This window comes from Gallinula chloropus, assembly GCF_964237585.1.
Source record: "Gallinula chloropus genome assembly, chromosome: 6".
In the NCBI taxonomy this organism is placed as follows: domain Eukaryota; kingdom Metazoa; phylum Chordata; class Aves; order Gruiformes; family Rallidae; genus Gallinula; species Gallinula chloropus.
Window position 1 is genome coordinate 5367515 of NC_140091.1, and position 139584 is coordinate 5507098.

Genomic DNA, 139584 nt, shown 5'->3' on the forward strand with positions numbered 1-139584 from the left:
TCTGCTTTGTAAAACTGGGAGTAGGGCAGAAGAGACATATTCCCACTAAGGACAGGCTGAGAAGCTCATCTGTTATTAGGCATCAGCAAATCCACATGTGGAAAGGTAAAAGACAATCAGATGCACTAGAAATACAGCTTATTAATCTTGCTGTTCTAGAAACTGCATGCTTTAAAGAGTGAGGTTGATCTGCACCTTACAAGTAGAGGAGTAACAAAAGCAAATTGCTGTATCTCAGAAGAATGCTAGAGAAGTCCAGAGACTAATTCCCAAGTGCCTGGGGCTGGACTGCTCCAGGAAAAGAGCTGTTCCCCCAGCATACCAAGCTGAATCTGCTCTGGACAAACCAAGACAGAGGCTCGAGTGCAGCCCAGGACAGAGCTGTGTGAGTACCTCTGCTGTGTAGAAGGAGGGGAAGACAGGAGATGGGGCTGTGCAGCAAGAAAAATGCCTCTCTTCAGCCTGAAAATGGGAGATGATACTTTAATGGGCAGAGCTAATGAAGAAAAAATATGCTTCTCCAGTCCCGCTGCTGCCCCCATATATCCACCCAGTTGTAAAGACAATGCTGAGGCTCTAAAGTGGATTCTTTTGACTCTGCCACTAACCTCCTTCACAGTCCTGGGCAGATTCTGCCCTCTTGGTTTGGATTACTCTTAAATCAGAGCCCAAGCTAGAGATGTGGGATCTCTCCACACATTTCTAAATAGCTCATTTACACATTTCACAGGAGGGCAAATGCCAGTAAGCAGCTTTAATGGCAGCCCCAGCAAAAACAACAGTGAAAACATTACCACCTTTCTCCACTGTGTCCTTATTTCCAGCATCCATCATACTAATAGAGACAATTAAAACCTGGAAGAAGCCCCAGGACACTGACAATTAGTGACTGTAGGCCAGGCCTGAATTATAGTGAAGAATCAGTAGGTAAAAGTCTGTGAAACAGACTGGGCAAGTCATGTGAGCTGAGCATGTAACTGGCTCCTCTGGTCCCTGCCTCATCCTCCCCAGAAGCCTGGACCACATCCCATACGTGTCCCACACCAGCCTGTAGCCCTTCTCCTGCCCACACACCAGGCAGAGCTTTTAACTTGCCAAACAGTTCTGGATAGATCACAGTGTGGGAGAGAGGAGAGGTTTTAAGGCATAAATATAACAAGCCAAATCCAGCCCATGGAAGGAAAATGATTTCGTCACTATTAAATCACATTAGGATCAGCATATCATGGTCAGGAGCACCAGTGTTAGGGATGTGATGCAGATATGGGCTGTGCCAGAGTTTCTGCCCCAAGTCCTACAAGTCAGGAAGGCTTTGTTAGGTCATCTGATAAGTACAATCTCCAGCAGAACTGGCTCAGGTGCTGCTAGTCATCTTGCTTTCAACACTGTTAGGAATTTAAAGCAAGTAAGTTTTAAATTCTTGTGTTGTCTCTGCTTCTGCCCATTTGTCACTGTAAAGAAACTGTGAAACACAGAAAGTGTTTTCAGTCCTGCTGCACACAGAGCACCTTTCTTTCCATTGAGGTCTCTAGTTTTGACAGAATCAACCTCAAATTAAACAAGATCCAGCCTAGCCAGCAGGAGACCTTCTGTGGGAGGACAGGATTTGTCAGTGTTCATTAACATTTGGATTTACAAACCAGTCAGAGCCCACAACTCCAGGGAGTAAACAGACCCTGCCCCAAAGGTTTTGAAAAGCAGCAGCCAGACACATGCAACAGAGAGAAGGGAAGAAGGAACCATACCATTATACCTCCATGCAGTGTCTGATGGCAATTGCCATCTTGTAGTGAAGTGATTCCCACTCTCCTATTAAAGGATTGAGGGGAACAAGAGTTTAGGAACACGGTTTAGGAAAAAAAAAGTATGAATAAGCTTGTGAGAGCAGCACACAGGCAGCAGAGACCGTGGCATTTAGGGACTGAGGACAGCCTTGCACAATGTAATGCATATTAAAAACCAAGGGGAGTTGTTGCTGCAATATGATAACAGATCAAAGGCTGGGAGCACCCAAGGAGTGAAAGGAGAAGCTGATAACAGGGTACAGTAACAGAGCTGGTACATGGGTGCGACTCAGCCCTGAAGCACCTTCCTGGCAAAGATAAAGAGCCTTCAAATGAGTCACTGACAGATCGTACCCATTGTGAAAGGGACAACATGGCTGTGCGTGTGCCAGCAGGCAGATGAGGCAGGAGAAATCCAAGGCTTTAGGCTCTCACAGCCTTGAAGAACCTCTTGGTATTTCTGGAAACTTAACCCTTGTGTTTGAACCAAAACTTCCACTTCCCCTGTAGTCCCACCTGCAGATTCCTACACACAGCAGTAAGGCCTTCCTCTGGCACAGGACAGCTCCTGCTTCCCACCCCAGAGCTGTTTCATTTCCATGTGCCCTTTGGTCTGCACGTTAGTAACGTGCATGAAATGCCAGGATCCACCCAAATGAGAAATTGAGAAATCCTGTGCAAATAAACCTGAAGCAATGGTAATCTGAAAGAAATTCAAAAGGTAAAGAGCTTCGTCCATCACACACCGCTTCAACTAAATACCCCCAGATTTTTAGTCTGGAGAGCGGCTTTCACCTCTCCAAACTCCTGCATGGGGCTGCTGGAGCCAAGCTGCTGTAAAACCCTGGCAGCAGGAACATGACTTCAGGTTTCCACATCACTGAGGGCAAATGAGGTGGTGTTCTGATCAGGAAGTAGAGGTGCCTCTTATGAGGAGTTGAGGACCAGTGTTTAATGGTATAAACCATTTATTTTGTTCTGATGTAAGCCCAGCACCACACAGGTTTGCATAGCTCTGGAACAGAGTAAAATAAAAACCATAGGCACCAGATCTGTGAAAGAGTTTCCATTTGGTGATTCTCTTCCCTCAACAGACATCTTCCTACCTATTCTGTGCTTCACTAATTAGAGCTTAAAAAAAACCTCTGGCTGCACAGCCTTGTTTCTCAGGCTTCAATGCAGAATTTAGACGATGAGAAACTGAAGAAACAGGTCTTGCTTAAAAGGTCAAAGCCTAATTCAAAAGGAATCTGAGCAGGACAAAAAGCCAGCAAGGAGTTCCTTGTTGCTCTATCACACTGCACCACATTTCAGGCTACGCCAGGGAAACACCAACTGGTTTTGTTCCTGGATATCAGATACACACGCACAACAGAAAACAGCCTTCACCCTCAGAGTAGTGCATGTTACTACAAGCACTGTCACCACACTGCACTGCCCTTAGCTAGGATGATGCAGTCTGTAGGCTGAGCATATCCTGCCAGCAGTGGATTCACAGTACTGTTTCTTACCTGCTGAAACAGAGTCTCCACGCTGTGCCGCCCCCACAGCCCCTCGCTTGCTGGCACTGAATTCCTACTCCTATTTGCAGCCCTACTGATAGCAATGACTGCAAAGCCTGTCAACAGTGGATTGGTATCACAACAGCCATGACACTCAATATAGAGCGTGCTCCCCAGGGCAGCATGTTAACTTCAGTGGCTCTGTATCACAGCATCAGAGGGATCCCGGAGAAGGGATCAGCAAGCGAGGCTGGGATGATTTGAGGACCAAAGAAAAGCATGCAAAGGCTACCCTGTAAAACTGTGTGGTGCCTCACAGGCTTGTTCAGAGTAACAAGACCACCAGAAGTTTCCATTTCAGATTGTTTCACTTCTAAAATGTCAACGGCGTGCCCTGCACAAACTGAGCTCTACAGCCTCCTATTAGGTCGTTTCCTCAGCTAACTTGGCCAAAGGATACAGTGAGCATTCAAGTGCCTGCCCCTGGGTGGGTCTCTCAGGGTGCTGCTGCAGCCTGACACTGAATATCCTGCTTGTGCTGTTTGTTCCTTTCGCCAGCAGCTCAGCCAGGGCCACTCCAGCCTCAGAAATAGTTCTGTCACTGCATCTGACACTGAACTCATATGTCAACATGTCATTTATTTAAAATGACAAAGAACTGTAACCAACACAGGGAGAGAAATGATCTTTTAAAGAAGTGATTTTACCTACAACCACACACATTAAAAATGCATTAGTCATAACTGCAGGTTTTTTTCAGGGCTCTATTCCAAATCTGACTCTATTCAATGGCTTCTTCACTCTGCATTGCTGCATCGTAGTGCTTTCAGCTAGTTTTAAAGTTCAGCCTTAGCTTTCATTTTCCACAGGTTCTGAAGCTTGTTTCAGGAAGAACCAACAACCGCCTTGCAATTGTTTCGTTTTCCAGTCCAGAGCTGTGGAGATATGTCCTGAGACCCACGAGATGGCCCGAGGTGGAGAGCTGAAAGCAAGCCCTTACAGTAAAGCAGAGGGGGCAGATCTGCTCAGCCCCTGGAGTCAGCTTTCTCTCCTTTCAGTTGCGTTTCCCTTAACATACTGTTCCACTCTTTTCACACTCACGTCATGCTGCTTCCATTCAAGGGAAACAGTATGAAACCTCAGTTTTGTATTCAGGAGGCCAGCAGGCACTCAGCTTCTGCTGCAGACAAAAAACGGTTCATGGTTCAGCTCCTGTTCCCTCTGGGCACTGGAGTAACAACGGGGACAGACTTGCTAGAGAAGACACATCAACACCACGAGTTCTGTTCACCTTCCTTCTTTCCCTTTCAGCCCAACCACAGTTTGTACCCCTTGCAAAAATTAATACCCTTTGAGGAGCTAATGATAGCCCTCCACCCCCTTATGATGCTTTTGAGATACCCACCTTAAAAGCAGTGTATTAAAGCTAACTATTGTAATTATGATTACTAGAGTACATGAGTCCCAGCTTGAAACCAAGGTAAACCGCCCCTTTGCAAATCAGTGCTGGCACCAGGCTTTGCCTTGGCAGTTACCCCAGTTACACTCCTCTCTAGGTGGCCAAAAGCTGTGAAGGCAGCAAAAATTCCTAGCATAGACAAAGTCTAAAAGTATACTGCATTCATCTGTCAGCTGGTGGTTGTGAAGAGTCTCAAACACTTCTTGTGTCTGCTAAAATCTTCCATGTGAGGCTGCACAGCTACCTGAGGACTCAAATGCATCTTTTTTGTTACCTGTCCACTGCAACTCTGTTTTTCACTACACAAATGCTTTTTAACCCCTCTGCAAGAGGTAACCAAACAGCATTCATCAATATCTATATATAAGAAATGTGATTTTCAGTAATTCAGGAGGATTTGCATGATCTGATCCCTGAGGCACCTTCTTAAAACCCACCTATTTCATTTAGCTATAAATAAAGCAGAAGCAGGAAACTGGAAGAGAGTGGGTGGGACAGGGAATAAAAGGGAGGATAAAGTCGTTCCAGAAAACCTAAATCAATTCTTCACAATACAAAAGCTGTGTTCTGTGATATCTCAGATCCTCTTTCTTCAAGCTCCTTTGCTCCAACAGCCAGCTATACTAAAAAGCAAGGAGTGCCTTGGCCATCCAGAGCAGAGGATTATGGAAAGCTTTGTAAACACCTTCCTCTTGTTAGTATGTTTAGGGCTGCAGGAACAAGGTATTTCTGACCAACAAGTTACCTTCTTGTCTCCATCTGGCAGATAGGACACAAGCCTCTTCTTATAATCCTGAGATCCAACCACATTAGGTGCCTAATCCCAAACTATTAACATCACTGAGAAGAGTGTTCTTCCAAACAAAGGAGCTGGGTTTCATACAGGCTCAAGCACACTCCCCATTCATACAGCAACTACAAAGAAATTTCTTCTAGCTACCGTTAACTCCAGTATCCATACAACTCCTCCTGTGGTTTTGTACTGTGTAGTGGTAGAACCCTGGGATTAAATTCTGCCCTGATTTCCCCCATTTAGTTATTATTGCTAAAAGATTTATGAGCAGTAAGTTTTAGGTCATAATAAACTTCCCTTAGTAACATGTCCCTATGTTACTTCTAACAAAATACAAGACAGACACTCTTTTATCCTGAGTAAAACATATAAATGAAATTAAAGATTTGGAAATAAACGTTAAATTCCCTTCTACCAATTCTCTGAGAATGTGTGTTACATTCATGGCTGGGAAGGTACAACAAACCAAAACCAAATCAGGTTTGCAAAGGGTGTTTTCCGGTTACATCTGAGATTTTGGTTGGAACTCCCCAACAGCTGTTAACAACAAGGGAAACCTCTGAGTTCCACAAGCCAGAGTCATCTCTCAGTCTGGCTGCATGTGTATGTTCCACCAGAACAATACAGCTGTTTCTCTTGGAGGGAAAATGCTGCATTCGCTGTTTAAATAGTAAGAGGGATGTAAACACTGGAGTGGCTTTAAAACAGGCTTAGGAAGAAAAGCAGAAAAGGCTTTTTGGTCAAAGAGACAAATTAACTGAACACTCCCACTGCAACATCTCCACAGAAGTCATTTCAATTCTGCATCAAACTCTATTTTTTAGGCTGCCTGACAACACCACGGTCAACCCCAAAAGCCAGGTTTGATGTCCCAGCATGAGCACTTACCAAATCAGTAGTTTCTGTTCCAAAAATGTCTCTTTTCTCATGTCCAGGCATGCTTCAGCATACAGATATGATGTGTTCTCCCGTAGAGTAACACAATCAAATGACTAGTAAACAGGTGTCATATCAAACTGGCAAACACACAGGCACAAACTCCAAGTTATCCAAAGGCTGATCTTGAGGATATTTTCTCCCTCCTACAATGTCTTCCTTTGCCTCATCTCATTGCACCTCCTCGTGCCCCATCGCTCTGCTTTGCTTGTTCTCAGTTAGAAAGGTTGGCTGTGCTCCTCTCTGCAACCTTCCTTGAAGTGTCAGTGCATGAAGAACAGTTGCAAATGGAGACTTCCAGGCTGAATAACAACTTCCAGAAGAAGATGCACCCATTCCTTCACTAAGCTGGACTCTATGATCTTGTCCTTCAAGTAGTCTCAAGAGAGATGCAGTCAGTGAAGCCTGTATAAACTACTTTTAGGACCAGTACACCTCACTGTCAGTTCTGTTGAGCTGCTGTGTCCAAGTGTCACCCTTACACATTGTTAAATTCAAATTGCCTTGAGGACAGCTGGACTATAGTGTATAGGTACCTTAACAGCAAAGCATTCTCTTCTTTCTTAGTCACCTGGGATCATGATCAGTTCCCCCATTACTTTTGGTATGTTTTCATTAGTTAGCTCAGTGCAAATTTACAGGAGCACTTCCTGGAAATAGACCTGAAAGCAATAATGACATCTAATAAAAGATATTACTTTTTCCTACAAAATTTTCTTCCATTAGTAGGGGAAAACGATGCCAACTGACTTCATCAGGCTGCGAGGATTAAGCCATCATTTATAACACGCTTCGAAAATGAGAACGTGTAATTTAAATGTTGGTCACATGAGTCAGCAGCAAGTCAATATTCAGCATATTAACTGAATGCATTTCAAGTGCTGGAATTTTTCTCAAGCCTGCCAAGCTTCAGCCATTACAGTTTCTTTTATAACTGGAGATCAGCATGAATGAAAGGCTTTCCTTAGATCCAGACGCTGACGTTCAGAGTCATATGCACATTACCTCCATTCTACTGAAAGTCAGCCTACAGAAAAGAAAGAAAGAAAAAAAAAAATCAAAGATGAATGAGCCAGATCAAGGAGCTGTGATTACCCCTTGGGTCAGCCTGTCAGGAGTATGAGATTACTAATGGCATTATGCAATCTAAAAAGTGACCCAAAACCCTGCCAGTCCAACAGACTGAACCATCAGTTTGTCTCTTCACAGGCAAACTCGGGAGCAGACATTGAACTCTGAAAGTTCACACAGGTTACACACTGGTGTTCCCTACGCTTCAGTTTCCTTTACATGGACTGTGGTTTGTATCTAAGACTTCAGGCAGCTGGTTCTCGATTCCTGACTGGTGCTTTCAGTGATGTCAGCCACTGTTAGTGCCAGTGTGCCAGAAAACACAACCCTCCAAAATCTAATGTGTGTATCTGCGGATACCAGCACCGATCTTGACAAATCTTTCCTCCTTCCTCTTCTCTGAACATAGAAGAGACATTGTTAAAGTGAGGTGGCAAATACTGCCTGGGAGATTGCCAGAAGTTCTGGTTCTATTGACTTTTGCACAGTATTGGGGTTCACTGCATTGAAATATATATATACTTATTTTCTGCTTTCAGCTCCAGAAATATATGTATTTTAGGTTTTCTTGCTAGCTGATGGCACCCCAATTAATTCTATATAGATTTGCACCTCTGTTTGCTATTTATTGAACACATATCTCTATATATACATAAAAAGTAGACATGGATTTTTTTCTGGGTCAAACAACAGTGTCCTTCCTCCCAAGTCCAGCCCTGTAACTGTTCCCTTTCAGCAGGTGCTTAACAGAACACGTTTTTACGGAGAAATAACCTGCAAGCTGCAAATGCTTCTTGGCCTGCAGTCTGAGCACAGCCTCTCACTTCGCCCCTGTGACCCGTACACTCCTCCTGGGCAGGCCCAAAACGGCGCCGCTCACCTCCTCCGTCCCGGGGCTCGCCGTCTGGCTGTCCCCCACCAGCGCCGGCAGGGCAGGAGCTTTCAGCAGGGGCCAGGGCTCCGTTTGGCAGTAAAACCGTGTCTCATCGCCACGGAGAAGGGCACTGCCCAGCGCCCGGACGCTTTCCCGCCTCGCTTCGCGTGGCCTGGCCTCGCCTCGCCTCGCCTCGCCGCCCCTCGGGCCCAGCGAAGAACCAGGCACCGCCCCGCCAGCCGCGCCCCTGCGGGGCTCATTTACTTGTAAGAACGGTAATTAAAGGAAGAACTACTGGCAGCGGGGCAGCAGACCAGCCCCGCGGCCTCCGCCCGGCAGCCCGACTCCCGCTAGACGGGCTCGGCCACACAGGCCCGGCGCGGCCGCTGAGGTACCGCCAGGCCGCGGCCCGGCCCGACCCTCGGGCCGGGGGTCCCGTTCCCCTGGCAACACCGCCCCGTCACGTGACACGCGCCGGGCACGCCCACCCGCTCCCGTTGCTATGGCGACGGCCGCGCCTTCGCATTCCATCTCTCCCGCCCCCCGCTGGTTCATTCATGCCGGGGGGGGGGGAGGAAAGGGGAGTGGGCGTGTGCCTCCCCCGTCACGTGACGCGGGCCCAGCGTGCGCTCTTCAGCCGTGCTTCGACCGCCGCTTCCGGGCTGAGGGCGGGGCGGAGGGGGCGCGCGTGTGTGTGCGCGAGGGAGCGCGCGGGGGGGCGGGGGCGGCCGCCGCGGCGGCGGCTGAGGGGAGAGGCGCTCCCGTCAACATGGCGGCGCGCGGGGCGGGCAGCGCCTGAGCCCGGCGCCCCTCGGTTCGCAGCCCCCCCCCGCCCTCCTCCTCCTCCTCCCTCTCCCCCCCGGCCCGGCGCGGCCATGGAGAGCGAGGAGGAGCAGCACATGACCACGCTGCTCTGCATGGGCTTCTCGGACGCGGCCGCCATCCGCAAGGCCCTGCGCCTGGCCAAGAACGACATCAACGAGGCCGTGGCGCTGCTCACCAACGAGCGGCCCGGCCTCCACTACGGCGGCTACGAGCCCATGGAGAGCGGGCAGGGCCCGCCGGGCGGGCACGGCTCCCCCGCCGGCGGGCAGGGCCCCCGCGACGGGGACGGCGGAGGCGGCGGAGGAGGCGGCGGCTTCGACCCGCCGCCCGCTTACCACGAAGTGGTGGAGACCGAGGTGAGCCGCGGCCTGCCCCGGGCACTCTGCCTGCCCGCGGGCCGAGGGGCAGCTCCCCCGGGGAGCCTGCCTGCCGTGGAGGGGGACTGCGGGGCCGGCGTCGCCCCCGGGGCGCGGGTCCCGCGGGGAGGGTTCCCCGGAGGAATCCTCGCTCCACGCCGGGCCGGCCCAGGTGCTGCACGGCCCAGGGGCGGCGTGCGGGGGGGGCTTCTCTTCGGGCCGCCTTCCCGGCTTCCTCCCGCTCGGTGCCGCGGAGTGAGCGCCGCTGGTTGCGGTCGCTGCGAGTGAAGAGCAGCCAGGCTTTTTCGTGGCATTCTAGGAATCCGTGGCTACCGTAGGATAGCCCCCTCCCTTCCCCCCCCTCCCCTCCCGTCCCCCCATCCCCCCCGCCCCATACCTTCTTGCATAACCCGAGTGACTAACGACTGTCTAATTTTTTTTTTTAAACTGTTTGCACAGTGTGAAGGAAAGTGCAGCCTGGGAGTTCCTTGGGATACAGTTTTATTTGGGCAAGCCAAGTGTAAATTCTCGAATAGGAACGCAGTGGGTTCAGGTGTTTTCAAAACAAAGGCTGTAACTCGTAGCCTAGACTGTAGCTGTGTTCTAAAGTGGACCTGAAGTAGAAGTGCTGGGGAACACACATCTTTCCCCATTCCTGTCCTTCCTTGTCTGCCTTTTGCTCTTCACTCTTCCATCCTCTTCCAGAACTCTGAAAGCCTCAGCTAGCAGATACACTTTCCCTGCTGCCCTGTAGTGCTTAACCTGGGAAGCCTTCTCCTCCTCCAGGTCTTTTTTCCCAAACTCCCCAGAGTGCTCTTACGAAAAGATACAATTAGTAGCATCCAGACTGTGGAACCCATGGGGGTGAGAACAGAAGAACAGCCCCGCTGTGCAGTACCAAAGGGCTGCCTTGCATAATCCCTGTCTCAAGAAGCCGTCAATATAGCGGATGCCTGAGCACGTGAATAAACCCAGGGAAGCTCATGTATCCTACCAGTTCCCAGTGAACAGTACCCTGGGGTTTTCCCATACCAGAAGTGGTATCTTTCTCTGTGTGTGTGTGTATGTGTCTATAAATACATCTATATGAAGAACACGTGCACATACACAGATCATCTGTATCCATAGCTGCGGGATAGTGAAGCCCGGTCTCTCTGAGTGATCCTGTTCACTGAATTAACTGGGTTAGTTCCTCAGCTCATATAAGCTGATGATGTGTGCTTGTGAGCAAGGTGATCTGTGGGACAGCCTGTGTGCTGTGCAGAGGAGTCAGTGTTTAACTTCACTGACTGAAGCGGTAGGGAATTGGTTTCTAACCTTTGCTTTGAAGGGTCTGCACTGAATAATGAGTTCTGCTTCTTTACATTCAGATCTCTGTAGCCATCGAGAGGGTGGATTTTCCTATCAGAGGTAGTTGTGGTTGGGGCAATCTGGGTTGTCAGCGTGACATTTCAAGAGAAGCTGTCAGTGTAAACTACAGAGAAGCACTTTTTCCCCCTCCTGTTCTTATTACAAACGACACTTTCTGACAACTCTGACTAAGAGGATTTTTTCCCTGTTATGTTGGCTAGCACGTCTGATCAAACTCAGTGCTTTATAATTTCCTTTGCCACTTATGTTCTTGTCTGCTTTGACTTGTGTTCTTGTTAACCCACAGAACGGAAACCAAAACATTTCAATATAGGCAAACGAGTGGGAATCCACAAAGTAGGTGTTTCAGAAGGATTGAAGTTGTCTTGCTACTTGAAACTTTATATAAGCCTCAATTTAGTAATTGGACTAATTTCCATATGAGCATCAGTCAACTCCTGCACCTGTATGCCAAACAATAATTTGATACTATGAGCCATGCCCTGTAAAAATCTTAAGACTTGGGATTGTTTGCTGTGCTTATTTGTCTGATTTTACAGTACAACCTAGCAGCTTCTGGCTGTATTTTAGGAAGGGGGGGTGGAATGTATATGATCAGTTCTTGGGGTATTTTTGTTATTCTTCAAATGTAGTCTAGAACGACATTTATTAAGCTGCAACTGCTTTTTATGTACTTCATCAGTAAGCAGTCTTCCCTTCAGCACGAGCTTATGGCACATGAAGCTGTCCAGAAAACCATCACACAAGTAACTGTTACTCATTGTAGTCATATACATTATGTTGAAACATATTGTAGCCCATGTTAGCTTGTGGTAACTCAGAGTTTATTTCTTATTTTCTTCCTCTCAGTATCCATCTCTCTTTCTAACAGCTCTTAGAGTGTGTATTCATCCTTCTCATCATACCAGCTCTACTTGGTGGGGAGGCAGTGGTATGTTAGTGTTTTGATTTGACTTTTGGGTTTTACATATCAATAATGTACACTAACATATAAATCAAAAGAGCATAATAAAGTTTTATGGTCTGGTAATCTTCATGAACAAAAATTAGGATGAGACTTATTATTCTTTTAAATTAAAAAATAAGCAGAAAGCTTTAGTCATTCTCCAAGACGTTTGTGTCAACAGGTCTGTACTTTGTATTTAGATTCTTTTTCTGGCTGGGCACAGTTTACCATGCATATAAGAATAGATTGATGAATGATTAAACACTTCAAATTTTCCCTAATCAGCAATTAATCCATTATGTCTCCATATGTTTATTCAGTTTCTGTTACATAATGTTAGAATCTGTTCTGTTCAGTAAGCATGTTGATCAAAGAAAGGCTTGTCTGTTGGTTTTCTTTGAGAGTAACACAGCAGCCAGATACTTACCATACTAGTGTAAACATGCAGCTTTTAGTTAAGATAGTAAAACCAGTGTGAACCTTCTTTCAGTGGTCCAAACTGTTGGTCTTCAGGGTGCCTGGAAGTGTTAGAGAAGTCTGAATTTGGAAGAACTGGCCCAGAGGTGAGGCTGCTGCTATGAGCTGGCTTGAGACGTGCTCTGTCTGTGCCTTCTCTCCAAGACTTGAGATGAAGAAGACATAAGTAAATTAACTTTCACAGGGGCTGAAACTTCAGTTTCAGCAGATTGCTGTCTTCCAGAGAGCACACAGTCAGTTGCAGTTTTAGGTTAATAGCTGTGGTGTGCCTCCAGAGTTGGTGCTGTGAACTCGAGCATCCTTAACTCACTAAAGGAAAAAGAGCCCACAAATTAGGAAATACAAAGTGGGCTTCACATTGGTTTGTGCAGTCTTGCTGAAATATCAGGAAGTTCAACTGTGGGGGAAGTTTTGCCCTGTGTAGTGTCACACTGCTTTGACAGGCTGAGATCACCTGCCTTTACAAGAGGTAGTAACTTTGCCTGCTTGGCGTAACTTCAGTGTTTATGTCTGTCGGCTGAAGTAAATCTGATAAGTGTGTGTTGGCAGGAATCTGGGATTTCTATGTTTATTCCTTAGGCAACATACAGATTGGTATGGTGTGATTCCTTGACGAGCAGGGGGTGTGTGGAAGGATGGTATGCTCATCTTTTCATATGACTGACAGATAAGCTGTTTCATGAACTGCTGCTAAATCCTTATAACTTAAGATAGGTGAACGTGATGACAATGTCTATCAGTGTGTCCAGGAATTGCTGCGAGTGCCACAAGTGCTGATTTCATGAGCTGGAGGGTGGGGATGTGGGGTGGAGAAGAGCAAGCCAAGTGAACATGGGGGGGGTTGTGACCAGAGAACCTAAAATTGCAGTAATGGGTAGGAACACCCTCACACTAAAAGTATTGAGTGTACAGCAGTTTGTATAACCTTCACTAAAATAATCTTGTTTTGTTTTTTTTAAACAGCTTCTGAGAGTCATTACTGTGACCTTTTGGGTATATTGTGATTAACAGATTATATTACCTCCTAGCTATTTCTGTCTCTGCTAGCATGTGCTCTTTTGGGGGTTATTTATTTATTTATTTATAGTTGAACTGCATCAAAAGCTCATACACACCCGATTTTACTCAATAGAATTTATAATGAAATTTGTCCAAGGCTTTGAACTGCTGTTTGATTTCAAGAGAAGGGGGGGGGGGGGGGTCTGTAAAAGAAACGGTGCAGCGACCGTAGTGAGTAACAGCGCCAGGAACATTCTCACTAGTCATGCTGCAGAACTGTTGTGTTCACAACCCTGTCTCTCCTCATTATTAGGGCTCAGGACTGAAAGCTGCTCTGCCACAGATGTGCTGTGTCACGGTGGGTGTGTAACCTAACCTCTGTCTTAGCTTCTGGGGTGTAAAATGAGGATAATGGTGTGTGCTTTATTAGGAGTTCCACGGACATTAAGCTTGGGGAAAGTCTTTGATCCTTGAATGGAAGGAGCTATATTTAAAGACTAAGAAGGCATTTAGCCTTCAAACAAGTAACACCAAATCCATCTCACAAGTTTATAAATTTAAAGTCAGTCTCCTGCCTTGTAAGTAGTGCCGAGCTTTGCAAAAGCTGGCATACTCCTGTGGAAGTTTTACAGCGTGGCTTGTCTAGGAATTGGTCTCATAAAACAATTAAGCAATCAAATAAAGCTCTGTGGTGCGTTCTGGCATTGAGTCCCTGGCTGTGTGCCACCAGAATGTCAAGTGGCATTAGTATTTCAGTAGTCCTGGGTTTCGGCATCGCTGTCTTTGAAAATTAGTGGCCCTGGTGTAGAACCTCTGTTTAGATTCTGGTTGTGTTAATGCCTTCTGTGTTTCTGAAAGAAAATACCCTGGGTTTCATTCTAGATATAACACAGCCTAATAGAGATGGTACGTGAAATTAGGGGTAATACTGGGAGGTGCAATTGGTTAATTTTAAGTGTAAGCTTTGCTTCAAATCATTTATAAACCCATTATCATGACATGTGATTGTTGGAGTAATCTTTGGATTGAGACTAGCACTCTATCATTGCTGGTTCATCAGGGAAGGTGATGCTGGAGAGGTACGTGGAGGTAGGAGATGGCTCTGTGTAGCCAGCTTCTCAGCTGGGCAGGAAGTGCCTTGGATATAACATGCTCTGGAGGCATTTTCTGGTCATCTTCCCAGTTTACAGTGCTATTCTGTGGCAGCTGTTTAATAAGGAAGTGAAATACTGAGGAAGAATGAGAATAAAAACAAATTAGCCAGTGTTAGAAGTTAATTCCAGCAAATGATTTGGATTGCTTTTGGATTAAGGAACAGTAGCTCTTTGTATGAAGAGAGCAGAGATGGAAAGGAAGTGCCTGTTTCTTTTGTAAGCTCCTAATTTGAAAAAACCCACATATTTGTGCTGCAGTAGGAATAGTCTTTGATATGTAAGTTTCAGTTAGGCTTCATGGGCCAAATTAAAATAATTTTTTTAAAAAAAAAGCTCATGTATGCGATGTTTCTTGCCACTTGATCTTCCTGTTCACTGCTCTACAGCTGTTCTGACTTCAGTTCTGATGCCCAGCAGAGCGGTCTCGAGGTGTTTAAAGATTCTCCCTGCTAGCTAATCATAATTCCATAATGATCTGTTGTAGAACTTGGATTCAGACTCTTTGTCATCTGCTCTGTCAGTTCTAGTTTCCATCGCTAGCTACTCATCAGTATGAGAAGAAAAGCATAGGTGAGTGCTCAGCAGTGTTACTGAATTAATTCTGCCTTCCGGAGCCTGACCTTTGGTCACTCAAATTTCATAAAAATACTTCATTTCTGCAGCACTTCTCTAATAATGCCTAGTCTTTGGGCAGAGGGAGGCAGGAGAATTTACTTAAAACCAAGTACTGAAATGCTAAACATGTCATTGTGTTAGTGAAGCACAGTGTTTATCTGATACCACACCGAGTTATTTTGAGTTGTTTGGAAATAAGCACCGGGTTTTGTGCTTATAAAAACTCAAGGGTTGGGAGTAATAATGATAGCAACTCAGAGTCTGGCAGCTTGCAGTTACACTAATGGAATAAGTGCCAAGATAAGTGTGTTTTCCTTGGTTCCTTACAATGGCATTCTTAACAGTGCTTTCCATGACCTCTCCCTGGCCTACAACTAGTTATCACACTTCAAACTACGTTGCCAAAAGTGGTTGTAACAAACCTCAGATTCCACTATATGCTGTGGTGATACTGTGGCTACTATTAGCAATGTAAAAGGGCAAAGGTATCCCCTTTTTTTTTTGAAGTCAAATGAATCTTTTCATTCAGGTGTGATTTTTTTATAGAGCCTCAGTTATTTGCTTTGCTGTAGAGCTTAGTACCGTGTTTATCTCTGAATGACTAGGCAAGGACGTTGGGGAATATCACTTAGTAACGTGGCACCATCACCCTGGAAATCAGGGAGGCCCAGTACAAGCAAATGTAGAAACTCCTCATGAATTTCTAGCTTTGCTGCATTTAGTTTTATTTTTCAAATTCATATTGTGTGTTCATCCCTAGTTTTACAGTTCTTGGTTGTGAGAGGTGAGGGGAAGGGGGAAAGCGGTGATTTGTTACAATCCCTTACAGCTACTAAGAAGTGTTTAGTCTAACCATGCATTCTGTGCACTTGTACTACACTCAGTTAAGGTCAATATCCAAAGCTTTATGTGAGAACATTCACTACATTAATCAGAATTTCTTTAGGATGTCTTTCTGATGAGGCAAGAGTCCAAATTGGCTTCAGTTAAGTGAAGTCTGTAACATAGTGATTTCTTTTCCTTTAGTGACAGACTGGTGTCACTCCTTTATATTAACATGAAGAAACACAAAGGGGTTTTTTCTCATGACAAAACTACATTTGTGTGTGTAAAGTAGTCATGGTCAAAATTTGAACTAAAGAGCTTAATTTCTATGCAAAAAGAATTTTAAAAATCCATATAATAGAAAAATATAAAAATCCATATAAGCTTCTCAATGAGCTTACTTGATTTAGCAGGAGCTATATAACAAAAAACACTCCTGTCTGTCACTATCTGTATGTTTTTCATACAGATATTTTCCTGTGGATGAAAACTCAAGAAGCTGTATCTGTGCAGGACTTAAACATTCAAAACTGTTACTGTAATTCACAAATAAATGTCTGAGTGGCAGTAAGATATTTAGGAAGTCACAGCTGGCTTTCTTATTGCCAAATAAGAAATATAATGTGGAAATTCCATGTATGACACCATTTTCTGGGCTTACTAATGCTGTGATATTCATAAAAGGGTACCAAGCCCGCTCTTAGCAGTGTGGGTTGAATGACTTTGGCCTGATGGCAAGAACAGGCAACTGGGAAATATGCTTCAATTTTGTTCCCACATCTTCCACTTAACAGGAGTTTAAAGACGTTATTTAAGCTCCTGGAGCACTAAAAAAAAAAAAGCAAGATTACAGGTATGAAAATGTACCCAGTTTTTTTAAACATTTGATACCTCATGCTTGGTGTGTTCAAGTGTAAGTGCAAGGTGGTAGCTTTGATTTATTTGAAAGCCTTTTATTTCTTACCCCTGTGATTCAGTTCTAGGTAACAGGATATCCTCCTTTTAGGAGTTAATTAAAAGAAACAAGATTTGACATCCGGGTGTGAAAGTAAAAGCTGCTTTAATCAGTAGGCTGGCAGATAGAGAGGGACTGTCAAGTCATGTCTTCAGGATTCATGGCTTCTCCCACGAATTGATGGAGATAACAGATCAGACAGCAGAGAAACATGCTCATTTTATGGGTGTTTGATGTATTTCTCTTACATCACCTCCACCTGAGCATCTTGCAGTACTTGGCTGTCACGAGTGGTGCATCAGCATCCTGTGGCCAGGCAGAGTGTCACTGTAGACACTTTATAGCTGGGGAAGCTGAAGTGTTGAACCCTGGGTTTCCTCATTAGTGTGTAGTATGTCTGTGATAAAACAGAGATAGACTAATTCTACCTTTAAGCATTTTTTTTTCCTTACTGCTTTTCAGAGCAGTTAAATGTCGGCCTGTTTGTAGGTACATAGTAACAAAGTCTGGGTTTTTTTCCAGGGGTTTTGTGTTTGGCTGGGTTTTTATGGGTTTTTTCATCAAAAATCAGTTTCCTTGGCTGTAAAATGGGGGTCACTTTGTGAAAATCACTTAAGTGTGAGCATGAAGGGAACTGCTTGGTCTGCTGGTGTCTTAGTCTGATCCTGTTGCAGGTAACATGGCTTTGGGGTTCTGTTTCATAAGTTATAGCAGATTCAGGAGCACATCATGTGAGTTAGCTCTGGTGATAATAAATTCTCTTGGTAGCCTTCTATCAAAACCAAATTAACAAGTTCAAATCATAATTTGACTGTAATTTTGTTACTAAAACTGCCAATTAGTGTCACAACCCTTTCTTAAACTTCTTGTTGTTTTATGTAAAGTGACCAGGGTGGTAAACATCAGTGGCTTTAGTTAAACAGCAGTTGATGAGTTAATTAGCTGTATACTGCAGGCACAAATTTTGAAGCTTTGAACTGTGACCTTGTGGCAATTAAAGTTAATTTATATTTCACTGTTTTGTGTGAGGGCTAATCTTTGTTCTGTGTTAAGTCTTTTATGGAAGGGTCTATATAACAGACTTATGCAATGCTTTATTGGTAATATATTAAAAATTGTCTGTTTATTCATCCTTGCAAATGTCTCTGGGAGGTGCCAGGTCCCCAGAGTGAAAAGTCTCAAATCACATTGAGAATATTTCTCTTGGGAACCTGTGTGGCCAGGACACAACTGCATTTTCACACCTTGAGGATATGCCAAAAGAGCCAAGTGATGCTGTTAAAGAGCTGGGGGGGAACTTTACCCCTTCTGTATAATGAGATATATGTGTGGGAAGGCATGGAAAAAGGATGTTAATGGTTTGCCAGCACATGTTTTTTTGGTCTCAAGGTTTTGGCTGCAGAATGGAGAATAGTGGCAGGATGTGTGATGAGCACCATGCTTTCCTGTCTCAGCAAACAGGCCATTCTTAGAGGCTTATAAACAGTTTATCTTTGGATGACTTGCTGACTGCCAGGAATAATTTCTTTGCTTTTTACTATTCTGTTGATGGAGAATATCCCTACAAGTCCTTAGCGTGTCAGATGCCAGTTCAGTAGTAAATCTGTTCCTCCAGAATAGCACAGTTCTGATGTAGGTCATCATCAACTGGCAGACACCGTTCTTAAGTCATCCATTTGAGGGGAGGGTATGTATGTATATTTAAAAAAAGCAATTCCCCAAAAGAGACCCAGAAAACTGATGTTTGAGAGGCTGACAAGGCCTTGTGTACTATTTATTATCATGTGTAGCAGACTCTCCATAAAAGCTTTTATTTCACCTATGGACCTGTGCCAGCAGAGTCTGTAATGACATTTCCCATCTCCTCACTTACAAAGTGTTAATTACAGCTGCTTGTTCAGAGCTGTGATGTGTTGTGGTTGCGACCATCAGCCGAGCGAGGAAGATCTGCAGTGCTGGGTAGTGAGCCAGCGAAGGGTTATGCAAGAGCTGGGCTGGCATTGCACCTTGCTAGCTGCTGTTAATAAACCCCTTATTTAAAGAGCAGAACACAAATCGATGTACAGATTGGATGGGGAACAGTTTGGGGCTTCTACAAAAAGATGCTAATGTCTTAAGGGACTGTTCCTCACACTAGATGCATTGTCTGAGGTAATGTCAACTGAACGTAGCAGCAATCTCAGAATATGTAGGGCTTCAGGTTTATTAATGGTGTGAAGCAGAATTTGAGTTTTAAACTGCCTGGGCATTTAATTGAGACTGTTGTGGATTTCACAGTAGCTGTGAAGCTCTTTGTATGTGCTGAGGTCTAAAATTAACCACTGAGGTTGATACTTTCTGGGCAGGGTTTTACTAGCAGAAAATTGACAAGGAAGATTTGTCTCTATTTAGTGGAATGTGCCAAAGATGTGCTGCTTCAACAAATAGTTCCCTTTGTTATTAGGGCAGTATTCCCAGTACCACACCCAGTGTTATTTCTTGTGGTTTAAAAGAATATATATATTTTTTCACTACGTTGTTGGCAGACTCAGTCCAGCAACAGAGCAGGCACATCCATTGCAGTGTTTATGGAAATGCCCTGTTTTGTGGGAGCTGAGTGCACAGTGATGATGTGTCATTTCACTCCTTCCTTAGGAATTGCCATATTCTGGACACTGGCAGTAACTAGTGAGGAAAGAGGTAAATAAGGAGCGACATTGCTTAGATGCAGATCAAGAAGCAGAATGACAGAATTTTTCAGTAGCAGTTAAAGGCTATTACAGAGGAAAAGGATCTGGGGGTGATGGTTGACACTAGCCTGAACATGAGCCAGCAGTGTGCCCAGGTGGCCAAGGAGGCTAATGGCATCCTGGCTTGTGTCAGGAATAGCACAGCCAGCAGGATCAGGGAAGGGATCATCCCTGTATTCAGCTCTGGTGAAGCTGCACCTTGTGCACAATAACTGTGTTCAGTTTTGGGGCCCTCGCTACAAGACATTGTGGCCCTGGAGCATGTCCAGAGAAGGGCAACCAGGCTGGGGAAGGGTCTGGAATACAAGTCTTATGTAGAGCAGCTGAAGGAGCTGGGACTGTAGTCTGGAGGAGGCTCAGGGGGAGAACTTACTGCTCTCTACAACTACCTGAAAGGAAGTTGTGGTGAGCTGGTGGTCAGCCTCTTCTCGCGGATGACTATCGATAGGGCAAGAAGAAATGGCTGCAAGTTGTGCCAGGGGAGGTTCAGGTTAGAAATTAGGATAAATTTCTTCTCAGAGTGGTTGGGCATTGGAACAGGTTGCCAAGGGAGGTGATGGAGTCACTGTCCCTTGGGGTGCTTAAGGAAAGATTGGATGAGGTACTTAGGGACAGGGTTTAGTACGTAATGTAGGTGGTAGGGGGATGTTTGGACTACATGATCTTGGAGATCTTTTCTGTCCTTAATGACTCTATGATTAGACTGCACCTCCTAAGGTACTGTTAGCAGTGCCTATTTTTATGTAAGGTGGAGTAACTGTCACTTAGTTACTGTAATTGTTTGTTGAAATGTTGCTTTTCTCTACTAGGAGTTCCAACCCAGCAGCAGGACCTGGCAGTTGGGTGTTTATATACTACTCAGTCCCTTTATTAGACTATACCCATTGCATCCCATGCTGTTACTGTAAGGGCTGTCTTCATAACGTTTCCTACAGGAAATAGATGGATGTGCTGGATGAGAGTCCTTTACAGAGGCTGTAAACCTAACTGTTGTTTGTTAATGCAACAGGATATTTCCTAGAAAACTTCTGCTTTTAAATGCTTCTGGGGTCTTTTCATGTAGACCTTCAAACATTTCTTCTCCAAAATGTGAAGTATTTAAACAGGGCATGATTTGCTAGATGTGAGTTAGGTTAGACTTCCATGCACAGTACTGGGTCGGACACTGTGATTTCAGAAGTGTGTATTCAGGTCTGTTAAAGTACCACTTCCCATCATGACAAACTTGGGGTTAAATGCTTAGTGGAGAGTTGGAGGAAGGTGGCATCTTCCCAAAAACTGACATGTTGGGGTTTTTCTGAGCACTCTTTTGTGTTCCTTTCCCATATCCTATGTGGTACCATCCCCTGCACTGGTGAACTCTGAAGGGTAAGCTCTATGCCATCGCTGTTTCCTTGGCTTAGTACTTTTCAGTCATTATGAAAGTGAATCTGACACATTTACTTTTTAATAACCATCAGGTCTAATCCTGCAGGCAGCCCATGCAGGGAGAGAGCCAGAAGCACACTTGTTTGCATACATTGATTTTGTTCTTTGTGTGCTGTGTCTTCCTGAGTTCAGTTCTTTCTCTGGATTTATTCCTTTCCATTTGTTCCCTTCACTTTTTTTAAACTCTTGAACATGTTTGCTGCTTCTCCTTCCTCCCTGCATGTCCCTGGCTTCTCTCTCAGAGGGATCTTGTTGCCATCACTGCGCTGGTGTTTTCCTCCCTCTCTGACAGTTACTCCTGGTTGCAGCCAGGCCTGATCCAGATGTTCTGTCCTTTCTCCTGCCTGAACTGTCCGCTCCTGCGACAGCAGGGAAAGATAGTCCATGTGGACTCTTGACATGTTTGGTAGCTAGCATCTATGTAAGGTTTAAAAATAAACTAAAGAAAATAAATGGATAACTTCCCTACTCTTTCATTTGGCACTACTGAGGCAGTTACCTCATATGGCACTTAGCAGAGAACATGGGACTAATTCCATGGTCTGCCTGTACACAGAAATAGCTGCTGTTTAGTGGCACTAGCAGGGAAACCTGTAGAGCCTAGCTGCAGGCATCTGCTTGCTTTTCCCCTGTTTGCCTCCCAGAATGTTTTTCAGTAGCTCCTTTTGACTTCAGGAGGATGAATGTAGTTTCTTTGTCGGACAGCTGCGTTTGAGATGTTTCTCTTTAGATAATTAACTTGTACAAAAATAAATAAATATCCTGATGTACTGGATTTGTGTCTTGTGTTTCTTGTGGTGGGGTGAAAGTGTGATTAAATTGACCTCCCTTAGAATAAACTATTCCATATTCTACAGTTGTTGAACTGTAGATTAATATGAATTGAGGATTAATATGCAGATCTACAAAGATCAGGGTTTGTACTCTAGTCTCACAGGGACTGGAAGCATTTATCACTTGGCTCTAGGATCTGATATGCTAAGGAACAAGATTTCCCACTTAAATAGGCAATTAGTTAGCAATTAGTTATGTAAACACAGTAGTTATCACCTAGACTAAATACATAAAGGTATGTAATCCCTTCAGTTCAAATTGAAATAGTAAGTTCTACTTTGGAAAACACAGGCAGCCTGGGGGTTGTTGAGAATTTGACATGCTTGTTACAAGCACAGCCCTTTCATCTGAAGCTACTAAGTCCTTTTAAGTGCTTGGGAGAGGGAGAGAAACATTGTTTCACTTGAACTTCCTTTTTTATTCACAGAAAAATGATGAAAATGGGAATTGCTCCGGCGAAGGTATTGAGTTTCCAACAACAAACTTGTATGAACTGGAGAGCAGAGTTTTAACAGATCACTGGTCCATCCCCTATAAGCGGGAAGAGTCTCTGGGCAAGTGCCTAATTGCATCCACCTACTTAGCAAGACTAGGTAAGTTCTCTTTCTACCATTAAGGATTTCACAGATGTGGTGGGCAGCTGTGTCTTTCCTATTAATCTTGTTTACTTACACCCTGCACAGTGATTACATCTGGGTGAGAGTGGTTAACAGTGAGCTGCTCTGCCCAGCGCTGTAAAAAGAATGTTGATGTCTCCTTTTTTTTTCCCTCTGAAGTAACTTGTTTACTTAAGCTTTTTGAAACATTGGAGCACGTGTTTCTGTATGTTCTAACGATTGTAGGAATTGCTGCTTTTCAGCTGAATTACTGGCTTTGGTTTTGGTGGGGTGTTTTTCCATTGTGCTGGTTATTTTCCATTTGTAAAAACAAGCTGTCATCTAAATCCCTTCGGTACCTCACTGGTGTAGCTGCTTGGTTTTCCCTAGTGAAATGCTTATACTGCATTAGACCTCCATCTGCTTTTTCTGTACTCAGTACTTTGGCTGAGGTTAAGAGCATTTTGCAGGCATGATCCCCAGCATCTGATAGATAACAAGAATGCAAGATGGTTTTTACATCTTACCTGATGTCAGATAAAAGAAGTTACAATCCCTTGGAGGAATCGTAGTTGTGGGGTGGTTCTGGGTTGCTTGTTTCTGATCTGTGTTAAAAGGATGTACTTAGGTTTGGGTTTGGGTGGAGTCTGTGAAGCATCAGAAATTATCTCAAGTTAGTGTAAACTATAACCTTTGAAGGGAGAAGTATTTATGGTGTTAATAACACTAGAAGAAGTTATGAAAGTTGGGACACTGGGAAATTTCTTACTTCTATAAGACAAGTTCTTTTGACTCACCCTATTTTGTGACTGAAAAAGTGTGCTAGTTATGAATGAACAGTAGCACATTTATTACAGCTGGTTTTGGTTGGTGTTCCCAAAAACACAACTAACTCCTTGAGGCAATCTTTAAAAGTACCTTTTTTTTTTTAATACTTTAAAAAGGACTCTCTTTTCTGTAAAGGTCTTTCTGATTCTGATGAGAATTGCAAGAGATTTATGGACAGATGCATGCCTGAAGCATTTAAAAAGGTAAGTAGGTGAAGTAAACCAATTCAGTATTTCTTTGCATCATTCATGGTGGAAATAGTGTCTTGTAATCCAGATTTCAGAAACTGTGGAAACTAGTGAATATGGTCTTAGATTAAAATCACAGTCAGATTATTTTCCTAGATTAAAATCATACAAAGGCCCAGTTCTGCAACGTTGGCCAATTCTGGCATAGAGCTTTTCTCTTTTTTTCCCCCCTCTCCCTTTTTTTTTCTTAAATGAAAAGCTCTACAGTCACTGCATGGTCTACAGCCATTGATGGCAAGTTCAGGATCACATTTCCTTTAACTCTGTTCTTTCTGCTGCTTCTTTGGAGGGTCGCAAAACTCTTTCTTACCTCTTTGCATGAGCTGTTTAGAATTTGTCCTTTTCCTCAGTTCTTAATGCCTGAGGTGCCCCTCTGACTCCTTCCAGTCTGGGGGGTTGTGAATTTTCTCTACACAGCTCCCCAAATCGATTTACTTCCCACTCTTCTGTCTGTTTTACATACTGCCTTAATTTCTTACCCAGACCATATGTATAAAAACATGTATCTAACTTTTTAAAAGTTACTCAGTCCTAACCTTAAAATACTGAGAATATTGTTATATTTAAGGAAGATCAAAATTCCAGGGAAAATATTTCCCATTTGGCTATTAGAGTAATAACTTTACATGTAATACTTTTAAATTACTTGGTGGTTTTTGTATGTTAAATAAACAGTGTAGATTGCTTCTCCAGAAGGATAATCTGAATTCAGAATGTGCTGAATTTACAACTTGTTGAAATATTTACAAGAAACTTGTTTCTTAAAATGGTACAAAAAGTAATTGTATTTAAAGTATTAAGCTTTTAAATTCCTTATGTTCAGACACAGCTACCAGAAAATTGCAGATTGAAGCTTAATGCCTTTTATAAACAACCACTTTAGACCAGATTTAAAGAACATGTTTCAGTAAGTGGGAGAGCAGCATTAAATACCTCTCTCTTCATGGTTAAATGTTCTTTGTTTTCCAATAGAAACTGCTCAGAAAGGGTGAATTGGTAAATGGTTATTACAGCTGAATCAGTGTGGCTTTGTGGCACACCTGCTTGAAGATGTAATAGCATGCCTTCAATCTGCAAACAAGTTATTTGCATACTAGTTGTTCCTTGGAAAGGTTATGGTCTTTACTAGTGCATGCAAATGGAAAACAGTTTGCTTTGCTGCATTTTATTTTCTGTCATAAACTGATTTAAGGTGTTCTTCAACAAAATTACAAATTTAATTAACTCTTAAGCCACTAGTGCAGGGAAAAGCATCTGAAAAACACACCAGACTGTCTGTAGTACGCTCTAAGGAAATGTTTGCTCTGAAAACAGTTTCAAGAGTTAATTATTTTTCTCTGTTCTGTGATTATTCTCAAACTTTAAAATATTCTGGTTTGCTTTGTTTTTGTTTTTTTAAGCTATTGACCTCGAGTGCCGTTCACAAGTGGGGAACTGAAATCCATGAAGGAATATACAACATGCTTATGCTGCTAGTGGACCTGGTTGCAGAAAGAGTGAAACAAGATCCTATTCCCGTGGGCCTGCTCGGTGTACTCACAATGGTATCTGACTCTTTGTTGGGGATTCTAATACTTGGGATTTTGCCATTTCATATTTTTGCTGTTGTTTTCTTTAACTATGTTTAAAGTTGTGGTGTATAGTCTTGGGACCTACAGCCATTGCTTGCTGCAGATTTATTTTTTTTTCAATCTCTCAAGAAAAAATTGGCATCTGCTGTCACTTGACTGTTTTATTTTTTAAAACTGGTACTTTGGTTTCATCTCCCCCATTTTCTGGACAGCTGGCTTGCATGGGCATTGGATATTGTCTATAGTGAAAGGGTCAGAATGCTTTATACAGCAGGAACTGAGAGGCAGGATCAGGGTTCTTCTGTTAAACTTCATTTTTTACTGGAAAATGCCCAATTAAAAGAGACATTATCAAGATGAGTTTTGAGACTGGCACAAGCTGTGCTGCTCATTGTCATGGACTTCTCTTTCCAGGCATTTAACCCTGACAATGAGTATCATTTCAAGAATCGGATGAAGGTGTGCCAGAGGAACTGGGCAGACGTCTTTGGGGAGGGGAACATGCATGCTGTCTCACCCATATCCACTTTTCAGAAGGTGAGCCTGGTTGTGCCCTAAAACCTGTCCTTAGAGTCGATGTGTTTGTTTCAGAAAAGATTTGTTAGATTAGTAGGTATTTATAACACAAGGAAGCTTAAATATGTCACCAAGAATTACAGCAAATGGACCAATATATACTGAAGATCTCTAGAAATTTATTTGTCCGTTCAGATTGTCCCATCTCTCTATTAGAGGCTGGATTTAGCAACTGGTGAACTTTCATGTCTAAAGCATCACACCAGTCTGTTGTATCTAAGGACTGACATCTGTTTGACTGATGAGTGTGAGATGACCGGAGTAACTCAAACAGTTCTAGCAGAGAATTCATGCTTTCCTGAAAGCCAAGGATAAAATATCTTCTAGTCAAATGTGCTGGCAGGGAGGCAGTTTTTGAGGTTTGCAGTGTCTTGTCACAGCCCTTCCAGATGGGTGGGTCTGAAACAGGAGTCTCAGCAGTGTTGATCTCTCCTTCAGGACACAAGTTAGCGTAGGAAAATTCTACATCTGCTGCTTTGGGAAAGGTTCTTTAGTAATGTTCCACACTGCTAATGTGCTATAAATATAGTTGCATGTGAGTCAGCAGCTACAGTGTGTGTACTGTTGCCACAGCACATGGTCAGTGATGTCAAGCAGAGTCCAAATAAGGATGATGCTAATGAGAACCTCCCAGAGCTCCAGCTACGTGCTTAGTAAAGGAGCTGTTGCAAACACATTGGTGTTTTCTTTGAAATGGTGGAGCATGCATTTAGGGTGTGGGTTATTAGGATGAATGTGTCTGTCCTAATCTCTGTTTTAGAAGAAAAATGTTTAGCATTAATTGTTGCACCTACTAATTTGTTAATATTTTAATTGTTCAAGGAACCTCATGGGTGGCTGGTGGATCTGGTAAACAGGGTAGGTAAATGTAAACCAAGCAGAATTATTTGTCCCTTGAATTCTTTGGGCTTCAGATATAACTTCTTCCCCCCTCCTTCTGACTTGTTTTTCCACTCTCTACTTTTGTGACAACCACAAAAACCCAATAGTTTAATAATTTAATCCTCCCTATATGTAGGGAAGGGGCCTTGCTAAAGAAATCTTGTTGAGTCTCTGCCTTCTCCCTTGAGCAGCTTGATGTTTAAACTGGTACTAGGTATAACTGCATTCCCCAGTGTGCCCCTGAATTCCCACAAAACCATAAGCTTTATGTTGAATGGGAGGTTTCATGGGAAAGGGTACTTGTTGGTACCCCAGGAACTCTCCATGGAGATTTTTCTAGAATAGTTTATTTAAAAGAGAAAATACTGTCAGTTGCTAAAATAATACTGATTATTTTATTTCAGTTTGCAGAGTTGGGTGGATTTTCAGCAATTCAGTCCAAACTCAATTCAGAAGATATTGAACTTGGGGTAAGTTCATCTTCTGTCACGGGACTTCTCCCTTTACTGTGCACACTTCCTGTAGAACCCTTTTGGCAGTGCTCTTACCTTTGCTTTGGTACCAGAGCAACGTTCCCACAGAGCCCTACAGAAGTGCTTTCAGGCTGGAGGTCAAATGAGGTTGTGCATAAGAATCTGTGAGTGAAAAGCCTTTGAGATGCCTCAGAAAAGAGGAAGGGTTAGTGTACATTTCTGGCTAAAGTTCAGCCTGCCAGTTAGACATCAGTCAGTCTAGTTTCAGTGTAAATTCACAAATACATCCCTCATCTTCTGTTTATTTCAGCTGTACATACATTCAGCTGCAAATCCAATGTCCTTTCTTGTAGAAATCATTGTTTATGGAAAAAAGAAAAATCCTTAGGAAGATACTGTCTAATCCTAAACAGCTTTTCAAGATTTGTGTCTGAAAACTGACTGGTTCAACAGTTCTAAACTATTTTTGGTGACAAAGCCTAACTTGTTTAGTTTTCTAACCTATATTCAGGAGACTGCATAATCTTTCAAGCTTTGCAGAACAAGGAGCCTAAGGGCTATTTAGAATCTTGTCCCTCAGCATGAAATTAGTCTGCTTTCAGTGAAATGCCATTTGGAGAGAATTCCACTTCTTTTTTTCTTGGGGTATTGATATTTGCTACTTTTTATAAAGAGATAGGCTGATACATGAGCATGACAGAAGAATAAGGAAACTGGATTTAAATCCTGATACTGCAATAAAAACTTTGGCTTTGTTTAATGACTAATAACTGCTTGCTTAGGAAGGAAGTCTGGTTCAACATCACTTAATTCAAGTCTTTGATTGCTGCAGTGCATGCTCAGTTTCACAATTGTAGATCCAGAGTGAGAAGACACCAATTTTGATATTATGTATTGGCAAACAAAAGTCTTTATCAACAAGAAAGTAAATGTATAGATGTCAATTGAAAAATCATAAAATAATACAATAGTTTGGGTGTATTATCCCAAATATAGTTTGGGTATAAAGTAAGTAAGAATAAAATTGTGCATTGAAGAGATGTTGACATGTATATGACAGATTTATAAAAACTTTTTCCCACTTAATGCTTTAGGGAAGAAGTTTGCCATGTGGCTTTAACCTTCAGTTTTGTATCAGACTCCTCATTTCTGTAGAGAGCAACCAAAATGTGATGTGTCCCTTTCCATCCCCTTGATTCTGTGCCTGAAACCGGATTAGACAGAGGAGACTGAACAGAATGTTGAGAGGACCAAGATTAGTGAAAACTGGGAAGGCATTTTTTTTATTTCAGGCAGAAGTTCATAACATGGGATGTTACGTGTGCCAGAGAGTAAATCTCATTCCTGAACCATGTGGTATTCTAAAGGATTCACACACCAAAATCAATGGTAGCAAATGATTGGAAATTATTGTAGGAGATAAATAAAACCTGCCTTCATTTGCATTTTAAGGTGTAGATCACTTACTCTGAAAGGATGTCTTATATGTGAACCTAAACACTTGCTATATTTCTTTCAGGCAATCTCTGCATTAGTTCAGCCATTTGGAGTTTGTGCAGAATACCTTAACTCTTCTGTAGTACAGGTAAGATGTCTTTGTTCCCTTCAGCAAATAGGGACTGTAGTAGTTGGAGCTCTCTGTGTTAAAGTACATCTTGGGCAGGGTGGGGTCAGAAAGACAACTACATGAGAACCTGTTCTTTTTATTGTAGGAATTTGAAAAAAAACAGAGGACTGAAAATTAGTTTACAACTCTTTTGGTGTGAAACTGGTGACTAATTCACAAGCCTTCAAATCTCCTTTTGCAAAAAGCACAAGAATAATTTTGAGCATCCTGAGGCCGATGGATAGAGGGCTCAGACAGTGATCAGATCCATTTTCTTAACACAGTGTCTGTACTGGCTTATCTACATCTACAGCAATGAGAAGCTTTGCCACTACCATTAGTAAGCTTCATCAGTGTAAAGCATGTGGGAAAAGAGTTCCAGCCTGATGAATGGATTTTGTTTGGTAATTTCACTTTCTGGCTGGATATGAGCGTTTACACTGGAAAAAAAAGTTGTGGTATGGGCAAAAAAATTTGCCATGATATATTTCCACATGTGAATATACCCCAGGCTTCACACCTACACTCACCAATGAAAACAATCGATTTAATAAGTGACTGAAAGTCTTTATTTGAAGCAGAGGTAGTTTAGAAGCCACTGTGAGTCAGAGAGGCATATGCATCTAATAACTGATGCGTGTTGAAAGATCTGTTTTGTTTTAAACCTGTATCATGGTGGTCTGAAATGGCTTCTTGCTGTAATTGCTTCTTTCTGGACATAGTTTTATCTATGTTGTAGGTGTTGCTTTATGTCTCAGTTAATTGTGAGCTTTCAGCTGCTTGTTTCACTTTGCTGCAGCCAGATCTTCTGAGTAATGTAATTGATTTCAGGAACTGTAAAATGATTGTCATGCCTTTTCTCACCTCCTTTAGCCCATGCTGGATCCAATCATTCATAAAATGATTAAATATGTACAGAATGTAGAAGAGAAGGACTTGAAAGACAAGGTAATGTTTTATATATTAAATATTTAGGAAGAACTTCCTGTGTGTCTGGGAAATGCTGACAATGTAGACTAGAACAACAGCTTTATTTTCATTGGCAAAAATACAGCCTGTTCTGAATTCTGACTGAATGACATAGAACAAAATACACTTACTCAGTTCCATTCAATACCCTTTTCAGTAGGTATCTGATGCCATGACTCTCTCTCTTTAAAATATTTGCCACTGTTGCTATCAAATATGGTTTTGTTGGTCCCCTCTGAAGGGGACGTGAACCAACATGAAGATGCTGACTATCTTCCAGTCTATTAAATTCTCACAGCTTGTGTGCATCAGCTGTTAGCTCCTGGGAATTTGGTAACTGTTGGTAAAATGCCCATGTAACTTGTGACTGCTTTTGGTATTACCCTGAATTTGGCATTCACTTCTGTTAAATTTTTGAGTGTTGACTTTTTACTTAGACTTAAATTGGTAATTGTAGACTGGAAAGCATCCATAGGTTGTGTAACTACAGAGGAGCAAATTAGTGTCAGATCTGTAGAAGGAGTGTCTGCTTCAACCAAAAATTTTGTTGTCTTAGAATTTCTGCTGTTCAAGTAATAATTTCAGATGTTCATGGTTCTGCATTTCATGGGTTAAACGGGCTGTACTGGGGCACTAAACCTACTTGTCGTGAACCATTGGGGTCTGAAACAGGATGGCAAACATAGCGATGCTTCTGTTTGTCCTTTTTATGTATTAATTAATTTATTTTTAAACAGAGACTAGTCAGTATCCCTGAGCTCTTGTCTGGTATCAAACTGCTGTGTATGCGCTTCCAACCTGATCTGGTAACTGCAGTAGATGACTTACGGCTGGACATTCTCTTGCGCATGTTGAAGTCTCCTCACTTCAGTGCAAAAATGAACTCCCTCAAAGAAGTAGGTTTGCTTTTTGTCTGTGTGTACATGGGCATCAGTGGGATGGGCTGTTGCAGAGTCATTGAGTACAGTATTTCCTGCATTAACAAAAGCTGAGTTTGTACTACACACTAAAACAATACGACAGGAGTGGGTTGTAGTAATAGGAGCCACCACAAATAGACCGTGGTTTCCCAATTAGAAAACAATTAAATGTAGCTTGAAGCTTTTCTAAGAACTGTGGTTTCAGATTGATTTATAAGCAATGGTCTGTGCTCTTCCTTGAATAGTCACTCTGAGAGAACCCTGATAATTCAGAGCATCCTACAGGATACCCGTTTTTACTGAGAGAAATAAGATATATCCTGTAGGATGCTCTCAATAAGGAAAGAAAAGGGGAAGGGGGAAAAATGCAACTTAATCCTTGATTGATGTCTCAGTCCATTTACATGAGATCATTACGCTGTGTAAACTGTATTTTTGGGTTTTAATTATGGTTGTACATGCACCCTATAGTAGCACCTAGGAACTGGAGTTTGTTCCAGGGCTCTTTGTGCTAGAATCTTACATTGAGGTGGAATAAACCAGTTCATTTTTCATGAGTTGTAGTGTAAGTACAGAGTTGTTCATTCATCTCTACAGAACTTGTACAATTTAAGTGTCCCAAAAAAGGTATTTTTTCAGTATGCAGAGTTGTAAGGCCTCTTAGAGTCCCTATTCTGTACTTTTTCCTTTTTTATCTATGAGGAAATTGAGATGCTAAACCTCTTTGGTGTTTGGTTGTTATCCAGAAATGCCATGGATCCCTGATGAAGTTATAGAAGCGTGGCTTTTGAAGGCCTTAGCAGAAATGTACTTTTTCTCCTTATACTAAGGAGCCTGTATTGGTTCTGTATTGGATAAAAATAGGACACTGATTTGAGTGTAACAAGCAGAAGCCTGAGATAACCTACTTCTGGTATATCTGTAGAAATACACCTGTCAGCACAGGCACCAGCTTCTCTGTATCACACTGGGAATGAGAATCTATTGCATCCGAGACTGATGACAAGGAGGCGGTTCTGGTTAAGAGTTTGCTTTTAAAGAGTTTATTTAGAAAAACAAACAAAGAAGAAAATTGCAACAACAAAGTAAAGCCCTGCAAAATAAACATAAAACCAACCAAAAAAACCCCAAACCAAACACCTGTGCTCAAAATACTTCAGGCTCCATGTTTAAGTTTTGCAGTCAGCCTTTTGATTAGATTTCATGGTGTGCATGCACACCAGTAATGTGGGACTCGTTATTGGAATCTCATGTATTTCAATTTGTAGGTAACCAAATTAATAGAAGACAGCACCGTGTCCAAGTCGGTGAAGAATGCGATAGATACAGACAGGTTACTAAATTGGCTGGTAGAAAATTCAGTCCTGTCGATTGCTCTAGAAGGTAAGTACCTTCACAAAGACTTCTGGCACTTTCTTTGAACATCTGAAACTGAAAAGTTTTGTCAGTCCCTTTCAGTACATATTGTTGGCTCCTAGAACAGAGAGAGAGGAGGCTTTGGGTTTTTTTCCCAAGTAGCAAGACCCTATAGCTTTGAACTGCTATTAGGTATCTGAATTAAAACAAAATAAAAATAAAGGAGCCTTTTCTTTTTCTCTGAATAGACTTATAGCAGAAAAAAAAATATCAAATGAAGGTGACTTTGTCCTCCTTTCTTTCAAAAGAACTTGTTTATTCTTATGCATTTAATGTATCTAATACTGTTTTGAATGTATTAATTCAGTTGCCTGCCTTTGTTTCATAGGTAATATAGACCAAGCACAATACTGTGATCGTATAAAGGGAATTATTGAACTGCTGGGCAGTAAATTATCTTTAGATGAGCTCACTAAAATTTGGAAAATTCAGGTAAGAAACCAAGACTAGGCCTGTACTTTGAGAACATCTTAAAAAAGCAGACATTCTAGGACTGGGATTTCTTGGTTTATGATACAGGCATCTCTTTATTGCATAGTGGAGGTGTTGAGATTTGTAGCAGTATAGTTAATGCAAAGGCTTTCTTCTGCTTCTTCCTTTACTGTTTGAAATCGTGTGTTCTGGCAATTTCTCATAACACAGCTGTTAAATCTTATGTTGAAGTTCAGTTCTTTGCAACAAGTGTTAAGGGGCTGCAAAAATATTTGTCTTGGAATAGGAGGTTGTCAGCCTGAAATAGATGATAGAGTGTTTGTCTAGACCAAAGACCTTGCCTGAGGATATTAATTTTCATGGCTGGAGGTATAAATGTGATTGTAGCTCACAGTGTGACTTTAAAGAGAGTGGGCTCAGTCTGTATGAATTCCTAATTAACTTCCTGTACATACATATAATTGACTGACAAGTAGTCTTTTCACATTCACTTTATGTATATTCAACTTATCACTCAGTAGGAAAGGTGGTTTCACTGCTTAATGCAAATGACACATGGAAATTTTGACCAGAAACATAATCTTCTGCTGCAGGAAATGGTTTTCTTTGTCCAAATGTTGAAGTTTAGTCTGAAACTCTTTGGATGCTGTCAGATCCACAGCATGTGGGGGCATGGTAGCAAGTCCTGCATGCTTAGGAGAGCTGAAGCATGATTCCAACTCCTTCACTTTTACTCTTTAATAAAATGCAATGCTTCTTCCCTGCTTCTGGCAGTTGTTACCATGGTGCTCCCATCAGTGTGGGAGGAGATTTTTGCATTGCTCACTTCTGAGCAAAGCCTTAAATTGTGTCAGGGATGGAGCACCACACACATGAACTTAACCAAGCAATAAAAACGGTGAGGTTTGTGTTGCTGGCACCAGGCTTTCTGGTGCTATGTGCCATTGTGGCTGCTGCAATAATGGCAGACTAATTTCTTCTTTCCTGCTTCAGAGTTATTTCCAAACACCTCTCTCCAGTGAAATGAGGAGACACAGTTATTTCCTTGTGTTTCTAACGTGTCAAAAGCTGTTATTCTTTCTCGTTAGTATGAATAGTAGGATAATGCTTACATGAAGACTTTTTCTCTGTCTCATTTGGGATCAAAACCTACCTTCACATGTTTTCCTTCCTCTTTTCAGTCAGGGCAATCCTCCACTGTGATTGAAAACATCCATACTATTATTGCTGCGGCTGCTGTGAAGTTTAGCTCTGATCAGCTCAATCATCTATTTGTCCTAATCCAAAAAGTAAGTTTTCATAGGAATTTACATTCCTTAGGAAGAGAACTGATGAGAGATACTTGTGCATCCAACCTACCAGAGGGCAAATGCCTTGAATATGTTTGTATTTCATGTATGAAAACGTATATAAAACTTGCTATAAAACTTTTTGTTTGTTAACCCAAAAGCCTGATCTGCTAATGGTACTGCTAATCAACTTAGATTTTTAGTTACATTATACAGACAGTGCTGAAGTACTTCAGAAATGAAGTTTTATGATTAGATTTAGTCTAGTTTACATTTGCAAAAGATTTGGGGGTGAATTAGTACTGTAACTCCCAGCAACAAAAGGAAATACACCTGGTGGAATCATACTTGTTTGTGTTTGATTTTCCTGCAGTAAAACAATTGTAAATTGTAATTTTGCATACATTTGAGAGTTAACAGACTCAAGGTCTTGCTCCCTGCTGTAGTAATGAATGTTGTTTCTCTGCCACACAGAGCTGGGAGACAGAGAGTGATAGAGTGCGACAGAAGCTGCTGAGCCTGATAGGGCGCATTGGTCGAGAAGCAAGGGTGGAGACAACCACTGGAAAGGCATGTGAATGTGAAAGAAAATCTCTTCTCTATTTGTTTTTTTTTTCCCACTTTATTGAACATAAGGTTGCTGGTCTCTACTACTTAAGTCCTGACTAATCTTGCACTGCTTTGTCTAGGTTCTGGAGGTACTTTGGGAGCTGGCTCATCTTCCAACACTACCGTGTAGTCTTATTCAGCAGGCCTTGGAGGAACATCTGACAATCCTCAGTGATGCCTATGCAGTGAAAGAGGCAATCAAAAGAAGCTATATCATCAAATGCATTGAGGATATTAAGAGGGTTGGTTTATTATTTTATCTTTTCCAAAATTAAATGTTAACTAGCTTTGTTGTTGCCCTTTCAAGATGCACAAATTGTGTGTCCCATCTGTAAGTTCTTACCTTGGGGAGTCCACGAGAGGGGTAGGCTTTTTGTGAGCCAGTTTGTTGACCATGAGACTCATAGTAAGTCTCTTGCCTTTGTTTTAAGCAAAATTTCAGCACAAGGAGTGATCAGTTTATGGGAAACTACCAGGATGGGCCCAAGGTTAGAATTTGCAAATGGAACCACTATAAAGGTATGTCAGTATTTTAACTGTCCCTTTCATGTTGAAGCCTAGATTAGTTTTCTTTGAGTTAAGCATGTGTTCTGGCATGGCCATTAAAGCTCAAAATGCAAATTGATATTTAAATTGTAGTAGTCTTGTATTTTAATAAAATACTTAAACTGTTTTAATCTAATATAAACCATTCCCACAGCTGCCTGTGCTGTTTCTGGGCAGCAGCAGAGATGTGCATGGCTTAAGAGACTACATATACTCTACCCTGCACTGTTCACTTAGCAGGCAGGGGTTTTTTGAGGTCTGCAGATATTTTCCTGTTGTCTTCTTTCTGTTCTGAAGTATACCTGTAAATAAAGAAAGACCTTGTACTGTTTTCATGGTAAATTAAAGTTTGTATTGTAGCATCTGTAGAGGGGTTTAGTTGCTTAGGACGGATAGTGTGTTGCTTCTTTATATTGATGACACTATTTTGTGTGTGAGTTTCTGATTCTGAATCTCTGTAAAACTTGCAGTCTTTTTCTTTTGGATTTTCTCTTGTCCTCTCCTGGTCTTGTATTCTTTTTAATTACGTTCTGGCAAGGGCCTTAACAGAGGTGCTGCAGTGGGTAACACAAAAGGAAAGCTGATTGGGGTCACCATACAGCAGATGTTTAAAAATATGTAATTTTCTTATTTCCCTTTGTTAGGGGAAATGAAGACAAACTGGGAGGGGATGTAATGTTAAGGCAGCATTCTCAGATACACAAGGGAGTCCACAGTAGCAAGCTCTCTGTCACGGGCAGGTTACTTTAATCTCTGTGTAGGTGGCATTGGTTGTTGTCAGTATTTAAACCAGACATCACTTCTCTGAACAAGCAACCTCAGTACTGGTTTGTGTGGTCAAACTTTACAGAAAATGAAGCCTCCCAGAAAAGTGATGAGCAGTTCTAACAAGGAGGTAGGAGGGTTATTCTTTGTAGGATCTCTTTCCAAAATGCAGCTTAAGTATCCTTTTTGCTTCCTATCAGAGGGCTCCTTGCAGCACCAATCAGAAATCTTTTCTCACCTCTTAACCCACAGTATCACCTCAGGTTCTTTCTTCCACTACTCTTGCTTTAGCAGTGAGCAATGCTGTTTGACTGGATTTGCCCTTTTATGCCCTAACAGGCTTGCTTCATCTCCCATAATTGAAGAAGGTGGTGGTTATCATTTCTCCCTGGTGCAACTGAATTCTTTTTGTCCACTTAATTTGCATGTTCTCTAGCAAGGAGGTGGTACTTTGGGCTTCATAATCAGGATAGCTCAATGGCCTGTGTGTGTCAAAGGGCTTCTTGTACAAAGTGAAGGGCAGCTTGAGTGTGTTCAGAAAGGGACCAGGAACAAGTCACTGAAGCCTTCAGTTAGTAGCTGTTGTTTTGAAACAGCAGCATTAATAGAAATAGTCAGGCTTCTAGGACTCTTAAGAGGAAAGTTAATCTGCTGTTGAGCATGTACACATGTGTAATTGTTTTTACCTTTCTTGCTACCAGTCATCCCAGCACAATAATCCCCAGTTTGTGTGGGTGGTGCCAGCGTTACGTCAGCTCCATGAAATCACACGCTCGTTCATTAAGCAGACTTACCAAAAGCAAGATAAGGTAAGAATATATGCTGAGATCATTGGTTTTTTTAAGCCCTTGCTGTGTCTGTGCAGCTCTGCTTATGTAGAACATGGAGATTTGAATTCAGAAGGGGAGGAACCAAACTGGAAAACCACTTTGCCAAGTGTGGTTTAATGGTGTAGCCTTAACAGCTGTTCAAGTAGAGCTGCTGTGTTGCGTGCTGTCTGTGTGTGCAGTATAAATCTGTTTGCTGTGTCAGGAGCAATTTATTTTATTCTCAGCTTTTTGTAGAATAATTAACAGGCGTGTATGTGTTAAGGAATGAAGGGTGGGTAATGTTTACACCAGCTGCTTTGTAATTGAATTGACATAGACTCTTGGAAAACAGATTAAAATACCAGCGAGTCTGGTATGTGTTACACAGTAGCTGAGTGGAGATACAGGAGACTCTTTGCAATCTGCTACCCGTGTGTTTCAGCACATGCTGAAAACAGTAAGGGGCTTAGGATGCTTGGAAGGGATGTATCTGATGAGGGGAGAACTCCTCCTTCCAGTAAGAGACACGTGTCTGTACAAGAGCATAGTGCTGTGTGCTTATACCTGTTTATGTATTTTCTTAAAAAAACCTTTCTTTTCCTTTTTTCCCCAAGAGCATTATTCAAGATTTAAAGAAAAACTTTGAAATAGTGAAGTTGGTGACAGGAAGCCTAATATCATGCCATCGTTTGGCTGCATCTGTGGCAGGTCCAGGAGGGCTTGTTGGAGCAACACTAGTGGATGGCCGATACACTTACCGGGAGGTACCCAACCTTGACTTTCTTCCTACCTTAGGTTTTTGAAAACATGATGCAGTGTCTCACTGACCAACTTGCATAATGGTGCAGTTTTGGAATTCACTAGTATATATCTCCTCTCTGGGGCATAATAACACTGGGTTTTATTTATAGTTCTAACACTTATCTATCAGGGCTTGTTCTGGCCTTGTGTTATATTATAGAGCAAGGGTGGGCAAACATCACAATCTACAAGGTTCCTAGCAAAGTCTTTAACTGGTCAAGAACTGGATGTCCTTATGCCAGGACCTCCTGTCTTCCAGCTTGTGCAGCTTCCAGCTTTTTCACCAGTTTGAATTCAGCTACTCTTGTAGAGCCAGTACCTCTGAATTTGATGTGAAGGTCATGAAACCTGAAACAGATTCACTAGTTAGGACACAGAAGTCTCACAGCTAGCTTGTAAAATTCATTGTTAAGGTCTCGATGATAACTTCTTTCCCTACTAGTCATGACTTACTACTTTCCTGATATTAGTATTATAGTTACTAAGAAATCCAAGAAGTAATGTTAAAAATCTCTGTAAAAATCTAAATAAATCTCACTGCAGAAACAACTTGTTTTCCAGGCTTTGCAGTGTGTATTGTTATCTGACAACTACATTTGCAAAAAATAAAAGGAATGTTCAGAGTTCTTGTTTCAGAAATAAAAGTCTTAAGCTTGAGTTTTTGTTTCTTTTCCTCAGTATTTGGAGGCACATCTAAAATTTTTGGCATTTTTTCTGCAAGAAGCCACCCTCTATTTGGGCTGGAATCGTGCCAGGGAGATCTGGGAATGCCTTGTGACTGGCCAGGATGTCTGTGAATTAGATCGAGAGGTAAGAAGAACTTGAAAAGTTGGTGTCTGTGGTTGCAGAGCGAATCTTAATGGATCACAAATAGCAGGTGTATTTGTTGAGACATGTGAAACATAAGCAGCAAACACAAAGTAATAATGTGTTTATATGCTCTGTGTAAGCTAAACATGTTCACTTGGGACTAGGATGCTCCTTTAACATGAAGTTTGACTGGGGGATGAATGTTGGATGGGGGGTTATTTGCAGGTTTATGGATGCTGGTTTGAAAAGGGCAACATGCAAGTTTGCAGGGTCCTAAGAGACATTTAGCATTATTTGGGTGGAAGTTAACGATGAAGACAAGGTATCCTAATGCAGCCTATATACTTCATGAAGTTACTGGGAGTTGAGACTTTGATCTTACTGTAGACAAACCTTCTGTAAGATGAGTTACTGTAATATCTGATGTAGTTTGCCAGTCCTGTGTGAAACTAAAATGATTTGCCATGACAATGGGGTAAAAATACACCTGCCTTTCATTCCCAGATGTGCTTTGAGTGGTTCACAAAAGGACAGCATGATCTGGAGAGCGATGTACAGCAACAGCTCTTCAAAGAGAAAATTCTTAAACTGGAGTCATATGAAATTACTATGAATGGTAAGAAAATGGTTATGGTTGACTTTTTTTTTAAATATATACCAGAAATTTGCTTTCTAAGCCTTCAAATTAAATATCAAAATAGTTATGTAAATTAATATAATAAAGGGTTTTTTTCTATAATTTTAATATAGAGGGAAAAGGTCATCTCTGTATTTGATTTTTTTTTTAAAAAAAAAAGCATAGAAACTTACCCTGACCTGAATGAAAAGCCTGTGCCTTTTTTCACTTTCAGGTTTTAGTTTATTTAAAACTTTCTTTGAAAACGTGAACCTGTGTGACCATCGGCTGAAGAGACAAGGAACCCAGTTGGTGAGAGTTCTGGCACATTTGTTCTTCTGTACTACTGGTGGCATCTTGGGGATAGGAGGAGACAAGGACTCTGTGGTGGCTGTTTGGCATAGTCATGTTTGTAGGAACGTGCAGATTGTCCTTCTGGCATTAACATTGTTAAATTCTGAAGCTACAACTCCAGGATTATGACAGTTAGAATTCCTAAATTGGTAGCTGGAAGCTGATATGCATCTCCTAAAACTCTGCAGAAGGAATGAGTGGACTGCTGCTTTATTAGTAACAGTGAATTCTGGTGGGCTGCTTTTTTTCACTTCTCCCTAGCAAGGAAATACTAATTTCTTTTGCTGTTTTTGTTTTTCTTCTTTACAAAAGATTTAGGCTTATCATATTCAAATTCCAACCTTTTAACTCTGATCCTTCAATGTTTTTGATAATTAATGGATTTATGTTAAATAGCTCTCCAGAGGCATTTTAGATCTTTATCACAGAAAGTTAACTTACTTCAAATGCATTATGTTATGCCAAGTATCATAGTAAGTTTTGTGATGGTTTATTATGTGGTTTGCTACCATGTTGACCTTTGTGAAACAAATTCCATTCCCAATTAAATTTCTCACTGCTTTTGAAGTTTTTAATTTTGTCACTTGGCTTGACTGAGGTGTTCTTTGGAACTTGCTTATCTACCTGTAAACAGTTGGGGTTGTTTTTTTTTTCCCCCAAGTATAAATGCACAAATCCAGTGATTGATTTCACTTTGTTCTATGCCAAAGCTTGGCAGCATGTTGGGCAAGACAATTTTTAAGATTCAGTCAAAAGATGTTTTTCCAGCAGATGGAAGACTGTTTTATTCCTCTGGTTCAGTTCACTGTTGTATAAGAAATCCAGTCATGTTTTACTGATTGTTCTTTCTTGTGTAGAGTGTAGAAAAACTGGAATTAATAGGAATGGATTTCATTTGGAAGATTGCAATGGAGTCACCTGATGAAGAAATTGCCAATGAAGCTATTCAATTGATAATAAATTACAGCTATATTAATCTAACCCCTAGATTGAAAAAGGTGGGCATGTTTTTCATGACAGAGCTTTGACATTCACAGAGCCTTGATACTCTGCAGATCTGTCAGATTCTGTCATTTTATGAGTAATTCTCATGATTTTGGTTCAAGGTCTAATTAATTTGTACACTTGATCTTTAGGATTCGGTATCGCTGCACAAGAAATTCATTGCTGATTGCTACACACGATTAGAGGTAAAGGATGGGTTTTATTCTTGTACCTACATTCTTTTTCAGTCTTGTATCTTAAAATTGGAGTAATTGACAACAGTAATTCAATTTAAAGAAAAAAAAGTCTATCTACAAATATTTCTTGTCCTCTTAGCTGTCCAGGATGTAAATAATTGTCATGTGAGCCAGCGCTTATACTCTGCTTTGGATTCTAGGCAGCCAGCTCTGCACTTGGTGGTCCAACGTTAACACACGCTGTTACAAGAGCTACAAAAATGCTTACAGCAACTGCTATGCCCACAGTAGCAACATCAGTTCAATCTCCTTACAGGTAGGCCTGCTTTTAAAAGAGTAAATGTGACAGTAGCCGTTTGTTCCCAGCTGCTTCCCACGTGATTGAGTGCTAATTAAAATTCCTAATATTGGTGGCTGTATATTTTGGTGGTTTCTCAATCAAATATTTCAATTACAATGCAATTTGAGTTCCAAAGAGACTTGGGGGGGAAAAAAAAAACCCTGTGTTTAAAAAAAACACCACCAGAAACCCCCCAACACCCCTGTGTCCAACCTCCAAAAAACCCACAACCAATAAAAAACCCCACAAAAACCCCCTACAGGTTATTACCAGCCTCTTACTCATGTAATATTTCTGGGGCAGCAGGGTTTAATTTTGGGGGCTTTTAACTGGGAGAGAAAAGGATGGGTTTTTTCCATCCTCTGGCTTTTCTAACACATGCCTTAATGTGCGTTGCTTTAAACATATGAGTGCAGGGTGGGACCTTTTGGAACATGAAGCTTCTTCTAAAGCTGGCTACTTCTGAAGCAGTACAATATGAGTGTCTTGGCCTGTTTTCCTAGTTAATTTCAACTGAATTAACTCTTTAAGTTTAAGGAGTTACATTTGAAAACAGCTAATTTATGCTAGGTGCCTGTAGGCATTGAAAATTAATCTCAGAGACAAGTTACTCTTGTTTTCAATGTTTATCTCTAGGTCAACTAAGCTTGTAATAATTGAGAGACTGCTGCTGTTGGCAGAGCGTTATGTGATAACAATAGAGGTAAGATGTCATTTCTTACAGGGCAAGGCTCAGAACACAACTTACAGTATTATTAAAAATTAAGAGTTTGTATTTAAAGCTATTAAAGCCTGTGCAACTTACATATCATCACAGAATCATCTCTGGGTTTTGTTTGGCATTTACTGTCATCTCTTCCCATAGGACCTTTACTCTGTTCCCCGAACTATTCTACCTCACGGTGCCTCTTTCCATGGACATCTCTTAACACTTAATGTTACATACGAGTCTACCAAAGATACCTTCACCATAGAGGTATGTGTGCACAGGTTGTGTGTCATGCAGGATTGATCACCTAGCTGCTCATGGCGGGGGGGGGTTGATGCCTGGACCAGATTAAGGTAGTTTTAAGGATGCCAGTTAACTTAGAAACTATTTGAAAATGTTAAAAGTGTGTGTAAAGCTACTGTAATGGAAGGAATGGAATGGAAAGGTATTTTGATCTCTGGGGTGGGAAAAGGACATAGTTTGCTTACTGTCATTGCTTCTGCTTTCTTCCCTGGCCAGTTTCTTTTGTAGACAATACCCTTACTGCCCTATACAGAGGAGTGGGAAGATGTTAATGGGAGATTTTACCTACCTTTTTTTTTTCCTCCTGGAATGTTCTGCTTGAGCAGATTCACTGACCCAGTGCTGTTTAATTTTACAGGCTCATAGCAATGAAACCGTAGGGAGCGTCAGGTGGAAGATAGCAAAGATGTTGAATTCACCTGTGGATAATATACAGATATTTGCCAATGACAGCTTGGTATGTCACCTCTGAAGAATCCTCATTCTTTATGAGATTTGAGTCTCTTTTCCAGAACTAAATGATATTTTCTTGCAGCTAACTGTAAACAAAGATCAGAAACTACTTCACCAACTGGGCTTCTCTGATGAACAAGTCCTTACAGTAAAAACATCAGGAAGTGGGACTCCATCAGGGAGCTCTGCAGACTCCTCAACCAGTTCCAGCAACAGCAGCAGTGTATTTAGTTCATCCTATGCAATGGAGCAGGTACAGTGTACTAGCCTGAAACCTTCCCTCAGATTTTTCTAGGATGTGGGTAGCTGGGGACAACACAGCTGGGGTGGAAGAGGTGCAGTAAGGTGAGATGGAAGCGGTTGACATCAGTTTGAGTGTCCAGTCTGTCATAGTTTGGTTTTGTTTTCAAACTGCAATTGAAGCAAAACATACAAGTATATGATTGCCATATGCATGCAGACTGGACTTCATAATCTGTATTCTGTCACCTACTGTAGCCTGCTTGGTGTTTGTTAAACTTTACAGGGTCTTTTAAACAAACAAGACCCATATGATTAAATTTTGAGATAGGAAATCTCTCCCCCTGACATATATACATATATATTTCTACTATTAATAAAGCTGTGGTATGAAAATAAACATGCATCAGCCAGAGATTGGTATGTCAACCCTGACATTTGAGGTTGACTTCAAAAAATGATTGTTAAAAGGGAAATGGGGTAATGTAAAAATTCAGATGTTGTCTCAGTCTAGAAAGTAGCAAGGGCTTCTACTGTTCAGGTTGGCATCTGGGTCTGTTGCTTTAGTGAAGAATGATCTTAAATTACTTGCAACAGAGAGGGAATAAAAAGGCTTTTGTATTTCTGCTTAAATCTCAGGAGAAATCCCTCCCTGGAGTAGTCATGGCTCTCGTGTGTAATGTGTTTGATATGCTTTACCAGCTTGCCAATCTAGAGGAGCCAAGGTAAGCAAACTAAATGGTTGTTAAATATTGAAGAAATGCTTGTACTGCAAAGTTTGAGTAGCTACTCCACAGTGTGTAGGCATCTACCAGGCTGCAGCGTGGCTGAGCCCTCTGGTGCACAAGTAACTTGCGGTAACTTTGCAGGATAACACTGCGAGTGAGGAAACTTCTGCTCTTGATTCCCACTGACCCAGCTATTCAGGAGGCTCTTGATCAGCTTGATTCTCTGGGAAGAAAGGTATGGATTAAACAATAGCTAGTCTTGGTGAGTTTAACAAAAAAGATTTTACTGCCAGGTTTCTCAAATTCCCTGACAGATTATAATCGGTGAAGGGTTTGAAACGGCTGTAAAATATTGGTCATGTTAAGGATTATTGATTTATTCCAAATCAGATGGAGCCAGGAGGTTATTACAGGGATTATAAATGTATTTCTGATTAGAACAAAATGCTGTAGTCTCAAATATATTTCTTTTGTGGCTTATTCCTTCTAGAAAACCCTTCTATCAGAATCAACTTCGCAGTCTTCAAAATCACCCTCCTTGTCTTCAAAACACCAACATCAGCCCAGTGCTAGTTCAATACTAGAAAGTCTTTTCAGATCTTTTGCTCCAGGCATGTCCACCTTCAGAGTGCTCTACAACTTAGAGGTAAGAAAACAATTATTTCTTTCTACTTGTGTTTCTGACCTGTAAGGTTTAAGTATTTCCAAGTTTCTTGGGTGAGAGTCCACAGTGACAGGGTCATTACGCAGAATGCGAATGTTGTGTCACAGTCTGCTTTTCTGTATGTGATTAAATTCTACACAGAATGAAAGGGGTAAAAAGTTCCCCTTTAAAGACTTTACTGTGTAGGCAGACCTCTCTTTTTGTGATTTGCAAGGTGGAAGGAGTACTCTGAAGTAACTGTAGAGGAGCAGAGACACATCAAAGTCCTTACTTGTTTAGGTGAAATTCCTGTTTGAATCTCCACGAAGTCTGAATGTGTGGGGTTCAGTGTACACATAATAGATTTAAAAAATAAAAATAGTTGCTTCTTTTAAAAATTAATTGGAGCTGTTCAGTTTGTCTGGGTTTGCTTAATTCAATCTGAAAGAAAAAGAATGCTAACTCACCTCCTGTATAAGTCTGTAGAGGCAAGGAGGAACATTTTTGAGAGGCATTCAACTGTGAGGAATTTTCCCTATCCAGATGTGCAGGGCTTTTACCCAAAAAGTTCTGGTCTGTTTTGGCTGGGCAGGCAAAGTGAGTGGAAAACATACATGTTTTTTTACTCTAAATATTCGTCCAAGTTCTTTAAAACACTAGTTTGGACCCTGTAAAGTTTTTTCCAGGTGTTCAGTGCATGGATTTTCAGGGGTGTATGAGAGTTCAGTTGGTGTGCTTGTTGGGACACTGTAATCTGTATGCTTCAGGAAGCTGGACAGTTTTAGTCCTCCTCCCAGGTCCTGTTGTTTATGAAGACTCATTACAACTTGAAGTTGGAGGACTGGTTGCCAGCAGCTTCAAAAACAGTGGACAAAGTTATTCCCTTTCATTCCCCTCATAAGCCAAACTTACTGAAGGAATCTTCTTGTAGTTGGTTTCCTTTGAGTTTCTGCAGTCTAATGTGAGCTCTTCATCTTTCTACGCTGTCATCACACGGCAGCGTTAGGATTTCCCCTCTTTCTCTACAGCTGGAATGAAAGAGATTTGATGTCTTTGAAATACAGTGACAAGTTGTACAACGGAAAGCAAATGGTTTAGCATATCACAGCAAGGGTATCTTGTTGAACTGGCAGGTGACAAGACAGTTATCTGCTGCTTCTGTGCCAGAGAAAATAATAAAAGCAAGTAATAAATCGCCTGCTTTTCTGGCAAGGGATGAGAAGTAGCAAATTGGATTAGATGTCTAGATTATATGAGTGGACTTGTTCCTCATGTCCAGTCAAGCCAAACAGAAGATGATTTCTGTCAGGAAAAGGATGATATGCTCTTTTATCCCTGAATCAGTGATAAACTGAAAATATGGGAACCAGTCTGAACTGCTTTCTGAAATAAAAATTGCACAGGAAATTTGCAGAGCATATGAAAGAGATGAAAATTAGATGTTACAGATGTTTGGGGTTATGTCCTGCAGTGTTGTGATAAGATTTCATGCCTGGAACTCCATAAACCATTCTTCTGACCTGTGAACCTGGCAAGGATGTCTTTTGTTTTCCCTCATGCAGCAGCATTAGCTGTACGTGCCAAAGACACTTTCCAAGAAAGAAAATCACTTCTGGCAGCTTTCTGGGATTTAAGGAGGAGCTGGGTTTTGTTTGGGTGTTGTTTTATTTTTTTCCCCTATGTAAAATGAAGTGACATGGGTTGTATAAATGTACATTAGATCTGACCCACAGAGACCACAGACTTGCATATGGCCATGGTTCTGAGCATAATTGTGTTCTGTGAACTTTAATGAAGGGTGATCCAGTGGTGGTGGTCACAAGGCCTATAGAATCACCTGGGCCACCTTTTACAAAAAACTCCAAGAATAGCAGTATGGTTCTGTTTCAGAAGGCATGAACTGATAAGCTGTCTGTAGGGTGTTTTATGGGATACTGTCAACTGAAAATCTAGATAGGAGGATTTAGGCTCTTCAGGAGCACCGAGCCTGAAGACAACATTTCATGTACTAGAATATGTACTTTATCCTTTCCCTTAACAACTGCAATGAGAAAAAAAATGCACTTTGGAGAATAAGTACCTGTAATAGCTATAGTTGTCCTGCATATTTTTAATGTGATTTCTCTTTGCTGACTAGTTTCACATAGTTGTATTAATTACTTCATTTGTAGTGGTTTTTTTTTTCTGTTGTACTTTTAACCTTCAGTAGATAAATAAAGGTGGGAAGTGTATGTGTGCTTATTTATTCATTTATTATAGGTACTGAGCTCCAAGCTGATGCCAACTGCAGATGATGAAATGGCAAGAAACTGTGCCAAGTCTTTCTGTGAAAACTTCCTCAGAGCGGGAGGCTTGAGGTGAGATTTTGAAATCCTGACTCAACTTATAACACTTCATGTAGTTAGCCTTTCTGCCTGTTGTATGGTTCTCCACGCTGTGTCACACAAATACACCTCTCAGCTTCTTTTTCAGAGGGGGGGGGGGGAAAGTCCACCCAAAGCTGTGTTTTCATTACCCAGTGTCTAAAAGCTACTGTGACTACCAGAGTGATGTAACAGAGTACATGTTAAACGGCAAAATCCAGTGAGACACAGATAAGCTCATGAAGTATAACTTTTTACTAAGATGGCTCATGTTTGGATAGTTAGTATTTGTGTGTTTCAGCTCAAACTTTCAAGTGTATACATTGCACTATGTCCTGCTTAGATGCCAGCAGACACTTTAAGCAGTCAACACATAGATGGTGCAGTGGAAACCAAATGAAATTTTACACTCCCTAAAATTCAGACTCTTATGATAAGAGTTGAGGTACAGTGTGAGTGATTTAGAAGACCTGGCAATACTGCTTATGTCAGATTTATCAAATACATGTTGCTTTAATAATCCTGTCTGCCTCCCCTGCCCCATAGATCCTAGAGCATTGTCCACTGGGAACAAAAATCTTCCACCTGTAAATGTGGAAGGAGAAGCTGGGGGAATGTTAGTCTCTAGAGACACCAGTTTGGCAGTTTTAACCTGCACTCAGCTGACTCAATAGGAGGATAGAATGATAGACATAAATTCATTGCAGCTCTCTCCTAATGTAAAACACTTTTAAATGGAAGCTCTCTTATTGATTTGTTTTTAAGTTTGGTGGTGAATGTGATGCAGAGAGATTCCATCCCATCAGAAGTAGACTATGAAACAAGACAGGGAGTCTATTCCATCTGCCTGCAACTTGCAAGGTAAGTAATTGCCTTTCTCTAGAGAAAGTGCTGCTTTCTTGGCTTTTAGTGTGGCTTATGATATTTAAGATTAATTGCTAATGAGTTCTGCTTCATTTACTTGTGAATATTCAATAATAAGCCTGGTGGTTGTTTTTCTCTGTAAATGTAGGTTCTTGCTTGTTGGCCAGACAATGCCTACTTTACTGGATGAAGATTTCATTAAAGATGGGGTAGAAGCATTGTCCTCACGCCCGTTCCGTAACGTCAGCCGACAAGCAAGTAGGCAGATGTCCATTTGTGGAACACCTGAGAAATCATCCTACCGACAGCTCTCTGTGTCTGACAGATCCTCCATTAGGGTAGAAGAAATCATACCAGCAGCAAGAGTTGCCATACAAGTAAGGAAGTGTTTGATGATTTACAGTGATAGTGGCATCCAGTGACAGCTTTTTACGCCTGGATTTTTGCTTTAAAGTCTGCCTTTTATACAGGTTCTTGCCCAGGCTTCATTTAAAAATCTCCAAAAATCCAGTCCATCAGTTTCTCTTCCCAGTCTTGATCTGAATTTTAAGTTCTACTGCTATTTTGGCAGTAGAAAGGGAAGCAGTATCCCAAAGTGCTTACCAGAAATAGATCTACTCAGAAATCTTACTGATGATGTATTTGCAGTCACAATTAATTCTAACATGTAGAAAGGAGAAGGCTCCTACTTGACTTCATCATCTTTGAGAATTATGGGCAAGTTTTTTCTGTCCAATACCTCATTAAAAATTCAACTCGCTTGATGGTACCTTGGGGAGAAAGGAAACTCTTAATTTTCAATACTTTAAGAAAATGCAATTTTTTTGCTTTCTAGTCATGTCAGTGTAATTAATCTGAGACTAGCTATTTGCTACAACAATCTAACCTGACAAGAACTCAACCTGTTTGAAAGCTGAGTCCAGTTGAATTAAGTTAACGTAGCAGATATGCTGTGTTAGGTTCTTGGGCAGTGCTTCCCAAATGGATTGATACGATTGAAATCAGCATGCCTGTCTCCAGATAGGTGAAAGGGGAGTCTGCCCTAGTAGAGAATTTAAAAACAAACTACTTCCCATTAAGAAATGAATACTAATCTCTCCTTGGGAACAAAATGACTCTTGTATCCTTGAGCCTGCTTAGAGAAGAGAGAGGAAAACAAATCCAAATGTCAGTTCAATATGATTCAGACAATACATTCCCTTTACCCCTATGATTAACAAAGTGTGTTAAACATCACAGAAGTAACTGCTGTTTCTTGTTCCTTCAGACTATGGAGGTGAACGATTTCACTTCCACGGTGGCTTGCTTCATGCGGCTCTCTTGGGCTGCTGCTGCAGGACGACTGGACCTCGTGGGAAGCAGTCAGCCAATAAAAGAGAGTAACACTTTATTTCCTGCTGGGATTCGAAACAGACTTAGCAGCTCAGGTAGTCTTAACTGTGTGTCTACACCAATCTAAGGGAAGCATCTGATCTGTTCTTAATTTAACTCTTGCAAAGCTTGAAGCTGAATTTGTTGGACTTGGATTCAGTGGTCCTCATGGGGCCCTTCCACCTCAGGATATTCTGTGACTGAATTGCACAAAGCTGATAAGAATGCAGTGCCTTCATGTGGTGTATACTGAGTGGTTTAAATTGCAGAGAACAGATCAGAAGCTGAAAGCATCTGAAAGATGTAATGGATTACAGTGCTTGTTTGTTTCTTTAATGTAGGAAGTAATTGCAGTTCAGGAAGCGAAGGAGAGCCAACTGCACTGCACGCAGGTATCTGTGTGAGGCAGCAGTCTGTATCCACCAAAGATGCTCTGATTGCTGGAGAAGCCTTGTCTCTCTTAGTAACCTGCCTTCAGCTACGCAGTCAGCAACTGGGTATGAAACAGAACTGCATTACTCACTGTTTTATAAGTAAGGTGGAGGATGGCTTTTGGAGACAGACGAGTACAATATATTCCTGAGAAATGTATGGCTTTAGGCTTAGACAGCTCAAGTTAAAAGCCTCAAAATGTCATGTAAAAAATCCAGGTGTTTTTTTTTTTCCATGACTGAAGAACCAGTGCCATGAAACAAAGCAAGTGGCATAATGAAAATGCATTGGGAAAGCCGACTTATTGCCAGTATATAAATATTTGCACTGGCTTCAGAGTAATTCTGTAAGTGCTGCTGTTTGCATAGCTGGTGTTTAGTACTTGAACCTTTGTGTACAGGAGGTGTAAACCACAGTGGTGGGAGGAGGAGGAGGAGAATGCAGCTGTTAATGGGGTGTTTGTGTCCAGTAAGGGAAGGAGATGGGGAAATGCACAAATAGCTGTTGATGGGAGATGTACTTTAGGTATTTTAATGCTGGACTGTGACTGGCTTAATTTATAGGATTATTTTAAAAAAAGATAGCCTGGTATTCTTCTGTTTTAGGATCTTTTTACAATTTGCCTTGTGTTGCCGATTTCATCATTGACATTTTACTTGGATCACCAAGTGCTGAGGTGAGGATCTTTCCCTGAAAACTTCTTAAATGTTATATATCCAAATGTGTAAACTTTGATCATTTAACATGGTCTTGAAGATAAACTTGTTCATTACAAATATTCCCAGTTTTCCTATTTAAATAACCTTTGTATAATAGTTACTAATTCCAGTTTCTGGTGATGTGTTGATAGAAAATGCTGAAGTATTGCATTCTTTAAGCTTGCTAAATCCCTATAAATAGAGAAACCCTGGCTGGCAGGTGCAAAGCTCACAGTCTGGTTTACACAAACTTTTCAATGTCTATTTTTTTAATTACACTTCCATTTTATTAGAAATCCCTTTTTTTGCAACCTTTGAGGAACTGCTAGTGTATGACAATGACACTGTTTCAGATTCGTCGTGTTGCCTGTGACCAGCTGTACACCCTTAGTCAGACAGACACATCAGCTCACCCAGATGTACAGAAACCAAACCAGTTTCTCCTGAGTGTTGTTCTCGGTGCCCAGCTGCCTCTTTGGTCACCAACAAGCATCATGAGAGGAATCAACCAGAGGTAAGTCAGATGCCTGTTTACTGAGGAAGCAAATCTATTGCATTTAACAATGAGTAGCAGCAGAAGCTCTGAGGCACAAGGGATTAGGACTTTGCAAGTCTGTTGAAAGTAGACATCCCTTCATCCCCCAGATAGTTTTGGCAGTATGTAAATTGAAGGGAAATACAACTGAATTCACAAGGTACAACTCTTCCTCTGTGAAGTTCAGCTTGTCTGACTTCACTTGCGGGAGGTGATAATTGCTGAACAGGTCAGCTCTTTCCAGGTTATGGTCAGAACCTGGCTGGAGTCCTGCATGGGGCACAGATGTGATGGAGGTTTGATAGTATTGCATTGATCTGGATCAGAAACCAATCCTGAAGGCACCAGCTCTTTCGGTGCTGTCTGGACCCATGTCTTCACCTGATTTCTTGTTGCTTACATAAGGACTGTAGGTGTCAGTCCTGTTAACTTGTCCCTGACTGGCCAAAAGTGGTTGAATTTGATAGCAACTTTAAACATCAGTTTCTAAAGGAATATGAAAAGAGGAGTAACTGAGAAGTTAAAACATGTTTTATCATCACCTGATAACTAAAATTAGGAGCTGAAGGAAGAAAATGGGATTAAATGTTATGAATAAGGTTCACAAGCAGCTGTTGGGAAGGACTTTGTTTTAAAACTGCAGCGTGTGCAAACAGAAGCATACCCAGGCTATGGCTATGCTATTTTGGATTAGATAGAGCACACAAGCTTGAAAGTAGGAAAAAGTTTCTGATTTTAAGTCAAACTTTTCTTCTCTTTGTACCCATTTCAGACTTCTGTCCCAGTGTACGGAATATTTTGACCTGAGATGTCAGTTACTGGATGACCTCACATGTAAGTATATACAGGCAAACATCATCCTGCTTGCAGCTTCCAAGCACATCTTCCTTCTGTAGACAAGATGCAGAATTGCCTTTGTGGAGGGGTTATTGCACCATGAACTCTATTGGACCTACCAGTGTGCTGGCTGTCCTGTGTTAATGCCTGGCATGGATTTCTTGGTGTGCAGTAACATCTAGGCAGCACACTCCTCTTGGAAAGTGAAATGAGTCCCTTTGTGGAAGGTGTACTTTGTACACACCATGGGGGAAATTAGACTGTTGCCAAACTGTTTAAAATTCATTGTATTTGTATTCTGCGTTTATAGAGCTGTTCGCTTTTCTGAGTTTTCTTTTTCTCTTGCAGCATCAGAAATGGAACAGCTGAAGATAAGCCCAGCTGCCATGTTAGAAGATGAGATCACCTGGCTGGACAATTTTGAACCCAACCGCACTGCTGAGTGTGAGACTAGTGAAGCTGACAACATCCTCTTAGCAGGACACTTGAGGCTCATCAAGACTCTCCTTTCACTTTGTGGGGCAGAGAAGGAAATGGTTGGTAAGTATTCCTTTTTACTCTAGAGTGACTAGACTAGTGTGAAGCCCTTGTAGTGCTAGCAGATGACTTGGATCAGCAGACAGTGTATGTGAATTCATAACTGGTAGAAGTGATACAGAGTGATAGTGATAAGGAGTCATTTTGGCAGTACCTCTGTCATTTGATAAAATATTTGGAAATATTTTGTGTTGATTATAAATGATTTTCCTGTTATAGAACAACCTTTAGATATTTGTAGTGATACTGTAAAAATTGAACAGTAGATGTGGGTTACTGTGTTACAGGTTCGTCTTTGATTAAGCCATTGCTGGATGATTTCCTCTTCCGAGCATCCCGGATAATTCTGAACAGCCATTCTCCAGCAGGCAGTGCTGCAATCAGTCAGCAAGACTTTCATCCAAAGTAAAAACTTTTTTACTTTGTTTCTGTCCTTTGTTTTGTCCTAGTTCTTGTGAATGCAAATGGCACACTAGGGCTACAGATACTAGGATTTAATGCCAGTGTTGGAATACTTCTCCAGTTCTCTGTACTTCCTATATAAGTGTCTAAATAACATTTTTGTAAGTTATTGTGTGACCCAGAATCTTTGCTTTTCTGTACTTCTGAAGTCTCTGCTTTGTTGGGTAGATCAGTGAAGTACAAGCACAACTGAGTGCTGATTTCATGTGACCGATGAGTACTCCTTTAGCTCATCATCATTGGAAAGTTAGCTGAATTGTGGTGTGAACAGGAAATAAATTCCCCAAGTCCCTTGTAAATGGGAATCTCAAAAGTTCCCCTCTTATTTTCCCCTTCAAAAGAACTGTATTTTGTAAAAAGCTTACACCAAGCAAGTCTCTAGCATGTGAGAGAGATTCTGGGCTATTACCAGTTATCAAATGTGGGGAAGGAAAGAGTGGGCTGTCTCTTTTCTGCCTCACCTGCCTTCTGTTACTGCCATACAATATCTGAAGGGACGAGTGAATCCGTTTGGGTGAAGTTTTGTGCTGTGTTTTCAGTCTGGCCTTTAGGAGACAGAGCTCGTGTGTTTGGTCCACTGAAAAGAGCAAGAAGAAGCATTTTGTACTGCTCTGCCACAGCTTGGGGCTAAGGTTATCTCATGTAGCAAGTTATCTGGTGTAGCTCTTTCAAAGCTTGTGTCCCTGTTTAAACACATTGTCATGTCACCATCAGTGATAGAGTATCTGTCTGTTTGTCCTCAGATGCACAGAGAATTCTGTGCCTTCTTTTTAGGGCTCCTACTTTTCCTTGCTACTGAATGTTAACAACAGGTGTCTCCATGCCAGCAAGGGAGGCTTGTTTAAATGACTGCTCCTGGTGCTGCTCTTCTGATTCCATTCTTCCCCGTTTCCAAGAAATAACTAGCACATTGCAGCCTCTCAGGAGTGTTTTATCATTTCCAGTGTTCTTTTTGAACATTAACTGTCACTTGTTCTGAGTAATGTGGCTTTTTGGAATTGGAAATAATTGAGTCATCTACAAAATAGATCTCAAATGTGGCTTTCTTTTTAGGTGCAGTACAGCAGACAGCCGATTAGCTGCTTATGAAGTGTTAGTAATGCTGGCTGATAGCTCACCTTCCAATCTCCAGCTTATTACAAAAGAGCTGCTTTCTATGCATCACCAGTGCGACCCTGCACTTACCAAGGAGTTTGATGTAAGCAAGAAGCCCTGTTTGATTTGTGTCACCGTGGTTTGAAGTAGTGTGTATGATCTGCTAAACTGCTCTGTTCATGAAATTTAAAACTTCTTCAATTTAAAATGGCAAAAGCATACAAGAGTAAGTGCAAACCCATTTGATCTTCCTCAGAAGCAAATACTTCAGTGAGTCTTTATTATTCGGGTGAGGAAGAAGTATTTGCTACATATCAACAATTTTACTTGAATACATCTTAGGCCACTTTTAACAGTTCTGTGCAAAGTGTTAATTATCTGCATGACAAAGAAGCACTCTTGCAGGCTTTCAGAATTTACATTACTGATTCTCCATTAAATTGCTCTGAACAGCTTACATAAAGGTGATTATAAGAGCTGTAGTATGTTGGTGGAGTTTCATGGGATTTTTTTAACTTAAACACATTTTTATCCCGTTCTCATTCCAGTATCTTCCACCAGTGGATAGTCGCTCCATTTCAGGATTTGTTGGATTGAAGAACGGTGGTGCTACTTGTTACATGAATGCTGTCTTCCAGCAGCTGTATATGCAGCCTGGTCTCCCAGAGGTAATTGGTTCAACATCCAGTAAAATTCCCTTTTTTGGAATTACTGTCACCTGAACCTCAAGTTCATCACAGCACAGTTTGTAAATGTTTAAAAATTATAAAACTGGATGTATGTGTGTGTGTGCAGGAATATATATACACAATAAATATACATATTGTAAGTTATTGTGCTGTGTGTCCTGACAACTTACAGTAATAATATTGCCAAGAACCAATTTTAATAAGTTTTGTTTGTTTCCAGGCCTTCCTTTCCATCGATGATGATACAGACAATCCAGATGACAATGTGTTCTATCAAGTTCAATCTCTTTTTGGCCATTTGATGGAAAGCAAGCTACAATATTATGTACCTGAGAACTTTTGGAAGGTATTGCGTCCTCTTGTTTAGAATATACAGCTTTCCTGTTTAACAAGTAATCATTTATTCAGCCTTTTCTCATTGAAGAATTTCTAAAGAGTAAATTCTACTTCAAAAAGTCAAAACACGTAAAACTAATGTTTCTTTTAAAAATCACTTGGTTTAATGATATGTATATTGAACAGCCACCTCTTTGTAAATATTTATATAGATTTTCAAGATGTGGAATAAGGAACTTTATGTTAGAGAGCAACAGGATGCTTATGAGTTCTTCACCAGTCTTATCGATCAAATGGATGAATACCTCAAGGTAAAAACCTCAGGGATTTCTTTCCTTGTTCATGGACATCTCCTTGGTACTTTTTCTTTGTTCTTTGGCAAAGAAGACAAAGCCATTTGGCTTATTTTATAATTACATAGTATTCTTATTGCTTTCTTGGTCTTTGCAATATATCTAACTTACGTGTAACTTTACATCTCCAACAGAAAATAGGAAGAGACCAAATATTTAAGAATACTTTTCAAGGAATCTTCTCTGATCAGAAGATTTGCAAGGACTGTCCTCACAGGTAACCTCAAATTTAGTGCATTGGTTATCACTTTACATGCTCCCCTAACTATTAAAATATGTAGGTCAAAACAGCATATGAAGGTAGAGATGTATGCCTTTGTGAGCATCAGAGCTGTTGATAGCTGTGGGGCAAATGCAGAATTCTTTCCTAAGCATATGTCTTGTTAATGCAAGTTGGGTAGATTCTACTCTGTCAGTGCCTTGACTCTTTTTTTTCTTCTTGAGTTTAGGTATGAGCGTGAGGAAGCCTTCATGGCTCTCAACCTAGGTGTGACTTCATGTCAGAGTCTGGAAATATCCTTGGATCAGTTTGTTAGAGGAGAAGTTCTGGAAGGCAGCAATGCATACTACTGTGAAAAGTGCAAAGAAAAGGTATTGTTGTGTGCAAACAAAGATTGAGCTGTAGCTTGGTTATTTTCTTAAGAGTTACGTGGTCATAGAAGCTGTGCTTAGATGTTGCTTACTATTTCTATGTTGAAGACGTAATCAAAAGGTTAAATCCATAAATCCATGCAGATAGCATTCTTTGTTCCCTGTAATCATTGTAGCCTGGACATTTAGAGGGGTAACAGGGTGGTAAATGTAAAATGTTCTGTTACATATCATCCCACTGCACAAACTATGAAATGCCTATAGTGATACCCTCTCTGTGCACATTATAGTCATCCTGTGGTCATCCTGCCTCCCGTGGCTGTACGTACAGCAGTTTGGGATGGCTGGAATTGTGCATGTGTAGGAGAATACTACAGAATAATTGAGAGACAGAGCTATAGATAGAGGTGATACTCCTTGTTTGTTTGTTTTTTGGTTTTTTCTCCTTAAGAGAACTACAGTGAAGCGCACATGCATTAAGGTCTTACCTAGCCTGCTGGTGATTCACCTGATGAGATTTGGCTTTGACTGGGAGAGTGGACGTTCTATTAAATATGATGAACAAATAAGGGTAAGAAAACTTTTCTGTATGACAACCCCCACAACCTGCCAGTGCTTTGTGGAGTGGACTCTCAAGTCTTCCTGTTCATTCCTCTTCCTTTTCCCCACACTTTGATATGGAGATTTAGAGTATACAGTACACTTTAAAGTAGCGCAGTCATGCTACAGAAATATTTTTCCATAGAGTTTTCCTTGTCTGCAACATTCTCAGAGTCCTTTCATAAAGCAAGAGCAAAATCCTCCATGAAGATACTGTATTTAACTTCCATGTCATAAGGATTGAAAGTTGGAAGTACCATGTTTTCCTTTGGCATTCCCAATGTGGGAAGTATTAATACAATTCTCATAAAATTACACTAAGCTTGTACACAATATGATCTCTCTGTTAATCCAAAATACCTCTTTGAACAGTTTCCCTGGATGCTGAACATGGAACCTTACACTGTGTCAGGGATGGCTCGCCAGGATTCATCCTCAGAAGTGGGGGACAACGGTAGAAACATGGATCAAGGAGGCGGGGGGTCTCCGAGGAAGAAAGTTGCCCCTACAGAAAACTATGAGCTCGTTGGTGTGATTGTTCACAGTGGCCAGGCACATGCAGGGCACTACTACTCCTTTATAAAGGACAGGAGGTAACAGCCAAAAAGATTTGAATGGGGATTTGAGAGTGGTCTAAAGACTGCTTGTTTTGGGGAGGCATAGAGAGCCATTCAGAGCTTGATTGAAAGCACTCTTCCCTATCTTAACACCAAACATCATGAGTGTTAAGACAATAATAAGGGACATCATAGTCCAAAAGTCTCAGCAGTTCTTAGGTACCTTGTTATTGCAGTTTGAGGGCTTCTAATCAGGTTTGTTTTTTCAAATGTAATTTTGACATTGATTTGAACTTGGCTTTCTATTTACTGTCAAAACAAGATGTGAGTTCTGGGTTGTCAGTATTTGGGTGGTTTGGGTTTTCACTGGAAAAATCAAGTCATTGTTTCATTGTTTCTGTTCTGTTCTGATCACAGGGGATGTGGGAAAGGAAAGTGGTATAAGTTCAACGACACAGTTGTCGAAGAATTTGATTTAACTGATGAAACCTTGGAATATGAATGTTTTGGTGGAGAGTACAGACCTAAAGTCTATGATCAATGTAAGTAGATGTACAGATTTAGCTGTAGCTTTGTATTGCACGCTGCCTCTCAATAGAGGTAGATCCCAGTGTATTGTATGTACTTCTGAGTTACTTGGTCTGATTTTTTTCTGAAGCAGTTTTTTCCCCTTGAGTTTTCTGTGTACTGAAGGAAATAACAGTCAACAGCCTAATGTTAATTGAAACATAGTCACTGTTGTTCAGCACTTCATAGGCTTAGCAGAGGAGATTCAGAAATACAATGGCAATTTGTTAAAATAGTTCAAAAAACAGGCCTTGTTTTAGGCTAGTGAAGATAATGGTGCACAGAACATGGTGTGGCATTCTATGTTAAACTTTTCAGTGCTTTAAGGAGTTAGTTCCAAATGCATTTCCACCAATATTCACTTGTTTCATAATTCTGATAGTTATCATTTTAAAGTACATGTGCTTCTTGCAAAAGTACTTTAGAGTTCAGGTTTTCATTTGCAAACACAGATGGATGTTTGGATCTGACAATTGCCACAGTGTGTATTACTTCCACGCCCAGTTTCACTTCCCTGTAGAGGTGAGGAAGGTACCAAGGCCTTCCCTGAATGCCTTTTCTCCCCCCAGCTAACCCTTACCCTGACGTCCGTCGGCGTTACTGGAATGCCTACATGCTGTTCTACCAGAGGGTGTCTGATCAGAACTCTCCGGTCCTACCAAAGAAAAGTCGAGTGAGTGTTGTGCGTCAAGAAGCTGAAGACCTCTCATTGTAAGTTCCTCTTGAGTCTGTACAGGTTTCTCTTAGTGATAGCTAAACCCTATCTGCAGAACTAAGAAATGACTAATTCCTGTTCGACAAGGGAGTACGCTGACCCTTCTGTTTAAGCTGTTTATTGAATAGTCTTTTCTTGCATCCTCTTCCATACTGCTGTTGTCATTGCAGTAAAAAGTCTGAGCTGACTGACAGCCCCAAAGTATTTAGACTGTCATCTAAATTTACCTTAAGATTATGCTGTCTGTGCTGGTATTTCAAACTTGAACTGTCGATTCATCATAGGATTTCATTATTCACCATGAGCTTGTATCTATTTCAGATCTGCTCCATCTTCACCAGAAATTTCTCCCCAGTCATCACCTCGACCCCACAGGCCCAACAGTGACCGCCTCTCTATCTTGACTAAGCTGGTTCGAAAAGGAGAGAAAAAGGGACTTTTTGTAGAGAAAATGCCTGTGCGGATATACCAGGTAGAGCACTCTGAAACAGCAACAAAACCCTGCTCATAAACTTAAACACATAGTAAGAGGAACATGGTCACATTGAAGGCTTCCTTGAAGCAATTTCCTTCTAGCAAAGCTAGAAAGTAATTCTGGATTCTGACAAAGTTATTAACAAGCTGTTCAGTGGTACGTTATTCTGAGTTTTGCTGTCCCTTCTCATGTGATTGGAGGGCAAATCATATGAGGAGTGGCTGAGGGAGCTGGGATTTTTTAGTCTGGAGAAGAGGAGGCTGAGGGGAGACCATATCACTGCCTACAGTAACCTGAAAGGAAGATGTAGAGAGGTGGACGATGCTCTCTTCAGACAGGTGATAGGACAAGGGGAAATGGCCTCAAGCTGCACCAGGGCAGGTTCAGATTAGATGTTAGGAAAAAAATTTTTACTAAAAATGTTGTCAGGATGTGGAACAGGCTGCCCAGGGAGGGGGTTGAGTCACCATCCCTGGATGTGCTTAAAAAAAGGGTAGATGAGGTACTTAGACATATGGTTTAGCATAGGACAGGAATGGTTGGACTTGATGATCTTAAAGGTCTTTTCCAACCTTGTCATTCTGTGATTCTCACAAAATTGAACTGTGGCTCTTTGCTTTAGAGAAACTGCAGGCAAGTTAGTCAGACATGAGATACAGCTGCAGCCAGCAAGTGATCAGAGAGAGAGAGAGAGGTAAGAGAGAAGATGATTAGTTTGAAGTACATTTGAGGATTAATAGAGCCAATGCAAATTGCAGTCATCCTCAAGCTCAGGAGTTGGCAAAAATGTAGAAAGGGGAGAAGTGAGAGAAACCAAAACCAGCTTCAATTCTGGTAACTTCAGTAATACTGAATGTGATTTCAAAGGGGGAAACACAGATGTTAAAGGGAACTTTGCATGTCAGGACTGAAAGTGGAGGTGTGATGACATTGGCAGAGCAGTGAGAGAATGGTAGAACCTGGAAGGTCTCAGTCTGCAGGCCTGCAGCTCTGGCCCTTACAGGAGGGGGTACATGTCTCACCTGTATCTGGCCTTCTGAACATACACCATCCTGCTCATCTGCAAGAAAGCCTACATCACATAGTCAAAATAAACTGTGCAGGCAATGCAGTGCTGTATCAGGGCATTAATCGTCACTTTAAGGGTCTTGTATCCAGGGCTGTATTACTGCAATACACAGAACTTGGCTCAAACATACTGAGAGTCTTTCAGCAAAATCTGTTTGGGGAAAAAAAAGGGAGCTTGGCATTGTTGTGGCTGTGGCTTGCAGTTACACCATGGCTCCTTGCTCTGTACATGTAAATCTGCTAGGCAAGCCTTTTCAGGTTTGAAGGATGTTCTCTTGGCACTTCTATTAAAAACAAGCAAAAATAGAAATTATCAGCAAGTTCTTCCTTTTTCTTTTCCCTTAACGGCCAAATGATTAAATCCCTCATCTCTTGTCTTGTGTCTTGTGATATCCTTGGAATAAAATCACTGGTTTTATTCAAATCTTCTAAGTCTCCTATATGTATTTTCCCCTCCACTGAAGTGGTGATTCAGAGCATGAACAGAATAGCTCTGACACTGGTTTTTAAGCACCATACATATTTACATAAAAGATGTGATTTTAGAAAAATCTACTTTAACGTTTTAATTTTTTTGCCTTCTCTTACTTTTACAGATGGTAAGAGATGAAAACTTGAAATTTATGAAGAACAGAGATGTGTACAGTAGTGACTACTTCAGTTTTGTTCTGTCATTAGCTTCACTGAATGCTGTAAGTACCCAGATTATAATCTTGGAGCATTTGGAGTATGATGGGTAGAAGCAGCTGGAGAAGCTACATGGGTCACAACCAGCCAAACCAGGAGAGAAGGGTAGATGTGACTTTGCTTTTCCAGCTGAGCAATTCATTGTCTCCCAGCATTAGTTAATGGATTAAAGCTGAAGGAAGGAAGGGTTAGATTAGATATTAGGGGGAAGTTTTTTACAGAGAGAGTGGTGAGGTTCTGGAACAGGCTGCCCAGAGAGGGGGTGGATGCCCTGTCCCTGGGGGTGTTCAAGGCCAGGTTGGATGGGGCCCTGGGCAACCTGGTGCAGATCCAAGCTGGAGGTTGATGTCCCTGCCTGTGGCAGGGGGGTTGGAGCTCTGTGATCCTTGGGGTCCCTTCCAACCCATGCCAGTCTCTGATTCAGTGATTTTTTTCATGCTGGTAACATCTGTCTCAAAGCAGCCTCCAGCCTCCTATTCTAGTAATGGGAGAAACATCACTGTCCCCTAGTAAAATTTATATAATAACACATCCCTTTCTATTTTTTTTTAAGATGGAAACTGAGCTCTGGAGACTCAGAAATTCCTCTCTATATGGAAGATCCAAAAGCTGGTGTTAGGCACCTCAGAGTTGATAGACTTTCATTGGAACTGCAGTTTCCTAATGAAGTGTTTCTAAATGAAGTAATCAACCAGCCTTTATTAAGTCCAGAGATCTAGTGGGCCTCGCAGAAAACTGCTTCTTGTTTTAGTGTATTTGTTAACTAGCAGAGCCAGCACTGGGGGCTGTTGTTAGCACAGAGATGTGCTGTGCTTAAATTTTGTTCTGACTGAAGTACATTCCTGGAATGGAGCATGTTGATGTGTTTAAGAGGCAGCATGTGTGCTGCAGGCATACTTCAGCTCTGAGGTAAATTTGATGTTTCTTTCAGACTAAGGTAAAGCATCCTTATTATCCATGCATGGCAAAAGTGAGCTTACAGCTGGCAGTCCAGTTCCTCTTCCAAACCTATCTCCGAACCAAGAAGAAACTCAGGTAAGGCCTTGTTCTGCCTGCTGTAACAGTATATTCTGAGCTTTTTGTGCTTCTCACACCTACAGTACTTCAAAATACCATGGGGAGTGTTCACAGGAGTAGCACTACATTTCTGCTTTGCACTGAATCCTATTGCAAAGAAATCTGAGAGAGGAAGGAGAGTCACACATAACCTGCTTGCTGCCACTCCCAGCTGTCCATTATTCCAGTGGAGTGGACTGGATGTGGAAAAGTTTTAATAGAGATTTAAAGATTTGTTCCAGAATACATCTCTATGTTTGTGTAAAGCAATCTAATGTGTGTTCAAGTCAGGAAAAGAATTCTTTCTGTTTTGGCAAACAAACAACGTGGCTCAGGTTTTGGAGGTGTTTTTCCTCACTCCCTACTGACTGTTGTCCCTGTTTTGTTACAGGGCTGATACAGAAGAATGGATTGCCACCATAGATGCATTGCTCTCCAAAAGCATTGATGCTTGTCAGTGGTTAGTGGAGTATTTTGTCGGGCCAGAGGGCCGGGAGCTTGTAAAGTAAGTACTGGTGATTGAGTCTTGGGTGTCCCATGTATGGGCAAAACTTGTGAATAACAGGATCTGGCCTATACTGATGTATTCCCAAAGAGGTCTTTAAACAGACATGCTAGATAATCACTTAGGTTTTTATTTCTGTTACTTTCTCTGACTGTGCAGCTTTCTTGAGTAATTCTGAAAATCTAATAAAATAGTGTAGAGTACGTGGAGGAGGAGGATGTGGATTCAGCAGAGTGCCTTGGAGCGTGCCTCAATTTGTATCTAGTCATTTCTGCAAGCAGTGGGAAAAGACAATGTGGGGAAAGTGTTTGGGGGTACTGTAAGTTAAATACTTACCTGACAAGAGGCCACGGATAAATTGGGAAGAATTTTTCTCATCAAGCTCAAGATGGGCTAATAGGTGTTTGGAAAACATCTAGGACATAGTCTTGGACAACTGACACAATTAGAGAGATACATCAATGTCAAGAACACTTTATCTTTAAAGTGGTGTTGAAAGACAGGATCCCATGACAGCTTTTAGTTTTAGTTCTTTTGTTATATTTATTCATTCAAATAAAGGAATATTATGGGCCTTAGTGCTGCCAAGCAGGAGTGAAAGAAAATGAGTTAAAGCTTATCCACAGCAGTACAAAACAAGAAGTATCTGGACTGTTTTCCTTTTTAAAACAATAAGCATCACACTTAATTGTAGTAGCTGTGTGTACACGTTGATTCCAGCTCTCTTTGCAGCTTCACCTCTTCTCTTCCAGGACTTTCCTCCTGGAATGCAGCGTGAGAGAGGTGCGAGTGGCTGTAGCCACCATTCTCGAAAAAACCCTCGACAGTGCCTTGCTTTATCAGGAGAAGGTTGGTGTCACCTCCTCACCAATGGTCTTGCTGGGTGTCTCTCCTCAAGCTTGCAAGCAGTTCTGTGTGATTGTAGATGACAAGGTGAAAGGCTCTTGGGGCTCTTTATTTCTTGAACAGTTTAATGCCTGTCTGCTCCTACCCTAGGAGGTAACATGCTGCTGTAATTCTCAGAGTTGAGTTAAAGTATTAGTTATAATAAAGTTTGACTTATAAACTGATATTGTGTATTCTTGTAAAAATGTGGACACTGTTTTCTTAAGATTTATTCTTTTTGTAATTGAGATATTCCAGAAATCAGCTTGATTTGTAACCGAGTCTCCTTCCTCAAAAGCCTGTAGCAGTAGTTTCTTAGAGAGACCATAGCTATGGTGGTTGCTTAAAGGTTTCACTTTCTATTACAAAATCATGGCAAGTAAGTTTAGAAGTGCAGCTTTGTTACATTTGACTGATCTTAATGTTATAGGAAAACTCAGGAAATTTGTGAAAAGGCATCATTCATGAAACATCTGAGAATCTCTTATTTCCCTTGGGACACCTAAACCAGATGGTTTCTGTTAAGAGAACTCAGAAATCTTACCTGTGACCACTAACAGGAATATGCCACAACAGTGGGGGCTTGGACACATTTAAACTCTTGTTTAGTCTGAAGGGACTAATTATGTTTTTTTAATACTTGGTGCAATAGAATGTTTTATCCAGTTTCTGGGGAATATGTTTTGGCATCCAGTGTCATGGGTGGAAGATGCTACAGTCATGCTAGTTTCTGTTAAGAAAGCTTGTCTTTAGAGCTGTAAGGCAAGATTGCTGTGAGGTCCTACAAGATGTGTTAACTGAGCTGTAATAAATCACACAGCAGCATGTGTACCCTTGGGCTCTGGTGCAAACTAAACACTGAGTTGCTTTTTGCAACATTTTAACTAAATGCTGATGTTTGCTTTCTGAGTGTGACAGCACACTGAGACCTTGAGTGACAGTTCACTTCTGGTCCCATTTGTTTTGCATCAGTAATGACTGCAGAGTTGGAACATCAGTTGACTCTGAGGAGTAATTTGAATTATTTTAAAAATATTGCAAACTTCCATTAACTGCTGACTTCCACCTCTTTGGGCAAGTTCCCTCCATGCCAGTGCTTTGTTACTTCCCTGTTTAATACATGCCATGCTCATTCAGAAAACTTAAAAATGGTGAGGCTGTTGTTAGCTATTTGTATTCATCACAGCAAGCATCCCTGACCATACACAGGATCTTGTTAACCATAACTTGACTCTGACAGACAAAAAACTTTTTGTTTTTTAAGCAGTAAATAACTGATTAAATTAAAATTCATTGTTGTTTTCACAGTTGAAAAGTCTACATCAGTTATTGGAGGTGCTACTTGCTCTACTGGATAAAGATGTACCTGAAAACTGTAAAAACTGTGCTCAGTACTTTTTGCTATTCAACAACTTTGTACAGAAGGTAAGAAACAATTTTTTATGTTACTTTAATTGTGAAGGACAGCTAGTCACCCATATTCTTAGGAGGCTTAAGCAACACAGTGAAATACTTCCAGAACTCTTATTCTTTTCTCTTTTTCTGGTTTTAAAAAGTAAATTGCTTTGAACACTGGGTTAGGATAAATTCACAGAAAAATATACAAGCAAATAATACGTGTTGAAGAGGCCATTTTCAAAGTCTGGACGTTGGGTTTCTGTTTTGGGAGGTGGTTTTGGCTGTTCTTAATAAATGAATTTTTTTTTTTTTTTTTAAATCAGCGTTCAGGATTTTTGTCCCTTAGGAAACAAAATAACTGCCTGGACTGTGCTTTTTACCCCAGTATGGTTTCCTCTATTCTTTTTTGCTGTGGTTTTTTTTTTTGTTTTGTTATCTTTTTTAATATGACACACTGCATATGCTGATTTTGGTCAGGTTTAATAATAAGACATAATCTAGAGGTATAGCTTGTTGGGGTCTGTGACTTTGCTTTTAGCATAGGAAATGCAGAGCTTAGCCTACACATTTTACTTTTGTTCCCTTTACCTGCACAGGAACATAACTTTTTGTTGTTTCCTACACAGCAGGGTATAAGGGCTAGCAGTCTTCTTCTCAGGCACTCTGCTCTGAGGCACATGATCAACTTTCTCCTTGGCCCCAACCGGCAGAGTAATCAGGTAACACTTACCTACTGTGTGGTTTTCTGCTGCAGTTTGTCCATCCCCATATTTGTACAATGCTTAAATTATGGATAAATAAAGTTTCCTGTGGTAGAATAGGCTACTCCTTGGATTAGTCTGTAAACTTCTTGCAAGTCTTAGGCTGCCTGTGTGTAGTTAACATGAAAATGGTTGGCAGAAGTAAAAATCAAGCTTTTGATAATAGTATTTTCATCAACTTCAAAGTATTAGAACGTGGTGGTGGACTGTTAAGGGCATTGCTTTGCTTTGACTTAGAAGTTGAGTAAATCAACCAACCAGAAGTTAATTAAATCTCTCTTTTGGCTCAAGCAGAACCGTAGGTGGAGCTCAGCACAAGCACGTGAGTTTGCCTATCTTCACAACACCGTAGCGCTACTAGTTTTGCACTCTGACGTCTCCTCACAAAGAAACGTTGGTAAGAACTGTTTCTACATTTTGGTGGCTCTCCATTTCACTTACTGTGGGACTAACTTAACATCAGTGAGGAAAAATACAGCCCCTTTGAATTTCAGGCAGTAATGATTAGCATAGGATTGATTACTCTCTTTTGCTGTAAATGTACCAAGGGGCTACATGACAGGGCCAGGGAAATTTTGATAGCAGCATGATTATGCCTTCTACTCCTTCCACATGCTAAAAGTCTTTCCTCCTGTGAGTAGATCAAGCTGTATCATTGTTGGCTGGCACTGATTTGCAGCCTAATGGGCTGCATTTTATTTTTGATTTGTTATGCCTTTTGCCAGCCTGAAGGGGAGAAAAATAAGCCATGAAATACTCTCCTAGATATTCTTTACAAGGGACAGAGATACCTAGTGAGGGGTAACAGGTGCAAGATACTCCTGAGGAGATTCCTGCTGAAGACAAAAGGAAGATGTTTTATTCTCACCAAGAACAGTCCATCATTGGAATAACCTCCCCAGGGAGGGGGTGGAATAACCTCCCCAGGGAGGGGGTGGAATAACCTCCCCAGGGAGGGGGTGGACTCCCCAACATTGGACACTTTTGAGATTTGGCTGGATGGGGTGCTGAGCCACCTTTGTCTAGACTGTGCTTTTGCCAAGAAAGGTTGGACCGGGTGATCCTTGAAGACCCTTCCAACCTGGTATTCTGTGATTCTATGAAATAAATATAGTAAAGGAATAAGTTGAGATCTTGAGTTTGCTAAAGAAATAATTCAAATTTGTCTTTTTAAAAGGATAACTTAATTTCTGTCTAGGATTAAAAGTTTCTGGAGCTGGAGACAGTCAAAAGACATGAAGTAAAATGATGATAAATGCTCTGAATATGATGACTGTGTGACAGGATTGGGAGGGAAACTAAAGCTCACAGTATTGATAGTAAATATGAACATTTTGCTTAGACCTTCCTGCAGTTTGTTTCCCTATGTTGTCCCTAATGTAAATGACATTTTAGTGTGCAGGAGATCATTACTTGGAGTGATGTCATTCGGGCCATAAACTAGTTGAGCTGAATGTCATTAGACACAACATGGTGCCAGATGAGTAGCAGTGTCTTCAAGGTGTGTAGAGCAATCTGATTTATTAGTGGATTGTTTTTGTATTTGCTGTTATAGCTCCTGGTCTCTTTAAGCAGCGTCCACCTCTAAGCATCACTGCTTCAGGTCCACTTTTGACACTGCATGAAGAAGTGGAAGCCTTGCTATTCCTGTCTGAGGGAAAACCTTATTTGATGGAGGTATCTGTTCTAAATTCTGTCCTGCTTTAACCTAAAAACTGATCTTATGTTATTTCTTAGCTTTTCCTGTAAGGATATTTCAGAGTATTAAAAAGCAGTCAGCAGGGGGATGCGTGGTTATTCTGTGCATAAAGAAGGCACCATTGCTTTCTTTTTGACACCTTATTTTCAGTATATCTCTAAACTTAGGGGTCTGGTTAGAGTTTGCAAAGTTAGCAAAGACAGGTAAACACACTTTAAAGTGCCCTTGCAGTCAGTTATCATATGTCAGCTGGAGGTGCTGTAACTTTAATTTTTAATTTCTCTAAATGGATCATGCTTGACCAGACCCTTGTAGGTGGGCAGCAGGAGCTGAATGGAGTGTTGTGAGGGCAGGGGGTTCAGTTCACTGGGCCATGCTGGAAGAAAAAAGGAAAAGACTAACATTAACAAACTTGAGCTGTCTCTTAGAAATAATTGTGTGGCTGTGTCTGAAATTGGTTGCCCCTTTCCATTAGGTGATGTACGCGTTACGAGAGCTAACGGGATCTCTGTCGGTTCTCATCGAGATGGTGGTGTACTGCTGCTTTTGTAATGAGCACTTTTCCTTCACTGTGCTACACTTCATCAAGGTATGGAGATAATCTGGATGAGCTCTTTGCATAAGTGTGTCTTCTAGGCTTTGGCCATACCGTGTCTTATGGGTTATAATGGCACTGGGGTGTGTGGAGCTATCTGTGCAGCTCATTGGATTTGGGGGCAGGGGGTTGGGGGGGTTCTTAAGCTTTTATTGCTAAAAAAACAGGTTTTCAATAGTCTGTAAAGCTGTCATCTTGTTCCTTGCATCATCAACATATTTTACTATCACAAGTAACTTTTTATTTTTTCCATGCAGACTCAGCTGGAAACTGCTCCTCCCCATGAACTGAAAAACATATTCCAGTTACTCCATGAGATACTGGTAGGTGAAGAGCAGAGACTTGTGCAGGATACACTTTAGTATCAGTGTGTAATGGAAAGACTCAGGCCTGTGTTGCTAATTTCAACATCCTTATTTCTTTAACCCTTTGGTTTGTAGTTTTTATTACTTTTTAAATCGCTGTCTCTAACCCAGTGCTATGTAAAACTTCACAAGTCTTGCTTGTTTTTTTAGTAAAGCCATTTCATAGAACAGATACAGGGATTTCACACAGCTTACTTATATTGTTGTTCTTTACTAACAGGTTATTGAAGACCCGTTACAAGTAGAGCGCATCAAATTTGCCTTTGAAACTGAAAATGGATTAATAGGCAAGTAAGCCAGTGGGTGAACACTCCTGTCTCCTACTGCCCCTTTTTATATCTTATCCTATTTTATAACCCTTCTAAACTGTTTTACCTCCCAGGGAAAACAATTTGACACTGTTTGACTTGACCTTCACCACTCCACAAAGTGCTCTAAGAAAACCCAAAATAAGCATTGGAATATTACAACAACGGCAAACCAGAAAGGAATTGAACTGGGAAAAATTAATTCTCTCCAACAACAGCAGTTGGTGAACCCAGAGAAGAGTCATACTTACTTACAAAGTGATGTTAAGGAACCTTTTCCAAGAGGTTGGCAGGAACTCTTCCAAATAAGCAGATCAGGGTGTATGCATAATGCAGGGGAAAAAGCAGGTACCTTGCATTAACAGAGAGTAGCCCTAAGAATTCTTAACCTTAAAGATTATTTTGTCTCTCTATATTTTGTCAGCATCCTATTTAACATTAAAATAAATTGGTTCAGCATGGAAGGGTGCTAATACTACTGAGACATGGCTCCCATTTCCTGCTTATACAAAGTGTAGTCTCTCCATTTGATACTGGAAATTTCCTGAAGTGCACTTGTTAAAGGATTCTGAAGCAGCAGCAAAGTCCCAGGAGTGAAGAGAGCTTACTTTGTATGAACTGGGAGCAGGTTTTTGGTGTGCAGAGAAATGCAGGGTAGCCACGTGGTGCTCAGAGCCTTTCTGAGTAGTTAGTGCAGCTTGGCCATCTCTCTCATGGCTGTTTGGGTGAGGAGCTGCTTTGGATTGTGCCTTTCACCTGAAGTTGTTTTGGATTCTGTTTTAGTGAGGAGTATTTAGCTTTGTTCTTTACTCCTCTTGTACTTCTCCGTATGACTGGTAGAAGAGAAGATAATATGAAGCAGTGTAAGAGAATATCTAAGTGGTTATTTTATTTCTGGGTAAATTAGTCCCACTTGGACCAATTTTGTTCTGTAACTTGGCAATACATGACCTTTGTTCCTTCTACAAAGGAGAGATACAATTATTCAATTGCATTTTTATGTTGAAGGCATTTTGTATGATGTTATTAGTTCGTTCATATTTTACAAGAACTCCTGTGAGTTTTGGGAGTGAAAGTTGTGGTTTTGCCTTGAAGCTTCCTGTGGGGGCTGGACCCAATGATCTCTCAAGGTCCCTTTGAACCCCTACAATTCTGTGATTCCTTGCCACAGCACTGAACAGCATCTGATCTCGCTGACCTATCAGTCACACTGGCTAATTTTACTCTGAGAAAGGAAATCAGCAAAAGATCATTTCCTGTGTCTCTCCAGAGGGTGTCTGTGTGTAGTTTGTAACACACTGATGTTGTAATTTCAATCATCTGCTGTGCTGTCACAGTATAAAAACTGGTAGTTTGCAGTTCCCTAGAAATTGTTTGTCCACTTCAGAGGTTTCACTATGGTTTTATTTGCTGGCTCCAATGGACAGAGCAACTTTTGAGTAACAAATCAGCTGCTGGCAGCTCCATGGAAATCTTTGTGCTGCTTCTCAGAAAATCTTGTTAAGATGTGGGAATTCACAGTGTAAAACTTCCCATTAGGAATGGCCTGGGGCTCTCCCCAAGTCTCCCTTAGAACAGATTCGTGGCTGTTGAATTTTGCTGTGCTTGTCTGTGTGAAGAAGCTTTAAACATTCTTCTAGCTTTGCAAATTTAGATCCAGGTGGAAGCTGGTGATCCAGTCCATTTATGAGAGTCTTTTACCCCCTTCAGATAGATGCCACCACAGTGATTATCTACCATAGACCGGATTATAGGGAAAGAACGACTGCATTAGGAGAGGACTGTTTAAAATTTAGATACCATGTTTGAAAGAATTACTGCAGTTTCACTTTGATCTATTTTTAATCCAATAGAGTTGTGGAAGTCCTCAAAACTGCCAGCAAACAGCATGTTTAACACAGATACTCGTGCTAACATCTGTAGAAATAATTCCCACCTCCTAAGCTGAAATTTCAGCTTCATCTTTGTTATGTTTTCAGTCTGGCTGGTACCCAGAAGTCTGAACTGTGGTTTTTAATCCCTGTTTCTCTCCCCTGCAGCCTTGATGCACCACAGCAACCACGTGGACAGCAGCCGTTGTTACCAGTGTGTCAAGTTCCTTGTTACCTTGGCTCAGAAGTGAGTAATACGGGTTTCAGAATTTCACCTCATCCCTACCGTAGGCCCCTCTGTGACTTCTAAGGCTGCTGCTCTTTCTACTTTCCATCAGCTTTATCTTTTGTTGCTGTGATATAAGTGGTGTCCAAAGGTCTTGATAGTATGTGTGGGTATGAGGTGAGATCGTTACTGATTAGTACCCGAGGTGGATCTCTTATGGAAACTGATAATTACTGTTTATGAAGCCAAAGGTCACTATGTCCTGTAGAGCAGGAGCCTAGGATTAAAACCAAGATAAACATAAGCAAACTGTCCCACATTTTTTAAATATTGTGGTTCCTAAATTATCTTTTTTCTTCTTTTTTTTTTTTTTTAAACTTGGAATGTGTCCTGATAAACAGAATTCTGAGCATGTGAATCTGCGTAGAGAACCGCTTTGTGTAAACTAAGCGTCATTGTTCTTGCTAGTTCAGGTAATAACAGGGCTGTACAGCTTAGGTCAGAGTTTGCAGTGATAACAGTGCATGCAGAGGGCAGCAGCAAAAAGAAAGAGAAGGCTTTGGATTTATTTTTTTCCTTAAAGTTTGCCAGAATGTGTTGTTTGTGACTAACAAATGTCATTTTGATTTCCAAGGTGCCCTACTGCGAAAGATTATTTCAAGGAGAATTCCCACCACTGGAGTTGGGCTGTGCAGTGGCTACAGAAAAAGGTAGTTTGGCTGTAGCTTTGCAGAAAGACTGTCACTTCCTTTACAGTGAGAATTATGAAATCTCCATCCTCTGTATCTCTCTAGTTCATTTTTCACAAGGACAGTCTGGGTGCAGCTGTATCTGCATGCCAGAACTTCAGTCAGCCCCCACGTGTTTCGGGTGTAGACACGTGTTCTGTGAATAAAACCAAGTGTGAGTGGTCGTAAGGATTACCATTCCTTGCTCTGTGGGAAGCCTTTGCTGCTACTGTGTATTCATGTCAGAAGGTTTTGCTTTTCTAAAAATCTGATTTTCCATCACCTGCGTGTTGAGGCAAGGGAATGCATGAATGAGTGGATTCCTTATGGAATCACTCCAGCTTTGCACAACAAACAGCTGTTGACAGATACAGCTTTTTCCTCCCACACACTGGTTTGGGTTTGTTTTTTTGGCTGTTCATGCCTTTAATAAAGGACACTTTGGAAACTTAAAGCTCAGCAGAATTGGCTGGGATTTGCCTACAGCCAAGCAGGGCAGCGCTTGGCTTCCCAAGCGTTTTATCCCCCATGATAACATCCCAGCTCCAGGCTGCCTTTCTGTCCTGACAGCTGCTGCCAGGCAGATGTCAGATCCATGAACTAGTGCTGTACTTAATACTGGAAGCAGATTTAGTGGGGTCCTTGCAGTGCAGCTGGCACAACTTGTTGCTGCTCCTCTTGAAGCACAGTGAGCTGACAGGTCTGGGTGTTCCTGCTCTACCATTTTTACCATCGCAAGCGTTTAAGCCTTTAGAATCATAGAGGTTGGAAGGGACCTCGAGAGCTCATGGGGTCCAACCCCCCTGCCAAAGTAGCTCCCCAGCTCATATTGCACAGGTCAGTGTCTTGAATATCCCCAGAGATGGAGACTCCACAACCCCCCTGGGCAGCCTGTCCCAGGGCTCTGTCACCCTCACTGGGGAAAAGTTCTTCCCCATGTTGGTGCAGAACTTCCTGTGCTCCAATTTGCAGCCATTGCCCCTTGTCCTGTCTCCACAGAGCACTGAAAAGGGGCTGGTCATTTCCCCCTGCATCCCATACTTAAGATATTTATAAACACTATTAAGGTCCCCCGTTAGTCTTCCTTTCTCTAGACTGAACAGTCCCAGCTCACTCAGCCTTTCCTCATAGGGGACATGCTCCAGGCCCTTAACCATCTTCGTAGCCCTCCTCTTCATAGCCCTTTTACAGGTGTAAAACTCATACAGCGATTTTATGGCTTTCATGGCTTTTTTATATGCAGATGTCTGAACACTACTGGGCTCCACAGAGTAACGTATCCAATGAAACATCCACTGCAAAAACCTTCCAGCGCACTATTTCAGCACAGGTATGTGTGTCAGCCTTGGGAAATGATGTATTACTGTTTCCTTTTTTGCCTTTCAGCTTGTGGCTTTGGGATGGGCAAGGTTTTTTAGCATTTTTCAGTGCACTTAAGACCATTCTTTTGTCCTTTAGAAGCCTTAAAAAATCCTAACCCTTAAATGGCATTAGTCAATACCTCACAATTCCCTGGGGTGACTCAGCTATCTCGCTACAGCAGCCGTATTGTTCCAGAGCCAACTTTTTTTTAATATATGAAATAATCAAATATAATTAAATAATGCTTATGAGATTAAAATATTGACATGGGCCCTGACATTCTCTTGGACTGATTCCAACTCAGGACACATTGGCCTATGCCACAGCCTTGCTGAATGAGAAAGACCAGTCTGGAAGCAGTAACGGGTCAGAAAGTAGTCCAGCCAACGAGAATGGAGACCGACATCTGCAGCAGGTAAGAATATAGTGAGGGCATGGTTATCTTCTGGGGGGTTGCTGTGTTTTGGATAGCTCATTCCCAGGGCTGGTGTCAGAACCCTCACTGAATGTAGATGCAATCACCATGTGCCTCACAGAAATAACATGCTGTGTCTTTCTCTCCCTGTCCCTTGTGTGTATTGAAAGGGCTCAGAGTCTCCTATGATGATTGGTGAGCCCAAAAGTGACCTTGATGATGTTGACCCGTAGAGGATACCTGTGAACACAAAACCAGATCAACTCAAACATTTAATGCCTGGTACCTATTGAAACTGGAGTCCCGTTGCTTATGCCATTAGAAGAGTCTGGAAGAGAAGTGGTGTTACAGGATCAGAGGCGATACCTGGAGGAGGTCGTTTCCCTCAAAGCCAGAAGCATTTATAAAGCCATGAAGGCTTCAGATCAATAAATGCTCTAGCAAACTGCATCTTGACCTGCAGTAGCTCTTGACAGTCCAGACACCCGAAAAAACAGTTTGTTCAAGAAGATTTTATCAAATACACAAACGCTAGTGGTTGAATTTTTATGTGAACATGAAATGAGTGAATGTAAAACTGTTGCTTTTCTGTGATGCTGCAAAAAAAAAAAAATCTTTTGGTTTTTATACAGGAAAAAAAAAAGAAACCAGACTGCCCTTATGTATGGAGGGTAAATTTTTAATCTTTCTGATAATATTGAATAGGAATATTCAAATTTCTGTAAAGATGTGTGATGACTTACATTTCATTGTAAAATATTAGTTAAAGAATGGGTTTACATAAGGACTTCTGTATTTAATATGTCTCCCTGCTAAGCTGGAAAGCTCTTGGTGAGAAGGATCAGCGAGGTTGCTCTGTAAGGAGAGCGATTCCTTACAGAATGGTTTGGTCAGGGAGCTCTGGAACGGGTCGTCTCTTTTCTGGAACCCTTCCAAAAACAACTGGGGAGGGGCGTAAAAGAAAAGCTTTGCTCTCTGGGTGTGCAAGTGGTTGTTATTGGAGGATGTTGGTGGATTTAAACAACAACAAAAAAGTTAATGAGTAGTTTAAAAGAAAAAAAAAAGCACTTTAAGATGGAATTCTGTTGCCCTTTTACTCATTAAATTTTTTTTTTAACCTTTGGAGACATATTGAATAAAAAGTAGTCTCAATCATGTGATCTGCAATCACTTGCTTACGCTTTGAAATTACTGAGAAAGTTGGTATTGGTTGTATATGATGAATAATTCCTTGAGTAAGTTGGGGACACTGTTGTGCAGATTTGTTTTATAGCGGTTTTAACACGGGGAAAGAATGATTTGGCTTCTGTTCTTTCACTTGAACCGGGCAAGGTTTATCCCACCTCCTTTGATTTGCTCGTCAACAACTGGAAACCAGTTGGGATGATTCGAGCATGGAGCATTGGTTGGTTGGTTTTTGAAGGGTTGGTTTGTTTTGGGTGTGTTTTTTCCATGTCAAGTGCAGTTGGGTGATTTCTGGCTCTGGATACTAGCTTCTTTTGTGCCAACTAACTCTTCATCTGTTGTACATTTTGCGTTGGTCACGTTTTTTCTGCACTGCTTTTTGCCTTTATTTATGGATTCTGCCTTACTTTAAAAGAAAAAAAAAAGAAGAAGAAAAAATTATATAAACAAACATGCACAGAAACAGGGGGCATCTTAAGGAGTGCCTGGGTACCTCCAGAAGAGAGAAATTTGCCAAGTTAAAGGCACAACTAGCCAAGAAGTGCCTTTTTTGTTTTCTCCTTTCTTTCTTTCTTTCTACGTGCTGCTGCTGACACAAGGAGCAGCAGCCAGCTTTCCACTGGTGTGCACTAATATCAGAATTAACCAGTCGTTTCACTGTTGGAAGCAAACATCCCATCTAATTGCAGCTGTCCAGCTTCATAACTTAGTGTGGGTTCAGAGAGCGAAGAAGTGAAGGGTGGCACCGTAGCGAGTCTCTCCCTCCCTTTCCCAATCAATGTCTTCACAGACACATGGCAGAGTTAGCATTTTATAAATGTTTCTGATAATGTGCTGGGACATTTTAAATGGGATGTTTTCAATTTAATTTTTGGCTAAATCATTTCTTACAGATACCCCTCCTTCCTTTCCACCCCACCCCCCTCCACCCCATCCCTTAAATACTTCAATGGGTCATAAATCATCACGAGAAGTCAGTACGCAGCGGTGATGGTGACGGAAGAAGCTGGGAATGTCCTTATGGGTTGGCACCACTTGTCACTTCAGGTTCCTGTTATTTCCTATGGAAACAACGTCCTCGATTTACCACAGGCCCAGAGAAGCGTTGATGAGAGTTGCATCAGGATGGCTCATCACCCCTGTCTACTTGAAACCAATACAAACTTTTTCACGGTGTTCTGCTCACGCTTGTACAAAGTCAGTGGTTTATAATTTGCAATAAGATGATACTTTGGTCAATTATTTTTGTTTCCAGCTGCTGTCATTTGAAACCTGCTGAAGATTATTTTTTGGAAAATAGAGTTCAACAAAACTAGTTTTTGTGTAAATTGTGATGCATTTCTATGTTGTAATTTTTACTGCCAAATCTTTTTGGATGAAAATGTTTTTATACTGCTTACAAAAATGTTCAGTGAAGAGCAGCCACAGCCTGCCTGTGAGCGTTCGGGGGGAGATACTGTCTGATTAATACGTAGACATTTGGCACTGGAAAAATAGGCAGTCTTGATGAACACTCTTGGGATTCCTGGTCAATGGAATAAAGCTATTCCTTTCACAGAAAACTAGTGTAATCCTTAGATTGTGCACACGCTGCTACGCTCTTGTCTTGCTGATCCTCTTATCGTGAAACTCCTTGGGGCAGTCCTGCAGAAGATAAGCCCTGAGAGGTTGCCCTGATTGCTGTCCTGGCTCCTGGCCAGAGTAAATCAAAGCAGCTTGAGTAGCCGCCGGAGCTGCGCTGCTCTGTATCCTTGTGCCGTGGCATCTTCTGGTGCACTGTCAGATTTGTATCTGCCTGCAGTTTCTTCTGACCTTCTTAGCAGGATGATTTACCCTGGCTCCACTTGCAGTCATGGATTAGGCCGGCTTTTCTGTGTCAGATAGCAAGATTTGCAGCTGATCTGGATGTGAGTGGATCCTGCCTTTCCTGTTAGTGAGAGGCGTGGAAATCTGGGCACGCAGCAGTGCCATGGTGCCGGTGTTCCCCTGCTCACCTGCCTGCTGCTTCCATCAGCAGAACTGGGAGCTAAGGCCAGGGCCAGCCCTGACCTCGTCCTCCATTCTAAGGACAAGGACCTTGACATGTCAAACATCACCCAGCTTGCCCTCTCTCTGGGCAGTGCTGTGGTACCATGTGCTGTTGGGACTGTCCATAGTATGCCTGGGGTCAATACTGCTTTCTCCTCGGTGAGAGAGGCTTTTCCCCCTACCCACTGCACAAGATGTAAAGCAAGGGCTTGATCTTTTCATACTGTTCCTCCCACCAGGCTTACTTAGGCTTGGACCAAGCCATGAAAGCTGTGTCTGGCTGCTTGAGCATGGAAGGTGCTCACACTGTCTGGGAGCCAGTGGGGGAGCAGGCACAGGGATCTTCCCTGTTCCCAGGGCAGTTGGGCTGTGATTATATACATGTTCTGTAGTTGCACATTTAGGTCAGGGGTGGGCTTCTGCTGTCTTTAGGTTAGAAGAAGTTTAAACCTTTTGACATGGTGCTTCCTGCTGGGTCACTGTCTTCTTGTCCCAGTTAATGCTGGAGTAACACAACTGCTGGGGACACCACCCCACCCAGACAGCCCGAGACTGATGGGTTAACCTGGTGCTTGTGCTATCAAGCTTTATTTTTCCCTCTGTCCTCAGATACGACAAATGATAGATTGTAGGGCCAGGAAGGCACCTGGGCACCCAAAACCAAAGTGACCCAGTGAGACCCAGCTTTGGTGGCTTCTGGCACCTCTCAGCCTGTCTCTGCTGCGGTGCATCTCTGTGTGTCCTCCACACTTTACCTGCTCTCTGGGGCCACAGAGTTTATGGAGTGAAGCACCAGCACTGCCAAGCACCCCCAGACAGGTGATGGTTGTTTCCCTAACAGGCAGCTCTTGTCCAAGCTGTTGTAAAAACAAACTCTCTGTCTGTGCTGAGCTCTGAGGCTGCCTCCCTCACAGAGGCAGGGACCAGAGCCCGAGCTGGTGGCCCATGACTGACTCACTAACAAAGCAGAGCTCATTTGAGGTAGCTGCATCCCTCCCAGCCACCAGCCTGCTCCCCCTTCCTGGCTGGTTCCCCTGAGGACCTATATGAAGCTGGACAATGGATCATACCTGCTGGTCTGTGAATTTTATTTTAAAAAGACTTTTATAAAATGTTTATTTATAAATTCCAAATAAATATTCAAGGTACAAACGTAAAAACCCAGATACTATGAAAATTGTTCCTCTTTCTTTTGTTTTCTTTTTTTTTTTTAAAAAAAAAAGGTCATTGCAGCCAGTTCTGTGCTGTGGGAGACCCTGAAAGGGACACTCTTGGAGCAATGATTAGCACCAGTGCATTGCTAACTCGGACTTAACAACAGAGAAACCAAACCACTAACAAAGCAGTAGCTGACTCGGTAGCAACACAGACTAATGAAGCAAGCAAGCTAATTAAACTAGAGCCCTTGCAACTTGACTAAAAAGTAAAGAAGTCCCCTAGGTACGTCAGTAGGCAGTTATAAAATTGCCCAAAAATAGCTAAACTACACTTTTCTGGGTGCTAAGAGGCAGCAGCTAGCAGGTCAGGAGCAACTAATGGGGAGAAAGGAGCAGCCCTCACCCTGTTTTCATTTTAAAAAGGTGGATGATGCCAGGGACAAACAGCCTAGGGATGGCTCATGCCATAGAAACACCTGGTGCACCAGGGGAAGGATGCTGGGATGACTCCTGGGGTAAAGCTGGGCTCGGGCTGCTCGCAGAGGTCTCGTAGGGCCACCCCAGGCCTCAGCCCCGCTCCACGGGGGAGAGGGACGAGCTTGTGCCCCACCATCACGGCATCCCAAGCACTGAGGCTGTGGGCAGCCACGTGGCCTGTACTGGGAGCTCAGCACCAGGAAGGTACTGAGACAGCCCGGGGCATCCGTGTCCCCAGCTCGGCCCGTCCTACTGCCGGCTCCGGCAGCAGATGGCAATGGCGGCGGCTGCGCTGCTGTCCGGGACGCTGGCTACCACGCAGGTATCATCCACAGCATAGGCTCCCATGGTGCCAGGGCTCTGGGATTGGGCGTTACAGCCTGTCAGCGTCCAGCCGTCGTCACAGGACACCGTCACCTAATGGGGAGAAGAGGTCACTCTCCACAGCTCAGCGAGGGGCAGGAGTCAGCCCGTCCCTGTGGTCCCCAGGGTAATGTGGCTGGTGTCACACTGAGCTGCTGGACCCCAGCCTGGGGGGGGGGGGGGGGTGTCCCCATTACAGGTGGGCAGCTGGGGACACCAGTGGAGGCTGGGGTCTGGGCTATGGCCACGATGAGACACCGCACCAACCTGAGCCCCATCGGGGTGGCAGGGGGGTGAGCAGAGGTGAGGACAACATCATAGCAGAGGTGTGTGCACCATCCCTACCTTCTCAGCAGAGCCCGGGGACCTGCGCTCCTTCACCCGACACTCGAGGCTGGCAGCAGGGCAGCACAAGGCGTGCGCCATCACCTCCGCCCTGCCAGCGCAGTGGCTGGGCCCGCTCCCCAGCGCCGCAACGGGTCTGCCGCCATCACCCTGCACTGCAGTGGGGGAATGGAAACTGCACCCTGCCGAGGGGAGAGAGGGGCAGTTGGCATGGGGCAGACGTGGCAGCATCCCAGCGCACACACAAGAGCTGAGGGATGTCCCCTCTGAGCCCTGAGCCTTCCCTGCATCAACGCACACAGCACATGCCCTCATCACAGAATCACAGAATCACAGAATTATCAAGGTTGGAAAAGACCTAAAAGATCATCCAGTCCAACCATTCACCTATTACTACTAGCTCCCACTAAACCATGTCCCTCAATACAACATCCAGTCTTTCCTTGAACACCCCCAGGGTCGGTGACTCCACCACCTCCCTGGGCAGTGCATTCCAGTGCCTGACTACCCTTTCCGAGAAGTAGCGCTTCCTAATGTCCAGCCTGAATCTCCCCTGGCGCAGCTTGATACCATTCCCTCTAGTTCTGTCACTGTCTACACGGGAGAAGAGGCCGACCCCCAGCTCACTACAACCTCCCTTCAGGAAGTTATAGAGAGCTATAAGGTCATCCCTCAGCAGCTCAGCACTCAGACCACCCTTTTCCCCCCAGGTCCTAAAGATTTTCCAGAAGAAATGCCCTTGGCCATCAGCTCATGGGCTGAAGGCTCTGTAACCCACTGTGCCAGGTATTACCAGTCAGGACATGGTCCCCCGGGGAGCAGCCAGCCCCCTCGGCAGCTGGGGCGCTGGTGTTGATCCGGCACTCAGTCCTGGGCCATGTGCAGCACCTGGCGATGGCATAGACACCCCGGCCTCGGAAAGCGTTGTGGGCCACACACTGCTTCTGCCCATCCTTGTCCTGCAGCCAGGGCAACACAGCATCACCGGGGTGCTCAGGGCCTGGGGACACCCCTCTGAGGCCGGCGGGCACCCCAGGAGCAGGACAGCTGTCTCACTCCACTCACCTCCATGTGCTCGCCCAGCCGCCTGCCGCTGCGGGAGAAGCTGGAGCAGCTGAGCATCTCCTCAGCACGGGCACAGCGAGCCACGGCCGTGGCGTGTCGGGTGAGCCCCGAGCGTGCCGACCACACCGACCGACAGTACAGCTGCTCATCTGCAACGGGACAGGGGGCATCAGCGGCATGGCCAGGGCAAACAGCCACACGCCTGCTCAGCCATGCCTGGTGCAGCTCGGGAAGGAACATGCCCTGCTGCTGCCTTTCCCCGGGAAGGGCAGAGCTCTGCCGGGCACCCAACCCGCAGCCGAGGTCTTACCCGCGCCCAGCCGAGCAGGCAGCCCGGCCACGCTGTTGGGTGTCTGGAGGCGCTGCTCCTCGGGGAACCACACCGTGTCCATGACGTTCTTGGTGGCGAAGTGCAGGAGGCGCTGCCGGAGCTCGGCGAGACTCAGCTGGGGTTCTGCGCTGAGCAGCATGGCGGTGATGCCTGCCAAGGAGCCCAGGGATGCTGCACTGAGAACCAGGGACCGCACAGCTGCCTCTGCATGGATCCCCTGAGCACGACAGCTCCAGAGAGACACAAGAGGGATTAACTGCAGCCCATCCTCCACGTGGGATACAGGAGCTCTGTGCAGGCTGCAGCACCCAAACAAGCCAAACATGCCAACACTGTGGCACTGCAAGATGCTAAAACATCCCTGGCGCAGGCAGCACTCATGCCCAGCACCACAGGGACGCAGGCCCAGCATCAGCAAGCACAGGACCAGCCCTGCCTGTCACCCCAGAGCCCAGCTCGCCTGCCACGTGCGCGGCCGCCTGCGACGTCCCGCTCTGTGCTGTGAAGCATGTGCTGCAGTCACTGGAGGCGCCGATGATGTCATCCCCGGGAGCAAACAGGTCCACACAGCGGCCAAAGTTGGTGCCCAGGGTGCCAATGGAGGCGGGCTGGTCCTCGCTGTTGGTGGCACCGACCGTAATGACCTGCCAGGGTGGTGACAGAGGGGACAGGATGGGATGTGCAGCCCCAGGTGACTTAGTGCTGGAGCAGATAAGGGTGGGGAGGTGGCAGCATATTGCCGCATGTCCTCATGCCTCAGGGAACTCCCCCAGCCCCGTACCTCTGCCTCGGATGCTGGTGAGTACAGGCAGGCGTCGTCCTTGTAGTTACCAGCAGCCGCGACCATCACCACCCCCATCTGCGCCATCCGCCGGCAGCCGGCGTTCAGCACGCGGCTGTGGGCGCCGGCGAAGGGCAGCAGCACCACCAGCGGCATGGAGGGCTGGGCCTCCCGCGCCGCCTTGACGAACTCCAGGCCTGGGAGGGACAAGACGTGGGATGGGAAACTGTGGCAGGAGGGGGAACAAGGCGGGGGGCTCTGGGAGGAAGCGTGCTCCTCCCTGGGTCGCAGGGAGACTCACCAATGAGGGTGCCGCTGACAGTGCCCTTCCCCTGGCAGTTCAGCACACGGAGGCTGCGGATGTTGGCGCCCGTGGCCACGCCGGCGTCGCGCCCGCTCAGCACGCCGGCCATGTGGGTGCCGTGGCTGTCGCACTTGCTGGCCTTGATGTGGGCACCATGGTTTTACCACCCAGCCCTTTGCATCAAAGCAGGTTTGCAACCCCACAGCATCCTCCCCACCCCATCCCACCGCATCCCATCCCCTTCCATCCCACCCCACCCTGTCCCATCCCACTCCTCAGGACTCACACCAGCAAAACCCCACTGCAGAATAAATCTTGGAAAATATTTCGGGGTGAGGCAAAGGTAAAATAACCCTCCAGAAGGAGGAAGGCTGGTAGAAAGGCTGTGGGATGCAGCCAGCCCCCCCGGGCTGTGCTAGCACGCAGTGCCCCAATGCATGCAGTGATGCAAGCTGTACAAGGCAGCACTGCCACCCACTGCAGAGCGCAGGCAGCCTTCACGGCCCTGGCTGTGGGGTGAACCTGGAGCCCCTCTTGCAACACCCTGACATGCACCCCTGGCCCACCCAGCCTGCCTTCCCCAGGAAGGAGCCCTGTCCCACTCGGCCACAGCCCCACAGACCACGCTGATGACCCCAGCAGCCCCCCGCAGCCCAGCTCCCGCTGCTGCATGTCCTGCCCAGCATCCTGCCACAAGCTGGGTGGATCACATGTCCTGGGATGCCCCTCAAGCCTGTTTGGGGTTGGGTGGATGCAGGGGGATGCTCTTGCCAAGCTGCAGCACGTGGTGCCTCGGGGCTCACCTGCCTGTGGAAGCGGGTGCCATCCTCCTCAGGGACGCTCTCGAAGTCGGTGACAAGCACCCTGCCCTGGATCTCCCGATGGCTGCTCTGCACACTCGTGTCCAGCAGGTAAATCTCCACCAGGTCACCTTTATCTACCAGAGACGCAGCCAGGGGAGAGGCAACGAGCGGCACAGTCAGCCCAGAGCACCTGGGACGCTCCCCACACACAGCTCCAGACACGCAGCTCCATGGGGCACGGGGATGGGGAGTCACCGGCCCTTCCCCTAAGCCCTATGACCCTCCCCACACACCCCAGCACTTACTGGGAGGGCTGTAGGCACCCGAGCTGGGCTGTGGCGGCATGATCCTGCCCAGGTTCCAGGGGATGCTCTGGGCAAAGACGTAGGCATCCTCCTCGACGTACTCCACGTGTGGCAGCTTCAGCGCCTGCGGGGAGGAGGCACAGCACCCGGCGTGGGGGCAAAGCTCCCATCTCCCCGGGGCTGGGGCTGCCCCCCACCACCGGTCCCCTCCCTCCCTCCTTCCGCTGTTCCCCGCCACCGCAACCCAGCTCCCCGGGACCCGGCACCCCCTCCCCGTACCGTGTCCAGGACGTCGCTGCTCATCTTCACCAGGAAGGCAGGCAGGAGGTGGAAGACGTGCAGCAGCTCCGTCAGGTACCCCCGCCGAGCCGCCCGGGCCTGCAGCCTCCGCGCCGCGGCTCGTACCTCATCCTCACCACCGCCCGCCCGCAGCACCACCACGTAACGCCCGGGCAGCCGCCACGCCGCCTGCGGGGGTACAACACGGGTCTGGGGGCACGAACGCGTGTTTGGGGGCAGGAACACGGGGTCGGGGACACAAACACGGGGTTGGGGGCAGGAACACAGATATGGGGGCACAAACACGGGTTTGGGGACACGAACACACGTTTGGGGGCAGGAACACACGGTTGGGGGCAGGAACACAGATATGGGGGCACAAACACGGCTTTGGGGGCAGGAACACAGATTTGGGGACACAGACACGGCTATGGAGACACGAACACGGGTTTGGGGACACACACTCGCTCCCGCCGCCCTGCGCCCCTCACCTTGGCGGCCCGATGGAAGGCAGCGGGGCCCGAGGGGGCGGCCCCGACGGCGGCTGCCTCCTCCTCGGCCGCCCCCAGGGCCAGCACCAGCTCCTCCGCCAGCTCCGCCGCCGCCGCCGCCAGCATCAGCGCCAGCCCCAGCGCCAGCACCCGGGGACCCATGCCCGGACCCGGAGCCCCGCCGAGCTCCCTCGGCTCGGCGCGAAGCCGGACAGCGGAACCTCTGCGCGCCCGCGGAGCCCAGGAACCGCAGCGCGCACGTGGAGCCGGGGGGACCGAAGCGCGCCCGCGGAGCCGAGGAACCGCAGCGCGTCCGCGGAGCTGGGGGGCCGCAGCGCGCCCGCGGTCCCGGCTTTGCCCGGCGCGGCGGGGCGGGGATCACGCCACCGCCGCCGGCCCCATCGGCCCACCCGGCCGGGTTAACCATTAACGGGGCCACGGCCGGGGAGGGGAAGGAGGGGGCGGGTGGGGGCGCGGGGAAGCGGCACGTCGGGGGGGGGGGGAAGCGCGGAGGTGGGTGCGCGGAGGGGGTCGCGGGGGGGGCTGGTAGCGCCCGGTGCCCCCCGGTGCCCGCGCAGCCCTGGCAAGCTCCAGGACTGCTTTCAGAGCTCGGACGTGCCTCTTCCCGGCTGGCTTCAGAGCCGCTCGCCCATGGCAGCCTCTAATCCTGTTTAGGATTTCTTACGGAGCCGTCACACATGGCAGACGCTGGGATTTCTATCCGGGATGCTGCCGGTGCTCTCCTCTCCCGCGGCTCTCACCGCCGCTCCTCTCCCGCAGCGCCGGTCTCCCACGCTGCCCCGACATCCCCGGTGACCCCCGGCAAACCCCTTCCCTGCTCCCGGCTGGGGAGATGTTATTTAACTGGCTCTTTGTGAGCTCCTCCGAGCTGGTGCATTCCGTCTGGGTGCGTGTGACTGATAGGTTTGTATGCGTTTTATATGGGCTTATTAGTGTTCTTTTTAATGAGAGCTCGAGTGGGTGCCTGCACTCTGGTTTGGGTAACCAGGCGGATGCCAGAGCCCACTCACCTTCCACTCTGTGCCTCAGCAAGCTGGCATTGCTTGGTTCCAGCACCCACTGGGTGCCCCACAGGGACAAGTCTCGCTCATGATTTTTGGCTTAGCTTAATTAGTCAGCGCTAATTCCCCTGCTACACGGAGCTGTTGTTTCAGGAGACCTTCAGGGCAGCTGAGCACTGGTGGACCTCATCGCGGGGGACAGTGTCCCTCTCCCTGGGGAGTCACTGCTTCCTTTCCACTGTGTCCAAGGGATGGATGGAGAGAGCTACAGAGGGTGTGACAGAAGCCACCACCAACCCCACACACATCCCTGGTGCTGAGCAACGCCGGGAGGTCTTGGCATCAGTTCCAGACCCCAACGCAGGTGCACAAGTGTGCGAGGGTGCCATGGTTTAACCCAGAGGGTCACTGGAACAACCACACAGCCCCTGGCTCAGTGTCCACTCCCAGCGGGATGGGGGAGAGGACTGAACATGGAAAACACCCCAAAGTTGTGGGCTGGGATAAAGATGAGTTGGTAGTTTGAAACAGAAACAAACAAGCAAAAGATGATGATCATCATCATAGTAACAATACCCAAAAGAAGTGATGAACAGCACAATTTCTCACCACCCAAAGTCAATGCTCCACAAGACCCCGAGCTGACCTGCCTCCTGGCCAACCCCTGTTAAATACGGAACATGACAAGGTGTGGTGTGGAACATCCCTTTGGGCACTCTGGCTCAGCTGTCCCGCCCATGCTGTCTCCCAGCTTCTTGGTCACCCAGCACCTCCTCCACGTCAGGTCGGCTGTAGAAACTGGAAAGTCCTTGAGTGCTTGGCAACAACTGGAAACATCAGCATGTTATCAGCACGATTCTCCTCCTAATTCCACCACACAGCACGAACCAGCGGCCGGGAGGAAAATTAACTCCGTCCTTGCCGATCCCAGGACAGCGGGTGATGCTGGGAGAGGGCAGGGTGATGCTGGGCAGCGTGATGGGGCCGCATCCCGCAGCGACACACCTCGGGGTACAAAAAGGCGACTTTCCCCGCTCATATTTGGGGACAATCTCGGCGGGACCAGCCGTCGCTCCTTCCTGCACCAGCCGGGAATCGAACCCGGGTCGCAAGAATGGGAATCTTGCATGATACCACTACACCACTGGTGCGCCCGGGAGCTTGTCCCCCGCGCAGCACCAAGGCCGGGCGCAGCGACGTCACACCGCTCCTCCTACGTCATCGGCTCCCCGCGTACAGCCGCGACCCGCAGCCGCGGGGTTCCTGCTTTTGGGGGGGGAGCAGCCGGGTGCTACCCCCACACCGCCCCCCGGGACGGCGAGGGGGCGGGCGGGGCCCCGGGCTGCGCGGAGCTCTTAATTTCATGCAGGAATGTCCCGTTCCTCGCAATGTTTAACCGCAGCCGGCGTGGGGGGAGCCGAACCCTCCGGGCTCGGGCAGCCGCGGTGGGCCCCGGGTCCTCCCCGCCTCGGGGGCACGGCAGGGATGCTCCGCCGAGGGATGCGGAGACGCGGTCCGGTCGCGCACAGGGCTGCTGGGGGTGGGTGGGAAGGAGCCTGTTGCCTCCTCCGGCCTCGCCCGAGGGAAAACGCTTCGGAAAGTCCGGTTTCTCCTGCCAAAAGTGGCAGGGACGTGAGCTGGGCAGAAGGTTTTGGGTGGCTATGAGTGGTCCTTAACGGAATGCAAGCAGAGCCCCGTCCTGCCCTGGGCATCCTCCCAAAAACCAGGCGTGTCTCTGTCCAAACAGCATCCCCGAAGCCCCCCAAGCTCTTCCCCTCCACCAGGAAGTAGCAGCAGGAGTCGAGTGACTGTAAACAGTTGGCTCACGCTTCCCCGGGACAGCCGGTCGCTGCAGTATTTAGCCAACACCGGCCCCTTCACTCCCCACCCTCCTGTTTGCCACAAACACCCCGAGCACGTGAGGCACTGGCCCTTGTCCCTTTCCCCTCGCAGCTGCGGCGACACGAAGGTGGGGGCACAGTAATGTCGTGACACAGCAGGCATGAAGCCCCCAGCTAGAGCCACATCTTGCACCAGCAAAAGGTGGCAGGGGAGCACCCGGAGCTCCCATGCTCCATCCCCCCAGTGCCAGAGGACAGCTTCCCCCCTCCTCCAACTTTTGGGCTTGTCAACCCACCTAAATTTGCTGAAGAGCCACTTACTGTGGGTTCGTGCTCCCAAACCTCTGGCACACGCAGTGCCCAGCCCAGCTTTCCCAAAACAGGGCAAGGGATTCTCAGCATCCCCACGCTGCTGGATCTCTGGGTGCTTTCTGCCTTCCTCTGGAAGTCAGCCCAAATTTGGCTGTCCCAGGGCGGCTCAGCTGCACAGATCCCCACAGCAACCACAGGTCGCAGCTCCCACCAGCACCACCATCCCTGCATGTTGGGAAGAGGCTGCTCAAAAGCCTCTGTGTCACCCCTGTCACGGCTATGAACCAGCCTTAGCTCCACCAGCGTAACCTAAAACAAGGTGCTTATTACTCAAGGGGTAGTCTGGGGACTGACATGCAAAGACACTGGCAGCACCACGGGTCTTCACATCAACCCAGTGGAGAATGACAATGTTGCCCCCTTGAGCGGCCCTTGGGGAGCCACAGCCATCAGCAGGGGTTTGACTCAGCCAAGTCCTCCTTCTGCTGCCCTTGTGCCAGGGGTACACAAGCCGGTCCTTGTGCCAGGGATGGGGGACAGCACAGTCTCACCTTCCCCCCCCCCATCACCCCTCTCCCAGCCTGAAGACACGAAGGCTGCCCACCGACAGCATCTCAGGGTGTAATTTTAATTCCAGGATGGCTTTGGTAAGTGAGGAGAAGGTTTTGTGGCCATAGTAAAGCCCACCTGGGCAGGGCACGTCCTCACCTATCGCAGCGCCGATCCTGTTTGAGGCAGCCAAGTGGATCCTTCCCCTCCCTACGGACGGGATGCAGCCTGGATCCTGCCAGCCCAGCATTCACACTGCCTGTGCCCATCCAAAGGGTTCTGGCACTGTGGGCCTTGCTGCTGACCATCCCCCTGTGCCACGGGAAGCTGAGGCTCAGGAGATGGTGATGCTCCCTCAGGTTGTGTATGACAGCAGCTTCCTGTGTGGCTGGGTGGGCACAGGGGACAGGCAGGAGCCTGTGATTCCAGAGGGGGAGCAGCCCTAGCCCCTCTCTTCCAGGCTGTGACATTTGCGTCCCCTCCAGGAGATGGGTCCGTGCCAAGTGTCCATTCTTTCCAGGAAATCAGTTTTCAGGCTCAAAAAGGCAGTCACTCTCCTCCAGCAGACCATCCAGCCCCTCCTGAAGCCCATAATACAGGTCATCCACCTCCCCTGTGCCTTTGTGGGGGGAACTGGGGTGCTTTCGCCCCTCGGGAGATCTGGTTGGGGTGCAGGTGGAGCCAGCAGCTGATGGCAGGGGGGGTCGGCCCGGTGTTACGGGGCTGCCAGGCACAGAACCCTCCAGTGATGGTGTGTCCATGTCCTCCAGGAGCGATGCCAGCGGTGCAGCCCCTGGGGCTGGCTGCGGGGGGCTGCTGGAACAGAGGAGGGGTTGGTTACACTCAACACAGCTGGGCTGGAGCTGGGGCTTCCCCCAGATGGCTGCTGGACCTGGTGCTGGGATCGACACTGCCCAGCATCACCAGTCCCCTTGCTGGGTGGTGGCCCCATCTCCCCCCTCAGCCTGTATGGGGACAACCTGCCTGCCAGGTGGGACAAAGCAGTGGCTGCATCCCAGGGGTTATCTTTACATTTATTATTTATATTTATACTAAACACATGTGTTTATGTTTATAAAATGAGCAATAAAATCCAAATCACAACCAAAGGCAATCCAGCTTTCTTCCTGATAAATAACTCAGTACTGAGAGACGCCCTGGGCTGAGGCACTGTCTGGGCTGGGGATCTGGGGGTTGGTGCTATGCAAGAGCAAAGACCCCTCTCCCTCCTCCTCCTCCTCCTCCTCCTCCTCCCCCCATTCCAGGAGTCTGACCCCTTCCCAGTTTCACCCTGCATCCCACCTGTGCCACCTTAACCCCATGGGCACCACATACCAGCTGCCTGCCGCCGTTCCCAGCTCTCGGGGGGTCAGTCCAGCACCCCCCAGCTCCTGGTGAACCTCTGCTTTCGCCTGCATGGCCGGCTGGGAGCAGCTGCGGGGTCTGGGCTGGGCAGTGGGTGAGAGTAGGGGTGAGCCCACTGCCTGCTTCTGGATCTGCTCATAGGATGGCAGGCTTTTCTCATAGCTGCTGGTGGCATTCTGGCTGGGACTGAGCACCTGCAAGCTGAGGATGAGGGACAAGCAAGTTTCTGAGCAGGACCTGGCCCTCTGCTGAGCCTGGAGATGCTCAAGGACATACACAGAGGACTTTTTTGGGTGCTTTAGAGGCCATACTGCTGCCCACACCAGCAGCAGAGCTGGAGGGATGTCTGCAGGAACTCAGCTGGATGCTGGGCATCCCCCAGCATCACTCAGGCTCCAGCCCAGGGTGGGCTCAGCCAGCCCTTGCCTCCCCCACCCTGGCCCCTGCATATGTGTAGATGTCCCTGGTGCCATGGTGCTCAGACACTGCCCTTGTCCCCAGGGGCACACGGATAGCCCCGTGTGCGGATGGGAACACATGCAGGGTGCTGGGACCTACCGGGTGTCCCTCTGTGGCAGCACGATGGGTTTGTGGTCCAGGAACCCCTTGGCCTCGAGATCCACAGGGATGAAAGTTATCTGGGGGGGAAGAGAAATTCAGGACCAGAGGGTCCACGCTGGGTGTCACAGGGACCCTCATCCTGCATTAGTGGTAAAAGGACTTTCCCTTCCCTTCCACTGGTTTCTGGTCCTTTCCCAGAACGTCTGGATGTCTTGCTTGGAAATGGTGTTTTTGGGGGGATCAATAAGGGACTGAAGGAACCCAGGAGGGCCCTGTGCTCAGCACCTTGTCCCCAAAGGCATGAGGGATCCCCAGGGTGGATCCCAGAGATCATGGAGGAGGTCAGTGGCCAGGGACAACGCTGAGGGTGCCCCGTCCTTGAGCCCCCAGCACAAAGCCAAACCTTGCTCCTCACCATGAGCTGGGCTTTGGGGAGGAGCTGGAATCAGCTTCTCCCTGGTCCCTAGGGACTCAGCTGGTCTCAGGCCCCACACTTTGGGGTTCAGACGAGCTGGTGACTGGCCGCCCTGCACCCCCGATATCAGCACCACAGGCACCGGCCCTTGGAAAACACCCTTTTTGGGCAGGTCCCTTCCCTGGGGCAGGGACGCCTGGCCGCCCTGCCCTGCCGTGCCGCACCGTGTCGGCGATGCCCTCTGCCAAGGAGACTGGCAGGTGGGGGCTGCTCTCAGGGGGGGCCAGACACCTCCATGGCCATGGCAGCCCCTTCTGTGAAGTCCTGGGAGCTGGGCAGGTGCAGGGAAGGGACTGGTTTGGGGGTGGCTGTGCGTGGGAGAGCTGAATATGAGCCAATTTACTGGGGCTTATTCCCCAGTCCCTGCCCAACAGTGAAGCCCCAGGAGATGCAGGGGGACAGCAGGGAGAGGGAGCGGGGCCTCATCCTGTAGGCATCAGGGGTGAGGTGCAGCAGGGCATCCCAAACCAACACACCCCCTCTCTGCCTTTCCCACCCCAGGATCTCCTGCTACCACATCCCAGTGATGGGGAAACTGAGGCACAGCCTAAGACTACACATCCACAGCACCCAAAGAGCCCTCAAGCCCCCCCCTCAAGACACACAGCAGCAGCAGGATGGGACTCTACCTTTGGGTAGCACTGGCACATGCTCCAGATGATGCCCACGGCTATGAGCAGGATGCCCAGGACGCAGAAGGTGATGTAGATCTGGGGCTTCTCCACACTCATGATGAACATTCCCGTCATCACCAGGAAGAGACCCAGCATGATGAACCCATAGCGGAAGGTCTTCTCCTCAGCCATGGGTGCTGAGGGTGGGAGAGGCAGGAGAGGTGCCAGGAAGCCCGTTTACCTGCACACACCTCCGGGGTAAGGCAAGGAGTGGCTTCTGTCTCTGGAGGCTGCCAGGGGCTGGGGCTCAGCCCTGCGTTGAGCCCGGTCCTGCCCAGGGCTGAGCCAGCCAGTTTTTAACGGGTTTGTAATGAATGCAAACACCGAGCCCGCCGTTCACACTCCAGTGAAGCCGCCCGGCACGTGTCCGGATAACCTTCCCTGCGGGCACACGCGGCCGGACCCCGCGCCGGGGGAAGGGATGGGGATGGAGTGGGGTGGGAAAGAGGGGTAGAGGTGGGGACCCAGAGCGTGGGGACCCAGACTTCCCCAGCCCTGGGAGCTGCAGCTGGTCTTGGCTGTAAATTAGAGCTGGCAGAGCCCCAAAATCAAGGGGATGCCAGGGCATGGCAAGTTTTCAAGGGCTGAGGGAGGAGAAGGGGGAGTGCTCCAGGGTCTGTTTGGGTTGGGATAGCCCCCAGCTCGCTCCAGCCAGCTGTGTCAGTGGGGCAGCAACCGGGCTGCAAAGCGGGGGGGCTAAACCCAGGGGAAGATGTAGCTGGGTCGCTCCTCCCAGGGCAGTGAGGACACAGCATCCAGGTGTCCTGTGTTTGCTTGACGGGGTGCTGGAAGGTGTCCCCCTCCCACCACACAGCCAGTGGCTTCAATGTGCCTCCAGCTTGTTCCCCTGCTTCCCTGCCCATGTGGGAAAACATGTGCCTGGCCTATGAAAAGTAAAATACTGTATTATAAAGAATCTGTTCTACTTGGCTGCAGCTCCACAGCTGCTCTGCAGCTGTGCAGGTCTGCAGAGAGCCCAGGGCAGCCCATTCCTTCCAGAGATAGAGCAACAAGCAACAGCCTCTGGTGAAGCTGGAGTTTCCTCCAGGTAAGGGGGCAAGCCTGCCCGTGGTGGGCAGGGAGGGAGTGAGGCGGGCAGGGAAGGGGAAAGGTGTGCAGGGAGGGGGTGAGGTGGGCACAGAGGGGGTGAGGCGTGCAGGGAGGGGGTAAGGTGTGCAGGGCATCTTTTTATAGGCTGCTGCCTGAAATGCCAAGTGTGCTTGGATGCTCTGAATGCACACACGAGCCACTGAACATCTCTAAGGCAAATGAAGCCAGGCGTGGGAGTCTGGGATGTGGGGAAACCAAGGCAGGAGGGATGGAGGTAGGGCTGGGAGAGGCACTGAGATGGTAGAGGAGCAAACAGGGCAGCGTGGAGCTGGTTTTTCTATGGACAGACTCCTCTTTCTTTGTCGTGGTTTCTGTTATATGGCTCTGGCTTTGAGTGGGCAGCACCTGGGCTGACAGGAGCACCCCAGGGTGGGTCAGGGCAGGGAACACAGAACACTCGCAGCCAGCAGTGGTTTTATTAAAAACACGAAGGCTTTCCAACATGCCAGTTACCCCCATCACTCTGAGCACATTGCCCACAGGACCCACGATCCTGACAGCCCTGGACCGATTGCTCAGCAAGAGAGACGGGTGCCTCTGCCTTCCCCCTCCTCACCCCGCCTCCTCTCGCCCCAGCAAAGGAAGGGGCTTGGTTTAAAGCCGAGGGACCAGGCAGCCACCCACAGAGTCCCACACATCCCCTGCTACCAGCTCAGACACCCCGGATGCTGATGTTTTCATAGCTGGGGGGAGGTGTTGCCTGCGGCTCCCCGGGGTGCTGGGTCTCCAGCCAGGACAGGCTGGGGCGGAACAAGGCGCTGTCGGAGGAGCTGCGCCGGCGACCGCTCTGCCAGCGCTCATCCTCCTCCAGGTAGTGGTACAGGGGTGGTGTGAGCTCCTCCTTCCTCCCTGGGGGCTGGACGTAGGCTGGGGCACCGAGGGCAGGTCTGCAGGTCAGGGCTTCTTCATAGGTGGGGATGGCACTGGAGTCCCAGGTGCTGCGAGGGAAGAAGAAACCCAGCAGCATATCCCATCAACCAGAGCATCCCAGCACTCAACAACTGGAGCATCCCAGCATCCATCAACAGGAGCACCTCAGCACGTGTCAACTGGAGCATCCTGTGCCCCATCCACAGAGCATCCATCAACCAGAGCATCCCAGAGCTCCATCAACCACAGCATTCGAACACACGTCAACTGGCGCATCCCAATGCTCCATCAACAGAGCACCCCAGCACCCTGACAGCCAGAGCATCCCAGTGCCCTGTCAGCCAGAGCATCCAAGCACTCCATGAACCCCCTCAGCTGGAGCATCCTTGAGCACAGTGGACATGCATGTGCTGGAAGGCTGTGTCAGGTGCTTCCTGACACCTGGAGGGTTGAGAGCCATGCGGGATGAAGGGCACCATCCATCAGACTTCATGACAAAGCGATGTCACCCTGTTCCCACTGAGTTTATTAACCCTTTGCCCAAGGTGAGGAGGGGCAGCCTCAAAGAGCTGCCACCCCCAGAGTTCAGAGCTATTACCAGAGGTGTGGCTGACCACAAAGCAGCAGAGGTGCTGGCTCTCACGACATCCACCCCTTCATTCTGCACCATGTCTGCATCCCCCAGGCAGGAGAGCATCCTCATCATCTGCCAAACCCCAGTGTGAACCCCCAGAGCACTGAGCCTGCCAGCAGCTGACTGAGCTGTTGGGCACAAGCAGCCAGGTGAGAGTCAGGCATCCCGGTTCAGTGAGGTCACACCCCAGCCTCGTGCCTGCTGGAGCCCTCCACGCACCGGCCAAGCCTGGTGCCACTTCCAGCAGCTCTTTGCTGAGCAAACACAGCTTGTGTACAGGGAAAACCTCCACCCAACCTTTGCCCTCTGCGTGGCCCTGCTTGGAAACAGCTCCAAAAGATGGGAAGGCTTCGAAAGCAACCCGCTGTCCTTCAGAACTGAAAAGCCAGCTGGCACGCTGAGGGAGGCTGCTGGTCCACAGGGGAAGCTGCGATGCTCTGCAGGGATGCTCCCATCCTGAACTAGTCAGCCCTGTGTCCAGGACCTACTGCCCCGGGATCCCAGGATGCCACACCACCTGCCCTCTGCAGAGGAGCCTGTTCTGCTCTGGGTGGGGGGGGTTGCAGAGCAAATGCCATCGCTGCTGGGGCTGCAGAGACTGGGCAATGCCTTCCCACAGCTCAGGAGGGGGGACATTCCCCTTGGGGATATAGCAAAGCCCTCCCTGAGAGGGGGAACCACACCCCCCCAACCCAGACTGCCCAGACCAGTTTACAATCTCAGTGCCAGATATTCAGTTTGGCACAGAAACCCCCAGAGAACCAGGAACGTGCCTCCTTCCCCAACTGAATTCTTATGGTTTTACATTCTTAAGAGTTTCTTCCAGGGCTGCTTTTCCCCAGAGCCTAATTCATGCTGGAGCCAAGATCTTCGCTGCAATCCCATAAAACAGCACTGGGAAGGGCTGTCTGGCTTGGCTTCCACAGCAGCATCTGGGGGAAAACACACACACACACACCCCTTTTTTGATTGAAAAACTTTTAAATCAAGAAGTGGGAGCGAACCTCCTGCTCACATAGGAGGAGTCTGGGGACCCAACAAGCAGCAGCAGTGTCCGGGAGAGATGCTGAGGAGTCTTCCCACATCCCAAAATGGGTTTTGTAGAGGGATTGCCCACCTGCACTCCCACCTCAATGCCAATCTGAGGATTGTTTTCCTTCTTTTCTTTTGTTTTAACTCCCTTTTAATATCGATCTTGCTTCCACTACAGACAGCAGAAGCCCCATCATCCCTGCAGAGCACCACAGACCTGGGGCACTGGGAAAGGTTTCAACAGCTGGAGGTCTGGATGGCTCCCCCACCCCCAAATCCAGGTGCTCTGCCAGAAAACCAAGGTGGTCTTCTGCTAGGTGGCCCTGCTAAGGAGATGTCTGCCTCAGCCAGCGATGGACTCACAGGGCAAGGAGAACCGTGGGCACGGAGGGAGGGGTCTGCAGGGAGGGCAAGGTGTGAGGGCTCAGGCAAGGGTTGGCATTGATGGGAAGAGCTCATGGAGCAGGAGTGGGGCATGGAGCAGGGTCTGAGTAGCGTCTAGCAGCGTGATGGTGTTACTGTCCATCTGAGCTCACCCACAAGCAAGCCCAAGAGCCAGTGTAGATACATGGCTGTGCCAGGACAGTCAAACTCCCCCCCTCAACTTCTTGCCACCCCAGCGCCGCGTAGGGACGCGGCACCCACCTGCAGTTCCACTTCTCCAGAGGCTCCGCGGTGAAGTACTGCAGGTCCCTGGGGAAATGATACTGGTACCGGCGGGAGACCACCCTGGCATTGGCTTTCACGGACCAGAGGAGCCCGAAGAGGAGGAGGATGCCGCCGATGCCGCAGCAGAAGAAGCTGACGGAGCGGAGCAGGGCGTTGGAGGAGGAGCTGGGAACCACCTCTGCTTCCCGGGGGGGCAGGAGGCGAGCCCCGCCGCTGGCCGTTGTGCCCACCTCCCCGTCGCTCCACCAGGCAAAGCACAGCGTCCCCGTCACCAGAAGCACGGCCCCGGTGATGGTCATGCCGTAGCGGAAAGAGGCGGCCGCCATCCTTCAGAAGGAGGGGTTTTTTAAGGAGGTGAGAAGGGTGGAACAGGGCAGGAGAGGACCCACGTCCTGCAAGACAAGAAAGGGACCGGGTTTCAGAGGGATGGGGTCATGGAAGAAGACATAACCAGAGGAGAAAAGCTGCTGAGCTGGACCCTCTCAGGGGGGTTGCTTACTGACCATCAGAAGGGGCATTGCCACCACTACAGGTGGGAAGCCCTTGTGCAGAGCAAAGTCAGCTGCCAGTTTGGACACAGAAATGTCCCAACAGCCTCGTAAAAACATCCTCATTTAGAGGATGGAGGCAGGGTGGACACCCCAGCCAGGGCAGTGCCAGGGACTTCTTGCAGAGCTCTTGCCTTCAGGTTTTATTTCAGGCTTCCTCCCAAGCCGGGCGGAATGCCAGCTGGGCTTCTGATGGAAGCAAGGCTTACGGAGGAGGTTAGGGAGAAGGACATAAATTTAAGGTGTCACCGGCCCTGAATTGTCCATGTGCTGAAGTTTTCCCTGCTGAAACCAGAGGTAAATCAGTCCCGTGGTGACAGAAGGTGTCTGGCATCACTGCTCAAAAGCCCACAGCCCAGGGGATTCCAGGCTCTGCTGCTGCTTGTTTTCTCAGGGAAAAGAGCCAAGTACCATCTCTGAAAGTCACACAGATGCTATTTCAGGGAAAAAATCAGCCCTCTGCTGCTGGCAACCCAGGACACCTCATCTATGGATGGCTCCTGAGACACCGAGTGAGCAGAGACCCCGAAGAGCTCTCCAGTGACTGATGGAGCCCACAATAGCTGTGGTCCCTACCAGGACCAAGCTGGGAGCAAGGATGGGAGTGGGAATCACTCTGTATCTCTGTTCAGAGACAGGAATGTGCTGGACACAAGCTAAACCCTCAGAGAGGGCACAACCTACCACTGAAGTAGGTGTTCCTGCTATGCTGGGCAGGGAGCTTGAGGCAACAGACCCCAGAGATCTATGAAGGTCTTGCTGACCCAACTGTAACGTCCCATCTCAAGACACACCAGAAGCACAGGGGGGCTTTGGTTTATTTTGGAGATGGGGTAAATGCCTTGATGCTGGATGAGGTGGCTCAATCTTCATGGAAACAAGCTTTTGGAACACCAAGTCTTGCTCCCCAGGGTCATCTCCAGCATGCACCTTCTCAGCTGCCGAGCACGATCGATCCCACTGGTGTTACCACCAACTTCACCATCCTTATGAGGGTGACTTGGGGTTGGATTGATGAGATGAGGTGGTGCCACACATCCCTGCCAGGTGACACTTACCTCAATGTCACAGGCTGAAAGCAGTCATTCTTTCCCAGCAGGGGAAAATCTGGGGAGGGGGAGCTTGTTTCTGATCTCATGGGGTCTCACTGCCCTCTGCTTCCTCCAGCACACAACAAATATCTGCTCTCTGGGCCTGGGGATACCCAGCCCCCAGCTAACCAAAAAGCACCAGCAACTGGGGAGGCAGACAGGTTCCACCACATCCCTGCTGGCCTTGCTCACTGTCCAGCAAGAAGATGCAGGTTCAACTCCCATTTCATGATGGACAACAAGCTTTGGGACAGTTGGGAACTAAGCACCAGCACATCCTTACACATTCAGCCTTGGGTGACACCTCTGGGGGGGGCTTCTCCTGGTGGCAGAGCCAGTGCAGAGCCTGAATGTTGGGGGCTATCCAGGACGGACATGGGAGGTGGATGGAGACCTGGGTGACCCGCACTCAGACCCCCACTCTGCTCTCATCACCTGGCCTGTAGGTCAGTACCATCAGATAATCTAGTGGCTTTGGTGTCTACTCCTCCAGGCAGGGCTCTCATCCTACAGCAGGGACTCAAGCTATACCCTCAGCTCTGGAAGTGCCAAGGCAGAGCCAAGGAGGGAGCAGAAGTCCAGCACGGGCTCAGTGTGACCAAGGGCAGGTGGAATTACATTACTTCAACCCATTATTTATCAGATGGGCCGGCTAAATGGAAAGCCAAATTACTTTGTAATGAAAGAACCACCGTCTGATCCAATCTAATCTATGTCTAATGAAGAGAACCGATGAGAAGGGGATTTAGGAAGGCTGCAGGTCTGGGATCCCTGAGAACTCACCCTGGTTCTCACCCTGCTGTCATGAGCCTGAATCATTGCCCAGGCTGATGATGGTCAGTGGTCCCCACCACCAGCCCCAGTCACCTGCCAGGAAGGAGGTTGTGCTTCTGGGCTGAGAGGAGGCAGAGCATCCCCTGACAATGAGGGGACATGTTTAGGTGCTCCCTCCTGAATGGCAGGGGCTTGGCCGAGTTCAGAGGGAGAAAGGACTGTGAGAGATGGGTTAGAGACGCTGTTAGACCCTGCTAGGGATCAGCATCCCTCAGTTCATCACCAAATACTGGCAGACAAGCTGGGCTCATGTTGCCTTGCAGCAGCAGGTGCTCAGGGGAGTGGAAGGACCCTACTGACCCATAAAACCATCTCCTTTTTAAAGCAATGCATCTTCCTGGAAAATTTTTCAGCCAACATTATTGGAAAAGAGGAAAACCAAAAAAAAAAAGCTGCCAACTAAAAACCCCACAGCAAAGCTCTGAGTCCAACAGCGTGGAAACCACAGGTTGCACCACACGGAAAGCCTGGCTGGAAGCCACACCAGTGTTCAGCTCCTGCAGCCAGCGCTGTCCTCATCTTGGGGTCAGCCTGGTGAGGTTTGGGAGATGCTGTGATTCCCCCAGTGAAGCTGGGGAGATGCTCTGCGATTCCCCTGCCAAGGCACAGGGAGTTTTGCAGCACATCTGGGAACGCTGGCAGCGAGGGGGAGGCGGATGTGGAGGGAAGGAAGGTGGAGAGTCTCCAGGAGGAGATGGGCTGACAGCTCGAGAGAATAAACTCTTCTCTCTTGATGAAAGCAGTGCAGCTCGGGGAACAACGCTGACAACTCCTCCAGCCCACCCAGCACGTGCTCCCGCAGCGCGGGGGTGGCTCCTCCGTGCTGGGTGACATTGCCACCGCACCATGCCCTTGCCAACCCCCCTCTCAGGCTGGCACTGCTCTCCTGAGCCTCTTTAAAAAGCCCCTCGATGATGTTTTTTTCCCAGTGCACCAACCACCAGGAAAGTAGACCAACAGAGCAGGGTCAGGAAGCAAGGCATGAGGCCAAGGCAGGACTCGAGTCCTGGCTGCCCCCCGAACCCACTCCCAGCTGCACTCCCAGGGCTCAGCATCCCACACATCATCAGGCCTCTTGCTGAGCATTTCCAGCACAGGCTTCCACAGAGGGGCTGCCCCCCCGCCCCGAAGATGGGGATTGCCATCTCCCAGACACCCGTCTCCACCCACCGAGACATTTCGTTCTGGCCATTCTCCTCCTTTGACCTGCTCTGAAATAGTCTTTCCCAGGAAACAGATCTGCACGTTGCATGGACAAATTACGGATGTTAATAGTTTACATAGTTCCAGTGAGATGCTGAGAATAGCATCCCCCATATAAAGTTCTGCAGATGGTGATTCATAGGGTCTACCAGGCATTACTCAGAAAAACACTCTTTTCCAGCGACACGAGAAAGGAAAAAGAGTTTTGAGTCTCTCCCACTGCCATCCAGCAGAAATCCACCTCCACACCCTGCCCCTCCACATGCTTACAGCCCGTCCTTCCACTGCACAGGCTGGAGACCTTTACCCGCCCGCAGATGTGCCAAGAGGAATGTGGGGAGAGACGTGCTGGAGCGCCAGTGTGTCATTAGGGACATTCCTTCCTGCCTTGATCCGAATTTGCTGCTATTGCTATTATTATAATAATAATACTTATTATTGTTGTTGTTATTGTTGTTGTTATTGTTGCTATTGTTGTTATTTAGGGGTCTCGTACCCATCCAAGCCCCAGTAATAACCGAGCTTTGGAAAGAGCTGTGCAAAGAGCATCCCACAAGCATCCCCATCGCCAGCCTCCCAGCCGCGGGTTCGGACGGAGAGGAGCCCTCGGGGAGCGAAGCACATGTACCCCAACGCCTCCCAGCCCCCGTGCCCCCAGCCAGGCCAGTTCCCCCCACCTCCACCCCGCAGGAGGCATCGCCTGACCCCGACGCCCCCTCCAAGGAAGCAGCTGTCAGCCGGTGGCATCCCCGAGGGTCCCGTCCCCGCCGCGGCCGGCGCGCCCGCCGCTTCTCCTCCCTTGGCAAAGCGATGGGGGGTGGTTTGTGGGGAACCCCTGTCCCTTCCGCACCCCCCACCCCCCACCCGCACCCGCCGCCGTACTCACCCGCCGCCGCCAGCCCCGCTCCGGCCGAGCGGCGGCTCCCGTGGAGCCCGGCCCGCGGGGCGGGCGGGGCCGGGGGCGGGCGGCGGCGGGGCGGGCGGGGCGGGCAGGGTGCGCCCAGGGAGCCCGGCCCGGCCCGGCGGAGCGGCGGCGCCGGTGGCTCCTCGGAGTGCTGCTGCCGTCCCGTCCCGTCGGGGCGCGGCGCTTCCCCGCGTCCCGACCCGCCGCCCCGGTCCGGCGGCGGGGGGAAAGGGCGGGGAGGGGGGGCAAAGGCAAAAGGCAAAGCGGTCTCCCCGCAGGCTCTGTGTCGCGGTGTTCTGCTTGCCAAGGAGACTTGCGGGGGGATCTCACGGGTCCGGAGGGCAGGAAGGTCTGTAGGGCTGGCAGGGAGGTCGGTAAGGCTGGGGAGGTGGTGGGTGAGGCTGGCAGGGCAGGGGTAAGGCTGGTGGTATGGTCGGTAAGGCTGGACATTTCCCAGTGCATTGGTTTGAACAGCGGTGGCACTGCCCGGGCACTGAAGGGACCCGTAGCACAGAGCTTGGTCACCCCCGGCTGCAGGAGGCAGGGAACAGAGGTATTGGGGACCTTCAGAGAGCTCCAGGCTGCAGAGCACATCAGAGGTACCCCATGGCTGTCACTAACCTGTGCCCATCACTACCCCATGGCTGTCACTACCCCATGGCCATCACCATCCTGTAGCCATCACTACCCCGTGGCCATCACTAGTACCCTGCAGACAGGACACCACTGTCCCGTGGGTGGGACACCCCCACTGCAGCACAGGGTGAACTTAGCCACTGTGACCGCTCCAGTTCTCCTCACCTACTTGTCAAACCTCAGTATTGCCCCTTTTGTCCCCATTCCAGGTGGGTCTGTTTGCCCTGCAGCACCTGTGCCGGTACCTGGATGTGACACAAGCTGAGAGGATGGACCGTATGACCAGCACCTGGGTCCAGGCACAGTTCCTCATCTCAGAGGTGGAAGCAGGTTCTGTGAACAGCTGCCGTGCTATTGCTGAGCACTCTCACAGGTCCCTTGTGCGGCTCCTGAGCTGCAGCTCAACACTTCTGACAGAGAAAGCCATTTCTATGGATACATCAGCTGAACCCTGAGCTGCTGTTCCTGTGCTGCTTGCAGCTCCTCACCTTGCTGGTTCAAAACCAGCTCAGGGTTTAGCTGCACAGACCACAGAGACTGATGCAAAGCCTCACCATGTAATTCCTGCCTGGTTTGTATGTGGTCAGCAGCCACTCAGCCTGGCTGGAAATGTGTGGGTGTGCAGTCCCTTCCACCTGCAGACACAGAGAAGTTTTACAGAGTAAGCTAAGGCACAGGGGCAGCTGGCCCTGTGGGTCTCCATCACAGAGGAGGATGGGGCCCTGAGGCCAGGACCCCAGTGTGGTCTCACCCCTGTCCCCCCAGTATGGGATGCAGGTCCTCAAACCCCAGCATGCAATCCCCAACAAATCCCACACCTCCTCCAAATGCTGTGGCCATTTCTTCTTGGCAGGACATCCCAGGAGGGAACATCTGGATTTCTCTGTTGCTGGTATGCCGGTGCTGAGCATCAGCTGGGATACTGTTGCCATCCATGAGTGACGCAGGCACTGTGAATCACCAGTTCCCCATTAAAGGGCAATGAGATGTCTTCTTCTGCCCATTACCTGCTCAGATAGTATATTTAACTGAAATTTGATTGTCAAACAACTTCTGAAGCACTTCCAGGCTGTGTTTGCACATAGCTCTGTGTGCTCCTCCAACCAAGGGGCTGCAGAAAGTGAGGTGGCTCAATGCCAACACATTGCTCTGTCCCTCTGGTCCTTCAGCCCCCAAAAAACCTGCTGGGATCCTCTCCCCAGAGACCTCACCTCCAGTCAGCCACAAACATTTTGCAATGGGGCAGCGGTTGTCAGAGCTGAGTGTGTCTATCAGAGAAAGTGCCAGCACCCCTGTCTTCTTAGCAGCACCTTGCCCAAACTTCATTTTTCCCCCCCTCTGAGAACTTTCCCGCTGGTGGACAAAGTTCCACGACACATCACGGGGCACCAGGCAAAGGGCTTCTCCAGAATAAAGAAGGAACATCTGCACACATGATGTAAACCACCTCCTGCACGGTGAAAATAAGAAGATATAAAAGGCAGCTACAGCCCCTGCAAGAACAGGAACAAAGGAGGAACAGAGAAAGAGATTGTTCCAGTAATTGCCTCCCCCAGGTAAGGATGCTGCGCCTGATCAGCGCTGCTGGCATGAAGAAGAGCTGCTTTTTGGTTCACTTTGCTTTCTGCTGCAGCACATCACATGTAGAATAGCACGTCCCACCCTCTAGCCAGGCTGAATTAGCCGGCACCTTCAGCACCTCTGTGCGTGCGCGACACGGTGGGTGATACCAGAGCCCCCAGTCAAGAGTGAATCAGGGCACCAGCCCCAGAGGAGCGGAGGGCAGGCTCCTTGCCAGGGCCCTCATACCTGGGATGGGAGCACTGACGTGCCAGGCCAGGTCACAGGTCTCCATTTGGCACCTGGTGCTGCCCACGGCAAACACCGCTCGGGCAGGGTGCTGCCACCCACGACACAGCCACCAAAGAGCCACTGAGGAGGCTTCAGGGACACACCTAGAGCCCGTGTTGTCGAAATCCATAGAGAAACCATTCCCAAGGACCTGGTTACTCCCTTGTTTTCCCTTAGCATGGCCACAGGGCACAGCAGAGGTGGGTGCAGCAGGTAAGGGGCTGTAGCACGCAGCCATGAGGATGTGCAGAGGGAAGGAGCACATGTAAAGAACAGGAGAAACCTCCTGCTGTTTATCTTTGCCTTAATTTGCATCTTCTTAAAATGCTTAATTAGCTGCATTAGTTGACATACCAGCTCAGGCACTCCTGCCTAATCCAGTCAGTAAATCTAGGCATTGAAAATATTTGTCCTACATCTTCACATGATGCAACGTTCACTGGCGTCCTTGGGCTTATTTGGGGGATGAACCCGCAGATGGCCAGATATCTCCCTTTGGTGGGAGCTATACAGGCAACTGGGGGGCTTGGGACTACTCATGCTTGCTCTCCAGCAGGAAAAGCCTAGCATTTGGGTGTGGAAGGATCATGCCCATGACCCCAAAGTGGTCTCTGTCTGTTTTTGGCCAGGTTCACCCAGAGGTCCTATTTCTGCAAACAGCTGTGGTTTTGCCCTGAGACTTGACTGACTCCAGCAGCCCATTTTGTCTCTGATGGTTTAGCTCCAGTGACCCATACTGGATTCAAACAGAAGAGGTGTGTATAAACCATGTTCAGCTCCATCACTTGTTCCGTACCAGTTTCTGAAGTGGCTCCTGCACCAGTTACGTCTGTCACCTAACAAGCTGCTGGAGCCCAAATTCCTGAGTGTTTTAAAGCATAAATGAGTGTGCTAACCTGACCATGACAGTGCCCAAACCAGCAGCCTGTAAAGCTGCACCATGCTGCAGAACGTGGCCATGGTAGAGAGTCCTGGGAAGGAAGAAGTACCCTCCTCCACAGAGAGCTTTATGGACAAGAGATGACCTCAAATTCCTTCTGCTCTTCAGAATCATAGAATCACAGAATGGTCTGGGTTGGAAGGGACCCCAAGGATCATAGAGCTCCAACCCCCCTGCCACAGGCAGGGACACCAACCTCCAGGCCTGGAGCTACACAAGGTTGTCCAGGGCCCCATTCAACCTGGCCTTGAACACCTCCAGGGATGGGGCATCCACCCCCTCTCTGGGCAGCCTGTTCCAGCACCTCACCACTCTCTCTGTAAAAAACTTCCCCCTAATATCTAATCTAAACCTTCCCTTGTGTGGATACCCCACACGTTGAGTAGCTGAGGCTGAAGCTCTTGCTTATCCCTGAGTCCAAATGGTAAGGTCCAAAGAAGCAGGAAGGGCTTATTAATCAGACACAGCTGCCTAAATTTGCTTTCCAGTGAGCTCAGCGTTACACACAGGGTGAGCTACAGACCCTGTGCAGCCTTCAAGCCTCCGCTGCACTCAGCAGTCCCCAGGGGAGTAGGTAAAGGGCTCTTCTGGTTGCCACAAGGAAGCCCTCAGTATCCAACACATCCATCCCAGACGCTTTATTCTTCCATTGTCCCCCTGCCTTATCTCACTGCCTGTCTTGGCATCAGACTGCCCACAAGCACTTGCTTACATTGGTGTGCTGTGCTGGGAGGTTGCTGTGGCCAGAAAACCCTGAAAAACTTCTGCTGGAAGCGTGACAGCCTGAGGAGGGACACAAAGAATGGCCAAAAGGAGAGGGAGCACCTTTTATGGGTCCGAGGGATATACAGCTGGGAAAAAAACACACTTCTAGGCACAAAAGCCCTTCTGCAGGTGAGAGAACCTGGGGCAGCATCTGGTTTCTGAGGGTTATAGGTGGTGGGAAAGGTGCTGTGTCACTTACACCAACTGAGGAGGTGGGTGATGGTTAGCTTGGTTCTCTTCTCACCACAGCAGTGCCGTGGCTCCCTCAGTGGTGAATTTGGCTGGCACTCCAGTTAGCTCTGCAGTTTGAGGCCCCAATCCAAACCTGTTCTCCTGACTACTCCTGAAAGTAACAGCAGTAGTGGGAGCTTTCTCCTGTGTAGGAGCAAGTTGCTCCTATCTCTTCCCTCAGCGTGGCAGAGGAAACTAGACTCTATACCACCAGCCTGGGAGAAAGAGAAGGGGTAGGGAGGTTTATAAACAACTGTTGTAACCATGTGTGTGAAGAAGCAGATGGAAGGCATCGCCCAAATTACTTACCTTCGGGCTGAAAAAAAAGGTTTCTGTCTCCCACATCCAGATGACTCACCATCAGCACCTCAGACTGTGGTAGGACCTCAGAGGAGAGGCAGCATCCCTGAGACAGCGACCTGCTTTCCCAGATGAAGAGCACAGGCTTCCCTGCTCGACCTCCCTGTGAAATCTTCCAGTACCCAGTGAGTTAAATTCCCCCAAAACCCTGTATCCCGTCCTTTCCTTAGCTAGGAGCTATCCTGGCTACTCATCTTTGAGAGAGTGAGGCTTCACTTCCCCGGAGGTGTAAATACTCCTGTGCCAGAAAACTGTCAGCTCCCGCCGGCGGGTGACTCCTTGCCTCACAGAAGGATGAAAACCTCCTCCCTCTGTGATTCACTGGGCCACTTCCATCAGGAGGCAGAGCTCATCCCAGCCCTGCCATCTGCACTGGCTGGATGTCACCGGACACCTCAGTGCAAGGGAAGTTCAGAGCTTATTACTGCTCTTGGCTGATATAAGTGATAATGGTAATTAACCACTCTGAGATGATGATGGTTTATTGCTGGCTGATCTCCTGATTCTTTTCTTAAGCATTTTGGGAGGGTGAAAAAAAAAGGGAGGGGGGCCTTGCTGAGGATGGAGAGGACAGAAGTGGATGGAAAGCAGTTGTGTGAGTCTCCAGCTCAGTATGCAAGGCTCGAGAAGCACATGTAGGTTTTAATGTGAGCCAGAGCTGGGATCTCTGCATTTACCCATTCTCAGATCTATTTTGGGAGTCACAGGAGTTCTGTGTGTGGGCACAGAGGCCACCGCTCCCCCTCAGCACGGTTTTGCACCCATCGCGCTTCTGCACTTGCCAGGGGTACAACATAAATTAGGGTTGGTTTCTGTCAGGAGGCCCTGGAATTCACCAAGCTGAATTTTTCCAGGACTCTCTTGTATTAAAAGAAACTGGGCAGCCCCAGCCTCGTCACCTTCCTGCACACAGACCTTTTCCAACCCTTTACTTTGCAGGGGTGAGTGGGGACCGGTCTGTTCATTCAGCCCTCAGACCAAAACCGTTCCACATCTCCATGAAATGATCTTCACACGGGAGCACATCCTGTGGCTTTCCACAGAAAGGGGCAGGAACCTCTCCTCAAAGCCTCCAGCTTCCTTCCGCTCGGCTCCATACACGTGGGATGCACTTTTCCCAACAAGGACAGCCCCAAAGGCACATCCATCATTGGAGCAAGGCGAGCAGCTTGGAGGGAAGTAGACTGGCTTGACAGAGTTAAGTGCTGAGTTTTCTAGCAGAAAAGAGGCATTTGTAGTCTGCCAGCATAGCACTGAACTGTATTAACTATGTATGCCTCTGTTTATCCTTGATAAAACTGATACAGTTCCTTATTTATTGGAAGGACAGTGTATTTTTGTCACCCTTAATTATTATCTCACTGGGCTGTGACTGCTCCTCTTAGGGAAAAGGCACAGGAAGCAATTAATGCAGCTCCTATAAATTCTAAGCTGTTACTTTTCATCTGTTCTTTTCCTTTACTTTTTTTTTTCCTTTGGCACAGGTAAGTAAACCCAAAGAGCTGCATCTTCCCATTGCACTGATGTTTTTGGAGTGTGGCCTGGAGTTCTGTCAGATTGCATCATCTAGGAGTGGGCCCGTGACATTTGGTTTCTTTAAAACGTTGAAATAAATGAAAGCAGACAGGTGATGGAGTGATGGCACCAGATGGGCTGTGGCCAAGGCAGAGAAGGTCTGAGCTTTATTTGGAGGAAAAGGACCCGCAAGTACATCTGGTACCGGGTGGCTAAACACACATGCAGGTCTTCTGGGAGCTGAAAACAGGAGATAAACGTGGCCTGTACAGAAAGGTAATAGCTTCCCCTGTTTTCCTCTGGTGGCACTTGCTAGTCCTGAATGGTTTTTGCATGTTCCCATGGCATTTGCCACTCTGGGTGAGATGAGAGGAGGCCAGAGGCAGGTGATGGGAGAAGGTATCCTGGAGATGTTCAGCACCAGATGTGGTTCGTGACTGTCTTCACAACAAAGTTCTCCCTGTGCATCTTGGAGGCACACATGTCCATTAATTCCAATATATATATATATATATATATTAGCTCATGAGTCTGAAATAACACATTTCACACACAGGGTGAGCCTTTCAGTGAGGGCAGCTCCTTCCCAATGCCCACCCAGCACAGCCAGCGCCTCCAGGATCTCACCAATAGAAGGAGCCAGGGGACCACCACCACCTCTCCAGCTGCTCCCTCCTCCTCACTCTCAAAGGGGCCACGAAGCCAAGCAGTGGTAGCCCGCGGGCACATTCTCCTCCACTGCAGCCTCCCTCAGTCCATAGCTTCAGCGCTGGACCCCAGGTCCTCCAGCAACCAGCTCATCACACCAGCTACCTTGCCAGGGCCCTTTCGTTTTGCTGTTGGTCCCAGTGACAATGAAGGGAAGGCTGAATTCCTTTCCCAGCTGGGCTCCCTGTTTTGACAAGCCATTCTTTTTATAAATCCCAGACAGAGTGTCTTTTCACAGGCAGCTGTAAAGCTGGATTTACTGCACATCAGAGAGGACACACGAAAGCTCTCGCACGTTCTGCGGCGCCGTTTTTTCAGCAGCTCTGTGTGAACATGCTGACCAGCAGCTGACCTTGCCTCCTGATGCAGCACACAGCCACCAAAGGATGGACCCCGCTCTGCTGGCATTAATACGTGATGTTTCACTTCCAATCTGCTTCCTCCCAAAATGATGACTGGGGTTCCACCAGTAAGTCACTGCTGGAGGAGTGGAGCCACGCACCATGGCCAGGATGTATAGCCCAGGCATTCTTGGTTCCTTGTCCTGCCTTGCAGCACCAGTTATTCCTTCTCTCAGTGAAGCCCCTTCCCAGTGCAAACAGGGTGAGTGCAGCCTTGGGAGGATGGGGGGAAGGCAAGGAAGAAAGAGCAAAGTCACCCCAAGGACTTGATGGGCTGTAGCCACCTGGAGACCCTTCCCCATCACAGAGGTTGTCCTTCCACATTAGATTAGGTCCACCTATACCTAAACCAGCTGAATCATCCTGAAGATCCTTGTCTATACCTTGAGATGGTGTTTTGCTTTCCCTGAGAGCTACCTGGCAGTTTCTAAAGTCACTATAATCTCATTGCTCCTTTTGGATCGAATTTTTCCAGCAGCCATCACTGCTACAGGTGGTGTACTAAACCTCTGCCCTCCTCAAGTCATCACACATCTCTCAAATACTTCTGCTGCCTGAGGAGCTAGATCCTGGATCCTGGATATCCTATTGATAAACACCTTTCAAAACACACCATCTGGAAGCCAGGCAATTGAGCAACATAAGGTAAACCACATTCTTCCCAAACACCCTCTAAAAGAGGTTTCCTACGGTGGATTTCAAACGTGCATCCAGGTGGAGCAGGGTCCCATGGAGACACTCCAGTTCCTCCATCCCAGTCCTTCAGACAGGCAGGGCTCTCACACCAGCTGTCCTCCACTTAGGTTTACACCATCACAAGGACTTAGCAGGGCTTGGCCACCTTTCCTATAGTTCCTTGGAGATCTGGCCCAGGCCCAGCACGTGGCTGTCAGGTGTTACGTGAGGTACATGCTTATCCTGCCCTCCTGAAAGAGGCACAGAGTGCTCCCCAGAGCTGGCTGGCTTTAAATCAGAACCAGAACAGGCTGCCCAGGGGGATGTGGAGTCTCCTTCCCTAGAGATATTCAAGACTGGTCTGGATGCTGACCTGTGTGACCTGTCCTAGGGAACCTGCTTTGGCAGGGGGGGTTGGACTTGATGAGCTCTGGAGATCCCTTCCAAGCCCTACAATTCTGTGAATCTGTGGCCATGCCCCAAAGTGAACTTGCTTCTTTCAGAGGTAATACAGAAGTACAGTGTTATCCCTCTGCAAGATTCCGGCGTTTGCTCTGCTATCACCAGTCTATAACACAGCTGACGACGTTCCCCTATATTATTGCTTTTTTCCCCTCAAGCTGAAGCCACTTTTCTTCAGTTACTGGATGTATGAAGACCCTCAAAGTTCAGCCCATGTGCAGAAAGACTCGTGCCAACCTGCCAGTGTCAGGCAGAAAGCCCCTCTCCCACCTCCCTCCTCCAACCCCAACAAGCACCTTCTCCTTCCCTCCAGCCGACCGAACATACTTTGGTTTTCTCAGCAGAGGGAGCTTCTCACGCAGCTCTTTTGAACACCACATCCTTCCAACCCCCCCTGAAACCACCTCTGCCTGTACCAGCCCCACAAACAAGCAGAAGGCAGGCAGTCTGGGAAGCCAACTCCTACCTCGTAGCAACCACGAGCTGGTTCGTTTGTTGAGTTAAGGGGGTTTACAGCTTTCCAGAAGTTCTTGATTCGTTTTCCTAACTCTCACTGTTAAAACACCCATCCTTTCCACATCCTAGTACCACTTGGCAGCCCCTCTGTGGCAGTCAGTACCAGGGCTACGAGAGCTGGTGTGAAAAGAAGGGGCTTTCTGCTGCCTTTCAATGCCTTTCTCTGGCACCACTGAACGCCTCTTGGTGTTTTTCTTGAAGTTCTCAGCCTACTTTTGTCTGCAGCTCGCCTGCTCTGTGCATTGTTACCATGTCCCCCCCTAGCTGCCTCCTCAGACAGACAGACACATCTTTTTATTCCTCCTTTGTCCAAAAGCCCTCACAGGGTTATTATTGGCAGGGTTATCTGCAGCGAGCTCTCCCCAAGGAGATGGGTAGACCCAGCTAAGTCAACTTAGCTGGATGAACTCCATCAGAGAGGTGAGATCCAGGTGGGGTGGGTGTAGGGGAGAGGAAAAGCCAAACCCCACCCCAAATGGATCTAAAAAAAATAAAAAAATCCCCAGCCCAATTCTCCAGTCAGATCAGTTCTCCAACCTGCCTTACTGAGTGACAGCAGAAGCATTTGTACTGCACAGCGTGCCCAGAACAGCGCGAGTGGGCGGCTGGGATGGCAGGAGCAGGAGGGAGGAGAGGAAGGGGAGAAGACTGCTTTTTTAAGAAGCACTAAGGGCTTAAACACACTAAAAGCGATAATTTAATTGGAGAGACTGAGGATTTCAGCCCTACAAAGATACCATGAGAATCTCAGCTTTTCAAAGCAGATCTGCAGGTGATGTTTTCCTAAGCCTGCAGAGATCATTGGATGATGTTTTTCCTCACACCTAAAATAACTAAAATTGAGAAAAAAAGGCCAGCATTTAAAATATGTCTCCCTTTCCCTCATCCCCTTCTAATTCCTGTATTTTCTGTGCTCGACACTGCTAGGTACAGAGGCAATTTCACCGTAATCTTAATGGTGATTCACTCTGCTTTAAAGCACAGTTTCACGGCGCAGTCTTTGAGCTCACCTACTCCCTTCTTGCTGCCTGGGGTCTTGGAAAAGCAAGAGCAGAACGTGGAAAACATTATAAGCGCTTTTAATGGGTTTTCTGTAAGAATACAAAATAATTCAAGGCCGTATTTACACCGAAGGCATCAACGTCCCCTTATGAATAAAAGATGCTGTTAGCCAACATGCCGCCGCGCTCGATCACGCTCAGATCAAGAATAATTACTTAGCTCCTTCAGAGAGGTTAAAATAACTTCCTTTGCCAGGCGTAAACCCAGCCAGAGGACAAATTGGTAAGCAAAAGCTGGTAACATCCACCTGGCTGTCAGAAAGAGCGGAGGGAGCGGGCAGAGCAGGCACGAACAGGATGTGGCCACGCATAGATTTAGGCTGGAAATCAGGGGAGCATTTTCAAACGTCAGAGAAGGGAAGTTTCAGACCGGCCTTTTGATAAAGGCCGTGGGGGTCAAAAGCTGAACTGGGTTCAAAGCGCAGCCCACCAGCTGTCCCAAGGAGACTACGAGGTGTGTCATGAGCTCTGAGCCTGGATGCGGCGGATCCCTCCCAAGTATCTCCCGGGGCAGGTGAAGGCGAAGGTGTTCGTCCTGCTGGCGAGGAGGAAGAGGCGCGTTAGTGTGCTACGTCACCGCGGTGACGCCTTAACACCGTGTCCTCCCCCCCACCCCGCCCTGAGCCAGCCCAGCGGTGCTGCGGCAGGGTCACCCCCGCCACGCCGGGGTCGGTGGCGGCTTCGCACCGAGTGGGCGATGCTCGGGGCTGCCTGCGCGGGCTGCTCTGCCGCCGTGTCCTCACGCAGGGACATGAGCGAGCCCCTCCTCCTTCTTCCCACCCCCGGGGAGCGGGGCGAGATGCACCGCTGGGTGCGCCGGTACCGGCATCGCCACCGCCGGGCGCCCGGAGGCGTTCGGCCCCTGTCACACAAGCCAAAGGAACCGGGGCTCGGCGCTTGCCCGGGGAACGCTGGGCACCACAGAGCCGCCAAGGGCTTGTCCGCAGCCCCACGACCCCACAGCCCTGATCGGCGGGGCGTCCCCTCTGCTCTACCCCACACTCCCGCAGCCCCGACCTCAGGCCCCGGCCGGGGGCCTGACCCTGCTTCCCGCTCCCCCCTCCCAACCCTGGCCGGGGGCCTGACCCTGCTTCCCGCCCCCTCCCAGCCCCGGCCGGGGACCTGCCGCTGCTTTCCGCCCCCACCGGACACCCCCCGCAGCGGGGGCAGCGGGTTTGAGGGGCGGTGGGGGGGGTGGGCAACCGCGGCGATGAGGGGAGAGCGGGGTCAGCCAATCGGCGCACTCAGCGCCTGGTCCGATCTCCCCGGAGCTCTTTGATTGGTCGCTCCCCTCCCCTCGCCTCACGGTGGAGGCCGGCCGCGGCCAATGGGGAGCGGGCGCGCAGGGGGAGGGGCGGAGCCGGGCGGCGAGCGCGCGAGCGGCGGGCGCGGCATGGCCGGGTCCCGGCAGCCGTGAGGGAGCGTGTTGCGGGAGGTGGCCGCCATGTCGCCGGTGTGGTCCCTGGGCGCGGGGCTCCTGCTGCTCCTGCTGTGGGTGCGGCACCGAGGGCTGGAGGCCGTGCTGGTGCACCACCGCTGGATCTTCGTCTGCCTCTTCCTCCTGCCGCTCTCCATCCTCTTCGACATCTACTACCAGCTGCGTGCCTGGGCCGTCTGGCGCCTCCACAGCGCCCCGCGGCAGCACGCCCAGCGCGTCCGACACATCCAGGCGCAGGTGAGGCCGGGACGGGACCCCCGCACCCCCGCCCCGGACTGGGAGGGGAGAAGAGGGGAGAAGCCGCTCCGCGGGAGGAGCCCTTCGCCCTTCCCTCCGCCGCCCCTTCGCCCCGCTCCTTGCCCGCCTCCCCCTAACCCCGCGGCCGGGCGCTCCCTTCCGCCGCCTCTCCGGGAGCTGAGGCAAAAAAATCCAGCCTTGAACGCGGCTGAGCGGGAAACCCCCCCCCCCCCCCCCCCCGGAATAAAAGCTATCGGGTGTTCCAGCCCCCGCGGGCTGGGGTTTTTCCCTTCCCCGCCTGAAACTCCTCTCGAAGCGGCGGCGTCAACACCTGGGGACGCTGCCCGGCGGTGTCACGCCCGTAGGGATGCGCTGCCGGTCAGCCGGTGCGCTCGCAGGGAGGGCTGTGTGACACGGGAACCTTGGCTTTGGCATGGCCGGCTCCCTGCCCTGCTTTAACCCCCCTTAAACACCCTGCTGCTCGGCCTGGTTCGTCCCCAGAGGGGATGGAAGGGGAGCCGGAACTTTCCTTCTGCCCAGGAATGCACATCAGTCTCCGATGTGTTCTGTGCTCTCGGGCCGTGTGTGGTAATTCTGTCACGTCGGCGTCTGGGTTTTTTCCTTGGCTGTCACGTTCCTTGCAGGGAAGGGTTAGATTAGATATTAGGGGGTGAGGTGCTGGAACAGGCTGCCCAGAGAGGTGGTGGGTGCCCCATCCCTGGGGGTGTTCAAGGCCAGGTTGGATGGGGCCCTGGGCAGCCTTGTGTAGATCCAGGACTGGAGGTTGGTGTCCCTGCCTGTGGCAGGGGGGTTGGAGCTCTGTGATCCTTGGGGTCCCTTCTGACCCAGACCATTCTATGATTCTATGATATTAATGTGCATGGAGTCATTCTTTGAGGGGTTGGTTGGGGGTTTTTGTCACCAGCTGTAGCAGCAGTTGAGCTCTGAAGAAGATGCTGCTGCTATTGATGATGTTTGTTCACTGAATGTTAGTCGCTGTGGCTTTGCAAAATTCATGGATTGTGTATGGTGTGCACGTTCTGCTTTTCAACTTTTCTCTCTTTGCCTGTTCATTTTCAGACTCAGACCATTTTTTGGTGTGTTTAGGAGGAGGCATTTCATTAAACTGACATTATTTATGAGAGTGGTAACACCTCCCTTTGAGTACAGGGTTTCCTGTGGATTTTTGAAGCTTTCATTCTAGTTTTCTGAAAAAAAAAATCCCAACCCTCAAAAGCTACACAGGGCTTTAGAAATGACTCCTCTACACAACTAGACCCTTCCAGTTCAGATACCCACAGAGAGACTTCCAAAGTGTTGCTACTCAATGTAGAGACATCCAGGCTTTGTTACTTGCAGGTAGCATGTGTGTAGAGGAGTAACAATATCCCTGAATGCTTTTTCACAGCAAGGGAGAAATCATTTCATTACTGACAACATGTCTATGCCCTACAGTGCCCAGCTCAGTTGTTCTCTCTTGCAGGTTCGGGAGTGGAAAGATGAAGGTAGCAAAAGATATATGTGCACTGGCCGGCCTGGCTGGCTGACAGTGTCACTGCGTGTTGGAAAGTACAAGAAGATTCATAAGAACATCATGATCAACTTAATGGATGTGCTGGAGGTGGACAGTGAAAGACAGGTGACAAATTCATCACGATGCTTTCACAATTAAGGATGTTTACAGGGTTTTTTTGGGGGGAGGCTGTAATTGTAGCTGAAGAAGAGATTATATTCCATAAAGAGTATACATAGGATTTTGGTTGCAGTAGACCCACCAAATTTCAGGCTTTACAATGTGTGCTTGGATCATTCTACCCCAAAAAAAAAAAAAACCCCAGCATATGGAGTTGCTTAGCTGTTATGTGCTGAAATCTAAAAGACCAGATTGATTTATGGTTTTGGGGACTGAGCAACAAGATGTTGAGGCAGAGGAGGAATCACTAAACAGTTTAAACTATATTTAGTAGTGCTCTTAGTAAGTCTCTGAATTCTGATAGCAGATGGAAGTTCAATCCAGTTAACCATGTTCTGTCATTGTTAACATTGAACACTTAATAAATGATGTTTATTGGGGCAATTGGGATTTTTTTGCTTTTCAGGTTGTTCGTGTGGAACCTTTGGTGACCATGGGCCAGCTGACTGCACACCTGAATCCCATGGGCTGGACCATTCCTGTGGTACCAGAGCTTGATGATCTTACAGTAGGTAAGGGTCGCTGTGATGGCAAGAGACTCCCTAGGTTTACTGCCCTTTCATGCAAGAACACACTGTGTTATTATAAAGGTGCTGGAAATACTCTGTTGAACCTTGTGTTCTGCTGTGGTATTTGTGTTAAAAGCACTTCCTTTTTTTGTGTGTGGGGGGTTTGGGTTTGGTTTTTTAAATAGTCTTAAAAGCCATGCCCAGAGCTTAAAAGTGGGGCTTTCTTCTCATAAACCACCTCCATTTCTGACGTGTGTTTCATGTTTGTTGTGTGCTCTCTTGATAAGGTGGCCTGATCATGGGAACCGGCATTGAGTCTTCATCCCATATATACGGACTTTTTCAGCACACCTGTGTGGCCTATGAACTTGTTCTTGCTGATGGAAGCCTTGTGAGATGCTCACCAGTAAGACAAACTGTTACTTTGCTATCATTTACAATGTCATTGACAGTTATCAGTAAGGATGTGTGATTTAGTATGACATACTTTTTGCAGACTGAAAACTCAGACCTATTTTATGCAGTGCCTTGGTCTTGTGGTACTCTGGGTTTCCTGGTTGCAGCAGAAATAAAAATGATCCCTGCCAAGAAATATGTCAAAATACATTACCAGCCTGTGAGAGGACTGCAGAAGATTTGTGAAATGTTCACAGAGGAATCAAAGAAAAAGGAGAATAGTTTTGTGGAAGGACTCATGTATTCTTTGGAAGAAGCTGTCATCATGACGGGAGTCTTGACTGATGAAGCTGAGCAAAGCAAGGTAATTAAAGGGAAGTTGCAAAGAAAAAAAGTGCCCCCAGAGTCTAACTGAAGCTGTGCTGGGTGCCAGTATCAAACCAGAATCATCACAAGATTGGGACAATCTCTTAACATGGGATTAGAAGTTAGATTTGGCCATCAGAATATTTTCAATTACATCTTTTTGTTACCACAACAGCCGGTACTCTAAATCTCTTCAGCTGATAAGAAATGGCCCTCTGTTTTCATTGTTCTAGCAAATAATGTAGTCTATGGCCTTGAAGTATTTTCTCTCAAGTACAGAACAGCACTGGTTTAACCTGCAGTTACCCAGAGCAGCTCTTTTTCCAGCCAGATCTTAAGGCAGTTAATATTGGTAAAACTCACTGGGGACACTTACAGGAGGGACAGGCGGACTGCTCGCTGCACCCCTCAACCTGGATGTTTCTGCTCTGCCATAATGAGACTGGGTTAATGATGGAGTGAGAGATTGGTATTTGAGGAATCTAGTTCTGTCACATTCATGGTCTCTTAATTAGCTAGTAACAGGGAAGCCGTGGCAATCCTTATTTAGATTAAACCTTAATGGCTAGAAAGGTACAAAGGAGCCATGGATGTGTGGAGATGAAGACTCCCTACATGTCTGGTGACAGTCTCATTCAAACTGTCACAGAGAGTATAAACGTTCATTCTTCAGGATAAAGGAATTTGGGGACATTCTTAATGTCTGCTAAGGTGTAATTGTTATCTGTGTTGGCATTTGCTAACGAGTTCATGTTTTCTTGTAGATAAACAGAATCGGCAGCTACTACAAGCCGTGGTTCTTTAAGCATGTGGAGAAGTATTTGAAAGCTGACAGGACTGGGATAGAATATATTCCTTCAAGACATTATTACCATAGACACACACGCAGTATCTTCTGGGAGCTCCAGGTAAGACCAGTTCCAGAGTTAAAACAGCATGTGCAGGAAGGTACTCTGCTCTTTCCCAGTGTAGGTACAGTGTACCTTCTTCCCCTTGGCAACACTTCTGTCTTCCAGCACAGAAAAAATACCAGTGAAATTTATGGCAAATTTAGAAGACCTGCATTTGGGCAAAAACAAAAATACAAAGCCACTCTCTTATATACCTCATAACCTCCTCTAATTTCTGGTTTAGTACTTCTCTGAATTTAGGCCTTAAGTAAGTATTTCAGCATTAAGCTTATATGCCTACTAAGTGATTTTCAAAGGCAGCTTGTGGGAAAAGCCATGAATGTGAAATTCTGTCTGCCAATTTGCCCTGCCTAAAGTGAGAACAGTAATTATGCAGTAAGGTAATTACTCTGAATCTCATAAATGTGCTTATTGTGGTGCCCACTTACGCAAAGTTTTATTTGTCGTTTTGAAAGACTCCCACTGCTAAGCTGTGAATCTTTGTGAGATACCAGATCCTTTCAGCTCCCAGAGAAGTTAAACAGGTATTGGCTGTGCAGGGAGCACTTAAAATTTTACAGCTTTGAAATTCTTTTGAGAACTTTTGCAAGAGTTGTGTAAGTTTAGCTTCTTATGCAGTCCCTCCTTTACTGTTTCAAGATAATAGACTCATTCTCTGGAAGTATTTGGGGCTGAATATGTGGTGATTCATATGACTACAAATCAATCTTGTAGCTAGGGGAGGCTTTAGGGCAGGGCTGTGTAGCCAAGTTCAGTCAAGACCTCTCTTATTTCTGTTACAGTAGTTTAGCAATAGTATCAGTAGTTAAATTTGTTGAAAATCTGGCTTAATAGTTCTCTGAGGATTCTGAAGTATTGTCTTTTGGGTCTCTTACACATTCTTAAGTGAACCTTTTTTTTTTTTCCCCTTTCCTCTTTAAAGGATATCATTCCTTTTGGCAATAACCCTGTTTTCCGTTACCTGTTTGGCTGGATGGTTCCTCCAAAAATCTCTCTGTTAAAACTCACCCAAGGAGAAGCTATACGAAAGCTGTACGAGCAACACCATGTGGTACAGGACATGCTGGTGCCAATGAAGAGCCTTGAAAAATCTATCCAGACCTTCCACGTTGACCTTAATGTAAGAACACATGTTTTTATTTCAAATGCAGCAATTCTTGGGCTGTGTGTAATGAGAACTGTGGCTGCTGATGTTAAGACTAAACAGTCTGCTTGTGTGAAAGGTTAGGATTGTGTCCTGGGGAGTGCTGTGCTTTGGGAGTCTGTGATGCAAGGCTGCAGAAGAAATGAACACAGCTTTCTGGAAAGAAGAATTTCTTTTTAAAGTGAGATTCAAACTTCAGTAAAAGGCCAACACTTCTAAAATATTTTATCACTCAATAAATCTTGAACTTGTTTTTTTTTTTCACCTGAAATGACTGGCAGTCTCACTAAACTCCAACTGTTGCAGTTAATTTCCCTTTGTTGCTACTAGTTTAGTTAGTATAAGGAGTACAGACTTGGCAACTTCAATTTTGGACTGACCTGGAAAAGAAAACTTAATTCTCTTTTTACCCAGAATGTGTATTCAGTTGCTGCTTTGGGATCAGGGGGGGTTTGGTTTTTTCATTTCAAATATCAAAGGGGGAGGAGGTGTAACTCTAGGAGGACATGGCACACATTCTCTGCATCTCAATCTACTTGTGTTACAGTTGCTAGAAAGTAGAGCTAATAATCACAGTGAGAAAAGAAGAGCTGTGTAAGTTTCAATCCCAAATTGGGAAGAAAGTCCTCTTAACTCTTCCTTTTGTCACTTTTATTGAGAGGGAAGGATCTCAAAGGATTGCTTTGTTAAAAGATGAGTGATACAGTGTTTTCTTGCCTCCACAGGTGTACCCTCTTTGGTTATGTCCTTTCATACTGCCCAACAATCCTGGCATGGTCCACCCGAAGGGCGATGAAACAGAACTCTACGTGGATATAGGAGCTTACGGAGAGCCCAAGAGGAAACAATTTGAAGCCAGGGCTTCTATGAGGCAGATGGAGAAGTTTGTAAGGAGCGTGCATGGGTAAGGATCCCACAGCTTAGCATAATAAGAATGCCATATAATTTACACCCCTGTGGTTTAATCACAGTCTTTTAATCCCACGGCACTTTAGCATGGCAATAATTTAACCACCATAATTGCGAAGTAATTTTAATTACAACTTTTTAATATATTCTTTTAAAATATGATTTCACTTCCATTATGTGATTGCAAAACCAAGTGAAGGAGCACGCTGGCTGAGGTGCTTGCAGTGTGTCTGGGAGCCTGGGTCACCTGTGCATTCTGTCAGCTCCAGGCTGCTCTGGGAATCGTGTCTGTTGCAACCAAATACATCCACATGCCCTAGTGCAGGAAAACCTCAGCAGGTCTGTGCTGACTGCACATAATCAACCTGCTGCTGTGCAGAGGCATCATTAGCCTCAGTGGTGACAGCTCTCAGCCCTCGGGAAGGAGCCGCCGAGCTTGGACACTGAGGCTGACTTGTTTCAGGCTGGTTCAGAGCAGGGGCAGAGCAAGAGCTGCTTTGGCTGTGGTCTGCAGGAATCCCACAGGCTGTTAAAGTTTGGACAGCTTCCCTGCCTGCCCTTGGGACCTGTCTGCTCCCTGCAGCCTTCGCAGCGTCGTGCTGCAGCTCTGCCCCGTCCCTGCGCTGCTGTGTCCTTGCACAGGGAGGGCAGCCTTGACTCTTCCCCGCAGTCCCTGTGTGGTGCTGGGAGTCTTTTCTCCCTCACAACTTGTTTTTCCCTAGCTGCTTCTTCCCTGCCCCGATTCTTACCACGTAGGACCGCAGTAGGCATGAGATATGTGCCCACCATCTGTCACAGACTCGTGCCAGCCTCATTTGCCTTAGTAGTGTCAGCAGAGAAGCAGTTGCAGGCTTGTTTCTCAGGAACAAAAAACAACTCCACGGTATTTTTACACCATCAGTATAATATATCCACATTTGTATTTTGACCTACTTCTCAGTCTAAGAGCAATTACATCCCATGTGGCTGAGTAACGATGGCAAGTCTGCTTCGAGATGATTTGGGGAGTGTAAATCACTTTTACCTGCAGCAAGTGATCTGCCAGAAAACAAAGCAACCCAAAGTTAATTTTAAGCTTTTTTTTTTTAATTAACTTGAAATTAAGCTTTTTCATGTAAAGCTCTTTACTAAAAGAGTTTTGCCTCTTCTCTACCTGTCACTGGGAAATGAACAATGGACAAACACATAATCTTACAGTTTCATAATCACAAGCAACAATAGAGCTTTTATGTTTGCATTTTACTGCCATGCTCTGATGCCTGCTGCATGGTATGAGAGTAAGGAAGAGCTCATGGATAAATAAGGATTTCATTTGTTTTTGTAAATGGACCTTTGTCACACTGTGCTTCACTTACACACTATGAATTTGTCTTCTCAGCCTGGTCTGATTTGGCAGGCTTTTGCCTTCCCAGTTATAATCTCAATGCCCAGTTCAAAGAACCTGTAAAAAGTCAAAGGACTTGAACACGTTTTGTAAATGACCTAATCTGAGACACCATGACTGGACCTCCATGGATCATATGAAAGCATGCAGGAAAAACTTCTTCCTTTTACTTTTTTTTTTTCATCTGGAATTAAGAGGTTTTGAATGGAATCAAAAGGAAAGCAGGCTTTCAAAAGCAATAAGAAAAGTATTTCCCAGGGAGAATTTCGGTTATGTGTGGTTTTCAGTGTAAGGACCCTGGGCCCTTGATGTGGGGGGACTTTTGAAGTCCTCTCTAGACTTGTGATTCTGTGAACAGGAGGTGTTAAAATACAAGTTGTCAGAAGAAGATTTGGCTGCACATGGTTCAGATGCCTAACCACAAAACCCTGGTTTATACACATTTTTAATCCTCCTTTTCTTAGTAGCAAAACTAGTGAAAGTGTCGATATATTGATGGCTAAAGAAGTGTTCTGAACCGTATTTTAAAAGCCACAGCTGATTTAATCGCTTTCTTTTCCCATCCTCCCTTTCACCAGAATGACTGCAGCAGTGCAGTATTCTGCTGTTTTCACCATTACTCGTTCTTTCCTCTTGGAGAAGAGATCATGGTGATCTTAAATCCACAAAATACAACTGGCTGAGTGTCACAGAATCACAAGGTTGGAAGAGACCTTTAAGATCATCAAGTCCAACCATTCCCATCCTATGCTAAACCATATCCCTAAGTACCTCATCAACCCTTGTTTTAAACACATCCATGGAAGGTGACTCAGACCCTCCCTGGGCAGCCTGTTCCACATCCCTTTCAGTAAAAATTTTTTTCTAATATCTAATCTAAACCTGCCCTGGCACAGCTTCATGCCATTTCCTCTTGTGCTATCTCCTGTCACCTGGCTGAAGAGACCATCGCCCACCTCTCTACAACCTCCCTTCAGGTAGTTGTAGGTGGCAATATGGTCTCCCCTCAGTCTCCAGGCTATACAGCCCCAGCTCCCTCAGCTGCTCCTCATAGGATTTGCCCTCCAGCCCCTTTCCCAGCCTGGCTGCCCTTCTCTGCACTTGCTCAAGGACCTCAATGTCCCAGTGTACTCCTGGAGAGCGAGTATTCCCCTGTTTTTAAAAAGCATTTTGATGTGTTTTATCATTAGACATTTGCGATTCTTGTTTCAAATCTCATGGCACAACCAACACTGACTCTCACCCTCACCCCCTCCAGTTTCCAGATGCTGTATGCCGATTGCTACATGACCAGGGAGGAGTTCTGGGATATGTTTGATGGCTCATTATACCACAAGCTGCGGGAGGAAATGAATTGCAAGGATGCCTTTCCAGAAGTGTACGACAAAATCTGCAAAGCAGCCAGGCACTGAGCTTGGATGATCTCATCAAGCAATCAGGGAAAGATTACTTTACCTATAGCTAGTCAGTATATCCTTTTAAAAAAAACAAAAAAAAAGCTTTATTGCTCTCCAAATAAGCTCATTCTCGTTGATGTTTAAAGGTATGAATTCCTGCTTTATGAATTTACTTTTAGTATTTCTTCGTATGTTTTAAAACCAAGTTTCCAAACTCAAGAGTGATTGTTCTGAAGAAATCTTAAGTGCTAGCCTTTGTATCTAATGTAGTGACCTAGGTGAGCTCACCTATCTCCACATGTAAGAAGAAGAAGTGGAAAGGAAGGAGACAGTGGAGTCACACCAGCTGTATGCTGGAGCTGTTACTTCTGGAAGTGGTGAGGAGGGCTCAGAAAGAGGTGCCAAAGCTGAACACGCTGTCAAATGAATCGTGATGTCAAAAACATTTGCCTCTGGATGGTAACCTGTTAGACCAGCTTAGCAACAGTACCATAGTCTTCCGGCTGTACAGCAACTTGCATGAGCGTTGTGTGGTGCTGTACAGCTGCAATAGTCTCAACAGAGCAGTTAGAACTCCACGAAACTGAGCATCGAGGTGTGAGGAAAGTGCTTTTTACTTGTGCCTATCAGAATTTTGTACTGATTTTGATTATAAAGCGTTAAGTGGATAGAGGGTTTGGGGGCTTTTTACACTGGTTAACTGTGCATTGGGTTTTGCCCCAAAATATCAATGTTCTGGCTTTGCAGGCTACTGAAAACACTGCTGCTATTTCCTATAGGCAAGTATCGATTTAGTTTTTCACTCGTTGTGAGTCAGTTTATTTGGATTTTTCCTGATTTGGTTTTTGGGGTTGTTGGGTCGGGGTTATTTTTTGAGGGAAAGGGGTTTTGGTTGTTGCTTGATTTTAGTGCCTTATAAATACTCGATTGGAGGAAGATGTGAGTTATTTCAGACCGTCCTGGCCTGGCCAGTAGGAAGAGGAAGTGGAGGCTTTGTGGTTCATACCTGGTTTGTTAGAGCAGGCGGCGGTGGATAAGAACTCTTGGGAATCTCGATGCACACAGGCTTTGGTTTTGCCACAAATGACATTTTTACTTTTCATTTTATCTGGATTAGATTGATAGGCTTTGTAAAAGGACTGTTTCAGTCACCTGGAGAGGAAGTGAACAGCAAGCACTGCTCAGTTCCCCTCCTGCTGCTCGCTGGTGAAAGTGGCACAGTCGCACACTTCATAAGGTTGGGCACAGAAGCGTGGAGAGGTTTTGACCCTGTAGCCAGAAACATGGTTCCAGACCAAGCCCGTGTCTTGTCCAAGCAGTGCTTAAAAAATTGTTACCTGAAACCTTACTGAGCTCAAGGGAAAAGAAAAGTCGTTTTCTTGAGGCTTGTGTCAGGGGAACACAAAGAATATTTGAAGCAGTTACCAGTGGGAGGCGATGTAATTTTTATATGAGTGCTAAACCAATGATCTTATTTATTGATAGATGGATGTTTATGGTCCAGATGAAACCAATGATAAAGCAGTGAAAAGAAGAAACTCGGTCTGTTACTCAGTGATGCATGATTGGTAAATTGTGTGCAAACAAGGTACCCTTTAAAATCCCACGCAGGGGGCTGGTAGTGGAGCAGCCTGCAGAGGGGAGACACGGCCAATGCAGCGTGCCTGCGGAGCCGGGCAGGAGGTGGAGCTGTGTCAGTGATCCAGAAGCAATCTGCTGCGCCCTTCCAGGCTTTGGGGGTACGCAGGAAGGCAAGCGCTGATTCTCAGGGTGTAACCTGCCTTTCTGCCCTGCAGGGGAAGCAGCACCAGAGCTGCTTCCTCGTCCCTGGGGCAAAGCTATGATGTCGCCCAGTGCTTGTAGGATAATCCACACAGAGCAAGATTGGGTTGGGTTAGCTTTTAAAGGGCGATGCTCGAACAGCGAGAGGATATGCAAATACTTTTACTTAGGCCGTGTTTCACTTATGTACTGATGATCTTTAAGTACGCACTGTGTTTGCTTTTTCACTCCTTAATTTATTGGCAGCCTTTGTATGACGTGATTGGGTACTGTAACCGTATCAGTCACACACCTGCACACGCATAATTGCTGTTGCTCTTAATTTGGGGCTGTACGGGCTGTTTGAAATAAAGATCTGGCCAGCGTGCTGCTCCGAGCGCTGTCTCCTAATGATTGCTTCGCTTTCCAAGGGCTGTGCTCGTGGATTCTCCTTGGATTGCTGGGTAAGAGCCCAGAGGCATCGTGAGGTGGTTGGGGGGTGAGGGGAGCCCAGTGCTGCAGCCAGCTGTGAATCATAGAATCATAGAATCATAGGGGTTGGAAGGGACCTCGAGAGATCATCGGGTCCAACCCCGCTGCCAAAGCAGCTCCCCAGCTCATATTGCACAGGTCTGCGTCCAGACAGGTCTGGAATATCTCCAGATAAGGAGACTCCACACCCCCCTGGGCAGCCTGTCCCAGGGCTCTGTCACCCTCACTGTGTAAAAGTTCTTCCACATGTTGGTGTGGAACTTCCTGTGCTCCAACTTGCAGCCATTGCCCCTTGTCCTGTCCCCACAGAGCACTGAAAAGGGGCTGGACATTCCCCCTGCATCCCATACTTAAGATTATAAACGTTAATAAGGTCCCCCCTTAGTCTTCTTTTCTCTAGACTGAACAGTCCCAACTCACTCAGCCTTTCCTCATAGGGGAGATGTTCCAGGCCCTTAACCATCTTTGTAGCCCTCCTCTGGACTCTCTCCAGGAGATCCCTGTCTTTTTTATACCAGGGAGCCCAGAACTGGACACACAACACTCCAGGTGGGGCCTGACCAGGGCAGAGTAGAGGGGGAGGATCACCTCCTTCGACCTGCTGGCCACACTCCTCCTGATGCCCCCCAGAATCCCATTGGCTCTGAAGGAGCAGCCATGAGCCTTACTGGTGAGCCTTACCCATAACTCTGCCCCAAGGCACAACTGCACAAAACACACAACTCCCAGATGAGCCTTAACCCTTCTGTTACTCCCCACAAGCTCCACATAGCCTCATGGTGCCAACTATCCTGATTTCCCCCACCCTTCTCACCTCATTCTTTCCCTGTGACGTTTTGTCCAGGGACAGACCCCGTTCTGGATACAGACACTGTGCTGTTAATACAGACAGTTCCTACCTTCCTCTGGCTTCACACTCATACATCTAACCTCTGGTTTGAATGAGCAGGCACAGAAGTGAGGACAAAGATCCAGCGCACTCTTCAGCCTGAGGAGTTTCACATCCACATCTGTTCCCTTGGGAACTGTGCTCACAGCAGCTCTGTAGGCTTAGGCAGGGGAATTCCTGCCCTTCCCTCAGTCAGAGCTCTCTTCCCAGAGAGCGCTCCCGGGCTTTCTCCTGAAATCCAGGCTGCCAAAAGCCCTGGCCCCACCGAAACCCTGTTCCTTCCATTGTGTTTCAGCCTGGGCTCAGGATGGGTTTCACCATCCTCTCATTCTACCCCCGCAGCGTTCCTGGTGCCTGAGCTTGCCCACTGCTGCTCAGCCCTTTCCCCTCAGAAACCTCCTTCCTCCTTCGCTCACCTCTGGAACAATCATCAGCATTTCCTTAGATCACTGCAGTTCTACCTGTGTTCAGTCACCTTCCCCCACCAAAGGATAATTGCAGATTAATTGGCGTACTTAATCAGCCACAACCAACATGTAATTACACCTAGATTTAATTATTCCAGTCTGGTCTAAACACCAGAACGAGCCCTGATGAAGTTAACCCTTCATCAAGGAGGAGCCAGTGTACTCATGGCACATTTTAAGGCTGTTGTAACCACACCTCTGCTCCCTTTCCCCATTGCCTCCAGGCTTTACTATCCTATAAAATTTGGAACGATGACACTTAAATTCCCCCTAATTCCCTCCAGCATCTGAAGGATTTTGAGACTATTTGGGTTTCCATAAAATCCAAGGTAGAAATAATGAATTACCTGACAGAAACGTTGCACTGCTGGTTGTCTCAGGAAGAGTTTTATTACCACAGAACAAACCTGAGTGGTTCCCCATCCAACTGGGCTCTATTTTCATTCACCCCATCTCATCTGTGGCCACTTACTGACTGATTTGGGCTTCCCAGCAACCATCTTACATTCGGGAAACCACAGTGACTTCTTTGGAGGTGGCTGGACAAGGGGGAGCAGAGAACAAATGACTCCAGGGTTTTTTAGCTGGAGGCTTGAGCCGTTCCCTGTGGAAAGAGGATGTGATTTGGTGGTCTTAAATTACTGGCTGGATTAATCTCATTAGTCTTAATCAGCATGGATGTGACCAGAGCCCTCAAAAAGCCTGATTATTCCCTAGAAAGTGCAGCTGTAGCTTCTAAAGCGATTTTGGAGCTGGCGCTATCTGATCAGAGGGATGTGTTTGAATTCCAGGCCCTGCTCCTGCTCGGATTTCCTTTTTATTCCTACTGGAAGTGCAAACTTAAGGAAGCTGGATAACACTGTGCTTTCTCCATCACAGGACAGCTAGCTTGTGCCTGCCCCACTGGAAGAGTTTTGAGACCGAGTTCTAACTACTCTCTGCAGACAGAGCAGAGGGCTGGCCCCAGGCTGTCCATTAGCACCGTTCCTCACTGCTTCCCAGGGCTTTCACACCAGCGATTTCAAAGCCCTTTGAGGTGAGCCTTGGTATCTTCTGTCCTCAGATGGGTAAACCAAGGCACAGCCCCAGAAGGTGTTTTTTTGTTTGGGGCTGCTGAGCAGTCCAGAGCTGGCACTGGGAATGGGTCCAAACAGCCGGATTATCCATCCACCTCCCAGTTCCTTCCCAAGGTGCTGCCTCTAACTCGATGAAAACTATTTGCTTACACCTCCGCTGCAGGCAAACTGCATTTCACAAGACACAACCCCCACCTTGGCATCCATGATGAGGTGCTTTGAGGGCCAGCAGTTCTTTAACCCTATGCAGTGAGAAAGTGCCAAGGTCTCCTTGCTTCCTTGGAGAGGGGAGGTGCAGCAACACCAACCTCCCTTCGGTGGGGGAATCCTGCAGTGGGGCTGCAGAGTGTTTCTCAGCCCTGAACCCCTGCTTTAACTCCATGATCATCCCATCTCACATCACTTGCAGTGTCAGCAACGTGCACACGTGTCTCCCCAGAGCTGCTCGAGGTGACTTTCCCCTAAGTCCTCTCAAAACCACGTGCAGCCCCCTCTCCTGTCAGACTTACAGCAGGTAGGCATCCCGCTTCAAGTTGCTCAGGTACCGCTGCGCATCACACTGGTACAGGGACTGGTATCTCAGCTTCTGAGGGCAGTTTTCATGCTTGGTGATGTCGTAGCGACCAACACCTACAGGGTTCTGGAAGGACAGGGTCTCATGGCAGGACAAGGGGGAATGGAATAAAGCTAAAGGAGGGAAGGTTTAGATTAGATATTAGGGGGAAGTTTTTTACAGAAAGAGTGGTGAGGTGCTGGAACAGGCTGCCCAGAGAGGTGGTGGATTCCCCGTCCCTGGAGGTGTTCAAGGCCAGGTTGGATGGGGCCCTGGGCAGCCTTGTGTAGATCCAGGTCTGGAGGTTGGTGTCCCTGCCTGTGGCAGGGGGGTTGGAGCTCTATGATCCTTGGGGTCCCTTCCAGCCCAGACCATTCTATGATTCTATGATTCTATGGCTTTCCCATACAGAGGCAGCGTGGGGGGTGCAAAGCAGGGCAGAACCAGGCAGTGCCTTCACATGGCTGGGCAAACTGCAAAAAACTGTGATTTTGCAAAAATCACAGCAATATGTGTTGTACCTTAAGCAAACCGAGCCTATATCACAGGGGAGGGAGGAGAAGACACACTAATCTCTGTCAGCCCGGGCAGTCCCCTTCACGAGCAGCTGTTTGTGTCACAGCGGTGTGTAAAGAGGTCGGTTAGCTCCACAGGCTCGAGCACGCTCACTGGTCACCTACTGCTAGCTGTACTGAAGGGCTGTGGTGTCACAACCTCCCTGCTGGCGTGTAATCTGTCGAGTTCCCCAGCAATTATGAAGATGCCTTCATCCCTGACCCCTTTCAAGCTGCCTCACTCAGCTGGATAAAGGAGAGAAGCCACACGGAAGCCTGCTCCTCATCCCTAGCCAAGGTGGACTGTTTCAGATCAAAGCTTCCCCTGGCTGTTTGAGCCCTCTAGGCTTTGTTCTGGTTCTCCATGGGGAAGCTGCCAAGATGAATACAGCTCCAGGAACGGGTAGTAAGGGAAGGGGCTCCTACCTGCACTGGCTCTGCAATGTGCTGCTGATGCTGCTAGAGGAAAAACTGGCTTCCAAGCAGCAGAATACGACTTGCTGGGAGGATACAAGGAGCTCCTGGCCCCTAAAAGGACTCAAACCCAGCTGCTTTCATCCATGAAGTGCATCCGCTTGCTTGCAGCTGACTTGGAGCAAAACTAATAGGAAGGGTTGTCTGAGCATCCCCTGGAAAGGGCAAAGGCCTTAGGGTGCAGGTGGAGATAACACGGTGGGTGCAGAGCTCCTGCCCCTCTGCCCAGCGCCAGCCAAGCTCACCCACCCACGGGCTGAGCAGGGGATGCTCAGCATGCAGCTGTACCTGGGGGCACTTTTCGTTTGACCTGGCAGCACGATGGGCCATAGTCACCCTGTATTCTTTAGCAGTTTGTTCCAGGCAAGAACAACAGCACCCAGAGAGGAGTATCTGACCAAAGCACTTCCCTTAATAAAGGAATTTCCTTCCAAATCGGTTTCCTTGATAATTAATGGGGAGAGAGAAGCAGCTCCTGAGTTCAGCCGGCCCTTCTATCACAGCCAGCCACCTGATGCAGGACTTCTGCTGCGGTGCTGCTGCGTTCAGAGGTCACACCTGATGTTTAGCTGGCTGCAGCTGGTGAGGAGCACCCACACTTTGGCTCACAAGAGTTTTGTCCTCTCCCAGGTGTGTATTGGGGATGGTCACGGAGGAAGCTCAGAGCCTGACAGTTCCTGTGTCCCTCTCTCCCTGCTGGGTCCATTCACTCACCTCATTCCCAGTAAAGAGGCGGTAGGACCTTCTGTCGAATCTCTTGGCAGATGACCAGAATGGGGGTTGGTTGGAATACGTTGATGTCTCAATGGGCTTTGGGTCGTAGGATCCCGGCCCCACTGTACCCTGTGCAGAAGGAAACATGTTGTGCTTTGGTTTGCTTGTAAGAAGAGCTGCACAATGTTGAGAGCCATCCATCCATCCATCCATCCATCCATCCATCCATCCATCCATCCATCCATCCACATACACCCTAATGCATCCCCACCTCAGGCACTCACTGAACCACCAAGTGACACCAAGCCAGTGCCAACATCCCTGCTCCCACTGACCGCTTCTCTTGGGCACTGGCTGAGCGTGGCCCAGAAGATCCTCTCCGTGGGGCAGCCTGGGTTCCTGGGCAGGGTGCTGAAGCAGCCTTTCTTCTTGTTCTCCCTAGATGTCAGCTCGTCCACGAAACCCTTCACGGTGCCCAAGCTCAGCTCGGTGCCGCTCCTCTGCTGGGACAAGGGAGCAGCACAAGAGACTCAGCTGCCAGCAGTCTCCCAGGCCACCCCACCTGTTCCCTCCCATGAGAGCTCAGCCCTGCTGCTGTTCCTGGGCACCAGCCCGCTCACACTCTCCAGACACTGCAGTGTGGGTGTGTTTTTCCAGGATCCAAGGGAAGTCAAAGAGCAAAACCCAGGCAGGTCAGTTGCTGGCAGCTCTCCTTCCCTATGGCAGCATGTTGGCAATGCCACAGCTCACTCAGACACCCCGTCCGGGTGCAGGACCCCAGGGCAACGCACCTCCACAGTGTGATGGCCACCACCAGTGGGCTTCCACCTGTCCCCTGAGAAGGGCTGACGGGAGCCACGGCCACCCGGGCGCCGCAGCCCCTCACCAATGCTGCTCCGCAGGTGGTAGGTGCCAGGTCCGAGGCCGCTGCCCTGTGGGTAACAAGGGGGAGAAGCGTGTGTGGGGCTGCACCTAGCAGGCGACAGAGCCACCCCACCAATGTGTCCCCAGGGCAAGGGGCAGGACTGGCCTCGGCTGTCGGCAGGGCACACTTCGCCGTCCTGCTGTCCATCAGTCCTCGCGTGCTGGCGGAGCACCTGTCCCTCTCCTTGAGGCGGGTGTAGGGGTTCCCTTGGGGGCCATACGTGCCGGGGCCAGGGAAACAGTCCTGTGGGAGAGGTAGGGTGGCTGTTGCCAGGCTCAGCACGGGGAACGGTGCCCAGCACAGCAGGAGGAGACAGTGCCCACTATAGCTCCTACCCCTTGCGAAGAGCTTGTTCTCCAGGCGTTCCAGCCTGGAGCCAAGTCCCCTGTCTGGCGGGCACCGTGTGTTCCCCAGCACCTCCCACATCAGGGTGTGACATACCCCGGTATCTCTGAACCGCTGTTCCCGTGTGTCACAGATGCCCCGGAGGCTGGAGGGACGTGTCTCCTGCAGAAAGCTCCTGATGTTGTACAACGCCGGGCTCAGCCTTTCCTGCTGCAGGAGGGGAGCAAGGAGGAGGAGGAGGGGTGCTGCCAGCGGTGAGCCCCCAGAAAATATGCACAGAGGGTGGAAGACCCCCGGCTCTTACCTGGTGCCTGCGCCTCTTCATTATCTCCTTGAACTGGAAATGGGGGCACTGACGAAAGCGGGAGCCTGCCGCTGCTCTGGCCCAGCCAGGGGCTGAGGCGTTCCCCTACAGCGCAGTGCTGCCGTCAGGGGGGCTCAGCCGGCCGTGGCACCGCAGACGGGTGGGGAAGGGCATGGACGTGGGGATCCGCTGCCCCACATCCCGCTTCTCCACCCTCTGCGTGTGCCGAGCACTGGGAAGGCTCCAGCGAGCCCCAACACGAGCAGCCCACCTCCCACACTCCCACCCTGGGGTGCTCCCAGCCTGAGCCGGGTGTCCCGGGCCTCCGTTTGCAAACGTCCCCGTGCAAGCAGCCACTTCCCAGCGGGCATGGAGAATGGGAGGTGAGGAGTGCTACAGCGGCCAGCTCAGCTCCCCCCACACACCCACCCATGGCCTCACCTGGCTGCCCATGTCCCCGGGAGCACCTGGGTCCTGAGGGCAGTGGGGATGGTGGCTGCCTGTGCTATGGCAGCTGTCACCATGGCACCCACCAGCCCTGTTCCCTGGGCACGTCCCCCTCAGGGAGCGCAGACAGCTGCGTCGAGGCAGAGATCCTGGGTATAACAGAGGCCCCCAGCTTGGCTAAAGTGATGTATTCAGGGCTCAGTCCAGCCCTTTATCAGGCTTCCAGAGGGACAAATTATCTCAAAGCTGCCAAAAAACATCCTTACAGCAACAACCCGACCTGCCACCCCACTCAGGGCAACAGAATGGCATGTTTGCTGCATCTGGGAGCTCTGGCACGCCTGGGCACGGTGATCCACAGCCCAGATCTTCACAGGGGAGGTTCACCAGCCCCCTGAATGCCTGTGGTGTTTCGGGCAAGAGCAAGCCAGGCCTGGGGAAGCCGGTTCCCTGGCACCAGGCTGCTGTTTGGTGTAGAAAGCAGGGTTTCCTGCCCATCCCCAGCCATGCTGCCTGCTCCCGTTTGCCCACCTTCCATGGGCCCCTGGTGCTGTTCTGACCGGTCATCACATCCTCCAATGCTCGCTATGGAGGCAGGAAAAATGGCTTACTTCAGCAGGAGGGGGACCCCAAACCCAACTATGTAAAGCCCAGACTGGCCCCTACGCAGGCATAACTCGTGGTGTAACACATCCAGTGTTGAGAGATCCTCCATGTACCTGTATCCGGGGCATCCCTGAACCTCAGCAGGTGACACACATTCTGCTGACTGAGCTAATTGCTGTGCTTTTATCAGTGTTGGTTATTTTCAGAAGTGGTGCCTGCACGGGAGGAGCTGTCTGAAAGCACCCAAGGGTCATCCTGTGCCTTGGGTAGCTGCCAGGGTGCAGGGGGGGTGTGGTAATGTCATATCCCACAGTAACTTTCCGAGGGGCAAATCTAAGTCAAGTGCTGCAACGACCACCTCACTGGGCATAAAAACATTGTCCTGCAGTTACCATAACATCACCAGAGGGGATGGAAGCCTTAGGGAAGTTAGTCTGGGTTTGTGAGCCAGTGCCACAGGCTCGCAGACCCTACAAGCTGTGTCAGAGCTCGTCCGAGGTCACTCAGCATGTCCTGCCTCTCCATGCCGAGACCCCAGACCCAAAGGGCAAATCCTCCAGGGACCGATCCGGGTCCTTCATTCACCTTTTCTCCTGGAATTCCCCTGGGGAGAAGAGGGAGGGTCCAAGGCAGGAGCCGATACCCTCAGTCCTGCCATGTCCAGACCACACCTTCTCCCCACCACCAGCCCTGGTGAAATAAATCAGCCCGTGGCCAAGCAGCAGGCGAGCAGTTGGGTGACAGGCCACAGGAATGGCACTACCATTACTAGATTCCTGCAGCACAGCTGGAAAAAATAAGGAGCCCAGACACACTTTTGGACACATAACCCCCGAGCTCAAGCCCTGCATTGAGTCCTGGCTGCTGATTTAGTATGAGGTATCAGCTTTCCCCACAGACAGCATCTCTTGTATAGCCTGAAGCGCTCCCGGATAAAACACCGCCCCAGCCAATCAATCCAAGATGGTTTGGTGCCTTTGATCAGCACAGCAGGCACTAAGTCACTGATGGAAGCACGTTTCACGTCTGTGGCTCAAACAGGCGATAGAAATGGAGAAATAAAACTCTCCTGTCCCGAAAATCTGCCAGGCGACAGCCTGTGTAAGGTTGGGAGGGACTTTAAAGGCCATCTAGTCCAATCCCCCTTCGGTAATCAGGGATATCTTCACTAGATCAGGTCGCTCAGAGCCCCATCGAGCCTGACCCTGAATATCTCCAGGGATGGGCCCTCCACTACCTCTCTGGGCAACCTGTTCCAGTGATCTACCACCCTCGTATTGAAGAGCTTTTTCCTAATACCCAACCTAAATCTCCCCTTTTCTAGTTTTAAACCATCACCCCTCATCCTCTCACTCCATGACCTCAGGAACAGTTCTCCCCCAAGCTTTCTTACAGGTACCTTCCAGTTACTGGAAGGCCACTATAAGGTTCCCTCTGGAGCCTTCTCTTCTCCAAGCTGAACAAGCCCAACTCTCTCAGCCTGGCTTCATAGGAGAGGTGTTCCAGCCCTGGGATCATTTTTGTGCCCCTTTGCTGGACCCACTCCAACAGGTCCATGTCCTTCTAAGGTCTAAGGAGTGGGCAGGTCCCCTTCCCACAGAGACCTGTCCTGCTCCTCCAGCCTCCATGACAGCCATGGCGCTTCTCCCAGGCAGCTTCTGTGCCAGTGGTGAGAGTCGTGTAGGAAGGGAGGACATATTTATGGGGTGAAGTGGGCGAAGGCTGGCCCAGGAGCAAAGCTGGGAAATCTGGGCCAGACCCTGGCCCTGGCACTGAGCTGCTGTGGGATTTGCCCTGGTCCCTCCAGGCAACAATTTATGGGACGCTGAGTCACCTCGCAGAACTGGCTCAAGTATTTAATGCCTCTAATGATCCTAAATAACTCGGAGGCATCACGCCCTTTGATCCTGTGATCGTGCCCGTTCCCAGCCCCCTGCAAACAGGCATATGCACAATGGGATTTCCCATTACAGAAGCACCACAAAGATGTCTTCAAACCCCACTCTCAAACAGAAGGGCCCGTCCTTGCTCCCCACACTCAGGTGGTGTTATGCCACTCCCCACACACGAGGCTCAGGGAACAGAGCTCTCCTCCTCCTCCTCCTCCTTCTCCCAAGTGCTGGACACGCGCCACAGCTGCACTTTGTGGGTGCCAGAGCTGGAGGCAGGAGGCTGGAAGGCGAGGCACGGAGGCAGTTATTGCTGCTGGGTGCTGGCTGTGTGTCTGTGTGTCCATCTGTCTGTCTGTGTGTCTGTCCATGCATCCATGCATCCATGCATCCATCCATCCATCCATCCATCCATCCATCCATCCATCCATCCATCCATCCATCCATCCATCCATCCATCCACCCATGTGCCTGTCCATCTGACTGTGTCCGTGTGTCCATCCATGTGTCTATCATGCATCCATCCGTCTGTCTGTGTGTCTGTCCATGCATCCATGCATCCATGCATCCATCCATCCATCCATCCATCCATCCATCCATCCATCCATCCATCCATCCATCCATCCATCCGCCTGTCCATCTGACCGTGTGTCCATGTGTCTGTCCATGTGTCCATCCGTCCATCCGTGTGCCCGTCCATCCATCCCTCTGTCCATGTGCCTGTCTCTCCATCCGTGTGCCCATCCGTCCGTCTGTCCGTCCATCCCGTCCGTGAGTCCACCCGTGTGTCCCTGTGCCTGTCCGTCCGCGTGTCCGTGTGTCCGCATCCCTGTGTCCGTCCGCGTGTCCGCACGCCGGTCCTCCCAAGCGGACCTCCCCGCGGCAGAGGGCGTCTGGTACCCCACCGCCGCCATGCCAGCGGCACCATAGAGTCCCGCTCTCCTGCGCACTGCGGAGGAGGGGGGGGTGGGATCCGGATCCCTCCACGTGACGGGGGTGCGCGATTCCCATTGGCTGAGTGGGCCAGGCGGGGCGCGCGGCGGCGCGTGTGCATGTCCGCCCGTCGCGGCCGGGCCTCCGGCTGCAGCCCTGTGCGGCGCCCGGCGCCGCCGCTGACTCCCCCGGTTCCCTCCCTCCCTTCCCGGGCCCTGCCATGGCGGTCTGGCTGAGAAGGTGGCGGCTCCCCGCGCTGGGCGCTCGGCAGCGGGGCTGCGCGCCCCGGCACGGCGGCCCGGGCAGGGCGAGGCGGCTGCTGCTCTCGCAGCTTTTCCAGCCCCTCAACCTGCAGGCGGGCGGCGAGGCGGGCTGGGAGGGCAGGCCCGGGGAGCCCACCTGCCGGAGCCAGAGGCTGATGCTGCAGGCGGGGCTGGTGCACCCCTCCAGCCCCGGCTGCTACTGCTACTTGCCGCCCACCGTCCGCGCCATGGAGAAGCTCGTCAGGGTGATGGACGAGGAGATGCAGGCGGTGGGGGGGCAGAAGCTGAACTTGCCCAGCCTGAGCTCGGCGGAGCTGTGGCGTGCCAGCGGCCGGTGGGACCGCATGGGGCCGGAGCTCTTCCGCCTGGCGGACCGGCACGGCAAGGAGTACTGCCTGGCCCCCACCCACGAGGAGGCGGTCACGGAGCTGGTGGCCTCCCAGAGCAACCTGTCCTACAGGCAGCTCCCGCTGCGCCTCTACCAGGTAACCAGGAAGTTTCGGGATGAGCCCAAGCCCCGCTTCGGCTTGCTGCGCAGCCGGGAGTTTTACATGAAGGACATGTACAGCTTCGACGTCTCCGAAGAGGCGGCCCGGCAGACCTACAGCGTGGTGTGCGATGCCTACTGCAGCTTCTTCAACCGCCTGGGCCTTCCCTTCGTCAAAGTGCAGGCAGCCACGGGCAGCATCGGCGGCACCATGTCCCACGAGTTCCAGCTCCCAGCAGATGTCGGGGAGGACAGGCTGTTGTTGTGCCCCGCCGGACATTTTGCAGCCAACGTGGAAACAGTAAATGGGGAGCAAACATCTTGCCCCACGTGCGGGGAGGAACTCACCCAGACCAAAGGGATCGAGGTGGGGCACACGTTTTATCTGGGCACCAAGTACTCCTCCGTCTCCAACGCTGTTTTCTTCTCCCCTGAGAACAAACTCCAGCTGGCAGAAATGGGCTGTTACGGCCTGGGCGTCAGCCGCATCCTGGCGGCCTCCATTGAGGTGCTGTCTACAGAGGACAGCATCCGTTGGCCGAGCCTGATCGCACCCTACCAGCTCTGCTTCATCCCCCCCAAGAAAGGCAGCAAGGAGGAGGAGGAGGGAGCTGCGCTGATGGAGAGGTTGTACGATGACCTTACAGAAGTGCTGCCCCACCTCAGCGGTGACTCGGTGTGGGATGACAGGACACAGCTGACCATCGGCAAAAGGCTGAAGGATGCCAACAGGCTGGGTTATCCCTATGTGGTTGTAGCCGGGAAGAGGGTTCGTGAGGACCCCCCGGTCTTTGAGGTCTGGGATCAGAACGCTGGTGGGATTTTGTTCCTCACCAAGGAAGGTGTCATTGAGTTGCTGAGTAAAGTGTGAGTCCCTTAAACTCCCTCTCTCTGAACCTCTCATCTTTGCTGCACCAAGTTTTATCTGAACAGCCCTGGTTCCCCTTCAAGGGTGTGCAGGTTGTCAGAGATGGCTCTGGGGGAGCAGAGGCTGCAGGAGGGGGGACAGGAAGGCTTTTCCTCACCCTTTTCAGGCGCTGAGCTCTCAGCATGAAAGATTTTAAAGGGGAGAGGAAGGCAGGCGCCCTGTCCTTGGTTTGCATATTCCTTTGGAGCCACCCAGCTTCTACAAAGGTGGAGGCCGATGTTAATTAAAGCAAAACAGTGAACCCCAGAGCCTTGTTGAACCCAAAAATGCCACAGCAGGACACATCTGCAGGAATTAACGTGAAGAGTGGTGTCAGGCATCCTCACCCCGGTCCTGCAGGTCAGTCCAGCTGGTGAAACCCCGGGATCTGCCGCTCTGGGGTGGTGACAGTGGGATTTTGGGAAAGCGGCCTCAGGGTGCTGGGGAATCTGTGCGACATAGTGAGAAGGAGATGGGAAACGGGGACCCGCAAAGCCCGGGGGCGAACGTCCCGCTCCGCACCCGCTGCGGTGCGGGACTTGCCCGCCGGGCCCCCGCTCCCCGGAGGAGCGGCTGAGCATCCCGCTGGCGCCGAGACGTGCCGCGGCCCCGCCAGCCTCGGGGGAGCTTTGCCGCCCTGCCCCGGCCCGGCAGCGCTCTGGAGGCTGCGAGACCAAGAGACCGTGACCGGCAGCGGCGTGTCGGCGGCCTTCGCCGCAGCCCCGCACCCGCGGAGATCCCCCAGTCCCTCTCCCGCCGTAGTTGCCGCTCGGGCAGCCGGGCAGGGGACGGGCCCTGGGGTGAGGAGGGCGGGGTTTGGAGGGGAAGGGACGGGGCCTGTGCCGGCCGGAAGGCGCGGGGCGGGCCGGGCCGAGCAGGCGCGGCAGCAGCATGGCGGAGAGCGGGGAGGGCGGCGGCGTGCAGCGGTACCGGGGCGCTCTCCACCCCGATTCCTGGGAGCAGGTGAGGTGGCGCCGTGCCTGGCCGAGCCTTCCCCTGTGCCTGGCCGAGCTGTGCCGTGCCTTGCCTCGCTGAGCCTTGCCTCGCCTTCCCTTGCTGTGCGTGTCCTACAGCCGCCTGCATGGCGGCTGCAGAGATGTCGGGGTCGGTCTCTTCTCTCTGGTGACAAGAGAGGCAATGGCCTGCAGTTGCCCCAGGGGGGATTCAGGCGGATGTTGGGAAGAATTTCTTCCCTGAAATGTAGCCAGGCACTGGGACAGGCTGCCCAGGGAGGAGGTGGTGGAGTCACCATCCCTGGAGGGGTTTGAAAGGCCTGTGGATGTTGTGTTTGGGGACATGGTGTAGAGGTGGGCTAGGCAGGCTTAGGCTGTGCTTGGACTTGATGATCTAAAGGGTCTCTTCCGACCCAGGTGATTGATTCTGTGATTCCATGTCTGCCTGCAGGAGCTGGAGGCCATCCCCATGTTCATGAAGCAATGCCCAGCCGAGATCGACGCGGCACGGCAGCCCGAGCTGGCCTGTCTGCAGTCTCTCCTCTTCGACGAGGAGCAGAGCCCCGCAGGTGGGTGATGGGAGGAACATCTGGCAGTCTGCCCCTCCTTAACGGGAAGAGGAGGGGGGGAGGTGTGTGTCCCTGGGGCTCCGGGCAGCTGTGCCCCTGCTCAGGCCCTGTCTACCCACCCTTCCCCTGCAGAGCTGGCCAGGATGTACAAAAATGAAGGGAACGAGTACTTCAGGGAGAAGGACTACAAGAAAGCCATCATTGCCTACACCGAGGGGCTGAAAAAGCAGTGTGGGGACCCCGAGCTGAGTGCTGTGCTGCACACCAACCGGGGGGCAGCCCACTTCTACCTGGGTAAGGGGACGTGTGTGCCATCCTCCCGACTGGGAGCCTGGCAGTTCCTGCTCTCAGTTTGCCCTTTTCCTTCCTCCGCCTCAGGACAGAGGCCTGAGCTGTTGGGATCTGTTTGGGTTTAAAATGTGAAAGGTTCTGAGTGGGTTTGCTTGGTTTGTAGGCAACTACCGTTCTGCACTCAGTGATGCTGTCCAGGCAAAGAAGCTGAAGCCCACCCATCTCAAAGCAATCGTGAGAGGTAAGAGTTAACACGCGTGTTACGCCGTGGAGCACAGGCAGCACCGTTTCACAGCAGCTTTGCACCTGGTAGTTTTACTTACAGTGCAGGTGTCGTTACAAGGAGTGGGACAGACTGTTGTTGGATGTTGCTTTGTTTAGCTGCGTGTTCCTGTCTTAAATAACAGAGTTTATAAACCCTAACTTGCTGTGAGTGCACATTCGTACTCCGCTTCAGGACAGCGGTCACCTCAGAAAATGAAAGCGGTTTCTGTACCAGATCTCTTGGTTTATTATTGCTGTTTCTCCCCAAAACAGAGCTCTCTGGTTTGCTTTGGGTTTTCACTCAAAGCACTCTCTTTGCTTATTGCTCTCCAGCTTCTGTATCTGTCAAAGAGACATCAGACCCGTTCCTGTAGAGCACAGCGTGACTTCTGCTGTTTCCCACAGTGCTATTGCTTGGGGGTGGTTTGGTTGGGTTTTTCCCCAGCCTTTCTCACTCCCTGGAAATAGACACTTTATTTTTCACTGAGACAAATACCAATAGTTAATTATAATGCTAAAATTTTGCTCGTCACAGATGCTTCAGCCAATTCTGTGACTAGATGAGCGAATGATACAAGAAATGGTTTAGGTTTTCTTCTCCTCAGACCTGCTGGAAGCCTGTGACTGGACATCACCCTGCAACACGACAGCGTGTGCTGCTGCTGACACCTCTTGAACTAACAGGGGTGAACGCTGTCTACTAGTAACTTAAAAATCTTAATCCTTCCAGGAGCGCTCTGTCACATGGAGCTGAAGAATTTCTCTGAGGCGATAGCATGGTGTGAGGAGGGCTTGCAGCTAGATTCAAAGGAGAAAAAACTTGTGGATCTGAGAGCTAAAGCTGACAAATTAAAGGTAATTATTAAGGCAGTCTGGCTTGTTGCTTACTTGTGTGTCAAGAAGTGCTTTGGGATGCCTGTTTGAAGAGTGCTCCGTATGAGTGTCTGTGTCGTGTGGCATCCCCAGACGGAGCTGGGTAGAGGTTCTTTGCGGTGCATGCTGTTGAGATGTGTCAGTGAAGGAGCCAGAGGGGACCCTTCTGGAGGTCTGGTTTCTCCACTCCTTGGCTGGGTAGATCAGGGCACTGGCGTACTGTCTGACAGGGCTGCAATCTTTTCTTACCTGTAGCGCCTGGAGGAGCGGGATGCAAGGAAAGCGAAGGTGATGGAGAGGAAGGAGCAGCGTCAAAAGGAGATTCTGCTTGCAGCAATAAAGGTGGGTCAGTGAGGGGGGGTGTTTTGCTGTGGGTTGGGTTTGGGGTTTTTTTTTTAATAGCTCTCTTGTTTGTCTCTACGAGGTTGTTCTCATACACAAGCTTTTGAGGTCTAGAGCCAAAAAAATGAGGTAAAACCATGATTCCCCTTATCTGCGTGGCTCTAGCACCAGCTCCTGGCTTCCATATTTCAAGAAATATGCAAAAAACCACAGTGTTAGGAGATGGACAGAGCATTCAAGAGTGCTGTGGCTGCTGGGCTGGAGCAAGGGAACCTCACTTTCTGTGCTGCTGCTGGATCCTCTCCTTCCTTGGCGATCATTTGAGCTACGTTAAAATATTTTGGGCTATCAGATAAATCCAGTCTCCTTTCCTACAACTGTCTTTTCCAAAGTAAAGAGCAAACTTTCTTCAGCTTTCTGAAAGAGGGATGTTCTTGGCAGCCGGTGTGTGTAGATTTAGTTGCACCCTTTATGCCTGCTGGGTCCCAAAGAACAGGATTTCAGGTGCCTTGTGTAGCTCCAGGCCTGGAGGTTGGTGTCCCTGCCTGTGGCAGGGGGGTTGGAGCTCTATGATCCTTGGGGTCCCTTCCAACCCAGACCATTCTATGATTCTATGCCTCCCTCTAACCACATTTTCTCAGGCTCCTCTGGATTCCTGCCTCTTGCCCTTTTTGTGTGGAGTCTGGGTGTCTGGCTGAGGCTCTGAATTCTACTGGGAAGACCAGTCACCTGAGTGGGATGCTGTGGGAAGGTTTTGGTGGCATGTTTATTGTCCTTTTACTGGCAGCTGATTTTTTGCTCTTATTCTCCCCTCCATACCTGTTTGGTTTGTGGGGTGGTTTTCTTTTCCTCCCTTCCCTCCAGGAAAGAAATATCAAGTTGATTCTTGAGCCTTCAGACGAAGAAGAGGGAATATCAGAGGGCCTGGCTGAGATGTCCTTGGATGGGTTCTGCCCTGATGGTGCCATGGGGGCAAAGGTGCACTTAGATGCCGACGGCAACCTGACCTGGCCCGTCCTCTTTCTGTACCCAGAGCATGAGCAGACAGACTTTGTTGAGGCTTTTCATGAGAACTCCAGGTAAAGGTGCTGTCAGCAGCATTCTGCCTGAAGGAGATGTTGGAGTAGATGAGGGGAGACACCGCTGTGCTCGGGATGTAGTGGCAGACTGCAGTTCTCACAGCTGACCCTGCTTTGAGGAGAAGGTTGCACTAGGTGACCTCCTGAGGTCCTTTCCAACCTGAATGTTTCCTCTTGATTTACAAACACTGCTTTAAGAGATGAGGGGCAAAATCTCAGCACAGCGAAACCCGTGATGAGGGGGGCTCCAGTGCAACTCACACTGGGGACCAGTAATACCAGTCACCTACCAGCGTGCATGGGTTTTAGAGGTTTGTTAAGATGCTGGTGTGAAGCCCTTCGAATATGGGGTCTTGGAAAGCAGATTAATCTTTAAAATGACACAAAGCTTTGGGAAGGGACCTCTTGTAACCACCAGTGACCCCATAGTTTCCCTTTGGACCTGTGGCAGGCCTGGCTGAAGCGCTGCAGGCTTTTCAGACTGTAAGCAAGTGACCAGTGAGGTGGGAATTCCACTTCTCCTGATGTTCATCCCCAGTCCCTGATCTTGCAGTATTAAACAAACGTGGAATTTGTAACTTCTTTTTTTCCTGTCAGGAGATACGTGTTCCTCAGATCTGCTAAGAAGTTTAGGGCTTAAAATTACAGTTCAAGCAGATTAGTAGAGTTGGTGGTTCTTACACTTGATGTATTCTTAATTACACCTTTTCATAAGGAGAGGAAGTGAAAAGGGGTTCTTGGAGCAGACTGGCCACCAGCACTCCTGAAGTACTGCGATAACCGAGCCTCTGACACACAAGCATGTTTGGGGCATGCTGATCTGACAGAGGAGGGGTCTGCTGGGACCATGTAGAAGGAAAAGCAGCTTTTAAACAGAGTGCAGGGTGTTTGTTTTGAACATCTTTTTTCAGTGCAGAAGTAAAATGTAAATAATTGGCTGTCGCGCTGCTCAAGTTTCAGACCGATGGTGTGAGTGACAGCAGGGCCTTTGCCTGAGCTGGGGAGGTGATGGGTTTGAAGGGAAGAGACTGTTCATGGTCAAAACTTACTGTCAGATCCATTGTCTGCTTTGCTAATTTGTCTTCACCCTTGTTCAAATGCAGCTGGGCAAATTACTGAAGCTGAACGCTTCATCTAGGCTAACAGAGTGTATTTTGGCTTTCAGGTTTATCGATCACTTAATGGTGATGTTTGCTGAGTTACCTCCCTGGGATTTAGAAAGAAAATACCTTCCCAGCAATCTTGAGGTGAGAAGTTTGACTTTGCTTCTGTTTCAGGGTGGTTGTGGTTTGTTTTCTGGAGTGAGATTGAGAGCGGCTTTGGGTGTGTGAAAGCAGCAGCATCGCTACCTTGTTCCCATATGCTGGTGGGACACAAGGTTTGGAGAGCTGCATTTGCTTATGAACTCCAACGTTTTCCAGATGTGCTGACATGAACACAGAGCATAAAAGTCCTCTTGTCTTCTGCTTGTGTTGGATTTGATGGAAAGCATTTATAGATACTGCTTAGATTCCCATCTCCATAACAATAATTAAGATTTACACTATCAAGCTGGTAGGCTGCCAGGTTTTTAGCTGCATTTTGTGAAGCTGCTCAATACAAAGGAGAATTATTTTTTTTAATTTTTGAAGAAAGGTTCTTTTCAGATCTAACTGGTGATGCTCAAACACTTCATCCCGTCAAGATGATGTATGTCACTTAAGACTTCAGTGCACATGGGCTGTAAGTCAGTCATGGCCCCAGCAGGTCAGGAGAGTTCCAGAACTTGTGCACAGCTGGACACTGATGTTCATTTTTCATTGTCCACATCAGTGTCACGTGCCAGGTGCCAGCACAGCCCCAGCACAGCCAGCAAAAGGACAGTGACTCTGTACTTTGCCAGATGAGAAACTTGATGATATCTCTCCTCTACAGGTGCAGTCTCAGGCACAGTTGCTGGATTCTTAAACCACCTTGATTTTGTTCAAATATCTTTTAAACCTGCTCAGCTTAGGTCAGACCATCACTGCCTTTCACGTCTCAAAAAGCAGCCCATGGATATGGATTGCTTCTCTGTAAATCACAGGGATGGCCAGTGTATTTTGCCTTCCTGCTGCTGCCATGAAAAGCTGAGCTGGTTTGTGCAGAGAATGCTTGGGATTTAAACAAAAGGCTTTCTGCAGTGCTGCAGTTAGCCTCTGATGCGGTCAGTTCGAGGTACAGGAGTCTGATAAACCTCTAGTTTATGTTCAGCGTGCTGCTGCTGGACTTCCAATGACTTGGTAGTTTGCCTTTGTGTATCTTAAGTATTTAATAACCCTCCCCACATTATTTTTCAGCTCTATTTTGAAGATGTAGAAACAGCAGAAATGTATGAGCTGAACCCAGAACAGACGCTGCTACAGGTGCTGCAGCACCAGAGGTGAGGCTGTACCTATTCGTGTCTGGAGAGAGGAAAAAGTACCAAGTTTGGGGCTTTTAAGTGCTGTTTGTTCTCTTATTTAATCATCCTAATTCCTCTAAGTGGGGAAGGTGGGAAGCAGTGGGACCGCGTGGGTTTTGTCCCCGGCTTGAGCGACTTCCCTTATTTTTAGTTTAAAAAAACCCAGAAATAAATAGAATCAGTGACTTTTTCCGTGGATGGAGTTGAGAAGGGGTGCTGGGCTGCATATAAGCAGCAGCACAAAAGGCCTGTTTCAGATTCCACCTACATACTGCCACCCTTTTTTTAAAAACAAAAGCCAGTAGCACATAAAGAGAGGGTGCTGAAGGTTAATCTTGCTGTTAATGATGCTGTGTGAGCAGCCCCTGACCCAGCACCCTCATACCCCCTTTAGAGTGTTGCCCAGTTGTTCAGAGGGAAGAACTTGCTGTTTGTGAAGCTGGAAATCTACTGTAAAGCTCATGTTGTTGACTTGCACCGTGGTGTAGCTGCTGTGTGGTGCCGGTGGCTCGGTCTGTCACTGCGAGAGCGGAGCTGGAGGTGTGCTGCCACGGGCTGTGTCTGAACTGTCACTCAGTAAAGCCCAGCAGTGTGCACAAACCCTCAGATTTTGGGCTTTTAAGGGGGCTCGTGAAAGAAACCTCCTTCCCAAGGGAGAGTAACGGGTGTTAATTAGGAGTAGCTGTTGGGAGAAGAGCGGATTCATACTTCTCCTGGGATGTGTGTAGCTCTGGCTCTGAAAGGCTCTGCTGAGCAGCAGCAGAGCTCGTCTTTGGCCTTGGAGGGGTCTGTCTTTATTGAGCTGGGCTGAAGTCACTCACTAAGCGTGACCTTGGCCACCTCCAAGGAAGCCAAAGGACCCTTTTGATCCTTGCAGGTACTTTGTGAAGGCTGGCATTCCAACAGTGCTGGCATTAGTGAAGCGTTCTCCCTTCTCCAA

General features: G+C 47.5%; 8 protein-coding genes across 9 annotated transcripts in view; 4 read left to right on the forward strand and 4 right to left on the reverse strand.

Annotated features, from left to right (window-relative positions):
• Positions 1–9294: 9294 nt before the first annotated feature.
• Positions 9295–72804, forward strand: USP24 (ubiquitin specific peptidase 24; the record flags this gene model as incomplete). 2 transcript variants are annotated; one of them, XM_084265888.1, is made up of 68 exons in its annotated part: positions 9295–9600; positions 22361–22526; positions 23493–23560; positions 25006–25149; positions 25591–25713; positions 26575–26610; positions 27039–27104; positions 28627–28692; positions 29587–29661; positions 30420–30578; positions 31871–31985; positions 32347–32450; positions 33632–33739; positions 34214–34309; positions 34429–34590; positions 35745–35789; positions 36361–36468; positions 37083–37232; positions 37948–38079; positions 38584–38695; positions 38931–39007; positions 39907–40047; positions 40186–40239; positions 40431–40546; positions 41207–41273; positions 41436–41546; positions 41941–42039; positions 42118–42288; positions 42915–43000; positions 43145–43238; positions 43494–43649; positions 45906–46003; positions 46775–46870; positions 47022–47250; positions 48141–48300; positions 48586–48741; positions 49282–49352; positions 49728–49888; positions 50682–50743; positions 51095–51286; positions 51571–51688; positions 52799–52943; positions 53389–53508; positions 53750–53875; positions 54078–54176; positions 54353–54435; positions 54668–54809; positions 55261–55380; positions 55782–56002; positions 56384–56508; positions 57103–57244; positions 57570–57720; positions 59388–59483; positions 60410–60513; positions 60926–61039; positions 61792–61888; positions 63233–63349; positions 63949–64041; positions 64378–64480; positions 65639–65760; positions 66258–66371; positions 66635–66700; positions 66963–67029; positions 69090–69168; positions 69782–69857; positions 71119–71205; positions 71542–71652; positions 71823–72804. In XM_084265888.1, the coding sequence occupies 68 exons, from the start codon at positions 9295–9297 to the stop codon at positions 71883–71885; spliced, it is 7839 nt and encodes a 2612-aa protein (XP_084122014.1). In that variant the 3' UTR covers positions 71886–72804. The 2 variants fall into 2 exon arrangements, with proteins under 2 accessions (XP_084122014.1, XP_084122015.1); XM_084265889.1 differs by lacking the exon at positions 35745–35789.
• A 3132-nt stretch (positions 72805–75936) lies between these two features.
• PCSK9 (proprotein convertase subtilisin/kexin type 9) lies at positions 75937–81854 on the reverse strand. Its single transcript, XM_084266161.1, has 12 exons — positions 81567–81854; positions 81076–81264; positions 80797–80920; positions 80492–80625; positions 79686–79827; positions 79385–79581; positions 79064–79247; positions 78583–78753; positions 78273–78421; positions 78001–78166; positions 77208–77389; positions 75937–76916 (listed from the first exon to the last, which is right to left on the reverse strand). Exons 1-12 carry the CDS (start codon positions 81726–81728, stop codon positions 76749–76751), a joined length of 1968 nt encoding a protein of 655 aa, XP_084122287.1. The 5' UTR covers positions 81729–81854; the 3' UTR covers positions 75937–76748.
• Positions 81855–85814: 3960 nt separating this feature from the next.
• BSND (barttin CLCNK type accessory subunit beta) lies at positions 85815–88497 on the reverse strand (the record flags this gene model as incomplete). The annotated part of the gene is made up of 4 exons (XM_084266398.1): positions 85815–86103; positions 86626–86856; positions 87214–87293; positions 88321–88497. The coding sequence occupies 4 exons, from the start codon at positions 88495–88497 to the stop codon at positions 85815–85817; spliced, it is 777 nt and encodes a 258-aa protein (XP_084122524.1).
• A 1517-nt stretch (positions 88498–90014) lies between these two features.
• Positions 90015–93006, reverse strand: TMEM61 (transmembrane protein 61; the record flags this gene model as incomplete). Its single annotated transcript, XM_084266514.1, has 2 exons — positions 90015–90413; positions 92657–93006. The coding sequence occupies 2 exons, from the start codon at positions 93004–93006 to the stop codon at positions 90128–90130; spliced, it is 636 nt and encodes a 211-aa protein (XP_084122640.1). The 3' UTR covers positions 90015–90127.
• Positions 93007–108825: 15819 nt separating this feature from the next.
• DHCR24 (24-dehydrocholesterol reductase) lies at positions 108826–119923 on the forward strand (the record flags this gene model as incomplete). The annotated part of the gene is made up of 9 exons (XM_084266488.1): positions 108826–109056; positions 110540–110695; positions 111156–111261; positions 111546–111664; positions 111755–112018; positions 112785–112928; positions 113854–114051; positions 114801–114979; positions 117627–119923. The coding sequence occupies 9 exons, from the start codon at positions 108826–108828 to the stop codon at positions 117778–117780; spliced, it is 1551 nt and encodes a 516-aa protein (XP_084122614.1). The 3' UTR covers positions 117781–119923.
• Positions 119924–121875: 1952 nt separating this feature from the next.
• CIMAP2 (ciliary microtubule associated protein 2) lies at positions 121876–126772 on the reverse strand (the record flags this gene model as incomplete). Its single annotated transcript, XM_084265858.1, has 10 exons — positions 121876–121978; positions 122960–123090; positions 123984–124016; positions 124746–124874; positions 125081–125248; positions 125537–125677; positions 125776–125913; positions 126112–126225; positions 126320–126424; positions 126761–126772. 10 exons carry the CDS (start codon positions 126770–126772, stop codon positions 121876–121878), a joined length of 1074 nt encoding a protein of 357 aa, XP_084121984.1.
• A 3642-nt stretch (positions 126773–130414) lies between these two features.
• PARS2 (prolyl-tRNA synthetase 2, mitochondrial) lies at positions 130415–131819 on the forward strand (the record flags this gene model as incomplete). The annotated part of the gene is made up of 1 exon (XM_084265859.1): positions 130415–131819. One exon carries the CDS (start codon positions 130415–130417, stop codon positions 131813–131815), a length of 1401 nt encoding a protein of 466 aa, XP_084121985.1. The 3' UTR covers positions 131816–131819.
• A 923-nt stretch (positions 131820–132742) lies between these two features.
• TTC4 (tetratricopeptide repeat domain 4) overlaps positions 132743–139584 on the forward strand; it is a gene marked incomplete at its 5' end in the record, with an annotated part of 7502 nt that continues 660 nt past the window's right edge. Inside the window, 10 exons of the mRNA XM_084266503.1 lie at positions 132743–132814; positions 133256–133373; positions 133506–133667; positions 133828–133905; positions 134659–134783; positions 135057–135143; positions 136008–136222; positions 137388–137469; positions 138541–138623; positions 139522–139584. The exon at positions 139522–139584 is cut by the window's right edge and continues 660 nt beyond it. Of these exons, the coding sequence (XP_084122629.1) occupies positions 132743–132814; positions 133256–133373; positions 133506–133667; positions 133828–133905; positions 134659–134783; positions 135057–135143; positions 136008–136222; positions 137388–137469; positions 138541–138623; positions 139522–139584 (1085 nt within the window). The remainder of the gene's footprint in view (positions 132815–133255; positions 133374–133505; positions 133668–133827; positions 133906–134658; positions 134784–135056; positions 135144–136007; positions 136223–137387; positions 137470–138540; positions 138624–139521) is intronic.

Bases quoted from the DNA above. Each gene is read 5' to 3' on its own strand.
- PCSK9 (XM_084266161.1), bottom strand. From the start codon at position 81,728: ATGGGTCCCCGGGTGCTGGCGCTGGGGCTGGCGCTGATGCTGGCGGCG. The intron at 81,265-81,566 runs GTGAGGGGCGCA...GTACCCCCGCAG, and splicing joins CCTTCCATCGGGCCGCCAAG to GCGGCGTGGCGGCTGCCCGG. The intron at 78,422-78,582 runs GTAAGACCTCGG...GTCCCGTTGCAG, and splicing joins GCCTGCTCGGCTGGGCGCGG to ATGAGCAGCTGTACTGTCGG.